The 122507-nt window shown below is 37.1% G+C and overlaps 8 protein-coding genes, 3 long non-coding RNA genes and 1 pseudogene across 16 annotated transcripts; 3 read left to right on the plus strand and 9 right to left on the minus strand.

Annotated features, from left to right (window-relative positions):
- Positions 1 to 18213: 18213 nt before the first annotated feature.
- On the minus strand, positions 18214 to 19137 carry LOC114541855 (peptidyl-prolyl cis-trans isomerase FKBP5-like). The gene is made up of 3 exons (XM_028561657.1): positions 19058 to 19137; positions 18557 to 18814; positions 18214 to 18472 (listed from the first exon to the last, which is right to left on the minus strand). Exons 1-3 carry the CDS (start codon positions 19062 to 19064, stop codon positions 18324 to 18326), a joined length of 414 nt encoding a protein of 137 aa, XP_028417458.1. The 5' UTR covers positions 19065 to 19137; the 3' UTR covers positions 18214 to 18323.
- Positions 19138 to 67235: 48098 nt separating this feature from the next.
- Positions 67236 to 69459, plus strand: LOC114541856. The gene is made up of 4 exons (XM_028561659.1): positions 67236 to 67648; positions 67773 to 67928; positions 68003 to 68133; positions 68279 to 69459. The coding sequence occupies exons 1-4, from the start codon at positions 67236 to 67238 to the stop codon at positions 69457 to 69459; spliced, it is 1881 nt and encodes a 626-aa protein (XP_028417460.1).
- A 160-nt stretch (positions 69460 to 69619) lies between these two features.
- On the minus strand, positions 69620 to 70320 carry LOC114541857 (the record flags this gene model as incomplete). Its single annotated transcript, XM_028561660.1, has 1 exon — positions 69620 to 70320. A coding segment is annotated over one exon (537 nt), but the record flags the coding sequence as incomplete, so codon positions are not given.
- A 4652-nt stretch (positions 70321 to 74972) lies between these two features.
- On the minus strand, positions 74973 to 79122 carry LOC114541849 (40S ribosomal protein S10-like). Its single transcript, XM_028561654.1, has 6 exons — positions 79061 to 79122; positions 77929 to 78073; positions 77291 to 77363; positions 76733 to 76834; positions 75904 to 76016; positions 74973 to 75062 (listed from the first exon to the last, which is right to left on the minus strand). The coding sequence occupies exons 2-6, from the start codon at positions 78070 to 78072 to the stop codon at positions 75015 to 75017; spliced, it is 480 nt and encodes a 159-aa protein (XP_028417455.1). The 5' UTR covers position 78073; positions 79061 to 79122; the 3' UTR covers positions 74973 to 75014.
- A 2553-nt stretch (positions 79123 to 81675) lies between these two features.
- On the minus strand, positions 81676 to 86122 carry LOC114541852. Of its 4 annotated transcripts, XR_003689372.1 has the most exons (8): positions 85918 to 86122; positions 85653 to 85726; positions 85287 to 85317; positions 84715 to 84921; positions 84415 to 84555; positions 84205 to 84290; positions 83791 to 83922; positions 81676 to 82416 (listed from the first exon to the last, which is right to left on the minus strand). It is a non-coding gene; the product is annotated as an uncharacterized LOC114541852 (long non-coding RNA). The 4 variants fall into 4 exon arrangements; XR_003689373.1 differs by lacking the exon at positions 85287 to 85317; XR_003689370.1 differs by having other exon boundaries at positions 85287 to 85726.
- Positions 83581 to 85908, plus strand: LOC114541851. The gene is made up of 3 exons (XM_028561655.1): positions 83581 to 83692; positions 83827 to 84002; positions 84143 to 85908. The coding sequence occupies exons 1-3, from the start codon at positions 83585 to 83587 to the stop codon at positions 85752 to 85754; spliced, it is 1896 nt and encodes a 631-aa protein (XP_028417456.1). The 5' UTR covers positions 83581 to 83584; the 3' UTR covers positions 85755 to 85908.
- Positions 86123 to 86856: 734 nt separating the features above from the next.
- On the minus strand, positions 86857 to 90907 carry LOC114541847. Of its 3 annotated transcripts, XM_028561651.1 has the most exons (13): positions 90823 to 90907; positions 90529 to 90721; positions 90257 to 90413; positions 89957 to 90010; positions 89587 to 89666; positions 89293 to 89484; positions 89157 to 89198; positions 88642 to 88731; positions 88496 to 88564; positions 88114 to 88205; positions 87901 to 88030; positions 87753 to 87797; positions 86857 to 87424 (listed from the first exon to the last, which is right to left on the minus strand). In XM_028561651.1, the coding sequence occupies exons 1-13, from the start codon at positions 90873 to 90875 to the stop codon at positions 87413 to 87415; spliced, it is 1209 nt and encodes a 402-aa protein (XP_028417452.1). In that variant the 5' UTR covers positions 90876 to 90907; the 3' UTR covers positions 86857 to 87412. The 3 variants fall into 3 exon arrangements, with proteins under 3 accessions (XP_028417452.1, XP_028417451.1, XP_028417453.1); XM_028561650.1 differs by lacking the exon at positions 86857 to 87424 and having other exon boundaries at positions 87650 to 87797; XM_028561652.1 differs by lacking the exons at positions 86857 to 87424; positions 89957 to 90010 and having other exon boundaries at positions 87650 to 87797.
- A 1576-nt stretch (positions 90908 to 92483) lies between these two features.
- LOC114541858 lies at positions 92484 to 95377 on the minus strand. The gene is made up of 7 exons (XM_028561661.1): positions 94502 to 95377; positions 94192 to 94331; positions 93908 to 94109; positions 93722 to 93826; positions 93380 to 93585; positions 92923 to 93070; positions 92484 to 92824 (listed from the first exon to the last, which is right to left on the minus strand). Exons 1-7 carry the CDS (start codon positions 95154 to 95156, stop codon positions 92484 to 92486), a joined length of 1797 nt encoding a protein of 598 aa, XP_028417462.1. The 5' UTR covers positions 95157 to 95377.
- Positions 95378 to 95405: 28 nt separating this feature from the next.
- LOC114541848 lies at positions 95406 to 96854 on the minus strand. Its single transcript, XR_003689369.1, has 3 exons — positions 96516 to 96854; positions 96150 to 96384; positions 95406 to 95790 (listed from the first exon to the last, which is right to left on the minus strand). It is a non-coding gene; the product is annotated as an uncharacterized LOC114541848 (long non-coding RNA).
- Positions 96855 to 96908: 54 nt separating this feature from the next.
- Positions 96909 to 104734, minus strand: LOC114541854. Its single transcript, XR_003689374.1, has 4 exons — positions 104669 to 104734; positions 104289 to 104571; positions 101585 to 101806; positions 96909 to 97586 (listed from the first exon to the last, which is right to left on the minus strand). It is a non-coding gene; the product is annotated as an uncharacterized LOC114541854 (long non-coding RNA).
- LOC114541853 lies at positions 102220 to 104983 on the plus strand. The gene is made up of 3 exons (XM_028561656.1): positions 102220 to 102334; positions 102407 to 102481; positions 104349 to 104983. The coding sequence occupies exons 1-3, from the start codon at positions 102302 to 102304 to the stop codon at positions 104607 to 104609; spliced, it is 369 nt and encodes a 122-aa protein (XP_028417457.1). The 5' UTR covers positions 102220 to 102301; the 3' UTR covers positions 104610 to 104983.
- A 2278-nt stretch (positions 104984 to 107261) lies between these two features.
- Positions 107262 to 113820, minus strand: LOC114541850 (annotated as a pseudogene).
- Positions 113821 to 122507: the final 8687 nt, after the last annotated feature.

Consider the following 122507-nt stretch of genomic DNA (forward strand, 5'->3'; position numbering starts at 1 on the left):
AATTCTTTCCAATACCTTATATGTACCCTCATATAAACAGAACATTTTCTCTGTCCAGGCTGCTACAAGTGAAGGTGCTTTTGTTTGTTTTTCATCAAATGATGCAAAGCTCATCTACCCAAATGGGACTGAGTTTAAGATAGAAAAGAGTGGCAAATTGTATTACTTAAACAAGATAGTTTCTTCCAGCATGTCGAAACAAAATAGTAAAACAAAGTCTCTGAAGGAATGGCATGAGATAATGGGTCATTGCAACTTGAAGGATGTTGTGGCTTTGGAAGGTGTGGTAGATGGGATTAAGGTTGTTGATAAGGATGAATTTGATTGTGATGTCTGTGTGAGGGGAAAAATGACTGAAACAAGGAAGAGAGAACCTGATAGGCGAGCAGATAAGGCTTTAGAGTTAGTACACTGTGACCTTGCGGGTCCAATACAACCTGCAACAAAGCAAGGTTTTAAGTACGCTATTTCGTTCACTGATGATTTTTCAGGTGTGATGATGATTTATTTTATTAGACAAAAGAGTGATACTTTTAAAGCCACCGAAAAATTTTTAGCAGACACGGCTCCATATGGTAAAGTAAAGCGCTTAAGAAGTGATAATGGCACTGAATTCACATCAGAATCTTTTCAAAATCTACTTTTGAAGCATGAAATTAAACATGAAAAATCAGCACCGTACTCACCCCACCAAAATGGGACAGCAGATAGGGGGTGGAGATCGATCTTTGAAATGGCTAGGTGCTTACTTATTCGAGCTGCTTTGCCCAAGGGCCTTTGGCCATATGCGTGCATGTGTTCAGTATACATAAGGAATAGGTGCTATAACTATCGACTTAGGAAGACCCCCTATGAAGCATTCACTGGACATAAACCCAACTTAAAACATATGCATGTTTTCGGCACCGTATGTTTTGCCTATGTACAAGAGAAGAAAAAGTTAGATGATAGAGCACAAAAAGAAATCTTTCTAGATTACGATAAAGGGAGCCCTGCCTACCTTATCTATTACCCCAACTTAGGCATAGTTAAGAGGTCTCGCTGTGTACGTTTTACAGACAAGTTTCAGAAAGATCAAATTGAAGTAGAACACATTCCAATTCTATCTCGGGATGTTCCCTGCCAAACTGAACCCCAAACAGTGGGGGGAGAGAAACAAGAGATGACTAGTGGCTCAATTAATGAACCAGATGGGGGAATGCAGGAGGTACCAGTTAGTGTTCCCAACCCTAGCACCATCTTAAAAAAAAATGATGATGTTCAATTCAGATACCCCACTCGAGCAAGAGAAAAACCAAATTATCTAGGTTATGAAGATAAGAATAGTGCCCAAGGAAATGATAATGTAAGCTTCACAACCGACTTTTGTTATAATTTATCAAATGTCCCAAATACATACCAACAAGCAATTTCTTCACCTGAATCATCTAAATGGCAGCAGGCCATGGAGGAAGAAATGCAGGCACTTAAAGATAATGACACTTTTGAACTTACTTCTCTGCCCGAAGGCAGAAAAGCAGTGAGAGGACGATGGGTTTTTGCCCTTAAAAGGGGACCAAATGCCGAGGAGAAATACAAAGCTCGTTTTGTAGCTAAGGGCTATTCCCAGGTACCTCATATAGACTATCATGAAACGTTTTCCCCCACAGCGCAGTTAACATCAATCAGAATCTTAATGCAATTAGCTGCGCAATATAATCTCACAGTCCATCAAATGGATGTAAAATCTGCATATTTGAATGCACCGATAGATTGCGAATTATTCGTAGAGCAACCTGAAGGTTTTAACATAACAGATAAACATGGCAAACATTTAGTATACAAGCTTAAGAAATCATTATATGGCTTAAAACAGAGTGGTCGCAACTGGAACTGTGTACTTCACACGTATCTAGTAAGTGCAGGATTTAAGCAATCGCAGGCAGACTATTGTGTGTATACAAGCATCACAGATAATTCCATGACAGTTATTGTTATTTTGGTTGATGACTTGATTATAGCATCAAGTTGTATGGATACACTGTTGAGTGTAAAGATGAATCTCGCTGCGAGATTCAAAATGAAAGATTTGGGAGTGTTGGCATGGTTTTTGGGTTTAGAATTCAGTTGCCAGGAAGGTGTGATCATGGTTAACCAGTCAGAATTTATTAAGAGGGTATTAAAGAGATTCAACATGGAAAACTGTAAACCTAGGGCTACGCCATGTGAATTGAGTTGCAACAAGGTTAGTGAAGATGAATCAGAGCCAGCTGATTTTAGACTGTATAGAGAGATTGTAGGGAGTTTAGTATACATCATGACATCCACCAGACCAGATTTATGTCATAGTGTCACAAAACTCTCACAACATTTAGCCAAACCAACCATTATGCACCTAAACGCAGCCAAGCATGTATTAAGATACTTAAAAGGAACGATCGATAAGAACTTGGTCTTCAGGAAGTCTAAAGATCCCTTAAGTCTTTCTGGTTTCTGCGATGCAGATCGGGGTGCTTCCGACGAAAGACGCAGTATTACTGGGTACGGCTTCAGACTCTCTAAAGATGGTCCCCTGATTTCATGGAAAAGTAGGAAAAAACCTACTGTGGCCTTATCGACGTGCGAAGCAGAGTATATGTCTCTCGCAACCGCTGTCCAAGAGGCTAAATTTCTTTCTCTGTTGTAGCAAACCATCTTAGAAGCCTCCAGAAATGTGTTTACTTCTGTCACTTTGTATTGTAAGTCGGATTGATATCCCAAACATTTATTATAACATCTTTTTCCTTACAAGCAATGGCGTTGGAACAAGAACAACAACATGTGGGAGATGATCACATGACACTTACGTCATGTTGTATTAGGCAATATGTGTATGACTTAACACTCCCACTTAAACATAGCAAGTGATGTTAACTAAATACAACTATTCTTTTGTTTTCTACTATACGGTTATTACAAAACTGTAATAACTAAGTACAACTATTTTTTTGTTTTCTACTATACTGTTATTACAAAACTATAATAACTAAGTACAACTTTTTTTTTTTTGTTCTTCTTTCTCTACTTTCCAAACACAAGTGGGTCAAATGTTTTCATTCTAGAGCCGTTGACCGGCTTGGTAAATATGTCTGCTACATTGTCATTTGATGTTACATAAAATATATGTAGGAATTTACTCTGCACTTCAGATCTTACAAAGTGGTATTTGATAGTTAACCAAGGAGCAATAGCTCTAGCTAAAAATCCTGTACAGCACCAATACTATCAAATACCACTTTGTAAGATCTGAAGTGCAGAGTAAATTCCTACATATATTTTATGTAACATCAAATGACAATGTAGCAGACATATTTACCAAGCCGGTCAACGGCTCTAGAATGAAAACATTTGACCCACTTGTGTTTGGAAAGTAGAGAAAGAAGAACAAAAAAAAAAAGTTGTACTTAGTTATTATAGTTTTGTAATAACAGTATAGTAGAAAACAAAAAAATAGTTGTACTTAGTTATTACAGTTTTGTAATAACCGTATAGTAGAAAACAAAAGAATAGTTGTATTTAGTTAACATCACTTGCTATGTTTAAGTGGGAGTGTTAAGTCATACACATATTGCGTAATACAACATGACGTAAGTGTCATGTGATCATCTCCCACATGTTGTTGTTCTTGTTCCAACGCCATTGCTTGTAAGGAAAAAGATGTTATAATAAATGTTTGGGATATCAATCCGACTTATATAGTTTATCCATCGTCATGACTAATATGCTAACAGAAATTTACCAATTTCCCCTCTGCTTCCATTATTACTTGCTTTCCGATTTACGGCTAAGTAAAATTTGCAAAATTTTTGGTGAGTTTTTCAGTCTGGGTTTGGTCCCATTTTGTGAAATCTATGCCAGTGTAGGATCCCCAAACTTCTGAATTATATAATAATATAGGAGATATTACACCATCAAGGATCCTACATGCTAATTTTGGAGGCAGTTTGTGGAAGTCAAGTTTTCGGCGTATTTTATATAAAGCATGTGTTGCTTTCTCGCTTAGTTGATGGCAAGCAATTTAAAAATTAGTATTTGGTGTTAATTTTACACCTAAATAGGTATATTTGTGAGCGATGGATATCAGGTCATCACCAATGTTAAATATCATATTTTTAAGTTTGGATTTATGTTTTTGCAGAATCATGATTTTCGTTTTTTTAGAATTGATTTCGAGTAACCATTTCTTACTCCAGGTATGGAGTGCATTTAGACAATTTTGAAGACCGGAATATGATTGCTATAATATTACCAAATCGTCGGCATATACAAGGCTATTGATCTTATTATTTGATAATAAAAAGGATCGGAGCTTGTTGTTTCCTGGAGCAGTTTTGGTAGTTCATTAATAAAGAGATTGAATAAAATGGGACTTAATACACACCTTTGGCGAACTCTTCTAGAGTATGGAAAGAATGAAGTTCTATGATCGTCAATTTTAATTGCACATTGTGTGTTTAAATACAAATTTTTAATTAGATCATAGAATCTACGCCCTATTTTGCTCTCTAATAATTTCAATAAAAGGCCGTCATGCGAGACAGAGTCAAGCATAATTTTTTTTGTTTTGGTGGGGCTTTATATAATTATCATGCAGGGTTTTTAATGTTAATATATGATCAGCTGTTTTATTTCCTGGCATGAATCCTATTTGTGAGGGGTGAATTATATTTTCTTCTTTTGTATAGGTCATTAGTCTGTTGTTTCGAATTGAACAAAAGAATTTTCCTAGACAACTTGATATACAAATTCCCCGGTAATTATTGGGGTCTTGTTTATCACCAGATTTAAAAATGGGAGTAATAAGCCCCTCACACCATGGTTGTGGAAATATACCTACACTTAAGATGGTGTTGAACAGTTTTATATATCCTTTTGCTAGAATGTCTATACTACATTTTATCATATCATTTATTATTTTGTCTGAATAGACTGCTTTTCTCGTTTTCAGATTTTTTGCAATGATCTGTATATCATGTTTAGTAATTTCCTCATCAAGAACATCATATTCGTTTCTAGTAATGCTAATGCTTACCTGTTTTGTCAAAATAGACGAATTTTTTAATGTGCCAAAAACGAACCAAATATGCTCTAAAATGAGAGATATTAGTCTTAGGAAGCCATTTTTAGCATTTTATAAGACACTTTTTGAACAGTTGAAAAAGTCGTTAAATTGACAAAAAATAGTAAGGGATAAAGCTTACATATCTTGAAAAGATTGACGAATTTTTCAATGTGCCAAAAACCAAGCTAATATGCTCTAAAATGAAAGATATTGGTCTTAGAAAGCCATTTTTAGCATTTTAAAACACTTTTTGAACAATTGAAAAAGTCGTCAAAATTGACCAAAATAGTAAGGGTAAGGCTTACCTTTCTTGTCAAAATTGACGACTTTTTCAATGTTTCAAAAACCAAACAAATATGCTTTAAAATGAGAGATATAAGTCTTAGGAAGCAATTTTTAGCATTTTAAGACAGTTTTGAACACTTAAAAAAGTCATCAAAATTGACCAAAAAAGTAAGCGGTAAATCTTACCTTTTTTGTAATGATTGACGAATTTTTCAATGTTCCAAAAACCAGCCAAATATGTTCTAAAATGAGAGATATTAGTCTTAGGAAATCATTTTTAGCATTTTAAGACACTTTTTTAAAAGTTAAAAAAGTCGTCAAAATTGACTAAAATAGTAAGGGATAAGGCTTACATTTTTTGTCAAAATTGACGAATTTTTCAGTCTTCCAAGAACCAACCAAATATGCTCTAAAATGAAAGATATTAGTCTTAGGAAGCCATTTTTAGCATTTTAAGACACTTTTTGAACAATTGAAAAAGTCGTCAAAATTGACTAAATAGTAAGAGGTAGGGCTTACCTTTTTTGTCTAAATTGACGAATTTTTCAGTCTTCCAAGAACCAACCAAATATGCTCTAAAATGAAAGATATTAGTCTTAAGATGCCTTTTTTACAAATTTAAGACACTTTTAGAACAATTGAAAAAGTCATCAAACTTGACCAAAATAATAATGGGTAATGCTTACTTTTTTTTTCTAAATTGACAAGTTTTTCAATGTTCCAAAAACCAATTAAATATGCTCTAAAATGAGAGATATTTGTCTTAGGAAGCCATTTTTAGCATTTTAAGACACTTTTGAATAATTGAAAAAGTCGTCAAAATTGACCAAAATAGTAAGGGGTAAGGCTTACCTTTCTTGTGAAAATTGACCACTTTTTCGATGTTTTAAAAACCAATTAAATATGCTCTAAATTGAGATATATTAGCCTTAGGAAGCCATTTTTAGCATTTTAAGACACTTTTGAATAATTGAAAAAGTCGTCAAAATTGACAAAAATAGTAAGGGGTAAGGCTTACCTTTTTTGTCAAAATTGACGATTTTTTCAATGTTCCAAAAACTAACCAAATATGCTCTAAAATGAGAGATATTAGTCTTAGGACGCCATTTTTAGCATTTTTAGACACTTTTTGAACAATTGAAAAAGTCGTCAAAATTCACCAAAATAGTAAAGGGTAAGCCTTATCTTTTTTTTTCTAAATTGACAACTTTTTCAATGTTCCAAAAACCAATTAAATATGCTCTAAAATGAGAGATATTTGTCTTAGGAAGCCATTTTTAGCATTTTAAGACACTTTTGAATAATTGAAAAAGTCGTCAAAATTGACCAAAATAGTAAGGTTTAAGGCTTACCTTTCTTGTCAAATATGACGAATTTTTCAATCTTCCAAAAACCAGCAAAATATGCTCTAAATGAGATATATTAGCCTTAGGAAGCCATTTTTAGCATTTTAAGACACTTTTTGAACAATTGAAATTGACTAAAATAGTAAGAGGTAAGGCTTACCTTTTTTGTCTAAATTGACGAATTTTTCTGTCTTCCAAGAACCAACCAAATATGCTCTAAAATGAAAGATATTAGTCTTAGGAAGCCTTTTTTACAATTTTAAGACACTTTTAGAATAATTAAAAAAGTCTTCAAAATTGACCAAATATGGGTAATGCTTACCTTTTTTGTCAAAATGGAGGAATTTTTCAACCTGCCAAAAACGAACCAAATATGCTCTAAAATGAGAGATATTAGTCTTAGGAAGCCATTTTTAGCATTTTATTAGACACTTTTTGAACAGTTGAAAAAGTCGTCAAATTGACAAAAAATAGTAAGGGATAAAGCTTACATATCTTGAAAAGATTGACGAATTTTTCAATGTGCCAAAAACCAAGCTATGCTCTAAAATGAAAGATATTGGTCTTAGAAAGCCATTTTTAGCATTTTAAAACACTTTTTGAACAATTGAAAAAGTCGTCAAAATTGACCAAAATAGTAAGGGTAAGGCTTACACTTCTTGTCAAAATTGACGACTTTTTCAATGTTTCAAAAACCAAACAAATATGCTTTAAAATGAGAGATATAAGTCTTAGGAAGCAATTTTTAGCATTTTAAGACAGTTTTGAACACTTAAAAAAGTCATCAAAATTGACCAAAAAAGTAAGCGGTAAATCTTACCTTTTTTGTAATGATTGACGAATTTTTCAATGTTCCAAAAACCAGCTAAATATGTTCTAAAATGAGAGATATTAGTCTTAGGAAATCATTTTTAGCATTTTAAGACACTTTTTTAAAAGTTAAAAAAGTCGTCAAAATTGACTAAAATAGTAAGGGATAAGGCTTACATTTTTTGTCAAAATTGACGAATTTTTCAGTCTTCCAAGAACCAACCAAATATGCTCTAAAATGAAAGATATTAGTCTTAGGAAGCCATTTTTAGCATTTTAAGACACTTTTTGAACAATTGAAAAAGTCGTCAAAATTGACTAAAATAGTAAGAGGTAGGGCTTACCTTTTTTGTCTAAATTGACGAATTTTTCAGTCTTCCAAGAACCAACCAAATATGCTCTAAAATGAAAGATATTAGTCTTAAGATGCCTTTTTTACAAATTTAAGACACTTTTAGAACAATTGAAAAAGTCATCAAACTTGACCAAAATAATAATGGGTAATGCTTACTTTTTTTGTCAAAATGGAGGAATTTTTCAATGTGCCAAAAACGAACCAAATATGCTCTAATATGAGAGATATTAGTCTTAGGAAGCCATTTTTAGCATTTTAAAACACTTTTTGAACAATTGAAAAAGTCATCAAAATTGACCAAAAAAAGTAAGGGGTAAATCTTACCTTTTTTGTAAAGATTGACGAATGTTTCCAAGTTCCAAAAACCAACCAAATATGTTCTAAAATGAGAGATATTAGTCTTAGGAAGCCTTTTTTACAATTATAAGATACTTTTAGAACAATTGAGAAAGTCGTCAAAATCGACCAATATAGTAAAAGTAAGGCTTACCTTTCTTGTCAAAATTGACGAATTTCTCAATATTCCAAAAACCAACCAAATATTCTCTAAAATGAGAGATATTAGTCTTAAGAAGCCATTTTTAGGATTTTAAGACACTTTTTGATCCGTTGAAACAGTCGTCAAAATTGACCAAAATAGTAAGGGGTAAGGCTTACTTTTTTTGTCAAAATTGACGATTTTTTCAATATTCCAAAACTAACCAATATGCCTAAATGAGAGATATTAGTCTTATGACGCCATTTTTAGCATTTTAAGACACTTTTTGAACAATTGAAAAAGTCGTCAAAATTGACCAAAATAGTAAGGGGTAAGGCTTACCTTTTTTGTCACAATTGAGGAATTTTTCAGTCTTCCAAAAACCAACCAAAATTTCTCTAAAATGAGAGATATTAGTCTTAGGAAGCAATTTTTAGAATTTTAAGACACTTTTTAAACAATTGAAAAATTCGTCAAAATTGAGCAAATTAGTAAGGTGTAAGGCCTACCTTTCTTGTCAAAATTGACGACTTTTTAAATGTTTCAAAAACCAACTAAATATGCTCTAAAATGAGAGATATTAGTCTTAAGAAGCCATTTTTAGCATTTTAAGACACTTTTTGAACAATTGAAAAAGTCGTCAAAATTGATTAAAATAGTGGGGAGTAAGGCTTACCTTTCTTGTCAAAATTGACGACTTTTTTAATGTTCCAAAAACCAACCAAATATGCTCTAAAATGAGAGATATTAGTCTTAGGAAGCTATTTTTAGCATTTTAAGAGACTTTTTGAACAGTTGAAAAAGTCGTCAAAATTGACCAAAATAGTAAGGGGCAAGGCTTACCTTTTTTTTCACAATTGACGAATTTTTCAGTCTTCCAAAAACCAACCAAATATGCTCTAAAATGAAAGACATTAGTCTTAGGAAGTAATTTTTAACATTTTAAGACACTTTTTGTACAGTTGAAAAAGTCGTCGAAATTGAGCAAATTATTAAGGTGTAAGGCTTACCTTTCTTGTCAAAATTTACGACTTTTTCAATATTCCAAAAACCAACCAAATATGCTCTAAAATGAGAGATATTAGTGTTAGGAAGCCATTTTTAGCATTTTAACTCTTTATATTGACCGCCCTGTAATATCCGTCCCCGAGGACGGGTGAACTCAAAATTTAAAAACTTGGGCAAAACGAATACTTGGGACATGAAAATTCTACAACTGAATAGTAAATATCATAATCTTACTTTTATGTTGACTTCGTAAATTTTCATCGCGTTTTAGGCGAGTTATCCAATTATTTCAACAAACAAATGTCTCACTCAATCTCAAAGATGCATTTGTGGAAAGTATGAAGCAATGGCTTATCTTTGTAGCGTTGTATCTTCGTTTCCTCTCAATAAAGGCGACGGTTCGCCCACCATTTTGTTTATAAAGTTCTGCTCTTTCTTTGTACTAAATATCATACGCTAGAAGTACATATTTTTTCCTTAAATGTGGAAATTTGTGCAAACACTCGGTCGGGCGGAACTCTCCTTCGGGCGTCTTTCGGACGTCTTTCGGGCTGTATGTTTTGATAGGTGTATCCTAGGAAACCAGATGCCCCGGAAATCGATTTTACCGGTAAATATTATTCAGACGACGTGTTTTAATTGAATTTCAGCCAAACGTGTTACTGTTTTTAGCAATTTTTAACGATGCGGTCGCATGTAATTTTGGGATTATGTTCAATCCGGAGGGGGATAGTTATGAATTGCAAAAACAAATAACCATGAACATAATTCCACTCAAGGACAACCATCAACATCTTCCACTCAAGGACAACCATCAACATACTTCCACTCAACGCCACATCTTTGTGGCATGTTACATGAAGTAGATAATTAGTATTGCATGTTAGACTCACTTCCGGCGCCTTCGCGTGTTTTCCTGGGTTCGTTGTTGTTCATGTTTTGGTGAATGAAAATACGAATTGCATTCGAAGCAGACTGATATTATATTAGAGATTATACTTGTGTCTTGAGTTATTCTTGTGTATTGGCGTGGTGGTAGCGTTCTATGGCTTATCTTATTATTAATAAAAGAAATTTCGACGAAGCGAAACTTCATAATATTAGACCAACAAGAGTACTCCTACTCAAAGTTAGTAAAGACATGCCAGCTTATATATACTGTGAAAAGTTAATTTCTCGTCTGCTAGAATGGCAAGTAATCGGGCACCTAAACAGTTGGCCTTAACCAAACAAGAAACCATTACCTCATTTGAATCGTGGCGTCAGAATCTTCAATATATTTTGTCACTCGACTCGAATTTTGCCAACTTTCTGCTCGAAGAATCAACATGGCAGCGTAAATTCAGAACTAACCCAACTCGAGGATTTACTGACGACGGCGAAGACGTACTACAAGCCAGTCGTCGTACAGCTGCCCAAAAGGTAACACATCTAGTCATCTAGAGCTGATGTTGGGACAAATCGCTAACTTTTGTCCAGTTATTTCCCGTAATACTATCGTTAAAAATTCCACGTCCACGCAGTCTATTTGGCAAGCCATTCGCGCCCACTTTGGTTTCCAATCAGCAGGTGCACGTTTCCTCGATGTCAGCAATATACACCTGGAAGCCCGAGAGCGTCCTGAGGATCTTTACCAACGACTGGTAAGTTTTATTGAAGATAACTTACTTAAAGCAAGTGACACTATCCGTCAGCATAGTGAAGATACCACTACTGATGAGGAAGTCACACTCACCCTGGAAAATTTTATTGTAATTACATGGTTACGTTTAGTCCACCCTGACCTACCTGTGTTAGTCAAACAGCGCTATGGCACAGAGCTTCGATCCTAAACATTAGCCAGTTTGAAACCGGAGATATCGCAAGCCTTCGACTCTTTACATGATGAAATACATACCACCAATGAAGCCAAGGTGTTACGTACTGCATTTCGCCAACCCCCCAAACCTCGTACTGCAAACGCACAGTCCTTAACAGCCTCAAAGCCTAAAGGTATGACCTCAAGAGCTGAGTCATTCCCCCTTTGTAAACAAGCAAATCGAACACAGTCCCAGCATTACCTCAGTCGATGCCCTTTCCTTCTGGCAGAAGATCGCCAGTATTTAACTTGCGCTCGACAAATAATGGCAGACAACCCAAACATAGCCTCCTCTGATTTTGAGCCAGAAGAGCCTCTCTTACCCAAGCTTGCAACCCACAGCCACCGAGTGACGTCTACGGGCCGACGTGTCCGCACCAAACGATCTCCTCAACTAAACGTGTTCTACCAACACCATGCATTACAGCTTATCCTCGTTACCGGAGCTGAGACAAGCATGATCAAAACATGTGTTATGAAGAAAATTGGGGCAACAATATGCAAGACAAGACAGTCTGCCCTACAGGCCGATGGCATTACCTCCCTAACAGTCATTGAAGAGGCCCACCTAACCTTACACCACAACCTTGTAAACCTCCTGCTTGATGCTCTTGTAGTAGACGAACTTGACGTTGACATATTGGCAGGAACACCATTCATGTCAGTCAATGACATTTCTGTTCGACCTGCCAAACAGCAAATACCCATTCAGGGAGCTCGTGTTTCGTATTACGGTAATGATGCACCAGAGGCCTCCCCAAATCACATCAGGAGGACCCAAGCCCACGTTTTTCGTGCCCCACCAACATTAACAGTTGTTTGGCCAGGAGACTATCTAGGGGTAGACTTACCAACTGATATCCAACCTGATGCCACCCTTGCAATCGAACTTCGTCCCGATTGTCAAGGGTGTCGTGACTGGCTCCCTCCACACATTGTCCAAGCTGTAGCTTGTCAGGTGCGTATCCTGAATGCCACCAACAAGCCACAACAAATTGCTCGGACTGAGCATTTCTTCCAGGTATTTCACACCCAAACACCAGAGACATCTACCACACAGTCAGTTCCTCCAATGTTGTCCCTACACCTACTGTAGCTGCCCACTCTTCCACTGTTCAATTGGATCCTGACAATATTTTACCTGTCCACATTCGTACCGAGTTCAAAAAAGCCCTAATGAAGTATGATACCGTATTCGACCCCGCCCTCACTGGATACAATGGAGCTGTTGGCCCCTTTCAAGCTACTGTCAACATGGGTCCAGTCCAACCCCCTCAACGCAAGGGTCGATTACCCCAATACTCTCGAAACAAGCTTCCTGAACTCCAAGATAAATTTGGTGAGCTTAAACGCCAAGGAGTATTCCAACGCCCAGAGGACATTGGCGTCACAATAGAATACCTCAATCCATCGTTCTTGGTCGCTAAACCTTCTGGAGGTCATAGGTTGGTCACAGCCTTTGCTGATGTTGCTAGGTACAGCAAGCCTCAACCATCGCTCATGCCAGATGTCGATACTACCTTACGCACTATTGCTCAATGGAAGTACCTAATCGTCACTGACTTAACTAGTGCATCTTACCAGATCCCATTAGCAAAATAATCGATCAAGTACTGTGGGGTAGCCACACCATTCCGAGGCATCCGAGCATACACCCGCTGTGCCATGGGCATGCCTGGCTCAGAGACTGCATTAGAAGAGCTGATGTGCCGAGTCCATGGTGATTTTCTACAGGACGGGATAGCTACAAAATTGGCTGATGACCTGTATTGCAGAGCAGACACACCCGAGGAACTTCTTCAGAACTGGCAATGTATCCTGGATTCCCTTGTCACTCTGCCTCGGCCATCAGACCAGCTGTGGATTGTCACAGATGGATCCGTCAGTAAATACGGTATTGGCGCCACCTTGTACATCAACCGTGACAACAAGATCCACCTCGCAGGTTTCTTTAGTGCTAAGCTTCGAAAACACCAGGTTACCTGGTTGCCATGTGAAGTAGAGGCACTCAGCATCGCCACTGCCATCAAGCATTTCAGTCCCTATAATTATAATCCAGTCGACCCAGCAAACCTGTTTATTAACGGTCAGCAAACCATGTATACAGGCGATCGAGAAGTTATGCTGTGGAGAGTTTTCCGCAAGCCCCCGTGTAACATCTTTTCTCTCTATTGTCAGTCGATATGCAGTCTTTGTCCAACACCTTGCAGGATCAGCCAACATCCCCATTCGACTCAAGGACAACCACCAATGCAACATAATCCACTTAAAAACAACCATCAACACAATCAACTCAAGACAACCACCACCAACATAATCCACTCAAGGACAACCACCAACATAATCCACTCAAGGACAACCACCAACATAATCCACTCAAGAACAACCCCTAACATAATCCACTCAAGGACAACCACCAACATAATCCACTCAAGGGCAACCATCAACATGATTTCACTCAAGGACAACCATCAACATCATCCACTTAAGGACAACTATCAAAATAATCCGCTCAAGGACAACCATCAACATAATACACTCAAGGACAACCACTAACATTATCCACTCAAGGGCAACCATCAACATAATCCACTCAAGGGCAACCATGAACATAATTCCATTCAAGGACAACCATCAACATAATTCCACTCCAGGACAACCCCCGACATAATTCAAGGACAACCATCAACATAATTCCACTCAAGGACAACCCCCGACATAATTCACTCCAGGACAACCATCAACATAATCCACTCAAAGACAACCACCAACATAATCCACTCAAGGACAACCACCAACATAATGCACTAAAGGACAACCATTAGCATAATCCACTCAAGGACAACCACCAACATAATCAACTCCAGGACAACCACCAACATAATCCACTCAAGGACAACCATCAACATAATCCACTCAAGAACAACCATCAACATAATTCCACTCAAGGACAACCACCAACATAATCCACTCAAGGACAACCACCAACATAATCCACTCAAAGAAAACTGTCAACATAATCCACTCAAGGACAACCACCAACATAATCAACTCCAGGACAACCACCAACATAATCCACTCAAGGACAACCATCAACAAAATCCATTCAAGGACAACCATCAACATAATTCCACTCAAGGACAACCACCAACATAATCCACTCAAGGACAACCACCAACATAATCCACTCAAAGACAACTGACAACATAATCCACTCAAGGACAACCATCAACATAATCCACTCAAGGACAACCATCAACGTAATCCACTCAAGGACAACCACCAACATAATGCACCACAGATATTTGTAAATTAACGATGTTAGGAATACGTTACAGTGCGCACATGCATTGCTTTTTGCATCTAGAAACATCCTTTTTTGGTAGAAAACGGCAAGTATACAGGGTGTATCGAAAAAATGGTAACACAAATGTGACGCGCTATATCTCAACAAATCGTTGATAGATTTCATCGAGTTTTACATCATTGGAAAGCTTAGTTATTTAGCTTTTAAATGCTATGTTTTATGTGGCATTTCGACAAGAAACCAGTGAGCAGTGCTTCGGCAAAAGTTTTAAGTGAAAATTGCATATTTCCACCGATGGGAATTAATGAGACAATTGATATGCATTTTTAATCAATAATAACAACAATTTACAATGTTAAAAACGCACGATTGTTTTACATAATTACGGTCATGCAGTGTTTATGCTCCGACACCTTCCACGTGTCCTCCGTTTCTTTCAATGCACAGTTCACAACGCCGTCGCATGCTCTGCACCGTCCTTCTGACGAGTGCCTGATCGTTGACCAACACAGTGACTTCCCGATGAATGCGAGCTCGCAGGTCATCAATATCGTTGGGAGGGTTGGTAAAAACTTTGCCTTTCAAATAGCCCCACAAGAAGAAGTCACACGGCGTGAGGTCGGGAGAACGAGGTGGCCATTCCACTGCATGATGTAACGCAACAATTCGATTGCCGAACAATTCTCTTAGGCGTTGCGTAACAGCACGGAGACGATGTGCAGGAGCACCATCTTGCACCCACCAAAGATGCCTGAATACGCCTCCCACTTGCATTTCAAAATGCTCCAAAAGCTGCGGAACAACATCATTGTTAAGCATTTGCAAATAATTGAGGCCGGTGACGTTCCTTTCGAAGAAAATCGGACCAATAATCTCACCACTTCCACACAAACCTATCCAAACTGTCACCTTCTGACGGCTGCAATTCACATCGTAGTTGAATTCTGGCGGTTGACCTACTGGAGCATATTCCCGGACATTCTGAGTATTGTCATCACCATTCATACAGAATGTAGCTTCATCACCAATGACAAAATCTCGCAGGAAATTTTCGTTTCTCTCGCATCGTTCGGTCAACCACCTTGCAAAATTCAACCGTCTTTGAAAATCGCGTGGTAGTAGCTGGTGTCGGACGTGCATTCGATACGGGTATTGTCTCAGGTCCAAGCGGGTTATCCTGTTAAAAGTTGCCGATGGTAGGCCAACACCGTTACGTCTTGCACTGGTACCAGTCGGATGTTCTGCGAGCCGATTCCTCACCAATTCAATGTTTTCTGCAGATCTGCCAGTCTTTCTTCTGCCAGAATTCCCCTTGTTTCGGTTATGACTGGTGCCATGCTGTTCAAACTTTCTTATGTTATATCGGATGGTCTTAATTGCTATGTCTTGTCGTTCAGGAACTCTCTCTCTAAACGCATCTCGTGTTCTTGCTAAGCTGCCAAGGTGAAAAAAGGTTTTCCCAATAAATGTACGTTGTTCAATTGTCAATTGACCCATCTTCTTTTATTTTGTCGCGTGCTAAGTCATGCATACTCGCACTACGTAAATCAAATTCTAATAATAATCGGCGATGATAGGGTTTTAAACCTCTTGGGACTAAATTTCAAAAGAAACGTGTGCAATTCCCATCGGTGGAAATATGCAATTTTCACTTAAAACTTTTGCCGAAGCACTGCTCACTGGTTTCTTGTCGAAATGCCACATAAAACATAGCATTTAAAAGCTAAATAACTAAGCTTTCCAATGATGTAAAACTCGATGAAATCTATCAACGATTTGTTGAGATATAGCGCGTCACATTTGTGTTACCATTTTTTCGATACACCCTGTAGAGTAGCAATTCACTATAGCCTACAGTCTATAATAAACTACTACAATATATACATCATACACTGCTAGTCTATTATTTGTAAATTAACGATGTTTAAGAAAACGTTACAGTGCGCACATGCATTGCTTTTTGCATCTAGAAACATCTTTTTTTGGAAGAAAACTGCAAGTAGGGTAACAATTCACTATAGCATGCAGTCTATAACAAACTACTACAATATATACATCATACACTGCTATTCTATGAATAGTACAATAAATATTTGGATTTCAGTGTATCTTATTAGAGAGTGTTAATGTTAAATAACATGTAGGAAAATTTTTGGGGTAATTTACCTTCTGAATAATGAATAAGTAGAGTGTAAAATATTTAGTCCAAGGTTTGCATTCAACTTCATCATTGACATTGTCTACCAGTTTAGCTTGATCTACCGGTGGAACAATATGTCTCAAATGACCTGCTTATTCCATCATGCTGTTATATTTAGGGATAAATTTAATCCGTAGAATTTATTAGGTCGTATACAAGTACCTAAATGAGAATTTTTATCTTTCCTCTCATCAGGATTGCCATGCTCTCCATTTTCTTTATGTTCACCTTTGAATGTCATTCTTGCATCCTCTTCAGCCCTTGCAAATACATCCTTGCTGTTGTGGTCATGTAAACTTTCAGCTCTGGCTGCAATCATTGCATCTTTCTTAGCAAACTTTACAAACATATTTCCTAAAAACAAAAGAATCAACCTTAATTTTTCATCCATGAAGTCAACTTCCTCCTCACTCAAAACTACATATGTACGAAACAATTTCATATTTACTAAAAATTTTCTTCTCCTTTGCCCTATACTCAACGATTTGTTTTTTTGCGATAGCGTAATAAGTTCTAGCATCCTTATATTTTAGGTCCAGTTTAATAGCTTTTTGGAACTGTTCAAGTGCTTCATCTGGATAATGCATTGCTAGTTTTGCCTTACAAAACAGAGAATTATGTCAATAAATTAAACTAAATGCAAAGACATGACATTAGGAAGAAGTGCCATTATATATATTGCTTTCACATTATTTTTGTCTCAATATAAAGCCTAATCAAGAAGAATGAAATATATGCTTAATTTAATTTCATATGGGATTGTGATATGCAAATATAGTTTTGAATTGGAACTATGCTGATATTGTTTTTAATTAGAACTATGCATAATTTCAAAATTTAGTTTTGGCACCTTATCACAAGATTCAATGCACTCCATATATTTTGCTAACTTGAGGTAACATAAAGCAACATTTAGATGTCCAGCTAAAATCAAAGATGATGCTTGCTTCAAATCTTTTTCCTCAACCAAGCTTTTTACCAATGAAACCATCCGTGTGAACTTGCCCAATGCTAATGAAAACTTCTCTTCTTAAAATAGCAGAGAAAATCAGCAACGAATCACTTAAATTTAGCTTAAAACTTTAAAACTATGATTTGCCAGATACAATCACTTTGTATATATACTAATTAAAAACTGCTTTATAGCTTAATTATTTTACCTTAAAATGTATAGTCCCTTTTTCTCTCACCAACTTAGCTCCATCAATTCTTTCCTCAAAACTTAATTCCCAGAATTCCTTCAGCTAGATTTTACAACAAATGTACTATTATTAGTAAAAATGCCACGACTGAGAAGATCTTTAGATTTCTTTACTCTCCTGATAAGTACTTAGCTAATATTCACATACAGTATTCAAATTCTTAAACGGATGAAGCATTTGATGCACCTGTTCAAAGGACTTGAGATGTATTTCATATTCAACTGACATGCCAGGGTTTATCCCCCATTCGTTTTTCCCTTTTCTTTAAAAGCATACGAACTGTAACAATTAACCAATGATATTTCATCTTTTTTCATGGTTTTAACAGCGGCGTCCACCTCTGGTATAACATCAGACTCACCAGCTTTGATATGTGTATTCATAGTTTAAGAAATCAAACGGGGTATTTTAATGTTAGAACTATTCCCATTTCATGTGTACATTGCAATATCAAATAGTGTGAACAATTTTTATCTTCACCAACAATGAACTGCACATCGCGTTCATCAAAGATTCTCTTGTCAATTTTTCCAACCAGATGAACTAAAATTTTAAAAGATCTGAGTATTTCTATGTAATGATCATTGATTAGAAACATTGGAAATATTTTAATATATAATTTCAAACCTTGCACAGTCCCACCATCACAAACACGATCAGTTCCTTTGCCTCTTTTCACAATCTTTTTGGAAACCAATGAATCTAGTGTAACTTTTTCATCCTCCCAACGTAACAGTTCAATTTCATATACAAGGGATGAGTTCTGTGGTATTGTTGGGGGTTTGCCAGGTTTACCATAGGCATATTCCGGCTTGCAGTTTAGTGTACATATCTCACCTTTTTTCATTGTCTCTACACCTAGCTCCCAATCAGATGTTATATGCCCTGAATCAGGTTTAAGAAAAATCTTTATCAGATTCAGACAAGCTTTATCATGTTTTTCTTACTCATTGCATGGAACCAAAGTGCAATGCACATATAGCCAATAAGGAGATAAAATCTTAATAGGAAAGAAAATTTAATGAAACTAGGTCTGTAAAAGCTATTTCTCCCTTCATTGTTTTCTTTAGCACTAGGGCACCCCCAGAAACATGCATGTCTCAGTAGGTTTTGTTCCATCAAACTTACATTTCATAACTTCAGCTTCCTCAAGACTTGAAGTCAGCTCAACGCTGCAGTCTGTGCATACACTTGCACAATGACCACATTGACATCATTATGAAAAAATTTTTCATTGTCCTTTAGTTGCCCTTTTAGTTGTCCTTTTAGATCCTTTTTAGTTGTCTTTTAGTTGTCCTTTTAGTGGTCCTTTAGTTGTCCTTTTTTGGATGTCCTTTTAGTTGTCCTTTTGGTTTATTTTTAGTTGTGCTTTAGTTGTGCTTTTGGTTTTCTATTTGGTTGTCCTTTAGTTATCCTTTTAGTTGTCCTGAAAGGGCGGCGCTCTCCTTTAAAAACCAGCCCGAAACCCTGTGCTTTGGTTGAATTGAGCGCAGATAACTGGTAGAAGGTTGACAATTCCGATACTACAGGTAACACATTACTTTCATCCTCTGCAGTTTCGTTTATGCAAGGGGCATCGGCATCTCGAAATGGACTAATGGTAAGCGGTTCAAATCTGTTAGTAGGTTTGAGATCTATAATTCCATCTGGAAGGTGGTTGTACTTGAGCACATTGTCTCTTTTTCCAGAGGAGTTAGCAATGCCGCCTAATCTCTTTATTTCGTTCCAGGAACATTCCTTAAGGTGTTCAACTCTGCCCTCGTAGTATTTGGAGCGACAAACTTTGCGTTCGCGATTAACGCAATTGCGTAGGACTCTGTAATTAGCACAATCACCTTAGCTTAAGACCCTTTGGCGCTTTTTGATCAAGTTCTTTAAGACAGGGTTAATCCAAGGCGACTCTGTAGGGTGTACTGTTTTGGCCTTTTTAATTACAGAATCAAGTCCAACCTAGACTATAGTTTGAAATAAGACTATCTTTCCTTCGCAGGAGCTTGCAGAATTGATAATCGCTGGGATATCAACCTGGTCGAGATAAGTGCGCATTGCAATACGGTTACTTGCTCTTACATCTCTATAGATGATTGTTTGTTTTAACTGGGATGTTTTTGCTCTCTGTTTCGGCTGCACTACTACCGAACTGTGTTCGGAAAGCCCAAAAGCTGGTCATTGACTATCTGTTTTAAGTTAAAATTAGATTTTAGTCTTGCATCATTTAGTTGGTTTAGGTCTCCAAGAACAGGTATCGTTACTCGAGATCGATTAAGCAACGTGTTAGGTAATCCAGCATTAAAGAATTACCTGCACTTGAAGAGTGGTAAACAAGACCAGTAATAATCCTTGATACGCCTCTTGGGAGTCGTGTTGGATGAAATTTAACCAACAACACTTCAAGAGAGTTACTTTTGTCTTCTAAGTCTTCAAAAACGGAGAAGGGAATTGAATTCTTTATATACATGCATATTCCGACATGTATACAGGGTGTCCAAAAAAAAACGAAAACTATTGAAATCACCCATAACAATGCCATTGTTAGAGTTTGAAAGCCTAATCAACCTGTTGGGCCCACAAGTGTATAAATCAGGCTTGCCATAAGCATTTATGGGAGCATGCATATGATGCAGTCAAATTTGCTTGTTAATATTTACAATTTACAAACATGGATAACATTATTTAAATCCGCATCTCAAGGACCATGTTGTTCGACATATCCCCTTTCTCAAGTAACACAAAGCATTTAGCATTTTATAAGTTGCATTAAATCCCCACGGGCTGAAATTCGTTAACACGGCATTCAAATTTTAACAATGAGTGATTTCAATGTTTTTCGTTTTTTTGGGATACCCTGTAGTTTCTTTCCTGTCCCTTCGTACGAGGTTATATCCATTTAATGCCACAACAATATTTAGGATGTGATTTTGAAACCAAGTTTCTGTTATGCGAACAAGATCAAACTTTGCATTTCTAATAACATGACAAATCTCGTAGATCTTTGCACTGAGAGACATTACGTTTCAAAGAAACAACGATGGGACGATGTGTAAGGTGAAATGTACACGCAGTTTGTATAGTTGTGGTGACGATGAGTGAATTCGAAATGGAGTTTACGGTTAAACGACCTTCTTAATCAAACTTGAAATATCTCGTGCCGTCGGATCCTTTCTCTCGCTTTTACAAGCCTCCCACCTCTTTTTCCTCGAAAGAGTGGCCAAGAATCTTTTCCAACAGCATCATACAATGAGTAGTTACAGGCCATAGTAATTCAGTAAAGTTGTTCATCGTTCATCATCTCACCTTGAGACATTCGTTCATCATCCCACATTGAGACACTCGTTTATCACTCCCTCCTGCGACATTCGTTCATCATCTCATCCTGCGACAATCGTTCATCATCTCATTCTGAGACATTCGTTCATGATCCTTTTCTGATATTCGTTTCGCTCATCCTCTCATCCTGCAACATTCGTTAATCATCTCATCCTGCGACATTCGTTCATCATCCTTCCTCCGACATTCGTTCATTCTGATCCTGCGACATTTGTTCAACATCTCATTCTGATATTCGTTAATCATCTCATCCTACGATATTCGTTCATCATCTCATCCTGCGACATTCGTTCATTATCTCATCCTGCGACATTCGTTCATCATCCCTTTCTGCGACATTCGTTCATCATCTCATCCTGAGACATTCGTTCATCATCTCATCTTGAGACATTCGTTCATCATCTCTTCCTGCGACATTCGTTCATTCGCATGCTGCTACACTCGTTCATCATCTAATCCTGAGACATCAATTCATCTCTTCTTGAGACATTCGTTCATCATACAATCCTGGGACATTTGATCATCATCTCATCTTGAGAAATTCGTTCATCATCTCATCTTCAGACATTCGTTCATCGTCTCATCTTGAGACATTTGCCCATCATCCTATTCTGAGAGATTCGTTCATCATCTCATCTTGAGCAATTCGCTCCCCTCTCATCTTGAGACATTGGTTCATCATCGAATCCTGAGACATTTGTTCATCATCCCATGCAGAGACATTCGTTCATCATTCCATCCTGAGACATTCGTTCATCATCTCATTCAGCGACATTTGTTCATTATCTAATCCTGAGACATTCGTTCATCATCTCATCTTGAGATATTCGTTCATCATCTAATCCTGAGATATTCGTTCATCATCTCATCTTGAGACATTCGTTCATCATCAAATCCTGAGACATTTGTTCATCATCCCATGCAGAGACATTCGTTCATCATTCCATCCTGAGACATTCGTTCATCATCTCATTCAGCGACATTCGTTCATTATCCCATCCTGAGACATTCGTTCATCATCTAATCCTGAGACATTCGTTCATCATCTCATCTTGAGACATTCGTTCATCATCTCATCTTGAGACATCGCCATCATCCATTCTAAGACATTCGTTCATCATCTCATCTTGAGCATTCGTTCATCATCTATCTTGAGACATTCTTCATCATCTATCTGAGACATTCGTTCATCATCTCATCTTGAGACATTCGTTCATCATCCCATCCTGAGACATTGGTTCATCATCTCATTCTGCGACATTAGTTCATCATCTCATCTTGAGACATTTGTTCATCATCTAATCCTGAGACATTCGTTCATCATCTCATCTTGAGACATTCGTTCATCATCCAATCCTGCGACATTGGTTCATCATCTCATCCTGAGACATTCGTTCATTATCCCATCCTGAGACATTCGTTCATCATCTCATGTTGAGACATTCGTTCATCATCTCATCCTGCGACATTCGTTCATTCCCATGCTGCGACATTCGTTCATCATCCTATTCTAAGACATTCGTTCATCATCCTATTCTAAGACATTCGTTCATCATCTCATCTTGAGCCATTCGTTCATCATCTCATCTTGAGACATTCTTTCATCATCTAATCCTGAGACATTCGTTCATCATCTCATCTTGAGACATTTGTTCATCATCCAATCCTGAGACATTCGTTCATCATCTAATCCTGAGACGTTTGTTCATCATTTCATCTTTAGACATTCGTTTTATCATCTCATTTTGAGACATTTGTTCATCATCTAATCCAGAGACATTTGTTCATCATCTCATCTTGAGACATTCGTTCATCATCTCATCTTGAGACATTCGCCCATCATCCTATTTTAAGACATTCGTTCATCATCTCATCTTGAGCCATTCGTTCATCATCTTATCTTAAGACATTCTTTCATCATCTAATCCTGAGACATTCGTTCATCATCTCATCTTGAGACGTTCGTTCATCATCCCATCCTGAGACATTGGTTCATCATCTCATTCTGCGACATTAGTTCATCATCTCATCTTGAGACATTCGTTCATCATCTAAACCTGAGACATTCGTTCATCATCTCATCTTGAGACATTCGTTCATCATCCAATCCTGCGACATTCGTTCATCATCTCATCATGAGACATTCGTTCATAATCCCATCCTGAGACATTCGTTCATCATCTAATCCTTGGACATTCGTTCATCATCTTATCTTGAGACATTCGTTCATCATCTCATCCTGCGACATTCGTTCATTCCGATGCTGCGACATTCGTTCATCATCTAATCCTGACACATTTGTTTATCATTTCATCTTTAAATATTCGTTTATCATCTCATTTTGAAACATTCGTTCATCATCTAATCCTGAGACATTTGTTCATCATCTAATCCTGAGACATTTGTTCATCATCTCATCTTGAGACATTCGTTCATGATCTCATCTTGAGACATTCGTTCATCATCTCATCTTGAGACATTCGCCCATCATCCTATTCCAAGACATTCGTTCATCATCTCATCTTTAGCCATTCGTTCATCATCTCATCTTGAGACATTCTTTCATCATCTAATCCTGAGACATTCGTTCATCAAAAAACGAGCAAACGTCATGGCGGATGGACACAGTGTTCATAGCTCCGAGTCTACAAATAAAAATCTCATTGACGCCTTTGATTTACTCAATATAAATAAGTATATAACATCGGATAGCATTTCTTACGATGGTAAGCGAATTAAATGGCAGGATAGCTACGAATCCTTGCAAGATTTTGTGGCGAATGCCTTCGGTCAACAAGGCAAGTGGCGGCGGTCAGGAGGCGTTTCAAAGTGTTTTGATGCCCATAGCACAGATCTATCTATGACATGGTATCCCGGAAAGTTAAATACCTTAACTTTCAAAGGAACAGTTGGAGAAACAGCAAAAGCCTGTTTGATCGACCTATTGACGCCACCTAAAGATATGCCGGAAAATGTTTTCAAAAGTATTGATCATCATGATAACAACTGTGAGTATTTAGAAAATATAATGTTGGAGATTGAAATTCTGAATAGCAAGGTCGACTCAATGCAGGCCCTAAACGATTCCCGTGGTGATCCCCCATCAATCATAGTATCTAAACTGTCTAAAGAAGTAGCTTGCCTACATATTGATCTTGAGGGAGAAAAGGCAAAGAACAGTGCTTTAGAGCACGAGGTAAACCGTCTCAAAGATGAGATTTTGTTAATTAAATCATATCTAAAGGGAACAGCGAACATAGAGAACAATACAGATTTAAGTCCTGTCGGATTAGCCTCAGTTAATGGCAAAAGTAAACTACCCAATGGTCTGGGTCACGAATCAGTGCTTGAATATCAAAACCATAACCGTATAACGAGAGGCTTAACAGCTGCTAATGATTCAGTCATCATTGTTACTGATGTCGAACAAAATGATCCAACTGCACGTCATCTCCCTAATGGAAATAAAAGCCACCATTGTCTTAGTTCAAATCTTGATCAACTAAATGCAAATCAACTAGATGCAAATGATTCACTAAGACAACAGGTTTATCATTACCGCGCCAAACAACACAAAGCATTCCTCCAAAAACACGATTGTGAAAGCGAATTGCGCAAGATGCCTTTCCCTGCAAGACCTAGGCGTTGTGGCTCTATACCTAGAATTCAAGACTCAAATCACCCCTCTATAACTGATCGACATCTAGTCAGAAAGATCCAACTAAAAGATCCAACTGCCGGTCATCTCCCAGGTGCAAATAAAAGCCACCGGTGTCTTAGTCCAAATCTAGATAATCTAAATGGAAATCAACAAAATGCAAATGACTCTCTAACGCAACAGGTTCACCATTACCGTGCTAAACAACACAAAGCATTCCATCAAAAGCAAGACTGCGAAAGCGAATTGTGCAAGAAGCCTTTCCCTGCAAGACCCAGGCACTGCAGCTCTATACCTGGAATTCAAGACGCAAATCACCCCCCTATAACCCATCGACACCTAGTCAGAAATCGTGATCAAAATTTTTTATTAAAAGCGTCCAGGAGAAACCACCGTCCAAGGAGAAACTACCGTCCAAGGCCGCCTCGGAATCCAACAAGGGTCCATTTCTGGCAGCCGCCAACGCTTATAAAGCCCCTGATAAAGTTCAACTCGAGTCTTCAAATAGACCCCATAGAACAAATGAAGTCGTGGAAGGAATACCTCCACTATGTTCATCGAGTAACACGGAACAATATCAGCCAGCAGAGATGAGAATACCTACTAGGATTACTTACAGAAAAAACAAACGGCGGGAGCGCATCTGGGTTCCCAATTTTAGATTATTAATCCCATTGAAGACTCCTGTTACGATCCCACGCTTTCCCAAGATTTGGTTTAGTAATGTTAGGTCGATGGTCAACAAGTTAGACGAAGTTTCTGCATCAATTTCTATCGAACTGTGTGACGTTGCCGTAATTACTGAAACATGGTTAAATCCACAAATAACTAACGAGTCTATACGTATTCCTGGTTATGTATCTTGCCGACGTGATAGAATGAATGACCAGCGCGGTGGTGGTCTTTGTTCCTATTTTAACTCAAACCTTAACCTTTGTTCAAAATTATTTTTCCCCATTTGTCCTACACCGAAAGCCTTAAAGACCTGAATTTACCTACCTTAGAAGCGAGAAGGGAACGGTTATGCAGAACCTTTTATAAAAATAATAATGACCCTTCGGGTAAAATTTCTAGTCTATTACCCAAACGTTTAACCCATGAGTACGATCTCAGACATCCTCGATCGATCTCTCTTTTTAAATGTCGAACGAAACACTATAATGATAGCTTTTTGCCGTATTGCATACGTAAATGGAACTCATTTTAATATTTTAATATTTTAGAACCTAATGTTACCATATATTTTTGTAGTTATGGTATTAACATGTTAGTAATTGTATTTCTGAGTATTTTATCACTGTAAATATGTAAATAGTCTTATTTCTGATACTTGTAAACTTGTGTTTTTCAGTTCGTTTTTGAACTGCCATTCAAGTATTTTAATAATAATCATCATAATAATCATAATAATCTTGAGACATTCGTTCATCATCCCATCCTGAGACATTCGTTCATCATCTAATCCTGAGACGTTTGTTCATCATTTCATCTTTAGACATTCGTTTGTCATCTCATTTTGAGACATTTGTTCATCATCTAATCCTGAGATATTTGTTCATCATCTCATCTTGAGACATTCGTTCATCATCTAATCCCGAGACATTCGTTCATCATCTCATCTTGAGACATTCGTTCATCATCCAATCCTGCGACATTCGTTCATCATCTCATCCTGAGACATTCGTTCATTATCCCATCCTGAGACATTCGTTCATCATCTAATCCTGAGACATTCGTTCATCATCTCATCTTGAGACATTCGTTCATCATCTCATCCTGCGACATTCGTTCATTCCCATGCTGCGACATTCGTTCTTCATCTAATCCTGAGACATTTGTTCATCATTTCATCTTTAGATATTCGTTTATCATCTCATTTTGAAACATTCGTTCATCATCTAATCCTGAGATATTTGTTCAACATCTCATCTTGAGACATTCGTTCATCATCTCATCTTGAGACATTCGCGTTCATCATCTGATCTTGAGATATTCGCCCATCATCCTATTCTAAGACATTCGTTCATCATCTCATCTTGAGCCATTCGTTCATCATCTCATCTTGAGACATTCTTTCATCATCTAATCCTGAGACATTCGTTCATCATCTCATCTTGAGACATTCGTTCATCATCCGATCCTGAGACATTGGTTCATCATCTCATTCTGCGACATTAGTTCATCATCTCATCTTGAGACATTCGTTCATCATCTAATCCTTAGACATTCGTTCATCATCTCATCTTCAGACATTCGTTCATCATCCAATCCTGCAACATTCGTTTATCATCTCATCCTGCGACATTCGTTCATCATCCCATCCTGCGACATTCGTTCTTCATCCCATCCTGCGACATTCGTTCTTCATCTAATCCTGAGACGTTTGTTCATCATTTCATCTTTAGACATTCGTTTATCATCTCATTTTGAGACATTTGTTCATCATCTAATCCTGAGACATTTGTTCATCATCTCATCTTGAGACATTCGTTCATCATCTAATCCTGAGACATTCGTTCATCATCTCATCTTGAGACATTCGTTCATCATCCAATCCTGCGACATTCGTTTATCATCTCATCCTGCGACATTCGTTCATCATCCCATCCTGCGACATTCGTTCATCATCCCATCCTGCGACATTCGTTCATCATCTCATCCTGAGATACTCGTTCATCATCTCATTCTGTGACATTCGTTCATCACCTCATCTTGAGACTTTCGTTCATCATCTCATCCTGCGACATTCGTTTATCATCTCATCCTGCGACATTCGTTCATTATCCCATCCTGCGACATTCGTTCATCATCTCATCCTGAGACATTCGTTCATCATCTCATCTTGAGACATTCCTTCATCATCTCATCATGCGACATTCATTGATTCCTATGCTGCGACAGTCGTTCATCATCTAATCCTGAGACATTTGTTCATCATTTCATCTTTAGACATTCGTTTTTCATCTCATTTTGAGACATTCGTTCATCATCCAATCCTGAGACATTTGTTCGTCATCCCATGCCGAGACATTCGTTCATCATCCCATCCTGAGACATTCGTTCATCATCTCATTGTGCGACATTTGCTCATCACCTCATCTTGAGACATTCGTTCATCACTCATCTTGCGACATTCGTTTGTCATCTCATCCTGCGACGTTCGTTCATTATCCCATCCTGAGACATTCGTTCATCATCTCATCCTGCGACATTCGTTTATCATCTCATCCTGCGACATTCGTTCATTATCCCATCCTGCGACATTCGTTCATCATCTCATCCTGAGACATTCGTTCATCATCTCATCTTGAGATATTCGTTCATCATCTCATCCCGCGACATTCGTTCATTCCCATGCTGCGACATTCGTTCATCATCTAATCCTGAGACATTTGTACATCATTTCATCTTTAGACATTCGTTTATCATCTCATTTTGAAACATTCGTTCATCATCTAATCCTGAGACATTTGTTCATCATCTCATCTTGAGACATTTGTTCATCATCTCATCTTGAGACATTCGTTCATCATCTATCTGAGACATCGCCATCATCCTATTCTAAGACATTCGTTCATCATCTCATCTTGAGCCATTCGTTCATCATCTCATCTTGAGACATCTTTCATCATCTAATCCTGAGACATTCGTTCATCATCTCATCTTGAGACATTCGTTCATCATCCCATCCTGAGACATTGGTTCATCATCTCATTCTGCGACATTAGTTCATCATCTCATCTTGAGACATTCGTTTATCATCCAATCCTGCGACATTCGTTTATCATCTCATCCTGCGACATTCGTTCATCATCTAATCCTGACACGTTTGTTCATCATTTCATCTTTAGACATTCGTTTATCATCTCATTTTGAGACATTTGTTCATCATCTAATCCTGAGACATTTGCTCATCATCTCATCTTGAGACATTCGTTCATCATCTAATCCTGAGACATTCGTTCATCATCTCATCTTGAGACATTCGTTCATCATCCAATCCTGCGACATTCGTTCATCATCTTATAATAATAATTGATTTTATTTACCGCCTTTGGCAAAGAATTACAGCGGTATTACATTAAAAATATTTTAAGAATTTACATCGATCGGTTCTATAAAATATATAAAAAATTTCCTATATCTAAACTTGGGTATAAATACTCTATTTATATTTATAAAACTGCTTTGTAGAAAAGCATGCAAGTATGACTATTTTAGTTAATTAGTTTTTACTATGTACATTAAAATATTTCAGCCAGGCAGCTCTCGGCATAAAAGATTGTTTATGTCTATCTGTCGATGAAAAAGGCGCCGAAAGAGGGTTACAGCCTGTTCTTAGATTGTGTTCATTTGCATTTGTACTACAGATCAGTCTCTTGCATGGATGATTTTCTGAATTTAGTATATTTTCATACTCTTTACTTGTTAGATAGTTTCTTCTTGATGCAAGTGACTCGATTTTATTCCTTGGTAATCCAATAATATCTAAACAGCGGCTTTGTACTCTTTCGATGTCCTCCTTTAGGTAATCTGGTATGCCTGCCCAGATTGGCGCCCCATATTCCAGAATGGGTCTTATTTTTGTACAATAGGTCATTAGTCCTATATCACTTGGAAGATTTGCTTTTCTACAAGCCCTCACAAAATAGATTTTTTTACTTGCCTTCTTAACGATATCTTGTACATGAGATTTCCATTTAAGGTCGTTTTGCATGGTAACCCCAAGAAGTTTGAATTTTGTGACTCTTTCAATCGTTTTATTTCCTATACTTATACTTGGGGGAACTGAACTTGATCTCGTAAATCCAATCCACATATCTTTTGTCTTACCGGTATTCAGCTGCATTTTATTCTGAGTAGCCCATTCTTCCAAGTAATTCACTACTTCCTGCATTTTACTATTTAATCCAGTAGAAACAAGTTCGTATTGGCTACAATCATCGGCATATTTACATGTGGATATTGAAAGTTCACTTGGGATACAATCTTCCATATCATTAATGTAAATGTTAAATAGCGTAGGTGAGATAACTGCTCCCTGCGGGACACCAGCTGGTACTGCTTCAACTCTGGAGAGAACATTAAGGACTTAACTTGCAGTGGTTCGTTGTCAAAAAACTTTGACACCATAACAGAATGACTTATTAATCCCATATTTCCCAGTTTCGTTAGAAGAATTTCATGATCTACGAGATCGAACGCTTTTCGGAATCTATAAAAATGCATGTCACCATCATATGGGCTACCTTGATCTGTGGCATCATACCAATCTTGAGTCATACTTGTCAGTGCACTCACTGTTGATCTACCCCTCGCAATGCGTGCTGGTTGTTTTAATTTTAAAATCAGCTTGGTTTAATCGTAATTGTATCTTCTCCAGGACTTTGGCCACTTGCGGTAAGACTGAAATCTGCCTGAAGTCGGTACTTAAATCCTCAGGGGTGTTTACTTTCGGAATGGGGTGATCAGAGCATGTTTATAGGAGCTTGGATATTTGCATTGGAGGATACTAGCGCATATAATTTCATGAATACTCGGAGCTAATTCTTCGTGAAACGCTTTAATACCCAAGCAGGAACCCCATCAGCCACCGATGCTTTCCTCGGATTTAAACGTTTTAGTATTGTCTTTACTTGTCCATACTAGGTAAAGGCGGTTCGCGATCTATAATTTCTACGTCCGCAGCCCTAGCTGCTAGTGAGTTTGATTCTCGATTGGCCCAGGGGGCAATAAATGCATCAGTAGTTTTTCGCCATTGACTCTAGTTCCATTTGTGTTGCATGTGTTGGTGTGGAAGAGGATTGTTTTTCGGCTCCACATAATGAGTAATACACTTGAACCATTTCCTTGGATTTGAAGAGCGGGTAGAGCTTGCTTTAATCTCATAATACCTTTGTTTAGCATTTGAAATTAAATCAGCAACCTTGGCACAAAGTTTCCTGTATTCATTTTTATCTCCTTTAGTATATGCTTTTTGCCTTGCTCTAATTTGAGTCTTAATGTAAGGTGTCATCCATTCTTTATCATTTGGGTGCATACGTATACATTTTTCCGGAGTATAAGTATCCAGCATATTTCCAATGATTTCATTAAAACATTGTACCTTATCATCCACATCATCCGCATTGTAGACATCCTCCCAATTTTCTAGATTGAGTGCAAGACCCAGTGCTCTTATGTTTCCAGGATGTAGATTTCTCACAGATCTTGTTGTTGCCTTACTTTGATTTCCTGATTTGATGGTGTGAAAAGGATGCATTGGTGTCAGATCGACCCAGCGGGGGAAGATGTTGCATTTGTTGTAGAGTTTGGACATATTCGTAAGGAGTTGGTCCAGCGTACTTGAGCCACGAGTAGGGGCAAAAACTGCCTTCTGCAAATTGAACCTTTGACAAATTTGACTTGGGTTCAGATGATTAAAGTCTCCTGTAACTACTATGGCCGCTGATGGTCTATCCTTAAGTATGGAGTCGAGACATTTTGTTATATATTCCGTGAATTCTTTGGCTTCATTAGCAGACTTACTCGGGGGGAAATATACTCCAGCAGTGATTATACAGCTATAAGGTCTTCGCATTCTCGTTGGATTATGTATAAGCCAGAGCACTTCCATATCATTTGTCTCAAGATGGTGGAGTCTTTTTGTTGGTATAGAGTTATGTACATAGGCAAGTATGCCGCCCCCAGGGGTAGGTCTATCTTTACGATATATATTAAAGGACTTTCCGATGTTTACCACTGATGAAGGGATACTTTCTGATAACCAGGATTCTGTTACTATGGTGATGTCAGCGTTGTTTAACTCAATGACACTGGCGAGTTCATCAATTTTTTGTTACGTGACATGCGTTGGTTACAAAAAACGAAGGGAGTTTTGCCTTAATTTTGGAGCCACCATTAATATAAATGCAGTTTAAAGGAATATGACCATTAACTTTATCACCACCATTGTTCCTTTTATCATAGACGTTTTTGGATCGAGTAGTAATACGAGTAGGAATTTTATACGAAGTAGCATCAGGTACCGTTAATTTTTTGTTCACGCTATCATTACGGGCTAAACCAGGGTTTTGGCAGGCCGTGCTCTGTAGTGCGGGTAATCGTAGAAGGCATAGGGGGGCAGATTCAGAATTGGGGTTTCCATTAGAGGTTTCGGGTAGGTTGGAATGGACCCAGTAACCGAGGGTGACTTTGGAGGCACTGATTGACACCTATCCCGTGTGTTCTTACTTTCGGGACCGTAGGAAAATCCAGAGAAGTAATGTTGTTGTTAACATGCCTTAATGGCGGTGTATTATGAGAAACGTTGGTATCATGAGAAAAATCGCATCTATTACGCTTAAGACAGTAACCTCGCTTTTGTAAAAAAGGACAGGGGACCAAACGTTTTCCTTTATCACGCGGGTGTTCAAAATCACATCGACTTCCTTTTGCGCACCACCCTCGACGCTTGAGGAATGGGCATGGAGTACTGGCCTTTGCCAAGTTAGAGCGGCGTTGACTTTGATGCTTCTTCCTATATTCTTTTAATTGCGAGTCAAGTGAGAGATTTGTATTTATTAGTCCTGTGTCTTGACAATCAAGTAAAGGACTTGTATTGTTTGGTTGTTTATGTTTACTGTTTGGGGGCTTACTGGTTTTGGTTGGCTGGTTGTGATTTGGGCTGGTTGTAGCTTGCTGATTGTGGCTCGCTGGTTGTGGTTTGTTCGGTGGTTGAGGTTTTTGCTGTAGCTGATATTTGAATATGCTGTGATTTAGAAGCGACATCGGTATGCATAATATGTGTAGGCCTATCAACCATAACAATAGACTCGTCATTATTATCCGGTTCAATAGGCTTGACTACATCCTTCCGGGGATAATGAATAAAGAATTTGATTTTCTCGAGTTCTTTATTCAAATGTTGGACTTTTAGGTCCAAGACAGAGTTTTTAGTTTTTTCCTCCTCAAGATCAGCACGCAAACGAACAACTTCATTTTCCAATTTTTCAATAATTGTTGGAGGTTGATCTCCCCATGCACTGATAAAGGATTGCACTGAATCAACTCTACTTTGTAAAATTTCAGTGTCAAACTTAAGATCATCCATGCATGCTTTAAATTCAGCACAGCAAAATTTCGATTGTTGTACATTTTCGGCCGGTTTTAAAGATAAGCAATCATTTATCAAATAATCCTTAGACTTCTCACCGTCTGTACCACCAAATACAAGAGAATTTAGTTTACCAGGATACCATGTAACTGTTAAATCAGAAATATGGCTCTCGAATCTTTTTGAACTGCCACCGGGAGAGCACCATTTGCCACGTTGCACAAAACCAGTAATAATAAAATCTTGTAGTGTTTCGTAGCTGTCATGCCATACCAATCTCTTTCCATCATAGCTAATGTTTTCCTGGACTATATGATTATAGATTACGTCGAGATTCCAATCAATAACGGAGTTTTTATCACTTAAAATGCTGCTTTTATCAGAACATACGTCCGCCATGACATTCGTTCACTTTATCAGGACATACGTCCGCAAGACATTCGTTCACTATCCCATCCTGAGACATTCGTTCATCATCTAATCCTGAGACATTCGTTCATCATCTCATCTTGAGACATTCGTTCATCATCTCATCCTGCGACATTCGTTCATTCCCATGCTGCGACATTCGTTCATCATCTAATCCTGAGACATTTGTTCATCATTTCATCTTTAGATTTTCGTTTATCATCTCATTTTGAAACATTCGTTCATCATCTAATCCTGAGACATTTGTTCATCATCTCATCTTGAGACATTCGTTCATCATCTAATCTTGAGACATTCGTTCATCATCTCATCTTTAGACATTCGCCCATCATCCTATTCTAAGACATTCGTTCATCATCTCATCTTGAGACATTCGTTCATCGTCTAATCCTGAGACATTCGTTCATCATCTCATCTTGAGACATTCGTTCATCATCCAATCCTGCGACATTCGTTTATCATCTCATCCTGCGACATTCGTTCATCATCCCATCCTGCGACATTCGTTCATTATCCCATCCTGCGACATTCGTTCATCATCTAATCCTGAGACGTTTGTTCATCATTTCATCTTTAGACATTCGTTTATCATCTCATTTTGACACATTTGTTCATCATCTAATCCCGAGACATTTGTTCATCATCTCATCTTGAGACAATCGTTCATCATCTAATCCTGAGACATTCGTTCATCATCTCATCTTGAGACATTCGTTCATCATCCAATCCTGCGACATTCGTTCATCATCTCATCCTGAGACATTCGTTCATTATTCTATCCTGAGACATTCGTTCATCATCTAATCCTGAGACATTCGTTCATCATCTCATCTTGAGACATTCGTTCATCATCCAATCCTGCGACATTCGTTCATCATCTTATCCTGATACATTCGTTCACTATCCCATCCTGAGACATTCGTTCATCATCTAATCCTGAGACATTCGTTCATCATCTCATCTTGAGACATTCGTTCATCATCTCATCCTGCGACATTCGTTCATTCCCATGCTGCGACATTCGTTCATCATCTAATCCTGAGACATTTGTTCATCGTTTCATCTTTAGATTTTCGTTTATCATCTCATTTTAAAACATTCGTTCATCATCTAATCCTGAGACATTTGTTCATCATCTCATCTTGAGACATTCGTTCATCATCTCATCTTGAGACATTCGTTCATCATCTCATCTTGAGACATTCGCCCATCATCCTATTCTAAGACATTCGTTCATCATCTCATCTTGAGACATTCGTTCATCATCTAATCCTGAGACATTCGTTCATCATCTCATCTTGAGACATTCGTTCATCATCCAATCCTGCGACATTCGTTTATCATCTCATCTTGCGACATTCGTTCATCATCCCATCCTGCGACATTCGTTCATTATCCCATCCTGCGACATTCGTTCATCATCTAATCCTGAGACGTTTGTTCATCATTTCATCTTTAGACATTCGTTTATCATCTCATTTTGAGACATTTGTTCATCATCTAATCCTGAGACATTTGTTCATCATCTCATCTTGAGACAATCGTTCATCATCTAATCCTGAGACATTCGTTCATCATCTCATCTTGAGACATTCGTTCATCATCCAATCCTGCGACATTCGTTCATTATCTCATCCTGAGACATTCGTTCATTATCCCATCCTGAGACATTCGTTCATCATCTAATCCTGAGACATTCGTTCATCATCTCATCTTGAGACATTCGTTCATCATCTCATCCTGCGACATTCGTTCATTCCCATGCTGCGACATTCGTTCATCATCTAATCCTGAGACATTTGTTCATCATTTCATCTTTAGATATTCGTTTATCATCTCATTTTGAAACATTCGTTCATCATCTAATCCTGAGACATTCGTTCATCATCTCATCTTGAGCCATTCGTTCATCATCTTATCTGGAGACATTCCTTCATCATCTAATCCTGAGACATTCGTTCATCATCTCATCTTGAGACATTCGTTCATCATCCCATCCTGAGACATTGGTTCATCATTTGATTCTGCGACATTAATTCATCATCTCATCTTGAGACATTCGTTCATGATCTAATCCTGAGACATTCGTTCATCATCTCATCTTGAGACATTCGTTCATCATCCAATCCTGCGACATTCGTTCATCATCTCATCCTGAGACATTCGTTCATTATCCCATCCTGAGACATTCGTTCATCATCTAATCATGAGACATTCGTGCATCATCTCATCTTGAGACATTAGTTCATCATCTCATCCTGCGACATTCGTTCATTCCCATGCTGCGACATTCGTTCATCATCTAATCCTGAGACATTTGTTCATCATTTCATCTTTAGATATTCGTTTATCATCCCATTTTGAAACGTTCGTTCATCATCTAATCCTGAGACATTTGTTCATCATCTCATCTTGAGACATTCGTTCATCATCTCATCTTGAGACATTCGTTCATCATCTCATCTTGAGACATTCGCCCATCATCCTATTCTAAGACATTCGTTCATCATCTCATCTTGAGCCATTCGTTCATCATCTCATCTTGAGACTTTCTTTCATCATCTAATCCTGAGACATTCGTTCATCATCTCATCTTGAGACATTCGTTCATCATCCCATCCTGAGACATTGGTTCATCATCTCATTCTGCGACATTAGTTCATCATCTCATCTTGAGCCATTCGTTCATCATTTCATCTTGAGACATTCTCTCATCATCTAATCCTGAGACATTCGTTCATCATCTCATCTTGAGACATTCGTTCATCATCCCATCCTAAGAAATTGGTTCATCATCTCATTCTCCGAGATTAGTTCATCATCTCATTCTGAGACATTCGTTTATCATCTCATCTTGAGACATTTTTTCATCATCTCATCCTGCGACATTCGTTCATCATCTAATCCTGAGACATTTGTTCATCATTTCATCTTTAGACATTCGTTTTTTATCTCATTTTGAGACATTCGTTCATCATCCAATCCTGAGACATTTGTTCGTCATCCCATGCTGAGACATTCGTTCATCATCCCATCCTGAGACATTCGTTCATCATCTCATTCTGCGACATTTGCTCATCACCTCATCTTGAGAAATTCGCCCATCATCCTATTCTGAGACATTCGTTCATCATCTCATCTTGAGCCATTCGTTCATCATCTCATCTTGAGACATTCGTTCATCATCTCATCCTGAGACATTCGTTCATTATCCCATCCTGAGACATTCGTTCATCATCTAATCCTGAGACATTCGTTCATCATCTCATCTTGAGACATTCGTTCATCATCTCATCCTGCGACATTCGTTCATTCCCATGCTGCGACATTCGTTCATCATCTAATCCTGAGGCATTTGTTCATCATTTCATCTTTAGATATTCGTTTATCATCTCATTTTGAAACATTCGTTCATCATCTAATCCTGAGACATTTGTTCATCATCTCATCTTGAGACATTCGTTCATCATCTCATCTTGAAACATTCGTTCATCATCTCATCTTGAGACATTCGCCCATCATCCTATTCTAAGACATTCGTTCATCATCTCATCTTGAGCCATTCGTTCATCATCTCATCTTGAGACATTCTTTCATCATCTAATCCTGAGACATTCGTTCATCATCTCATCTTGACCCATTCGTTCATCATCTTATCTTGAGACATTCGTTCATCATCTAATCCTGAGACATTCGTTCATCATCTCATCTTGAGACATTCGTTCATCATCCCATCCTGAGACATTGGTTCATCATTTGATTCTGCTACATTAATTCATCATCTCATCTTGAGACATTCGTTCATGATCTAATCCTGAGACATTCGTTCATCATCTCATCTTGAGACATTCGTTCATCCAATCCTGCGACATTCATTCATCATCTCATCCTGAGACATTCGTTCATTATCCCATCATGAGACATTCGTTCATCATCTAATCATGAGACATTCGTTCATCATCTCATCTTGAGACATTCGTTCATCATCTCATCCTTCGACATTCGTTCATTCCCATGCTGCGACATTCGTTCATCATCTAATCCTGAGACATTTGTTCATCATTTCATCTTTAGATATTCGTTTATCATCCCATTTTGAAACGTTCGTTCATCATCTAATCCTGAGACATTTGTTCATCATCTCATCTTGAGACATTCGTTCATCATCTCATCTTGAGACATTCGTTCATCATCTCATCTTGAGACATTCGCCCATCATCCTATTCTAAGACATTCGTTCATCATCTCATCTTGAGCCATTCGTTCATCATCTCATCTTGAGACGTTCTTTCATCATCTAATCCTGAGACATTCGTTCATCATCTCGTCTTGAGACATTCGTTCATCATCCCATCCTGAGACATTGGTTCATCATCTCATTCTGCGACATTAGTTCATCATCTCATCTTGAGCCATTCGTTCATCATTTCATCTTGAGACATTCTCTCATCATCTAATCCTGAGACATTCGTTCATCATCTCATCTTGAGACATTCGTTCATCATCCCATCCTTAGAAATTGGTTCATCATCTCATTCTCCGAGATTAGTTCATCATCTCATTCTGAGACATTCGTTCATCATCTCATCTTGAGACATTTTTTCATCATCTCATCCTGCGACATTCGTTTCATCATAATCCTGAGACATTTGTTCATCATTTCATCTTTAGACATTCGTTTTTTATCTCATTTTGAGACATTCGTTCATCATCCAATCCTGAGACATTTGTTCGTCATCCCATGCTGAGACATTCGTTCATCATCCCATCCTGAGACATTCGTTCATCATCTCATTCTGCGACATTTGCTCATCACCTCATCTTCAGAAATTCGCCCATCATCCTATTCTGAGACATTCGTTCATCATCTCATCTTGAGCCATTCGTTCATCATCTCATCTTGAGACATTCGTTTATCATCTAAACCTGAAACATTTGTTCATCATCTGATATTGAGACATTCGTTCATCATCTCATCTTGAGACATTCGTTCATCATCTCATCCTGCGATATTCGTTCATTCCCATGCTGCGACATTCGTTCATCATCCCATCCTGCGACATTCGTTCATCACCTCATTTTGAGACATTCATTCATCATCTCATCCTGCAACATTCGTTTATCATCTCATCCTGCGACATTCGTTCATTATCCCAACTTGCGACATTCGTTCATCATCTCATCCTGAGATATTCGTTCATCATCTCCACTTGAGCCATTCGTTCATCATCTCATCCTGCGACATTCGTTCATTCCCATGCTGCGACATTCGTTCATCATCTAATCCTATGACATTTCTTCATAATTTCATCTTTAGACGTTCGTTTATCATCTCACTTTGAGACATTAGTTCATCATCTAATCCTGAGACATTTGTTCATCATCTCATCTTGAGACATTCGTTAATCATCTCATCTTGAGACATTTGTTCATCATCTAATGCTGAGACATTCGTTCATCATCTCATCTTGAGACATTCGTTCATCATCTAATCCTGAGACATTTTTTCATCATCTCATCCTGCGATTTTTGTTCATCATCCCATGCTGGGACATTCGTTCATCATCTAATCCTCAGACATTTGTTCATCATTTCATCTTTAGACATTCGTTTATCATCTCATTTTGAGACATTCGTTCATCATCTAATCCTGAGACATTTGTTCTTCATCTCATCTTGAGACATTCGTTCATCATCTCATCTTGAGACATTCGCTCATCATCTCATCTTGAGACATTCGCCCATCATCCTATTCTGAGACAATCGTTCATCATCTCATCTTGAGCCATTCGTTCATCATCTTATCTTGAGACATTCGTTCATCATCTAATCCTGAGACATTCGTTCATCATCTCATCTTGAGACATTCGTTCATCATCCCATCCTGAGACATTCGTTCATCATCTGTTTCTGCGACATTAGTTCATATTCTCATCTTGAGAAATTCGTTCATCATCTCATTCTGCGACATTCGTTTATCATCTCATCCTGCGACATTCGTTCATAATCGCATCCTGCGTCATTCGTTCATCATCTCATCCTGAGACTTTCGTTCATCGTCTCATCTTGAGACATTTTTTCATCATCCCATGCTGAGACATTCGTTCATCATCCCATCCTGAGACATTCGTTCATCATCTCATTCTGCGACATTCGTTCATCACCTCATTTTGAGACATTCATTCATCATCTCATCCTGCGACATTCGTTTATCATGTCATCCTGCGACATTCTTTCATTATCCCATCTGCGACATTCGTTCATCATCTCATCCTGAGACATTCGTTCATCATCTCATCTTGAGACATTCGTTCATCATCCCATCCTGAGACATTCGTTCATCATCTTATTCTGCGACATTAGTTCATCATCTCATCTTGAGACATTCGTTCATCATCTCATCCTGCGACATTCGTTTATCATCTCATCCTGTGACATTTGTTCATAGTTTCATCTTTAGACATTCGTTTATCATCTCATTTTGAGACATTCGTTCATTCTCATGCTGCGACATTCGTTCATCATCTAATCATGTAACATTTGTTCATAGTTTCATCTTTAGACATTCGTTTATCATCTCATTTTGAGACATTCGTTCATCATCCAATCCTGAGACATTTGTTCATCATCTCATCTTGAGACATTCGTTCATCATCTGATCCTGAGACATTCGTTCATCATATCATCTTTTGAACATTCGTTCATCATCTCATCCTGCGACATTCGTTCATTCCCATGCTGCCACATTCGTTCATCACCTAATCCGGTGATATTTGTTCACAATTTCATCTTTAGACATTCGTTTATCATCTCATTTTGAGACATTCGTTGATCATCTAATCCTGAGACATTTGTTCATCATCTCATCTTGAGACTTTTGTTCATCATCTCATCTTGAGACATTTGTTCATCATCTAATCCTGAGACATTCGTTCATCATCTCATCTTGAGACATTCGTTCATCATCTAATCTTGAGACATTCGCCCATCATCCTATTCTGAGACATTCGTTCATCATCTCATATTGAGCCATTCGTTCATCATCTAATCCTGAGATATTCGTTCTTCAGCTCATCTTGAGACATTCGTTCATCATCCCATCCTGAGACATTCGTTCATCATCTTTTTCTGCGACATTAGTTCATCAACTCATCTTGAGACATTCGTTCATCATCTCATCCTGCGACATTCCTTTATCATCTCATCCTGCAACATTCGTTCATTATCCCATCCTGCCACATTCGTTCATCATCTCATCCTGAGACATTCGTTCATCATCTCATCTTGAGAGATTCGTTCATCATCCCATCCTGAGACATTCGTTCATCATCTCATTATGCGACATTCGTTCATCACCTCATCTTGAGACATTCGTTCATCATCTCATCCTGCGACATTCGTTCATTTCAATGCAACTACATTCGTTCATCATCTAATTTTAAGACATTCGTTTATAATCCAATCTTGAGACATTCGTTCATCATCTAATCCTGAGACATTTGTTCATTATCTCATCTTCAGACATTCGTTCATAATCTCATCTTGAGACATTCGTTCATCATCTCATCTTGAGACATTCGCCCATCATCCTATTCTGAGACATTCGTTCATCATCTCATTTTGAGCCATTCGTTTATCATCTCATCTTGAGAAATTCGTTCATCATCTCATCTTGAGACATTCGCCAATCATCCTATTCTGAGACATTCGTTCATCATCTCATCTTGAGCCATTCGTTCATCATCTCATCTTGAGACATTCGTTCATCATCTAAACCTGAGACATTCGTTCATCATCTCATCTTCAGACATTTCGTTCATCATCCCATCCTGAGACATTCGTTCATCTTCTCATTCTGCGACATTAGTTCATCTTCTCATCTTGACACATTCGTTCATCATCTCATTCTGCGACATTCGTTCATCATCTCATCTTGAGACCTTCGTTCATCATCTCATCCTGCGACATTCGTTCATCATCCCATCCTGCGACATTCGTTCATCATCTCATCTTGAGACATTTTTTCTTCATCTCATCCTGCGACATTTGTTCATTATCCCATGCTGACACATTCGTTCATCATCCCATCCTGAGACATTCGTTCATCATCTCATTCTGCCACATTCGTTCATCACCTCATCTTGAGACATTCGTTCATCATCTCATCCTGCGACATTCGTTCATTTCAATACAGCGACATTCGTTCATCATCTAATTCTAAGACATTCGTTCATCATCTCATTTTGAGCCATTCGTTCATCATCTCATCTTGAGAAATTCGTTCATCATCTAATCCTGAGACATTCGTTCATTATCTCATCTACAGACATTCGTTGATCATCTAATCCTGAGACATTTGTTTATCATCCCATGCTGGGACATTCGTTCATCATTCCAACCTGAGACATTCGTTCATCATCTCATTCTGCGACATTCGTTCATCATATAATCCTCAGACATTCGTTCATCATCTCATCTTGAGTCTTTCGTTCATCATCTAATCCTAAAACATTCGTTCATCATCTCATCTTGAGACATTTGTTCATCATCCAATCTTGAGACCTTTGTTCTTCATCTCATGCTGATACTTTCGTTCATCATCCCATCCTGAAACATTCGTTTATCATCTCATTTTGCGACATTCGTTCATCACCTCATTTTGAGACATTCATTCATCATCTCATTCTGCGATATTCGTTTATCATGTCATCCTGCGACATTCTTTCATTATCCCATCCTTCGACATTCGTTCATCATCTCATCCTGAGACATTCCTTCATCATCTCATCTTGAGACATTCGTTCATCATCTAATCCTGCGACATTCGTTCATTCCCATGCTCCGAAATTCGTTCAACATCTAATCCTGTGACATTTGTTCATAGTTTTATCTTTAGACATTCGTTTATCATCTCATTTTGAGACATTCGTTCATCATCTAATCCTGAGACATTTGTTCATCATCTCATCTTGAGACATTCGTTCATCATCTGATCCTGAGACATTCGTTCATCATCTCATCTTTAGACATTCGTTCATCATCTCATCCTGCGACATTCGTTCATTCCCATGCTGCGACATTCGTTCATCATCTAATCCTGTGACATTTGTTCACAATTTCATCTTTAGACATTCGTTTATCATCTCATTTTGAGACATTCGTTCATCATCTAATCCTGAGAAATTTGTTCATCATCTCATCTTGAGAAATTCGTTCATCATCTCATCTTGAGACATTCGCTCATCATCCCATTCTGAGACATTCGTTCATCATCTCATCTTGAGACATTCGTTCATCATCCCATCCTGAGACGTTCGTTCATCATCTCATTCTGCGACTTTAGTTCATCATCTCATCTTGAGAAATTCGTTCATCGTCAAATCCTGACACATATGTTCATCATCCCATGCTGAGACATTTGTTCATCATTGCATCCAGCAACATTCGTTCATCATCCCATCCTGCGGCATTCGTTCATCATAACATCCTGCGACATTCGTTTATCATCTCATCCTGAGACATTCGTTCATCATCTCATCTTGAGACTTTTTTTCATCATCTCATCCAGCGATATTTCTTCATCATCCCATGCTGAGACATTCATTCATCATCTCATCTTTGGACATTCGTTAAAAGAGGTTAATCATCTCATTCTGCGACATTCCTTCATCATCTCATCTTGAGACATTCGTTCATCATCTCATCCTGCGACATTCAGTCATCATCCCATCCTGCGACATTCGTTCATCATCTCATCCTGAGACATTCGTTCATCATTTCATCTTGAGACATTCGTTCATCATCTCATCCTCCGACCATCGTTCATTCCAATGCTGTGACATCCGTTCATCATCTAATCCTAAGACATTCATTCATCATCTCATCTTGGGACATTCGTTCATCATCTCATCTTGAGAAATTCGTTCATCATCTAATCCTGAGACATTCTATCATTATCTCATCTATAGACATTCGTTCATCATCCAATCCTGAGACATTTGTTTATCATCCCATGCTGGGACATTCGTTCATCATTCCATCCTTAGACATTCGTTCATCATCTAATCCTGCGACATTCGTTTATCATCTCATCCTGCGACATTCGTTCATTATCCCATCCTGCGACATTCGTTCATCATCTCATCCTGAGACATTCGTTCATCATCTCATCTTGAGATATTCGTTCATCATCTCATCCTGCGACATTCGTTCATTCCCATGCTACGACATTCGTTCATTATCTAATCCTGAGACGTTACTTGATCATTTCATCTTTAGACATTCGTTTATCATCTCATTTTGAGACATTTGTTCATCATCTAATCCTGAGACATTTGTTCATCATCTCATCTTGAGACATTCGTTCATCATCTCATCTTGAGAAATTTGTTCATCATCTCATCTTGAGACATTCGCCCATCATCCCATTCTGAGACATTCGTTCATTACCTCATCTTGAGCCATTCGTTCATCATCTCATCTTGAGACATTCGTTCATCATCTAATCCTGAGACATTCGTTCATCATCTTATCTTGAGACATTCGTTCATCATCCAATCCTGAGACTTTCGTTCATCATCTCACTCTGCGACATTAGTTCATCATCTCATCTTGAGAAATTCGTTCATCGTCCAATCCTGAGACATTTGTTCATCATCCCATGCTGAGACATTCGTTCATCATTGCATCCTGCGACATTCGTTCATCATCCCATCCTGCGGCATTCGTTCATCATGTCATCCTGCGACATTCAATTATCATCTCATCCTGCGACAATCGTTCATCATCCCATCCTGCGACATTCGTTCATCATCTCATCCTGAGACATTCGTTCATCATCTCATCATGAGACATTCGTTCATCATTCCATTCTGCGACATTCGTTCATCATCCTATTCTGAGACATTCGTTCATCATCTCATCTTGAGCCATTCGTTCATCATCTCATCTTGAGACATTTGTTCATCATCTCATCCTGAGACATTCGTTCATCATCTCATCTTGAGAAATTCGTGCATCATCTCATCCTGCGTCATCTCATCCTGCGTCTTTCGTTCATCATCCCATTCTGCGACATTCGTTCGTCATATCATCCTGCAACATTTTTTTATCATCTCATCCTGCGACATTTGTTTATCATCTCATCCTGCGACATTCGTTCATCATCTCATCCTGCGACATTCCTTTATCATCCCATTCGTAAAAATTGGTTCATCATCCCATCCTGCGGCATTCGTTCATCATCCCATCCTGAGATATTCGTTTATCATCCCATCCTGCGACATTCGTTCATCATCTCATCTTGCGACATTCGTTCATCATCTCATCCTGCGACATTCGTTCATCATCCCATCCTCGACATTCGTTCATCATCTCATCCTGCGACATTCGTTTATCATCACATCCTGCGACTTTCGTTAATCATCCCATTCTGCGACATTCGTTCATTATATCATCCTGCGACATTCGTTTATCATCTCATCCTGCAACATTCGTTCATCATCACATCCTGCGACATTCGTTCATCATCTCATCTTGAGACATTCGTTCATCATCTCATTTTGAGACATTCGTTTATCATCTCATCCTGCGTCATTCGTTCAATTCGTTCATCATCTCATCCTGAGACATTCGTCATCATCTCATCTTGAGACATTCGTGCATCATCTCTTCCTCCGTCATCTCATCCTGCGACTTTCGTTCATCATTCCATTCTGCGACATTCGTTCATCATATCATCCTGCGACATTTGTTCATCATCTCATCCTGTGACATTCGTTTATCATCTCATCCGGCGACATTCGTTTATTATCTCATCCTGCGACATTCGTTCATCATCACATCCTGCGACATTCGTTCATCATCTCATCCTGAGACATTCGTTCATCATCTCATCCTATGACATTCGTTCATCATCCCATCCTGCGACATTCGTGTATCATCTCATCCTGAGACATTCGTTCATCATCTCATCTGGAGACATTCGTTCATCATTCCATTCTGCAACATTCGTTCATCATCCTATTCTGAGACATTCGTTCATCATCTCATCTTGAGCCATTCGTTCATGATCTCATCTTGAGACATTCGTTCATCATTTCATCTTGATACATTCGTTCATCATCTCATCTTGGGATATTCGTGCATCATCTCATCCTGCGTCGTCTCATCCTGTGACTTTCGTTCATCATCCCATTCTGCGACATTCGTTCATCATATCATCCTGCGACATTTGTTCATCATCTCATCCTGCGACATTCGTTCATCATCTCATCTTGCGACATTCGTTAATCATCTCATCCTGCGACATTCGTTCATCATCCCATCCTCCGACATTCGTTCATCATCCTGCGACATTCGTTTATCATCACATCCTGCGACTTTCGTTCATCATCCCATTCTGCGACATTCGTTCATCATCTTGTCCTGCGACATTCATTCATCATATCATCCTGCGACATTCGTTCATCATCTTATCTTGCGACATTCGTTCATCTTATCATCCTGCGACATTCGTTCATCATCTCATCCTGTGACATTCGTTCATCATCCCATCCTCCGACATTCGTTCATCATCTCATCTTGCGACATTCGTTCATTATCACATCCTGCGAGATTCGTTAATCATCTCATCCTGAGACATTCGTTCATCATCTCATTCTATGACATTTGTTCATCATCCCATTCTGCGACATTCGTTCATCATGTCATCCTGCGACATTCAATTATCATCTCATCCTGCGACAATCGTTCATCATCCCATCCTGCGACATTCGTTCATCATCTCATCCTGAGACATTCGTTCATCATCTCATCATGAGACATTCGTTCATCATTCCATTCTGCGACATTCGTTCATCATCCTATACTGAGACATTCGTTCATCATCTCATCTTGAACCATTCGTTCATCATCTCATCTTGAGACATTTGTTCATCATCTCATCCTGAGACATTCGTTCATCATCTCATCTTGAGAAATTCGAGCATCATCTCATCCTGCGTCATCTCATCCTGCGTCTTTCGTTCATCATCCCATTCTGCGACATTCGTTCGTCATATCATCCTGCAACATTTGATTATCATCTCATCCTGCGACATTTGTTTATCATCTCATCCTGCGACATTCGTTCATCATCTCATCCTGCGACATTCCTTTATCATCCCATTCGTAAAAATTGGTTCATCATCCCATCCTGCGGCATTCGTTCATCATCCCATCCTGAGATATTCGTTTATCATCCCATCCTGCGACATTCGTTCATCATCTCATCTTGCGACATTCGTTCATCATCTCATCCTGCGACATTCGTTCATCATCCCATCCTCGACATTCGTTCATCATCTCATCCTGCGACATTCGTTTATCATCACATCCTGCGACTTTCGTTAATCATCCCATTCTGCGACATTCGTTCATTATAACATCCTGCGACATTCGTTTATCATCTCATCCTGCAACATTCGTTCATCATCACATCCTGCGACATTCGTTCATCATCTCATCTTGAGACATTCGTTCATCATCTCATTTTGAGACATTCGTTTATCATCTCATCCTGCGACATTCGTTCAATTCGTTCATCATCTCATCCTGAGACATTCGTCATCATCTCATCTTGAGACATTCGTGCATCATCTCTTCCTCGTCATCTCATCCTCGCGTTTCGTTCATCATTCCATTCTGCGACATTCGTTCATCATATCATCCTGCGACATTTGTTCATCATCTCATCCTTGACATTCGTTTATCATCTCATCCGGCGACATTCGTTTATTCTCATCCTGCGACATTCGTTCATCATCACATCCTGCGACATTCGTTCATCATCTCATCCTGAGACATTCGTTCATCATCTCATCCTATGACATTCGTTCATCATCCCATCCTGCGACATTCGTTTATCATCTCATCCTGAGACATTCGTTCATCATCTCATCTGGAGACATTCGTTCATCATTCCATTCTGCAACATTCGTTCATCATCCTATTCTGAGACATTCGTTCATCATCTCATCTTGAGCCATTCGTTCATGATCTCATCTTGAGACATTCGTTCATCATCTCATCTTGATACATTCGTTCATCATCTCATCTTGGGATATTCGTGCATCATCTCATCCTGCGTCGTCTTATCCTGTGACTTTCGTTCATCATCCCATTCTGCGACATTCGTTCATCATATCATCCTGCGACATTTGTTCATCATCTCATCCTGCGACATTCGTTCATCATCTCATCTTGCGACATTCGTTAATCATCTCATCCTGCGACATTCGTTCATCATCCCATCCTCCGACATTCGTTCATCATCCTGCGACATTCGTTTATCATCACATCCTGCGACTTTCGTTCATCATCCCATTCTGCGACATTCGTTCATCATCTTGTCCTGCGACATTCATTCATCATATCATCCTGCGACATTCGTTCATCATCTTATCTTGCGACATTCGTTCATCTTATCATCCTGCGACATTCGTTCATCATCTCATCCTGTGACATTCGTTCATCATCATCATGTCTAAAAAATCATCATACATATCCTCCATTTCCAACAGAGAATTAAATGCTATCAAGCTATCTATGATAAAATATGTATCAAGTATACCACACCTTCAACCATCTGCAAAGCCACTCTTTCAAAGCATTGCGCACGTGAATACAAAATATTATGCATGTATGCACGTTTTATAGTATAACAATGTAATACTACTTCATTTGTATTGTGATCGTGTGACCTGGGAAGACTAAAACACTCAACTAATATCTCCTGCAAATAAATACAATTTGTCATGCATGCATTTTCATTTTTTGCTGCTCTCTGTTCTTCAACTTTCGTTAATCATCTCATACTGCGACATTCGTTAATTATCTCATCCTGAAAAATTGGTTCATCATCTCATCCTGCGACATTCGTTTATCATCTCATCCGGCCACATTCGTTCATCATCCCATCCTGCGACGTTCGTTAATCATCTCATCCTGCGACACTCGTTCATCATCTCATCCTGCGACTTTCGTTAATCATCTCATCCTGCGACATTCGTTCTTCATCTCATCCTGCGACATTCGTTCATCATCTCATCCTGAGACATTCGTTCATCATCTCATCCTGCGACATTCGTTCATCATCTTATCCTGAGACATTCGTTATCATCTCATCCTACGACGTTCGTTCGTCATCTCACACTGCGACCTTCGTTAATCATCTCATCCTGCGACATTCGTTCATCATACTATTCTGAAAAATTGGTTCATCATCCAATCCTGCGACATTAGTTCATCATCTCATCCGGCGACATTCATTCATCATCCCATCCTGAGTCATTCGTTGATCATCCCACATTGCAACATTCGTTCATTATTCCATCCTGCGACATTCGTTCATCATGTCATCCTGGGACGTTCGTTCATCATCATCATCATGTCTAAAAATATCATAGATAGATAGATAGATAGTTTTTTAAAAAACAATTACATTGCAGCTAATAACTGAATTGCGTAATTGATGTACAGTTGAAGTTATAAAATATTTAAAATTTTGAAATATTACATGAAATATTAAAAGCTTATTCACACGAAATATAAAATATTTTAAATATATACAAATTATCATAGTGAATTGGTTTTATTACACATAGACGGGATAAAGGTCCGCTTGAAGCGTTCAGTCCGTATCATTGGAATTTTAAAGACCCGCTTCTTCCTAATGTTGTAGCTTTCTTCTTGTGAGGGAGGTAATAGGCTGTGCAGTTTATGAGGTTCTGAATTCATGATAGACGAGAACCACCTTTCGCATAACTGAGAACGTCTATCTTTTAGAGAAGATAGGTTAAACGTCTCCAAGTTAGATTCGTATGGTTGGCTTGGTGAGATGATAGCAAGCGCTCTTTTCTGAACATTTTCTAAGTCATCACACCGGTATTTTGGGAGGGAATGATGGAACACTTGTTAGCAGTATTCTGACAAGGGTCTAATACAAGTGGTGAAAAAATTTCGGATTTCCACAGCTGGCACTCCACAACGCTTCAGCAGTATTAAGAAATACATACGTTTTTTAGCTTTTTTTACCGTTTCGTCAATGTGTGTGTTCCACTGGAGGTCAAACAACCATAAGTGGTCAGCCATTACTGTTAAAGGATCAAAAATGTGTTTAGAATGTTTGAAGTTGATAATAAGTTCTTTACATTTCTTAGCATTTAACTGAAGTTTGTTTTCAGCGGACCACTTTTCGACAGACGTGACTGAATTTTGGACCCGGCTATTTGCTGCACTCTGCACAATTTCCGATACGGTTGTATCATCAACGAATTTCCAGCTACTGACATTTTGGATCTTTAAATCGTTGATCATAAGTAGGAACAGCCACGGCCCTAATTTTGTCCCCTGCGGAACACCAGAGGGGACATCTCCCCCATTCAGAAAAACAATCGTGGATCGACCTCGTGATCGTGTGTAGACGTGTACTTTGGGCTCCGCTGAAAATATTGTGAATTCGCCAAGTAATTGCTGCTGTTAAAAAATTTCTAACTACAATTGTCTTAGTACATATTGCGGTTTTAATTTGCCTACACCATGGCGTGTATAAATCAAAGCGAATCTTCGACTCAACCTAGTATCAACAATCAACTCGTAGTCGAGGGATCAAAAATCAAATGGAATGGCTCCTTTGAAGATCTGAAAGCTTTTACCGAGCTACGCTTGGGTTTAGGAGGCAACTGGACATCACCTGGTGGATCAACTAAGCTCTTTAGCAGCGATGAAATAACAATAAAATACTCGAAGAAATGTCAGTATTGTCATTCGAAGGCGAAGCCTCTCTGAAAATCAAAGACCTAGTCAAAGACATATATCTAACTAATAAGGCAGCATCTGAACACATAGTGGACGGTGAACCCTTGACCGAAACGAGAGAGATTGTGGAAAGCGATTGCGAATTACTCGAATCACAAACAGGCGGCGAAGCCATTGCAAAACATCAAAGCTCAAAGATCGGGAATTTGCATCTCATCTCGGAGTCAACAGACAGTAATAATGAGTAATTTGCATACAAACTCACGAGACTGTAACCTGAATACTGATAAGATACAGCTAAATGATCAGAATTACACAAGTAATTTAAATAGTACAAACTTCAACAAAAACCCAAAAGAAGTTTACGAAATTGAATCTAAGCTAGAGAAATATACCCAGAGTGTTACTCAAAAACTAGAGGCTCTTGCTGATGAAATTTCAACAATTAAAGAAACTAAAGAGAACAAAGCATATGCTATCCTGGTCTTAGAGGACGTTGTTAACGAGTTAAGGAAGGAAAAACTGCAACTTAACCGGGAAAATAACGAGCTAAAAGAAAAAATAGGAACTTGTTCCAATCTCTGTCCGAAGCTAGAGCTAAAGTTCTGGACCTCCAGGAAGAGAAATCGAGTCTGATGACCTCACTGAAGCGGAGAGGGAGAGAATTAAAGAACTGGAAACTGAGAAAGATAGTTTAAGAGCAGCTGCAAGATCCCTACAAGAAGACCTCAATGATGGAAGCAAAACACAGAAACGGGATTATACCAAAGTAAAGAGCTGTAGTAAAGATACATCTGAAGGCGTTTTTGAGTCAAAGAATCGGTACGAAGTCCTCAGCATCAGTGATCAAGAAGACGATGCCAATGATTCTGTGAGCAAAGTATCTTTAGACAAAACCTTGGAAACTGGTCATCGGAATGAGAACACTAACACAAGTCATAAAGGCTCAAAATCCAAGCGAAACATCCTACTAATTGGAGATTCAATGATCAAGGATATTAATCCTCACAAGATATCAAAAAGCTCAGTTCGAAAGTTAATATACCCTGGGAAAAGAGCTGAGGAAATAGCAAATGAATTCCAAAAAGCTCAATGACATGTGCATTCCTCTCCCACAGATGTTATCATACACGCTGGAACGAATAACTTAATACAGAACTCGAGTAAAGAATGCTGCGACAATATTAAGCATCTAAGTTCCACAGAACAAAACAAGTTTAAAGATGCCAGAATCGCAATATCTGGCCTAATATCGAGAGGAGATATTGACGTAGCAACAAAGATTCATGAAACCAATAAATTACTATACAATCTATGCAAGAAAAAAGGATATACATTCATCGCAAATAAGGACATAGACGAATCCTGCCTCAATGGCTCTAAGTTACACCTTAATACAAAGGGATCAGCGCTCCTGGCTGTCCATTTTATCAAATTTCTTCGGCGACTTTCACATCCAACTGTTGAGGATTTTCCGAAGGAACTTCATCATCTGGGGGAGCTTCTGAGGATGATCATACCACAGACGCCAAGGAAGGAATTCATCGTTAGACAAATCGTTATATGACGCGGAAAAGAGTAAAACACGTCAATAATAGGTAGTGTGGACGACCAATCTGCTGTGCGGGAGTCTGAATCTGTGCTACCGAGTGTAAATCGTAAGTGTACTAATATTAATTATAAACCATTTGGCAAAGGTCTAGTTATGGCCTCACTAAATATTAATAGCCTTTTTGCGCATATTGATGAATTTCGAATATTTATGAAAGAATCTGATATTGATGTTATCTCAATTAACGAAATAAAGCTTGATTCTTTAATTGGAGATAACGAAGTCCATATACCCGGCTATGAAATAGTAAGGAAAGATAGGAGAACAAATGGGAGACATGGGGGTGGTGTTTGTTTCTATGTAAGATGCAACCTTAATTACAAAATTTGCGATGATTTAAGCTCTGACGATTTAGAATATTTAACAGTTGAAATAACTAAGCCTCGGTCTAAATCTCTTTTAATTAGCACTTGGTATCGACCTCCAGATCTGCCAACGTATTACTTTGATTATTTTGAGAAAATAATACAGAAGGTAGATTTGACGAATCATGACTACTTTCTATTAGGTGACATAAATGTGGACCTTATGCCGGGAGCAACATCAGCCAATGCTAGTAAATTAAATGATATATTTGAAATTTTTGGCCTCACACAACTAATTAAAGAACCCACTATAACTACACCATATTCCTCAACGCTAATTGATCTTTGCGTTACAAATGCCCCAACAAAGATCATAAACTCAGGTATAATTGATCTTTCCATAAGTGATCATGTTTTAGTTTATATGACACATAAGGTTCATTATAAGAAAGCGGAAGCGCGATTAGTTGAAATAAGGAGTATGAAAAATTTTCATAGAGGAAACTTTATAGGAGATTTAAAACAACAGCAATGGTTAGAATTAAATTTGTGCAATGAACCTAATGAAATCTGGGTAAGATGGAAAGGGATGTTACTTAATTGCATTGATAAACATGCTCCACTCAGATTAAAAAGAATTGGGAAAAAGAAATGCCCTTGGATAACTAATGAATTAAAACAAAAAATGCGCCAGAGAGATTTTTTGAAAAAGAAAGCAAAAATGACTGGAGACACATTGATTTGGCAACAATATAAATCATTAAGGAACTCTACGAATAATGAAATTAAAAAGTGAAAAGTCAATATTTTACTGATAACCTTGAGACCAACCAGAACAATCCAAAGTCAACTTGGAAACTTTAATGAATTAAGCTCTCGTAATAATTCTAGTCATAAGACCATATCTAATAATACAATTGGCGAAGAAACAATAGATGCGCCTAAGGACATAGCCGAAATGTTTAATTCTCACTTTGCAAAAGTAGGTGAGAATTTAGCATCTGGTATACCATCATCTGCTGTGGAACCGGAGGTTTATATTGAGCCAACTGAAACAACATTCTCATTGACACTCCCCACAATAAATACAGTTTGTAGTAAATTAAGAACGATTAACGAAAGAAAGCATCAGGTCTGGATAAAATACCCTGCAAACTTCTGAAACTTGCAGCTGAAATCGTTGCCCCATCATTAACTCTAATATTTGATAAGATTATAACTACTGGCATATTCCCAACGGAATGGAAGTTAGCAAGAGTTACGCCGATTTTTAAGAAAGGTAGAAAAGATGATATGGACAACTATCGACCAATATCCGTAATTTCATGTGTTGCTAAGATTTTTGAAAAACTGATTTTTGATCAGCTATATGAGTATTTAAATGCTAATAATTTGATATCCAAAATTCAATCCGGTTTTCGATCATTGCACAGTACATTAACTGCCTTATTAGAAGCAACGGACAAATGGTCAATCAACATAGATAATGGCTTACTCAATGGAGTGGTCTTTATCGACCTCAAAAAAGCATTTGATACCATTGATCACACCATTCTCTTACGGAAGCTAAGAATATATGGTGTTGACCAAAGCGGCATCAAACTCTTTGAATCATATCTAGCAACCGTGGCGAAAGATGTTGCGTAAATGGTGAATTATCTGAGGCTGTTAAAATAAGTTGTGGTGTGCCTCAAGGTAGCAACTTGGGGCCACTATTGTTTTTAATTTACATTAACGATGTGCCTAATTGTCTGGAAAGATTCTCTCCGAGAATGTTTGCTGATGATACTAATATAAGTATTGCGGCAAAATCTGTAACAGAGCTTGAATCAATAATTAACTCTGAATTGAAAAATCTTAATCAATGGCTCATAGCTAACAAACTGAGTCTAAGGCCCGTATTCAAAAAGCTCACTCACACTCACACTCATTGAGTGTGACATATAAATTTTGTTAATGCTGATCAATGAGAAAGTTTTCTCTGAATAGATGGAAAGATATAAGGTAAATCACTGAAAATCAAGCCCCTATTAAGCTGGAAATACCGCCATGGAAAGGTTATGAGAAGATTAAGATCTCCCACTCAATGAGTTTGAGTGTGAGTGAGCTTTTTGAATACGGCCTAAATGTCGCTAAAACGGAATTTATGATAATTGGATCTCGTCAACGGTTAATGATACACAATAATGAACAAATAAACATTGAAATTGACGGGAAGATAATCAAGAGAGTTAAAGATACGAAATCATTAGGATTACAAATTGATGAGCTCCTAGTATGGGCGCGACACGTTGAAGACATTTCCAAAAAGGTTGCGTCGGCAATTGGTGCTCTTAAAAGGATACCCCAGTTCATAGATACAAGCACTGCCCTCAAAATTTACGGAGCTTTGATTCAACCGTATTTTGATTATTGTAGCTCAGTTTGGGATGGTTTAAATATCACGTTAAATGATAAATTGCAAAAACTGCAAAATAGAGCAGCGAGGGTAATTACCAAATCTGGATACGATGCAAGTTCCAGCGTCCTTTTCACTAAACTAGGTTGGGACAATCTTTCGACACGCCGGAAAAAACACAAGGCTGTAATAATGTTCAAAATTCTTAACGATTTAACACCGAATTATCTCCGTAATTTATTTGAATTCCACAGCACAGGATACAATTTGAGAAATTCTGAAAATGCTTTATTTGTACCAAAACCGCGAACAAATTATGCTAAACGAAGTTTTAGTTATAGTGGCGCGGTGTTGTGGAATGAGTTACCTCAAAATGTACGAGCATTATGCTCTCTTAACCAATTTAAAAGGGAGATTGACAACATTTTTCCCCTATAAAACAGACTCTCGCACGGCAATCTTGTAAATCAGTTTATATATCTGTATTTTAAATTGTATTGTATTGTGTTGTATTTAGTAATTTTGTCCCTAAATATCTATCTAATGAATGTATATAACACGTTGTTTACGATTCGTTAAAAAGTCGGCTACCCAATGCGCAATCCTCCGGGGGATGTTTAAACTAAAGATCTTTTGTAGAAGGATTTGGTGATCGATTAAATCGAACGCTTTTTTATAGTCAAACAGAACTACTCTGACTGCAGCTCCTGTAGCGTCCGTTGCTTGAGCCCAGTGGTGTATCATGGAAATAAGGGCATGCGCTGTCGAGGACTTCGGTATGGCTCCGAACTGACAGGGATCGATAATATCCAGAATCGCAGGTGCGATATACAATTCCACGACAAACTCCTCAGCGACTTTGGAAATAGTTTGCGTTAGGGAAATGGGTCTAAGGTGATTGTTCACATCCTCCACCGGGCTTTGTTTTGGTACTGGGATGACGTTAGCTAATTTCCAAGATGAGGGAAGATATTGGTCAGCAAAGGAACAGTTTATAACATGGCAAATAGGGTCGGAAAGTATTACGGCGTATTCCTTTAGAATCCAGTTTGGAATCCCATCAGGTCCAGGTGCTTTATGGGGTAGATTCCGCAGGACAGATGAAACAGCTGCAACCGAGATTTGAGGTAGATCCAAACCTGATTCGAAGGGCGAAGGGGGGTCAACACTTTGGTAAGTTTGCATCGGTTCAAGAAATGCTTTATTTATCATGCTGGCAATTTCCTGAGGCGAGGATGAGTCAATACTTGGGATTTGTATTTGAGAACACAAGGTCTCGAAGCCGCAAGGTGTTGTCATCCCTGCAATACGTTTGATTGCGTTCCACCACTGGCTAATTGGTTTAGTGTTCTTAAGATGCTGGACCTTGGCTGCGAAGTATCTGTTTCGAAGGATTTTCCTTTCCCGATTGACAAGGTTTTGGTAATAATGATACGTTTCGGACTCACCGTTTGAGAAGGCATGCTGACGAGGTTTTACTAGTTTTTTAAAATCAGAAGTAACCCATGGAGGATCGTTTACATGAAGTTTTACTTGCTTTTGGGGCATAATTGTATCGATGCCAATAGTTATTAAATCAACGAGAAATTGTGATTTGGCTTCACAGGTTTCGACCTTCCTCAGGATCGACCAATCGATGGAACTTAAGTACCTGCCGAGTTCGTGCTTCCTACTTTGGCGAGTGTCCCGTTTTATTATGGTTTTCCTGCTGGAGTTGGCGTTTGTGGGTCGAAGAATGACACCGTTATGATCCGAAAGGCCAAAAGGGGGGATGATGTGAACGGAGTTCTGGTCATAGGCTTGGTACATGTTGGTTATTATAAGGTCCAATATATTGTTACCTCTGGTTGGGATATGGACAAGCTGTTTCAATTTAAATTGGGCTAAAAGGCGCCGGATCCCGCTCACATGGTTAAAGTCGCCGGTTAGCAATATGCCACATCCTGGGTAAGTGCTTTCTGCAGAAATAAGTGTGGTTGTTAGGAAATCTAACATCGTTCTGTCGTCGGAGCTTGGTGGATGGTATACAATTCCCAGGATAATACAGAACATACCACGGGGTAGTCTGCGGGGCCTAAGATAAGACCAGAGCACCTCCATCTGGGGGCCTTCGAATTCAAGTAACCGTTTGTATGGAATTGGGGTTCTCACGTATAAGCACACGCCTCCACGTAATTGAGAAACACGGTTTTTAAACATGAAATTATAACCAGGGAATTATAACCATCATACATATCCTCCATTTCCAATAGAGAATTAAATGCTATTAAGCTATCTATGATAAAATATGTAGCATCAAGTATGGACCACACCTTCAACCATCTGCAAAGCCACTCTTTCAAAGCATTGCGCACGTGAATACAAAATATTATGCATGTATGCACGTTTTATAGTATAACAATGTAATACTACAATCTTGGAAAAAAATTAGTAGACTTTTTCAATTTCTTCATGTCTCCCCCTTCCCCCCTACACAATGTTGCTATTTATGCATTGTACGTTGGGAAGTTACTTCATTTTATTCAACATTGTTCAGGGGGAAGAGGGGGTTGAGCATTGAAGGTCATTCAGTAAGTAATTTATGGAAAATGTACGATTATAGCATTTTATAATAGATTTTTAGTGAGATTAACAAAGAGTCTCCAAGTATTTTTTCCAAGATTGTCTCTAACTTCAATTAAATGCGACAATTAGGCAGTTGTATAATTGCGTTGATTTTTAAACATTTGTTATATTACTAGTATTATATAGTGCATATTACGTGTTGTTAAATTTACCTATACGGGGGGCGGGTGTTCTGGATTTTTCGGGGGGGTTGTTGTTTACTGTTAATAGTAATTTCGGCGCGTTAAATCAAGAGTTTAGACGACATTACAACTAAATTTATACGCTGAACTCGAACAAATTTTTAATAAATGGATGAAATTGACAAGTCTAAACCACGGAGAAGTTATCTTGTTACATACAGTCAAGCAGACTTGGTGAAATTCCCAACCAGAGAATCGTTTGGCGAAGCTGTGGCCGCTGCATTCACTTCCAAACGAAGTAAAGTTACCCCGCTACATTGGCATGTTGCCTGGAAAAGCATAAAGACGGCGGTTATCATACCACGTTGCCTTGAAACTCAGTGGTACGAGGAGATGGCTCCAAGCAAAGAGATTTATTCAAGAAGAACACGGTATAACTGTAAACTTCTCTGATCACGATGGCTACTACACTGCATATCGGTACGTAAGCAAATCTGATGATATGGTCTTCCACAGCACAGGTCACCCGAATCTCGATGAAGTTGGTTCTCCAAGAACAGAGCGCTGTCAAGAGACATATCGAAAAAGGCGTTGCGAGAAAAAATCGTCTAATGTGGATAGTAAGGAGGCTGCTACTACGTCCAAGCGAAGGAAAAAACTTTCAAATTCGGAAGTGGCAGAGTTCATTGTCGAACATGAAATTAAATCTGAGACTGAATTGTTAGCTGTTGCGAATGAGCAAAGCGAAGAGGGGAAGAAAGATCTCGCAGATTTTGTTCTTTCACGCAACTCAAAGGGCTTGCGTGAGCTTATAGAGCAAACATGGAAAATGAAGACGGTATCTGCTAACCTAGAACGAAAAAAAGCCTCACGAATAGATTTGATACGCAAGGCTGCTGATAGTGAATGTTCAACATCTTGCGAAGAAAATGGTTTGAGTGCGCTGAAGAAGTGCTTGTGAACAACAAAGTCCATCCTATATTGTTTGCTGCTGCCGTTAGAGAGCTATTGCTGTTAGGACGGGGGAGTACCGGAATGAGATGATAGTTGGGCCGACTAACTCTGGAAAACGTTTCTATTAAGACCGTTGGAGTTAATTTTCAAAATATTTTCGAATCCAGCGGAGGATAAATATGCATGGGTTGGGGCCGAGCATGCAGAAATCATTTTTTTAAATGATTTCCGATGGAGCAAGGAGTTAATCGATTGGAAGAGTTTTCTGCTACTATTAGAAGGAGATAGAGTTAACCTGCCAGCTCCTAAGAATCACTTCAGCACCGACGTTTGCATCAGTGAAGATACGCCAATATTTGCAACCTCAAAGAGTATCATCAAGTATAAAGGCTGTTACAACTCTCACGACCAAGCCGAAGATGACATGATGGCGTCAAGATGGAAAGTGTTCAGCTTTTCCCACAAAATCCCGGAAAACGACAGAAAGATATTGTCCCGTGTGCAAAGTGTTTTGCACAACTTGTATTAATGGGAGAAATATGCTAAACAATGCGGAACATTATTAATTAAGTACTTGTTGTTTATTTACATTTAAAATTCGTAGACTACTATGGCAAAATAAAGCCTAAAGAGAGACCAAAGTTTATGAACGATAAACATTTATGTTTTGTGCAATGGGAAATATTTATACTACATGTTACATCATGTTACACTACATGTTACACTACATGTTACACTTCAACTATTATATTTACTATATATCTTGACATGTTACACCATGTTACACCTACTTTAAAAAAGAATATACTGATTATTTTAAAAAGTAGGTGTAACATGTGTAACATGTCAAGATATACAGTAAAATATACAAGTTGAAGTGTAACATGTGGTGTAACATGTAGTGTAACATGATGTAACATGTGATGGATTTAATCATACGATATATATAATATATATATTAGTTACAAAGTATAGAACAACCGTCCAATTTGGGGCAAATACGTTACTCTACTACGTCTGTATTGATTAAAATAATTTGATATTCGATCTTGTGAGTGATAAATCACTACAATTATACAACAGCACTGCTGGATTTTTGCACTTAAAAATTTCCAGAATATAATGATACAGACATTTACGCTTTTTAATAAACTAATACTTGGTTCTTTGACCCTTTCCTTTAAGAACTGCGGTGATCCTTTTATCCATACTGTCAATGATTTTGTCAATTTCCTCAGAACTAAAGCTCAGAATAGTATCTTTACTCGCGATGATAGCTCTCTAAAAGTTTCCTTGGTAATATTCTTTTGCAGTGCATCGTTCTTCAGTCGCACTGTTAGCGTATGGAAAAAGTTTTCGATCGGATTAAGGTCAGGGCTTCGTGGCGGAATTTTGAATACAAATGCATTTAATTTGTCGATAGCACGCATTGCTACTTTTGAATTCTGCCTTGGGCACCCATCCATGAGAAATCTTCTCGCTTTTGGGTTTGATGATTTTTTGAACGCTTTTGGAAACGATTTGACAATTTCTGCAAATTTTGGGCCTGTTATAGTCCCATCATATTGTTCACAGAGAACTACACCTTTACCGTAGGATATTGCCACCATGAAGTTCACGTTGATTCCACCTTCCTTTTTTCCTTTTGCAGTGCAATTGAACTTCAAGCCTTCTCCCCGTTTTCTCCACTCTCGAGCTCCCGGTGCGCGTGCCTGGTCATAAGGGTTACTTTTGTACTGGAATCCCTTTCCATCCAAATAAAACGATATCCCCGTCCTCCAGAACTCTTCGCCCAAATTTTGCTTTCTAATTTTCTTGCAAAACTTTACCCTTGATTTTAGATCTTTGGCACAAAGAAGTCCTTTCTTTCGCGTTTGCAAATACCAGAATCCGTCCTCATTTAAGCAAATCCTAATAGTGCGACCACTTACATGGCCTACGCCGCTTTCTATACCTGGACACGTTTAGAGGTAAAAGAACCCTCCTTTTTCTCGGAGACTTGCTACGGAGCGCACTATACTTCTCTTGTCTTGAGGTGATAATTTGAAGGTCTGCCTTTATTTTCTTTCCTCTTGTCAAATACAGGTTCACCATTTAGTGGCTTCTGAGCGTGCTTATATATATTGCAGCTTTAGAATACTGAGGAAACATTTTTAAAAGTTTTTTCCTCGAATATTTGACAATTGATATGCAGCTCTAATTTGAGCAGAATGCTCCAAAGCGACGTTTTTGCGAGATTTTTTGGCCATCTATAAAGAAGGTGCTACAATTGAGATTTAGCTATGATAAAAGAGCTCCGTTATAGATCGTCAACTCAAAAATGCACAAAGTAAATTCGCAGATATCCTGCCATTCAGCCAACTGAAAATCCATTCAAAAGACAATGCAACCCCCCCTGATTCAACAACCCCCCCCCCCACCCACCCCCACGCTGGTGACGGAATTGAAATCAGGAATATCATTTTTTACAACTGATTGGTGAGTTTTCTTAAGATTAGAGCTCAAAATCCACAATCACCTGTTATATAAAAGATTACTAATTTAGTCATTTTCAGACAATCTTGGAAAAAAATTAGTAGACTTTTTCAATTTCTTCATGTCTCCCCCTTCCCCCCTACACAATGTTGCTATTTATGCATTGTATGTTCGAAAGTTACTTCATTTTATTCAACATTGTTCAGGGGGGAGAAGGGGGTTGAGCATTGAGGGTCATTCAGTAAGTAATTTATGGAAAATGTACGATTATAGCATTTTATAATAGATTTTTAGTGAAATTAACAAAGAGTCTCCAAGTATTTTTTCCAAGATTGTCTCTAACTTCAATTAAATGCGACAATTAGGCAGTTGTATAATTGCGTTGATTTTTAAACATTTTTTATATTACTAGTATTATATAGTGCATATTACGTGTTGTTAAATTTACCTATACGAGGGGCGGGTGTTCTGGATTTTTCGGGGGGGGTTGTTGTTTACTGTTAATAGTAATTTCGGCGCGTTAAATCAAGAGTTTAGACGACATTACAACTAAATTTATACGCTGAACTCGAACAAATTTTTAATAAATGGATGAAATTGACAAGTCTAAACCACGGAGAAGTTATCTTGTTACATACAGTCAAGCAGACTCGGTGAAATTCCCAACCAGAGAATCGTTTGGCGAAGCTGTGGCCGCTGAATTCACTTCCAAACGAAGTAAAGTTACCCCGCTACATTGGGCATGTTGCCTGGAAAAGCATAAAGACGGCGGTTATCACTACCACGTTGCCTTGAAACTCAGTGGTACGAGGAGATGGCTCCAAGCAAAGAGATTTATTCAAGAAGAACACGGTATAACTGTAAACTTCTCTGATCACGATGGCTACTACACTGCATATCGGTACGTAAGCAAATCTGATGATATGGTCTTCCACAGCACAGGTCACCCGAATCTCGATGAAGTTGGTTCTCCAAGAACAAAGCGCTGTCAAGAGACATATCGAAAAAGGCGTTGCGAGAAAAAATCGTCTAATGTGGATAGTAAGGAGGCTGCTACTACGTCCAAGCGAAGGAAAAAACTTTCAAATTCGGAAGTGGCAGAGTTCATTGTCGAACATGAAATTAAATCTGAGACTGAATTGTTAGCTGTTGCGAATGAGCAAAGCGAAGAGGGGAAGAAAGATCTCGCAGATTTTGTTCTTTCACGCAACTCAAAGGGCTTGCGTGAGCTTATAGAGCAAACATGGAAAATGAAGACGGTATCTGCTAACCTAGAACGAAAAAAAGCCTCACGAATAGATTTGATACGCAAGGCTGCTGATAGTGAATGTTCAACATCTTGCGAAGGAAAATGGTTTGAGTGCGCTGAAGAAGTGCTTGTGAACAACAAAGTCCATCCTATATTGTTTGCTGCTGCCGTTAGAGAGCTATTGCTGTTAGGACGGGGGAAGTACCGGAATGAGATGATAGTTGGGCCGACTAACTCTGGAAAGACGTTTCTATTAAGACCGTTGGAGTTAATTTTCAAAATATTTTCGAATCCAGCGGAGGATAAATATGCATGGGTTGGGGCCGAGCATGCAGAAATCATTTTTTTAAATGATTTCCGATGGAGCAAGGAGTTAATCGATTGGAAGAGTTTTCTGCTACTATTAGAAGGAGATAGAGTTAACCTGCCAGCTCCTAAGAATCACTTCAGCACCGACGTTTGCATCAGTGAAGATACGCCAATATTTGCAACCTCAAAGAGTATCATCAAGTATAAAGGCTGTTACAACTCTCACGACCAAGCCGAAGATGACATGATGGCGTCAAGATGGAAAGTGTTCAGCTTTTCCCACAAAATCCCGAAAAACGGACAGAAAGATATTGTCCCGTGTGCAAAGTGTTTTGCACAACTTGTATTAATGGGAGAAATATGCTAAACAATGCGGAACATTATTAATTAAGTACTTGTTGTTTATTTACATTTAAAATTCGTAGACTACTATGGCAAAATAAAGCCTAAAGAGAGACCAAAGTTTATGAACGATAAACATTTATGTTTTGTGCAATGGGAAATATTTATACTACATGTTACATCATGTTACACTACATGTTACACTACATGTTACACTTCAACTATTATATTTTACTATATATCTTGACATGTTACACCATGTTACACCTACTTTAAAAAAGAATATACTGATTATTTTAAAAAGTAGGTGTAACATGTGTAACATGTCAAGATATACAGTAAAATATACAAGTTGAAGTGTAACATGTGGTGTAACATGTAGTGTAACATGATGTAACATGTGATGGATTTAATCATACGATATATATAATATATATTAGTTACAAAGTATAGAACAACCGTCCAATTTGGGGCAAATACGTTACTCTACTACGTCTGTATTGATTAAAATAATTTGATATTCGATCTTGTGAGTGATAAATCACTACAATTATACAACAGCACTGCTGGATTTTTGCACTTAAAAATTTCCAGAATATAATGATACAGACATTTACGCTTTTTAATAAACTAATACTTGGTTCTTTGACCCTTTCCTTTAAGAACTGCGGTGATCCTTTTATCCATACTGTCAATGATTTTGTCAATTTCCTCAGAACTAAAGCTCAGAATAGTATCTTTTACTCGCGATGATAGCTCTCTAAAAGTTTCCTTGGTAATATTCTTTTGCAGTGCATCGTTCTTCAGTCGCACTGTTAGCGTATGGAAAAAGTTTTCGATCGGATTAAGGTCAGGGCTTCGTGGCGGAATTTTGAATACAAATGCATTTAATTTGTCGATAGCACGCATTGCTACTTTTGAATTCTGCCTTGGGCACCCATCCATGAGAAATCTTCTCGCTTTTGGGTTTGATGATTTTTTGAACGCTTTTGGAAACGATTTGACAATTTCTGCAAATTTTGGGCCTGTTATAGTCCCATCATATTGTTCACAGAGAACTACACCTTTACCGTAGGATATTGCCACCATGAAGTTCACGTTGATTCCACCTTCCTTTTTTCCTTTTGCAGTGCAATTGAACTTCAAGCCTTCTCCCCGTTTTCTCCACTCTCGAGCTCCCGGTGCGCGTGCCTGGTCATAAGGGTTACTTTTGTACTGGAATCCCTTTCCATCCAAATAAAACGATATCCCCGTCCTCCAGAACTCTTCGCCCAAATTTTGCTTTCTAATTTTCTTGCAAAACTTTACCCTTGATTTTAGATCTTTGGCACAAAGAAGTCCTTTCTTTCGCGTTTGCAAATACCAGAATCCGTTCTCATTTAAGCAAATCCTAATAGTGCGACCACTTACATGGCCTACGCCGCTTTCTATACCTGGACACGTTTAGAGGTAAAAGAACCCTCCTTTTTCTCGGAGACTTGCTACGGAGCGCACTATACTTCTCTTGTCTTGAGGTGATAATTTTGAAGGTCTGCCTTTATTTTCTTTCCTCTTGTCAAATACAGGTTCACCATTTAGTGGCTTCTGAGCGTGCTTATATATTGCAGCTTTAGAATACTGAGGAAACATTTTTAAAAGTTTTTTTCCTCGAATATTTGACAATTGATATGCAGCTCTAATTTGAGCAGAATGCTCCAAAGCGACGTTTTTGCGAGATTTTTTGGCCATCTATAAAGAAGGTGCTACAATTGAGATTTAGCTATGATAAAAGAGCTCCGTTATAGATCGTCAACTCAAAAATGCACAAAGTAAATTCGCAGATATCCTGCCATTCAGCCAACTGAAAATCCATTCAAAAGACAATGCAACCCCCCCTGATTCAACAACCCCCCCCCACCCCCCCCCACGCTGGTGACGGAATTGAAATCAGGAATATCATTTTTTACAACTGATTGGTGAGTTTTCTTAAGATTAGAGCTCAAAATCCACAATCACCTGTTATATAAAAGATTACTAATTTAGTCATTTTCAGACAATCTTGGAAAAAAATTAGTAGACTTTTTCAATTTCTTCATGTCTCCCCCTTCCCCCCTACACAATGTTGCTATTTATGCATTGTATGTTCGGAAGTTACTTCATTTTATTCAACATTGTTCAGGGGGAAGAGGGGGTTGAGCATTGAGGGTCATTCAGTAAGTAATTTATGGAAAATGTACGATTATAGCATTTTATAATAGATTTTTAGTGAAATTAACAAAGAGTCTCCAAGTATTTTTTCCAAGATTGTACTTCATTTGTAATGTGATCGTCTGACCTGAGAAGACTAAAACACTCGACTATTATCTCCTGCAAATAAATACAATTTCTCATTCATGCATTTTCATTTTTTAGCCGCTCTCTTTTCTGCAATTTTTTTCGTCATTCAAGATGGAGAAAATCCAAGTGATGGGGCCGCTAGACTCTGCTTGTCACGACCACCTTAATCCATGCATGCAAAAACCGCAAGCCGAAAATTTCGAAATGAAGAAGGTAAACGGAAGAGTGTCCAGTAAATCGCACTGAGCCAAAAAGCCTTTAAAACCGATGCATTTTTTACTCATGCATATAAACGCCGAAACAGACTGTTGTATTTGCGTGCATGCATTGAGGCAAAGCGTCCCAAAGCGACGACGATCCTTTAATTCTGGAAACAGAAATAAATACCGTCGTTATCAATCGCGTTAGCAGTTAGCTTTTTGTAGATACATCTGCCTTATCAAATTCAATTTCCTGATTAAATTATATTAAGCAACGAAAAAACAAACAAAAAATCATTCAAACAAACAACAATAGATAATCACTAAATCATGTAATTTCCCCAACCAAGTTTGCCCGGAATAAATTATAGCCATAATATAAAACTGAACATGGCCTTTTCGTTTTATATATGTGGTAAAACCAGTGGGTAAAACCATGCAGTCATTACATAATCTTAGTATACCTTTCCACGACGCCGTCATTTATAAACGCCCGCGGAGTTTTGAGATCATTGAGTCATAACCGTGTTTTAATTTATGGTGGTCAATTACAACCCACAGATCGTGGCCGGGTGCATAGTAATAGTTGAGGAAAATAATCGGTTTCAAGCAGTATATAGAGTAAATATATACAAACAACCCAACAACAAACTTACATTCCTCTTCATAACTGCGTGATCAAACTAAAATTAAAAGAATATTGCCGTCATTTCAACAATCTAAAAAGACAAAACCGATTTCAGCAAGACAACTTTCCTGAGTTTCCTTGACGTAGTGATAACTGAGCACCTCAAAATTCTTTCCAAAGCCAAAGGTTAAATTCATACCCTTGTTAATCCTAATAGTTTTGCATTAAATTACTTTAGATAAAAACTAGTGTTGGATACTACGCATTAGAAATGCCTTGGTAAACGAAACATTAGATCGATCACATGCAGTAGCCCAACAATCAGGTTTTTGATGAAATAAGACCATCATAAGACTGATTAACAGAAACTCCCGCCAGTCTCCATATATTTAGACCACGCTTACAGAAATCGCTACATAAGATAACTTCTCCCATACTATTTGAACAGTTGTTTAACTAACCATGAGGCATGATCATGCCGGATAACAGCGACTTCCTGATACATTCGAAGCCAAATCAGCACCAGAAGTACCCGATTACGAACATCCAATGTGAAAGGGCAATTTTAACTCACGGAAACAACACATTTTCAATACGGCCCTTGGAAGTATGCACATGTTGCAGCCAGAGTAATTTGTTTAAAACATGCTTCAAAAATACCGTCTCTCTCTCTCTCTGTATATTGTTTCTCCTTGCTGTTTGAGCATTGCCAAGTTAGTGTACAACGGTTTGCCGTTTTGCCCTTTGGGAATTATTACGTTCATTTTCATGCAAATTCGTGACAATATAAGGTACACGTGCAAGGGATTGTCAATTCCCAATTTGCATTTAAAATGATCTAAAATTTTTTAATATAGCTGCCAGTTCGACGTTTAATATTCTGCGGGCGTTTGACATCTCCGGCGAATTTTAGTTATTAGAGAGGTTAAGATACCCCGGTTCCGGTGTACGGGTACGGGTGAATTACACGTACCCGTTACCGGTAAGACGGGTACGGTTTGCAACTTAAGAATTTTCTTAAATTCCGGGTAAGAACAACACCGGGTAAGAACTGACTATAAAAGTAAATATGTATTATACATCTCCATTGTAAGTCCTACTTAACTTTAACTATAGTATTTCGTGTGTTTGTTTTGAAAATCAAAAATATCAAGATGGCGTTCATGAATTATGTTTGCAAACCATTTTTGAGAAGCCTGTACTGTAGCTTGTATATAGACTGTATAATTTTACAACAATATGAACACTATAGTAATACGTAAAATGTATTTTAAACGTGTTAAAGACAGTCACCCGCTTCTCCATTTGTCCTTTATTAAAAAAACTTTGACCACTTTGTCTTTGTAGTTACTCGTTCGTTGTTTACGTGTAGACCGTCGTTTACCACGGGACAACGGGTAGATATTCTCCACTTTCACAAATACCATAATGCTTTGCGCTTTGGGGGGACTGCGATGTAAACAAAATGGGGGACAGACAGGAAGTATCAATTGTAAACTCGTTAAAGACGTTCAAGGACGTTGCACAACTGTCCAAAACAAAATTAAAACATATCGCTAAAAGTTTAAACATTGACGTTGAAAAGTCGTTTGGAAAGAAAGCCATACTTAATCTTGTCTGTAATGGTTTAAACATATCAACTTCGTCTACGAGTTCGTCTGTGCCGTTGCCCCAACCTGCTGAAGACCAAAGCTTACCGTCGATAAGGCAGCTACAGAAACTAAAAAACTGGAGCAAGAGTCTCACTGGTTTACCGCAAGTTGTGGACGAGTCCATGGTAAAGACCTTTTTAGTTGGAGTGGGTTATACCAAAGCGGACGTCAAGAAATACAAAACCCTTCGTGCTTGGGAGCACAAACAAGGAGTTCACTCTTTAAAGTAAGTATTTACAACAACATATCTAGTGCACAATTCTTTGTCTGTAGCAGAAACATTTTTCCTAAAAATTTATACCTATATAAATATTAATATATTTCCGTTTGGCTGTTTTGCTGTAAATTAGGGTTCATTCATTACCAGAGTATGAAAATATGTGGGTTTTAAGAGGTTGTTGCAACCCATCATTCTCCACCGATCCAGAAGAAATGAAGACGATGTATGTTGTCATGCACATGGAGACCAGCAAGCCATTATTTGCATATTGTACCTGCACAGTTGGGTAAGCTATTTTTGCAAATTTGGTGTGATGGTAGTAAGTGTGATGGTAGTAAATGTGTTTTTTCCATCATAAAGTTTGCGAGGTAATTGCAGCCATGTTGGTGCTTTGTTGTTTGTCTTGGCTGACATTATTGCAGAAGGAAAAGTGCAAATCCCTTCAGACCCTACTTGTACGGACTTACCTTGCTCATGGACAGAACCTAAAGGTAAAATAATCCTACATAATCTAACATGTCAGCACTGAAATAGAATACAATATTTCTGCACATTTTTCTTTGTAGAATCATCTTAAGAATTTTTGCTATCAGCTGCCTGTGAATTATTATGGAATAATCTTTGCTCTTTTTCCAGGTGCCAAAGTAAAACCAGCAATGGTTGAAAATATAAATATTTACAAAGCTAAAGTGGGAGAGCAACCACCTGAAAAGAAATTCCGACCATCTCCTGCAATAACAGAGGATTTGTACAAAAACAGTGATGAAAATCCCCTAACAAAGGAAGAACGAAAATCAAACTTGAGGCAGGCAATTCTAGAAGCAAATATGGGTAAACCAATGCCTCCCATAATTTACCTGTTATCCAAGGTGGAAAATGATTCTGCCCAACCTGCATCTGAGTGTAATCTACCAGACGTTTATATTTGTGAGAATTATGCAAGTTTAGCTATTTGTTGTGATATTGAGGTACAGACTAGCTCATATGCAAATGCTGACAATAATGAAATTGAAGAAATCTTAGAGCATAATCTTGGTAATACAATTTGCTTGCAAGAAATTCGAGAAAAAGCAGAAAATGTTTTGAGTGAAATATGTGTAAGCCAAGAGGAAGTTGAGTCAATAGAACGGGAAACCAGAGGCCAGCACAACAATCCACTGTGGTTTACACACCGCATGCCAAGGATAACTGCATCAAAGTGTAAGCGGGCAATTCAAAAAGTGACTACAAGTCCCACTAAAGCATTGCGTGACATATTGGGCTACAACAAGCGCATCCAAACATCATACATGCAAGATGGAAAGGATTCAGAACTCAAAATTATAGAAATGTATGAACAAAGAAACAATGTCAATGTCCAACCATGTGGATTTTTCATATCTGTCACCCATCCGTTTCTTGGTGCAACACCAGATGGTTTGGTTGGGGATGAGGGTATAATTGAAGTAAAAAAGATCCACCCACACACTGCAGAATCCTTACTGGATGCCCTCAAAAGGCAATGTATATTAAAGGAAACAGGTGATCAAGTCTCATTTAATAACAATCACCCCTACTATTACCAAATTCAACAACAGCTGTTTTGTTCAAGAAGGTTATGGGCTGATTTTGTTGCTTCAGATGGAAAGGCTATATTTGTTCTGAACACTGCTTACTGCCAGAAATTTTGGGAACAGCAACTACCCAGGCTTAGGAAATTTTATTATGACATTATTTTATTGGAGCTTGCATATCCTCAGGTTAAGTTTGGACACAGTAGAATTGGTAAACTTGGAATTACATATGAATCTCTCAGCACTGTTGTAAGAGAGGAATAATTATAACAAATATCATTGAATTATTAGGGCTGCCCCAAGGGTTTCTAAATGTAATGGAGTAATGTGATAGTACCACATATAATGTGCAGCACAATTTACAATAAGTTATTTACCCACTGGTAATATTAATGAAATGCATTAATAATTCATTTATCCATTGTTGAAAACTTTAAATAGTTGAATTGTACATATAGTTTACTTATACTGTAATTTATTGTACAGACAAATAATATGTTAGGGAAATATATATCAAAGTATGATTCTGAAATATTTGATATTGAAAAGTTTTGTTTCCAATGCTCTATTCAATATTTAACTGTCAACCTATTGTAGTATTGGGGACTGGAAATTAACTAAATAGGCACAAACAGTAAATATTTGCTCAGCTAAGTGTGTCATAGTCAAAGGTATTTCAGTTCGAAGAATACGATAAATCTTGATTCTCTGTATTGCCCTCTCCACATGTATTCGTGCCACTGCTATATTTTCTGACCTTCTACTTTCAACTGCCCTCATTTGTGAGCGGTCTTTCCCCTTAAAATCTGGGATGATAACTTTAACACCTGGAACACTTAAGACATCATCTATGTCAAATCCTCTATCAGCCATTATCTCATCCCCCTCTTTCATTGCATCTAGTAAGTCATTACAGTTTGATGTAATATGTTTGTCCGAAGTGCGCCCACCCCAAGCTCGAGAAACATAAACAACTGCTGCATGTGTGTCAATTCCAACTAAAAACTTGAATGTTGTGTGCCCTTTATAATTGGAATATATTTCTTTGCATGCTTGCAATGATGATGGTTTCTCTGTAAAAATTTCTGTACAATCAATGATAATCTTCACATTTGGAAAATTGGAAAAGGATAAAGGATTTTAACAATTGCTGCACAGTGCGCAAACGTTGAATGTTACAGAACAGGTTATGAATTATTAAAATTCACAACTGGTTTTTAAAAAGCGTATCTGATTCGTCTATGAATAAAAAGATGCCAATCAAACCTTTGAGGAAAAGATAAATCAGAAGGAAGTTTAGACAGGCTTACCGGCATTCTTCGTTGCCTCTTCAGCTTCGGTTCTGTAATAACTTCCAATGCTGTATCTTTGGTGACACTGTTGTTCGTGGTCCTTGGAGTTGTTTGTGCCAAGTGTGAGTATTCAAAAATCGAAGGAATAAAATTTCGACTGGTTCTTTCATCTGACTTGACGCCGTCAGCGAAATGAGAACACAGTCGTGTGTTTTCAGAAGGGACAAAATCACGCCTAATTCTAGCCAGCCAGCTCTTTCTCCTAGTTTTCTCTTTCGGAATTCTGTAGAATTGTAGTTCAGGGTTTTTCGTTCGGTTATTTGAACATCCAGGAGCACATCAATAGTCTTTTTTACCCATTATTAACAATGTAAAATTGTAAACAAATGGTACAAAGGAAATATTTTTTAAATAACCCCCCAAAGCGCAAAGCATTATGGTATTTGTGAAAGAGGAGAATTACGGGTAAATATGCTGACATCAGCGAAAAATGGAAAACAAAATGGCGCTACCCGTACCCGTACACCGGAACCGGGGTATCTTAACCTCTCTATTAATATAGCGGCTTAGCGGGCGTGCTACTCTTACAGGGAATTAGGTCCAGAATAGTAAAATATACCAGGGAGATGCAAAGCATCATCATGGGGTGCCTGGGGTGCCCATGGTGAGCCTTAGCAAGAACAATAAGAGCGAGGAAAAACACGCGATTTCATTTCGTGTTCCTACTTCCTTGTTGAGACTTATTTCGCAGTTTTAAATTCACGGAGGTAATTTGTGTGTTCGTTCTTTTTGGTTTGTTTAATAGAGCTACTGAATAATTATATTCATTAATAGTCAGAAAACGGTTTGTTGGCCTCAAAAATGATTTAAAATATGATTTAATGTAGAGCAAATTCATGATAACAATTAAGCGTGAGTTCAAAATACCAAAAAGTCGAGAAAGAAGTAAACAAGCCTCGTTTGATCGGGAATGTAGTGTAAACGGGGCGCATCCTCGTCCCCAGGGCCTAGCTCCGATGTGTGGAGAGCAACGGAGCTAGGCCCTGGGGGCGAGGATTCGCGGTCGTGCGATTTTGTAATCACGCGTTTGATTTCACACCAAATTGCACTCCACTCAGTGCAATTACCATTATGAATAAACGTATTGCGTATGCATGCAGATCATAAACGCGCAGACTCACTATCAAAATAGACGATACTCTCAAGTCGTGATACTCTTAAGTCTTTCTCCATTATTCGACTCTTGCGATATGAAACCTTTCCACCTTTTCTCACTGGGAAAGATTACTTCAATTTGGTATCTTCCCTGGCAGTTTGACCTCAAAAATCCTGACACAATTATCAGTTGAAGAGCTTGCAAGAAATAGCGTGTCCGTATAGCCAGGTCGCCAACGAATTCTTGCGACGGTCCCTGTGTGAAGTATTCTGAGTAAAAGGTTAAGATAATATAATATCAATATCCTCTAGTCGGATTACATAGGAGTTAGTGAAATGACCAAAAAGATATTGCATGATACCATCATGCAAAGATACGAACTCTAAAGGTAAAATTAATACGACGTATAACAATTTAGAACTGCTATATTGACATGCAGGATACTTTTGTCCTTTTTGACCCAATTTTTCCAGCCACTCTCTATTTTTCCAGCCATTCTTACAAACGTATATCACCGGACGCTTTACCAAACTGAAATTCTCCTTTAAATAAATGCTATATCAAAGTTGTTGTTGTATATTATTAATTGTACCGATTTAGTGAGTATAAGGCGTTAAGAACTTTTAAGGACAATTCTATATAGAGCCTGATGCGAGGTAGGGCTCGCTGAGTCCTGAAATGCACCCGTTCTAGGCAAGACGTAAAAAAACACGTTTTCCTGTTGTAAACAGAACGAGGACGACTTCTAAAACCAACCATGTGTCTTTAATTATTCATTTCTTTTCAATGACCCATTGTATTGATAGCCGTCGTCGTCGCGTTCACGTCCTACATGCTTAAGGTCGCTATTATTTACATTGATGACGCATTCTTGGTCGGCTATTCATATAAACATTGTGTAACTGCTATCTTGAGACTTTGATTCGACAAGAGAAACTGGGATTTGTTATACACCTTCGAAATCGATCTTTACCCCTTGTCAAGAAATAACATTTCTTGTTTTTTTGATAAATTCTCATGAAATGACTATTCGCCTGACTAAAGAAAAGACAGACAAACTAATGGCTCTTATCACAAACACTCTACCCTCTGCGAATAGAGAAGGTCTTTCGGTGCTCGTTAAGGTGTTTCGGTGCTCCTTAGGTTGTTTCCGTGCTCGTTAAGGTGTTTCCGTGCTCTTTAGGTTGTTTCCGTGCTGGTTAAGGTCTTTCTGTGCTCGTCAGGGTGATTACGGTGTCTCGGGCTCGTCGAAATTTATGGTAAATTTAGGAATCTTCCCGTCGATTTTAATGACAAATATAAAGAAAAGTTTCTGAACATAAACACTTTAGTTCATATATTCATTTAGAAGCGTTGCGAACTAAATGTTGTTCGACATTCAGTCAGCACACACTGCCTTCTCTGCAGGCGCTTTTATTATTACAAAATTGGAAGTTTAATCCCTGAGCCGGTGCGAAGCACCGGGCGAGGGTACTAATTCCGCACGGAGTATATACGCCCGGGAATGCAAATGCGAAATCAAAGTTGTCCGCCATTATGTCATGGACGTTGGGCGTTTTTGTAAGTTATGCGCATGCGTGAATTTAAGACGAGTTAAAACTGATAACTAGCAAACGTTTACAAACGTGCGATTGGCTAAATTAAAATTTGGGTTCACGTCAGCATAATTGATATTTTGAATTATAAAACTTTTTTTAAATAATATTTTTCATTTGGATAGTCTTAAAAATATACGAAAAATTGACTCATAAAATTAATTAAAATATAATATTAAAGATGCCTTCGGATAGAAAAACTTTTATTCAAAATCTACGGTAAAAAATCTACGATTTTGAAGCATTTTCCAAGTGGTTTTGAACAGGTAAATGAGTGGATTTTGTATTTCAAAGCATGCAAGTATTTAGTATTAAGTTTAATATGTGGATATATCAACAAATGTATGACACCTCTTTGACGTTATAGTCGAATTTGATAGCTCGAGAGTAGACTTTATAATCGTACCAAGATTTAGGATTTTACTTTACGACTTCGATCATTCAGCAGAAACGAGTGTTATAAAATTTCAGTGATGGAAATATATGTTTATTGCTTCAGGCGAAGGGACTTTGCATGCAATTTATTTCTAGTAATGTAATGACTTTCACTTTATTGTGTTACACTTTGGAATTCGTGCTTATATTAAAAACTTTCGTTCATGTGATAACCTTATACCTGATTACGAGCGTATAATAAATGTGTTATGTTTTCACGAATGCAAATGGTTGATGCTGTGTTAAGCTGATTCTCCATTACAGAATCGCCTCTAATCGTGTGCGAACATCGTATGCGACCACATCCACGGTGAAAGCAGCGATATTCTATTCATTTTATTAAAATAGAACCATTAAATACCATTAAAATTTAGAACCATCTTAAATAAGATGGTTTTACTTTCACAAGCATATGTGCAAAGATGCAGAACATCCTTTTATAACCCACGCATTGAAAAATAATTTTTCATTTTAAATAATATAATATAAAATAACTTATTTCCACATTTATTGGTCAAAACAAAAAAAGTTTTATGCATGTGTTGAAGAAGGATGTTTTGCATCTTTGCACATGGCTCGTGAGAGTAAAATTTCAAATCCATTTCATGTGGTGGTTCTAAATTTAAAACGTTGTATGTTTACTATGTTAAATGTTGTGACGTAATTATCGAGAAGGTCTATTATTTGAGTAGCGCATCGGAAAATTGGCCCAAGATTCGATAAGCGCACCACAACTATTGCGAGAGAAAATTAACGTAGAGCTACGGTGACGACTTACGATATACGGTCAAGCCCTGGGTACAAATTAGCCGACAGCTTTCCTCGGTACCTAAACACACTTACGACAAAAAATAAAAAATACCAACAAAAAAACAAAACCTTGGCCATTTTTCCACTCCGTCGCTTACGCCAGAGTAATAGGGAAAATGGCGAAGAGCCACAGCTGCAAACGAACTAAACCTGCTGCGGCCAGTATGAAAGCCAGATAGAGTTTGTTTTCAATCGATTCAAAATCGCCCGTTTTTTCGCATAATTTTGATTAAATCCTATAATATAATCCTCTTTAATAATTTTTGGCGGGTTTACACTTGCATTTCATGCGGCATTTTATTGCATGTGCAATTTTCTTCTTTTGGTAGATGTGAACGAGTGACTAGATACGAATGTTATGAAGAGCTCTTGCGTGAACATCAGTAACTAATTCACTCTTTCACATCTACCACAAGAAGAAAATCGCACAAATCGCAGGAAAAACGGGCATAGCTGATTAATAACAAAAAACAACAACAAACCAATTAATGTTGATGAGGAATGTTTTTTTATTCAACTACAAAATATCCTTTAAGATGGCGGTGCACCAAACCCACGACCTCGACCGAAACCTCCACGCTGAAAGAATATATAAAATATTTAGAAGTGACATTAACCGATTTATTTCTAGAATGACATTGCTGTAGTTATATTAGGGTTCGTACATTCGAAATGAAACTGACTATATGCATAATTTGCACTCGGTAGAATGAAATCGTCTTTCGTTCTAGAAAATGGCAATACGTCCCGTAGAATGTAACACGAACTTTGCGTTTTGAATTGCTGCCTCGAGTTAGCAATATTTTAATTCAGAGCACAACGAAAGTTAAAAATGCAGATAAACAGTTTAACTGACACCGTTGTTTAATTTCTTACTGTTTCGATTTAAAGTTCGGATAACACGTCGCGTACCTAATTTTAGCGGGCAGTGATAACCAATTTGTGCAGTGATAAAAGTAGAATGTGCAGCGATAAAAGCAGAATGTGCAGTGATGAAATGAGAAATGTGCAGTGATAAAATGAGAAATGTGCAGTGATAAAATGAGAAATGTGCAGTGATAAAATGAGAAATGTGCAGTGATAAAATGAGAAATGTGCAGTGATAAAATGAGAAATGTGCAGTGATAAAATGAGAAATGTGCAGTGATAAAATGAGAAATGTGCAGTGATAAATAAGTGATTCGTCAGTAATTGTCACCCAAAATGCAGGAAATCAACTAATCAAGTCATAGGGACTCAAAAATACAGAAAATTTTCTCTAGGAGGTCCTACAGACCCCCTACAACAACCCATCATTAAATTACCAATTTCCTGTTAGGACAATTTTATCATATCCCAGCCCAACCCCCCCACTACTTTTCTGCTGTGATGATATATGCAGTGATAAAAAACACAAAAAATAATCGAGGACTATACTTACGAATTCAGGATTGAAATTTGCTCCCGCCCCTCCTTTGGGTTCATCGCTCGGTCCACGTCTGTAGGCTTCACGGTCAGCGGTGTCTGGTGCTGGACCAGATGGACGAGGGCCTTCTGTAAATAAAATTATGATTAACACAAAAACTGGTTCTCAGACACGAAAAAATAGTAACGACAATTAGGTATAGTAAAACAAGGAGAATAAAGGTTCTAACATTATTTGGAAAATGCTTTACAGTAAATTTCCAATTAAACGTATCCTTATTTACTAAACTAAAAAAACATAATTTTTCTTTAAACGTGATTGACAGAGCACGCTACCACACAACTAATAAAATTTTAGTGCCATATCTTAACATATTTCTAGACAAGCTATCTTTAAAACAAAGAACGGGGAATGGCTGATAAAATGCAGAATTTACCTACTACAGCATAGACAAATATATGGGGTTACGAATGAGGGGTTTTCTGAATCAATTGGTAGAATACCAAGGATCAATAAATACACGATTCTGTCAAAGACAATATCTACTATATTATTAAACGCTGGTTACAGGCTATGTAATTTATGGTCTGGATTATTTAAGACCTTTTTTCTTCTTTTTACAGCTGATTATCAGGCACTTTTGACTTTTTTCCAACTTTCAATTTCACATATAAATTGTGTGTCAAAAAAATTGCTAGAAACGTTTTTACGATAAATAGTTTAATGTTGATACCTTAAGTTCCTCTTCCGCAATTATCGCAAAAACAATTGCATTTAAAACATCGCCACAAAATGCAATATATTTACATACATGAGATAAAATTATGAATAATTGAGGACAAACCCTTTGGTCTGGCACGGGATCCTTCCGTCCTTGTTTGTCGTCTTAATGTGGATGGAACAATCTCGGGAGGCAGGTTTAGATAATCACGCAGATATGTGATGCCTGAAAACAATAATTTGCTCTGAATTTCACATTTGATCAGTAAAACAATTTTCATTAAATTTTGATGGTAATATCCAGTTAAAAACCAATATCTTGAAGAAAATGTTAAATAAGTACAGTGTTTTTAATAACAATTATAATTTCAAAATGTTTTTAATAATAAATAATAAGTGTGATTCAAAATGTTTTTTCGACAAAGAAATACTAATTTATTAGGTGGAAAAAAGTAGGTCTGCTGCATTTTATGAAAGCCAACATAGTTACATACATTATAATTCAAGTTTATGACAGAGTTGCAAAATGAACTAGGTTATTTGAAATGTATCTGACCATTTTGTGGTAAATAAAAAATGTATCATTGAAAGGAAAATGTTTTTCCAAGGTAAAAATTAATTTGTTAATGCATGTAAACTTCCATTTCATTTCTAAGACTATATGTATAATAGCTAACAATACCTTCATTTGTTAGGTACCAGTAATAATGCTTCCAAGCAAACTGTTCTGTGACATACCCTCGAGATTTTAGAGACTAAATAATGCAAGCTAATGTTAACTAATATGAATTGTCTATAAATTGCTAATATAAATACAGTAGAGTAAAGCGAGTAAAGCCAGTTCAAGTGAAGTGGAGTAAATTACTATAAAAAACACTGTCAAATTCAAGGGGGATTGGATTTAGTTCTAGTTAACGAGGAGTTTGAGTTAGCGGGGGACTGCTGTAATATAAATGGTCAATATTTCATGAGGCAAATAAATAAGTTTTTTATTATACCATTGGTCAAAGAAAAAGTGAAGAACCAAACAACAAGGTAAAAAACAAACTATTCATAAATCATAAAAGACAATTTCAAATGGATAAACAGTCCCAAAGGTTGCATGTCCAAGTGTACTGCAGGTGATTGAAGTTGTTTAGAGTTATCTCCCTCTGTGGGGGTAGCACAGACAACATCAAAATTTTGTCACTCTTGCGTGATTTGCTCTCAACTAATGAAACGCTATGAAGACCAAACTTTGACAAGTGATAGATAATAATGTAAAATCATGCTAGCTAGTTTGGTGCACATCAATAATTATGCAATGAGCAGGTGACTTACCTGCATAGCTTTGATGACTTGTAGATTTGGAACAGTCTCCAGCTCAGGATGTCTTGGTGCATTGAAATCTTTCTTTGCAACCATTACACCCTCTTTGAAGAGGTATTCATAAATATTTGTTCTATTCTTCTTGGGAATCAACATCCTGAACAAAATGAAGCAATATTTATTATTGTACAGATGAGAACACATATCTTTTGACTGTAATGATGAATATTAACATCTTTTACAATTGATGAATGTGAATATAGTACAGATAAATATGAATAACTAACGATAATTGGTTTGGGACACACAACAATGTGACAGTAAACAAGGTACTGTATATAAAGTATGTGTATAAAATCTAATTTAATATCTAGGATTTATAATGATATGAAATTTTATTAGTCACTCTTTGAAGCTTACTATTTAGACCGTGGGGAATCAGAAATTTTGGTTGGAAAAGGCATTGCATTAAAAAGATTGGCAATTTCCAAGAGAAACTCCTTGTACTATTTTCTTTTTCAACCAGAATTTCTAATCATCCAAGGAGAATGGAAGCACACATTTTTTCCAATGCAACTAATGTCTTATCTGAGGAAAGGAAAGTCTGAAGGAAATGGAATGCTCACACATATCATTGAGAGTGTGTGAAGTAGTTTAAATGTCTGACCAAGACATAATGTCATAAAACTACTAGGCATGAACTTAACCAAAAGATGGCAAAAAGTCTAGCCACTATAAAATTACATAAAATGTACCCTTGACAAACTGTGAACCTAGGTAAATCTCTAAATCAATTTCATCCTCGAAAATTATTCTCAAGTGTTCAAAAACAATAAAAATTTCTGATTTTAAAACTGGTTAAACAGTAAACGTGCCACTAAACAAGTCAAACCAGCTTCATGTGTTATCAGAAAAGCGTTAAAGTCCTGTTATATTAAAATGTCGGCAAGGTATCGAGGCGACATTACAGATTGCTTGCATTTTGTCGCCATATCATCAGCGTTAACCGTGAATATTTTCGTCGGAATAAAAAAAATTTCAACTTTCATTTCGACAACATCCCAAGAAAGCTCTGAGTTCAACATAAAGTTCATATCTTAACGGATGGATAAAATATTAAAGGATTTCTGAACCAAAATATTACCTTAAAATCGCTCTTAGCTTTTGGAGACAGGAGAAAAGAAAGAGACGTCTAGGGGGACTGGTTTTGATTGGTTTTGATTATTAAAAAATACTAAATTCAATCGTTCAAATGGACATGTTTTCATGTACGGTGTCGACTAGTTAACTACCAGCCGGCCGAGGTAATTTCTTATTTAGAAAATAGGTACGCAATGCGTACATGTGGGTAGCCTGTGAAACATTAGTAAAACACTATAGTGGCAAGTAAATTTCAACTGATGCAATAAAATATTATTTTCTAGTCTTATGTTCTAATGCCATAGACAACGGAATAAATGCCCTATAGTTAGCTGGTTGAATACAGTTATAACAGAGTCGATTATTAATAATTATTGTATTAAATACATTTTAGGACAGATCAAAACATATATAAAAACATTTTTACAAGAGATAGGAAATGAAATTTTTAAAGCAGAATAGGTGAACAGAACAAAAAGGAGAGTAAGATTCCGGGATGGTGGCACACATCGTCTGATAACATAAAGCTTAGTTTAGAAGGAGAAAGATCTTAACAAAGATTCATCGAGGATAAACTACTTGATTTGCCAGATCATTTTACAGTCACATAACAAAGAGTCCAAAATTGTTTCAACGTTTCGCATTAACATTTTTTAAGGACTTATCTATGTACATGAACAATATTTAAAGATTTTTGATCAGTTGAAATTCACTTTTGTTAACAGTTTTGTTTTTTGAACTACAAAGCATTTGGTTTAATAGCTGCATGTCCACAAGCAAGAAATTGACAAGTGAAATATTGCATTATAATTAAAAACAGGGCGACTTGTCAACCATTTGCCGAATTAATTTATAAAACAGAGCACTTGTTACTACCATTGCATTAAGGTAATATATTTGGTTTAATAGCTGTATGTCCACAAGCAAGAAATGACAGGTGAAATATGAATTATAATTATAAAGCAAGGCAACTTGTTACTACCATTTGCCAAATTATAATTTATAAAAAGGGCAACTTGTTACTACCATTTGCAATATTAAAGGTATGGTTTAATAGCTGCATGTACACAAGCAAGAAATTGACAGGTGAAATATTGATAAATAATATAAAGCAAGGCAACTGTTACTACCATTTGCCAAATTATAATAAAATAGGGCAACTTGTTACTACCATTGCAATATTAAAGGTATTGGTTTAATAGCTGCATGTCCACAAGCAAGAAATTGACAGGTGAAATATTGCATTATAAGTCATAAGTTATAAAACAGGGCAACTTGTTACTACCATTTGCCGAATAAGTTAATGTTTTATTTATTTCCTATTAGTGTAACTTTGTAGTTGTAGATTCAACGCTCACCGATCACCGCTTTTCGTCTTAAAGTACTCAATTTCGCTTTAAAATTTGACAAACGTGTAACTTCGGTTGCTTCCGTCCTTCGAAAACAACGAAATTTTCCGGAAGTAGAACGTACCGTTCGTCATCTTTCGTATATCCGACGATTGCCGAAGATGTGGCACCCACAAACACACGGTCATGGCTTTTTAGGATACCCAAAAGGTCGAAATGTAGAGAGAGGACTGGGACTGAGTTTGCTCTTTAATTTATGTATTTTGATAATTTATTGGTCATGGCTTTTTAGGATACCCAAAAGGTCGAAATGTAGAGAGAGGACTGGGACTGAGTTTGCTCTTTAATTTATGTATTTTGATAATTTATTCCAACTCTGCTGTAACCACATTAATTTAACCGCGCATAGCGCGGGAAATTCAATTACTCAAATAAGTCTTATTGATATTTAATACCAAATTAGTAAATATTTCGTAAATAAACTAAAAAAATAATCGTTGGGGCTGATTTATTCATACGAGATATAATAAAAAATAGAAATAAATGGCTTACGCCAAATCTGACGAGGGAGACATACTTGGAGCTTGGCAGAACGATTATGAGGGTTTTGTGTCGAAGGAAGAGGACGTCGAATTGGTCATTGCAAATTACGAAAGGGGGACATTAGGGAGCGGTCATAAAGTAACTGCTAGGGTGGGCCGGAGGGAAAAATCTGTTTTCCTAAAAAAATTCGGTGGCCCATCCTGAAAATCTAGAAAAGATCTAAAAGCCCATCATAAGTCATTGGAAAAGTTTCATGACCCATCCTGCTATATATGTTAATGTACAGCGTGTCTATCACTTTGATCAAACCAACCATGCAGCGTCGCTTATAGTATGTATTGAGTGCAAACAGGCTGTATTTTGTTTCATGGCCCATCCATTTTCACAAAAAGTAATTGATGGCCCACCCAAACTAATGAAAATAATTTCATGGCCCATCTTTATTTCCTCCGGCCCACCCTAGCAGTTACTTTATGACCGCTCCCTTAACTCGTTTTGTTTTTGACAAAAAGGATGGAAAATATGGTAAATTAGGTACGTACATCGCATAAAATTTGACTCAGACCTGTCGATACGTTCAGTTATTTTCAATTTAAAAGCATATTAAATATTATATTTTAGCTTTAGAGGAAGATGCTAAAGTAAAGAGATTTTTTTGGAAAAGCAGAATTAATACTAACAATACTGTGGACATTAATTTTGATGGTAGTCCTTACAACTATGTGGGAGAAAAGGTGTTAGTCTGTCACCAAGGAAGAGATAAAAATAAAAGGGCAAAAGAAAAGTACAAGGCAAGAAAAGAGAAAGAAAAGGTAGAAAATCTAAAATCTTACATCTACATATTTTGTTTCCAGTGATATTAAAGCTGATATCAGGGCACTGATAACAGGCACTTTTAATCAGGCAATTCTTAATAGGGCCAATTTTAGGGCAGGGGCCCACCCCCTTTGCCTATACATCCCTAGGCTAATTGGGGCTCTGCCCACTCAGTGCTGCAAATTGTCCTAATAGAACAACTTTTAACAATCACTGGTTTGCACTTAAAAAGGATTAACAAATTTCTTTCATGTTAATTTGTTTATGAAGCATCTCTGATACATATATATTTTGTATATTTCATGTAGATGCAAGATCACTGTTTCCGACAAAACAAATTTTTAGTCCAGGAAAGCAAAAAATTAGACTGTCCGGCAACCATCCATGTGCAGCATATAGTTAAATATCCTGATGTGAAAGTAAGGCTTACTTAGTTGTTTTGCTTAGATCTTTTTCATAAATGTGTACAAATAATTCAATAACATCCACATACAGTACATGGGTTAATAACTTTTTTGCTTGTTGAGAAAGCATGTTTGATAACACAGGTTTTTCAACATTCATCTGTGTTGCATGGTTTTCTTTGTGAAATATCATCATAACATTGATTTGAGATTGTTTCTTGACCACAGGTAATGTTTAACTCTACTGCCTATGAAAGGAAAAAGAAGACAAAAGAACTACGAAATATTATCAAGGAAAAAAAAGTGAAAGGAGAGCATCGCTTCTACATTAAACTGCCTTCACCATTGGAACACAAGAATCACCTAAGCGGGGAAGTATGTTATATATACATAAAAAACAATACACAACATTCTAACTGCCTCATGAGTTTGAAAAATATAATTTTATTAGGCTTCTGGATTTCGAGAACCAGTTGATCCAAGACTAATGAGCAAGATCAAATGCCTTGTTGAGGAAGGAGTATCAAGTGTAACAGAAATGAAACGCCACTTAGATCATTTTGTTAGACATGAACTGTTTCGAAATGGGGTGGTTCCATCGAAAACACGACGAAGCTTCTACCCAACAAGGAAGGATATAGCTAACTGCATGACTAGAGCAAAGGCAACAAAACAGTATTCTTTAATTGATCAAGAAAACGTTGAAATCTTAATCCAAGAATGGCAGCAAAAAAATCCAAATGACAAGTACTTTTTCAGGCCATATGTTCGCAGTGGTGTGAAAGAGAGTAGTAGTCAGGAAAGTGAAGAAATATCAGAGGATGATGATGAAGTAAAGGTCAACCAAAGTGATGATATTCAACAGCCTTTACTCTTCTGTCATCAAACAAAGGAGCAGTCTAGGCTTCTCTCAAGATATGGAAATGACATGTGTCTTCTAGATGCAACATATCGGACGACAAAGTATGCCCTTGCCCTTTGGTTCTTGTGTGTGCGAACCAATGTTTGTTACCAGATAGTGGGTTCTTTTGTAACACAATATGAAAGCACAGACGACTTGGTTGAAGCTTTGAGAGTGTTCAACAATTGGAATCCAGAATGGCACCCAAAACATTTTATGGTAGATTTCTCAGAAGTAGAAATCAATGGTTTGAAGAGAGTTTTTCCAGGCATGTAAATTATGTAATATTGTAATTGACCTACATATTGCATCTTATTTCTGCTATATTGTAATACACCCACACAACTCAATTTAAGCCTAAAAACTTGAAATTTCTTTTAGGTTCAAGAACCTTTATCTGTGATTTCCACAGGGAAAAGGCATGGATGGAGTGGACATCAAAAATTGATAATGGTGTGACTGGTAGACGGGAAGAATGTTTGGGAATGCTACGTAAAATAGCACATGCTCAAACCATGCATGCCTATAAGGAAGCTTTAGATGCTTTTCAAAGTAGCCAATTGTTTAACAAGAATGAAAAACTATCAAGATGGTTTTCAAATACTTGGTTACCAGAAGCAGAGGTATATATATATATATATATATATATATATATATATATATATATATATATATATATATATATATTTATATATATATATTACAAGAAATTAGATCCTACCTTTTTTATCAAAGAGTTATGTTTTCCATTATCTAGAAATGGGCTCAAGCTTTCCGTGGAGATGATTTAATAACTGCTGTTCATACAAACAATGGAATTGAACGCCAAAATGAAGCCTTTAAGTATGACTACCTGAAGCGTGAGAAGAACAACACATTAAGTGCAATGTTAACAATATTAACACAACAATTTCTTCCAGAGTCATACACCAAGTAAGTAATACGGCAATGCTAATTCTATACAAATAATATAATTTTTAGGCAAAATCTATCGTTGACAGCAAAAATAAAGTAAATGTACTGAGCTATTGGTAAGCAATAAAAGAATTTGTTCTATGTCTTCCTTTTTTCAGGTATGTACAGCTGAATGTAAGATATAGCGATGGATATAGCAAGTATAACAGTGCTCTCCCACCTTTTTTGAACAACCGGCCAAGAGATATGGTAAACCACATTATCAAGCGTTGGGAAGGAGCCATAGGACCACACAACATAACACAGCTGGAAAATAATGGTGAATTCAAAGTTAAAAGCAGTTTATCAACAAAAGCATATCTTGTTATATTTGGTAACAAATCCACATATCCCAGCTGCCAATGTTTGGACTGGCAAAAACATCACTTACCATGTAAACATTTCTGTGCAGTATTCCAACATACACAATGGAAATGGGACTCCCTTTCATCACTGTATAAGAACAACCCTTTATTTTGCCTTGATGATTTGTGCTTTCCTAAGACTGGGTCACCGAACAACTATGAACTGGCTGAAGAGCAAATACATGATAATAACAAAAATGAGCATGGCCTGGTAATTGATGGAGAAAGTCAGGTACAGCCAACAGATAAAAAATATCTTGATGATGCTGCAGACAACAACCAAATGCAATTAGACAAAAATAGCAAGGCCAGGTTAACAAATTTACCTCAACGTCGTGTTTTCAAGATGACACAGCATAAAAAAAAATGCAGAGAGATCCTCAAGCAGTTGACAAGTGCAACATACTTGTTAAAAGACACTTTGTCAATCCAGAATTTAGAGGAATCATTATGTAAAGTCTGGGATGATGTTAAGCAATCACTGCCATCTGATTGCAATGGTCTTGCACTTGAAACAAATGACAAACCAAATCCTAAAAGGAAAGCAACTGGTTCTATGAAAGAGGATAGGCCAGCTAGAAAAAAAAGAAAAATACAGCAACTACCCAAGGGGAAATACGGCAAGCCAAAACATCGTTACACAGGGCGAGTTGGTCAGTCTGCAGAAGTGTTACGAAAGAGCTACAAAGTGAACGTTCCTGTTAAAAGTTTCAATAAGAGCACTGGTAACAAATTACCAAAGATTGATAACAGCAGCACCAATGATCAACCCAAAACATGGATTGCTAAGTTGCATCTCACAGTCTTTGACGAGAATGTTCTATTGACACCAAATGGCTGGCTCTCAGATAACCACATATATGCTTGTCAATTTATTATGAAATCCCAGTTCCCTCACCTTGAAGGATTCATAGACACTTTGCTTGTTTCTTGTGGTAAAGTCAGAAATCAAATTAAAAGGGATGGAATACAAATACACAACTTGAATATCAAGCACTGGGTGATGTCTGCATTCATGAATGGTACATTGACAGTCTATGATTCCCTTTATCTCAACTTTTCAACAACTCTTGTACAACAGTTAAAGACTGTATATCCACATCTTTCACAAAGTTCACCCCCTCCTATTGTGAAACTTGTTCGTGCTCAATTGCAAAGAAATTTCAATGATTGTGGTCTTTTTGCTATTGCAAACTGTGTAGCAGTTGCCAGTGGAATAGATCCAGTATCAGTAAGATTTCACCAAAACAAGATGAGAGCCCACCTTCATAATTGCTTTAGAAGCAATGCAATAACAATGTTCCCACATGATAAACACCCAAATGATCATAAGCCGGCCTACAAAATTGTTAAATTTATTAGTTGAACTAAATCTTTTAATAAAAACAAACTGATCGACAAAATGTAAACAAGGTTATATTGTATACACTAATATTCTATACAAAATATGATGGCAGCGAATGGTACAAGGAGACGACGGAGTAAACGAATTCATGTTCGTACTACAGTTAATCAGCATTCACACTTACCATGAAATATCGCCACAAATCGTGAATACAACCGTTAAAATACTCGCAAATAGGTCTTCGGGACAGATATAATGGTCTTCGGAATTGATACATTTTATACTAATTTTCCGACTCCAGTGTATTGTCAACAACATCATAAAGACCACATAAATTAAAGAGCAAACTCAGTCCCAGTCCTCTCTCTACATTTCGACCTTTTGGGTATCCTAAAAAGCCATGACCACAAACACACACAGATCGAGCAGGGTTTGGCAGTGTCAATTACCGGAGAAGACCCGCACGAGAAGACCCAATTACACGAGAGAGCCCCGGCCATATATGGAGTGATACATAGAGGAGTGATATGCAATGCCGCCATTATTGAGTAAAAATCTGTTTTCTAATTCAACATGTCGGACCATTTTAAAGATATTTAAAAAGTGAGATCTATATGACAAGTTGGCTTAAGGAAGGATTGGGAGTTTAAGCATTGCCAATAGAAAATGTCTGAGACTACTAAGGGAAAATACAGCGCAGATCGTGTAAGTAAAAAATATATATTAAAACTATATAATTGTGAATATTTTATATGTGATTTATATAGATGTGAATATTATAAATGGACAACAATGTTCAACTAAATACTAGCATATATTTACAAACAAATTTTAAGTTGATATTTTCAAAGACAATGAAAATTTCCTTGGGCTTTAGCAAAGCCCAATTGAAATGTTTCATAAGGACATAGGTGAAAGAAGATTGTGATAAATTTGTGGAGTTGTCAGTATATTATGTACACAATGACCATCAAAGGCTGTCTAAAGCCGGTTTTCCACTAGCGATATTATTCGTGCGAATCGACATTTTACATTTGTTCCAGAGCTCTTAACTGCAACCATCTGAAACAAATTGCTCAAATACAAAGGAATAAAGTGCTTCGCAAAAATATTGCTTGTGGAAAACCGGCTTAACAGTGGCAGCTATCTGTGAAAATATCAGCCTGGTATTATGTTCAACAGATATTATGAAACATGATGTTTTCTTAAAGGTTTATGCCATATATAGTCCTGATGTAATTACTTCCAACTTTATTAATTAGCTTTCTTTAATGCACTCTTTACTGCAGAATCCTGGATATTCAAGAGTTGAGTAAAATTTTCTGAACTCGCCAAATTTACCATTTCCAATAAAGCCATACATTTCTTTAAATGACATGCCACATTGAAAACAAGTTTTTATTTCATACATTTTGTAATTCTCCTCTTTGAATTCTTTTGATGATGAATTCCATTCCCACACACTGTTTAACCAGGCGAAGTGAGTGGTGCGTCTAAAAGAGTCTCTTCCCACTATCTGTCTAAATCGCTTACAAACCAAGCTAATTGTTAAGAATCCTTTATCACCTTCCTTTAATACTTCTTTAAAGACAGACTCTAAGCCATCATCTGATAGAGACAGAATATTTCTAACCTTTGCTTTAAGTGTGTATGTGGCATGGTCATCCTCATTGCAATGTTCAGTTTGTTTCCTAAAAGCAATTGGTACTTGTAAATGAATTGTCTTTTACTAGCTACCCAAAATTTAGAGTATGTGTTAGTGAGAATAGTTCTCAACAAATTCCATTATGTCAACAATAGATTTTAAGTGACATCCATTTAACTGACCTTATTGGTATTTGGACGTTTTTTTCAGGATTTGCTAGGCGAACTGCCATGTATTTCCTTAAACAGTATGTCTTCCTTTAGGTAAAAAATGCAATATGATTTATCATAAATTTAAACATATTAAAATACAGCAGGGGTTTTTCTGTGGTTTAAATAATGTAGTTACCAGAAATTGTACTTCGATATAATTACCTGTGTAAAGTTCACATCCAAACCATTGACCATATAATCAGCTACCTAACAACAAAATATGCCGCTAGACATTACAGTAATTGAAGCAATGGGAAAAACATAACTATAATATATTAGATAATTTATATCAAATGTATTTTTCACTTACCATGCATACAAAAACCCCACATGAACTTCCATCAAGTTGTCTGGGCTCAAATTTTGTGGAGTTATCAAAATATTTAACATCTGGTGGACTCATTTCTGGGCATATTGCTTGAAGGTGTGCTATCAGTAATCTATAAGTTGAGTGAATGTTAAGTAATACATCCATGTCAAAACATTTTTTAACACCTAATTTATCTGTCCATTGAAGGCCTACCTAATTTTTTTGTGGAAGCTTCTCTCTTCTCTTAACATCGCCATAGCCATAGGGTCATAAAGAAATATGGTACATGAAGTAAAGTCCACTACCTATAAGGATTAATTTAGAACAACAGTCCAGAAGTGAAAAGTATTGCCTAAAACGTAAATTTATTGAGTTGAATTTATTTTTTTAGGAACCTGACTAAATAAATATTTGTTTCTAAATTTTTGAAACAGAGGCATATACTGTATGTATATTGTATTCTATCGCAGGTTCTACCGCAGTTCAAAAGGCACTTGTTTTTAAATGAAGTCTTTATGTTTACTACTTTCCATTACAAAATTATAAAAAACCCTGTTTTTTTTGCTATTATACTCGCATTTAAAAAATTACTTACCCCAAGACTCCAGTGATTATTGTCCAAATTTATTGGTATGAAGCACAGGTCTGCTTTAAAGAATGGGTTCTGAAAGATCCCACACAGAAATCAGCGTTGAGCAATATACAGTATAAAGCATTATTTTGAAAGAAACGAATTCATACCTTTTGAATCCATTTCGTTATGGAATGGACGCCATATTTACATAGTTTTGTGTACATGAAGCTGCTCATGACTGCTACACGATTGGTACCCTAGTAAAGATAAATATTTAGCTGATTAATATATATCACAAAATAAGGAATACCAAGTGGTCTTATTTAAATATAGAGGATATAGCACGGATTTTATGTTCGAGTAGCAAAAACAATCTCACGAGTGAGCGCACCGAACGAGTGAGAAATTGTTTTTGACACGAGTGCCATATCTTCAAGCGAACCGTATAATGTTCTGTTTATTATATTGATTTAAGCGAAAAATATTTTGAATGTTATTCCTCAATCCTCAGCGTGACATACGAAAAATACGCGCACCTGGTCCCTGATGTAGTGGCGTATGAGCGTTCCACTAGTGTTTTAGTTCCCAGTAAACTACTCTTGTTCATATAATAAACTGTTAAGAACACTATCTGCAGTTATTATTCTAGTTTCAGTACAGACAGTAGTTTACTTTCCCCTACCTGAGATTTTCTTTGTACGTCGATTAGAAAATTGTTTATTATCTAAATTTCAATAGAAAAACATGTTTATTCATGATGTGAGTTACTGTAACTATGTGGGTTCTCGGAATACTATATCAATTACACCAGTGATAACCTTATCATTTAGCCATCCTTCGTTATACGTTTCTCCATGTTTGGTTGCGTATTGTTCAAGCAATGTTTTTTCATAGTCGGAAGGCGCTTGGTCAAGCAGCTTGATGTCGTAATACATTAACGGCGTTCCGTTGATGTGTGATACAATGTGATGTAGCTGATGTCCCTTGCGCAAGTCCCAATACCTGTCAACCTACGTCAAGGAATGAATGGATTTTATACACTGTTTATACTAAAACGTTTAGAGCGTTGGTAAATCGAACAACGATCATGCAGGATATGGTTTCAACAAAACCTTTTCTGTGAGTGTACTGTCCTGTACACATTCAGGTGGACTCGGAGGTGTCGTTACTTCCATTTTATCCTTTATCTGGTCTAAAACATATTTTGAGTAATAAGATAAATTATCTATTGTTTTATCCATTGATTAAGAATTTATTACCGTTTTTCGGTCTTAACAATGCGTTATATATCAAGAAGTAACGTTTCTTTACCGATTAAAGTAATCGTACTGTATAGTATCGTTAGTTATATAATAGGTTCGAGATCAGATGTCCATTTAGAATTTTATTTATAAGATATATAATATATATAACGGCTCAAGCCAAGACGCGCCTACGGGGATCAAATCGCCAACAAAAAGTTTAAAATATAAAAATATGCACCTTGCTCTGATATCGATGTACTTTCATCAGTCATAATTTGAACCTCAAAATGTTCTAAATAAAAAACACATTCCTATCTTTTTAAATTTGGATTAAAATGAAGACTGCTAACATTCAGGAGCGTAACCAGTAAAGGTTGATTATAGGCTTACACCACGCTTAAAGGATAATAATTAATAAAAATCCAATATGGCTGTGACAGTTAGGTAAACGTTTGTCGGAATGGTCTGTCGTATGTTTATATATAGTTGATCTTACACTTATACTTTTAGGTTTTTTCAAAACGTATTTATAGCAAACCTTCTGTGCTGTAAAACAGCATATATACGTCTCCGTTGAAGATGGTTTCGCACAACTGTTGTGGCTTGACCAGTTTGTCGTCGATTAGAAACCACCTTTTATTTCGTAAAACCGTACAGTTGAAATGACCCTCTTTTGCATCAATTCCATAGTGTGTCTATATGAGACATTTTTAAATGTTAGACAATTAAAATTGAGCACGTCAACGCGAAGCCCGTACAAAAGAAATCAAGCCCGCTTTTCAAATCGTTTGAATATACATTTATACTTACTATAAAAGCTGAAAGTTTGTATGTATGTCTTCGTCCCAACAAGTCGTGAACGCCAATTAATTCCTGTAACTTAAGGCGAACATGCTGTTTTTCCCCATTCTTTGTTACTGGGAGGATGTTGCAAATTAGACTCGATGGTAGTTTCATTGGCTGTCGCAATTCTACGATATCTTTCTCTTTTTCTTCACAGACACTATAATTAATCAACATGTCTCAATAGTCTATCGTATATACTAAAGCATAATCACAATGTATATTATACTAACGACGAAATGCTATACTATATATCCGTACCAAAATGAAGATTTAAGATCCTTATCTTCCAGCTCGAAGTTGTTTAGCAGCATATTTTCCACCGTTTGAAGACATTTTTCTCTACTTGGCAGGTTTAAAACTGTGAAGGCAACATCCTGGTGCTCGTTATGTTTTCCACAGCTTCGGCATACTAACTGCACCCTTTCAACTCCACGACAGGCACTGATTTTTTAATGGAATGGATGTTTTATATTGATGCCATGCGATATCAATAGATCGGAACATTTATAATTGAGTCAAGCAACAGATAGGTATTATACTAAATTAATTGTATATAATATTGTTGCTATATCACTTTTGTCTTTTTTGAATAATTTATAGGGTGAGTATAAAAAACTGATGCTCATAATAATTTTCCTAATTGAAGAATTTCCAACAGGCGCAGTTGATAACAGTTTTATCATCTCGAACAATTAGAATACATTTTAACTTCCAGCGCCAACAAGATTTCTCTTTTAGATTCACGATTAATGATTCGCCAAATATGCGGCAAATTTGTATTTGAACAGTGATCAGTTTTTTATTCACCCTGTATGTATACAGATAGAAGTCTGTTCAACGACATGTTAATTACTTTATACATTACCTCTGCAGTGCTTCATCGCCTACAGACGAAGTGTAGCGTAAAAGACTATAAAGAAAATCGCCTGGATCATCGGGATCGTTCGAATTCACGAGTTTAGACGCAAGGCTCTCCAATTTCTGGGATACATCTTCTTGTCTAACTTCGATGTATGTTCGGGCTAAGTAAAACAACAACCACGAAAGGTCGCTTCCGCTGGGGGATTTCACTGGAATACACGATGCCAGACATTGCAATAAGCTGTTTACAAAGCAACGATTTTTCTTCGGTGGATTTTCTAGTCCCTTCAAAAGAAAGAGTGCAACAGTGGGTATAGTACTGACCTCTTTTATAGTTATAGCTACATGATTAGAGAAAATGACAATTTTCGGATTACATACAATTATATGAATTTAATAAATTTTACTAACGGTACTTAATGAAGAAATTAAGCAACTTATATATAGTGATAAATATGCATGCACAATTATAAATAAAAGATCCTTACTCGAGGTATAAACCGAACGTCAGGTTCTTCCGTCAATTCTTCCCTTTCCCAAGGGTCGTCAACTCTCGCTTCATTGACATTGCCAGTAGGACTGCTAACCGTATTCTCGTCACTTGAATGTGTCCCAAAAGCAGCATCTGCAGGGAAATAAGGCAGTGTATCACACCCCTCTTTTGTAATATAAATGTGAATAGGTATATATGCGTAGGCCTAATACAATAATGCTCTACCTATATTTCCAGCGATAATGATCCTTCCTAATGAATCAACAGTCGTATGTGCTACTAATCCATGCTTTTGTAGGGCCTGCTCTTGACGACCGATCTCCTCGTTGTTTTTTTTCTTGTTTCGCAGATGAACAAGAAGTCGTTTCATGAATACGTGTGTAGCCGGTTGCATCATGTTGAGGAAATAGTTGTCTTTGTTCATTACACTGTGAAGTTGTTCGTGCGACTCGCTGTTTACATTTGCGTGGAGCTGCGGGCATATCACTAATCGTCGAAGCACATCGTCTGGGTTGTTGGAATTTTTCTCGTGGAATCTGTCATACATGCTGTAACGCTCTTTCGTTCATGTCATTGGATGTGTGTCATCAGTCGTTAAACCAGCGTTGGCATTGGTAAGTGCTGAACATGTCCACCATGGAAAGTGTTTTTTCAGTTTGCCATCTGTCGCCAGTCGGATATTTTCGTCCGATGAAGGAAAGGGTTTTCCTTCGTTAGGATTGAAAAAACCTGGCTCAAGTCGATTCATCAGGTGGGCAAGTCTTTGTGGGATGTCAGATACGTTGAATGTAGGTGGATACTTAAAAGATCGAAGAAGGTCTGAATAATCCCGCGGTCCCTCGCTTCTGAGGACGAACTTGATCGCATAAATTCTGTTGTGCGGACAAGAGCCTGACGCCCATCCACCTAAAAAGATAACAAGCAGGAAAATCATACAAATCAGTCAAATCGTCGCTTTACAATTCTGCATGTAAACGTATAAAACTAGTCATTAAAACACTTACCCGACGCTCCCCATATCTTTGTAAATATCTTTTTGTAGTGTGTTGGTACATTCAACTTCTTTCTCAGGAATGATATAACGTCGTTTTTGGGTAGATGTGAACTGCCTTTCGCTCCCAGCTGACCACACAACCTCTGCAACACATGGACCTATTATATAGAAAAAAACATTGACGTTGATATAGCAACATTAATTTCATGCACGGGTTCAACATTCATGCATGTCAAAAAGCTTTTGCAAAATTAGAAAAATGCAAATATTATCGTGTGAAGTGTTTGTTATGTGAGACATTTGTTGAGAATCGTATTTTTAATTCAAATAATCATTGTGGGGACAGTTATGACAGGTTTAGCCAATTTTAAGATTGCATCCGCGATAACTGAACCTGAGACTTCGTTAATGCATGCAAGCATGCTTGGTTTAGAGATTTGTATGAACTCATGTTTTTTAATCTATACCTGCGCAAAATTCATCATGTCCAGTAGATCCTCTTCAGAATATGTTGTTAAATTCATATCCTCAAGCACCTGGTCACTTTCTGGGATTCTATGACACTTTCTGTACTCCGTGTTATATGCACTGTCCCCTTTTCTTGTGTGCGGACCAATCCATGGAGCCCAGAACTGGTAGTTGGCCTTCACTTGAAATGAGGAACTCTTGTTCGCTATATTTTGGGTGTGAATTAAAGTTTTAAATTAGTATAAAAGTTTTATTAGGTTTTAGCCAGGCGAAGTTGACAAATTTAGTATATTTTTGTATTACGTGCGGATATAGATGTAACTAGGTCCATATATACTTACCGTTTACACCTCTTGCTAAATGCATCACTTCAACACTTTTCCAGAACTCTCTAATGCTTACACGGTCTGAGTCGTCACATTCAGGTGGAATATCTAGATCGCTAACTATTTTTTGATAAAAAATATATAACGTATTTAGGCCTTAATATATGTATGTATATATAGAGAACAAGACGGTGCACTTACGTGCGATTGAGAAACACCCTTTCTTGCAGAGATCCCAGTTTAGATGTGGAGGGTGATTTCCGCAGAGCACACATGTAAAATCGTATATGTGTTCAGTAAGAGCTTCGAAGTGATAGTAAGCATTTCGCACAACGGTTTGATTAAGTTTCACTCCGGCAGTGCTACCAACTGCTGATGCGACTCTTCCTAATGCTGTATGCTCCTGCAATAATTTAAATATAACTTTATCAGTCGAGTCCTGCAGGTGCAGGAGTCACTAATTTTTGGCTTCTCTACCAGCTTACCTCGACAAATGCTCGTAACAGCAACAGGAAGCTTAGACTAAAGCAATGGTAATCGTCAAAGTTATGAAGCCCATCCGTATACTCCTGATATCGGTATATCAGTCCACATTGTGGACATGATTTGTAACATAGTTCAACATCTGAAAAATATAACATGTTTTGTTTATTTTTGCATTTTGAAAGAAATTCCGTAACCATGAAATAATACCCTTTTCAATTTGAACGCCATGTTAACGTAGCTGACTGCATAATTATAAATATTGAGCGTGATGTGTTATCGAAAGCTCTGGGTGCATTAGCACAAACTTACCTTCAATAACTTTGGTTAAAGTAAATATCTTTCCTTTCCGTGTAATCAATTTCTCTTTGCTAAGGGCAATACCTTCGCAATTGCAGCACGTTTCTTCTATTGGTACCAGAACACGTGGAAAGGACAGAACATCAGCATCATGTGTCAATGATCGTGGTAGAGATGGCGGAATTTTCTTCGCTGAATATATGTATTCTACCATTCTGGTTAGCTGTAAATCGTTTGGGGGGTACTCTCCAACGTTTACAAAAAGAGTCTCTTCTTCGGCTGGATTATCTACCGATTCACTTTCACTGACATCGTTTCCGTAGTCGTTTATTGCCGCGGTTTCTGATTCTTGTGGTGTACTGTCATTGGACAAATCATCTGGTCTCACCTGATATAGATACCACTTTCCGATAGCTTTATGGACGCAGGTGACCTTCAAACGGCAGCAACCGCAAGACCATTTATTTAAAGTAATATCGAACGACACTACCACTCTTTTAAATCGGGAATAATGGTGTACTTCTCCTACATATACTGAGAAGTGGCGAAATCTGTTTGAAGTTTCGTTTTTGTTGCAAAACTCGACAATCAGCGGCGCGCTTGCACTTTCTGCTACCATTTGTGCTTGAAGGCATTCTTGTTCTCTGCTTTGTTTAAGCCACTTCATTTTAACAATTAGTTCTTCGAGTGCTCTTCGTGTAATTTTAGGTGGCCCTTTGAATGGTTCCGAAACGTACGGCACGCTTTTCAAATGACAGCAAGTAAAATTTGGATTCCCGCTTCTTCTCGCTGTTTTAGAAACCTCCCTACATTCGTCTAATTCGCACGAGAATCCACCTTCGCTTCCAAAGCTGTGAAGAACATGAATAGGATGACTAGTGCCACTAAATGAGCGTCTTACCAAAATAGTCCCTTGCGCGAATCAACGCAAACTCCGTAAAGATGTCTGTTAGCATTTATGTAATCGGGTGTGACATGAATGTATTTTATGTGGTTCCGAAGTGATTTTTTGGATGAAAAACATTTCAAACACGACTCGCACTCTAAAGTACCTTGCTGGTTATTAATGTCGCTTGAACTCGTGCGCGATTCACGATCCTGTAAGTCAGATGTTTGCGACTGTCCCGTAAGTGATTCGTCGCGAGCAAGAGTTTGCCTCTTGTGGGAATACAAATGATTAGTAAACGAGTCAGTTCGCTCGAAAATTCTATCACAGGAGCAACAGTGAAAATGCGAAACATTGTTAACCATGCTTCCGTCTGAGGAAATGCATTCAAGCCGACATCTTAAAATGACAAATTCTAAAATAGGTAAAAGAAAACATGATCTTGAAACAGTCCATTCTAAAATTAACCAGAACTTAAAAGTATGAGCTACATATTTATAGCCAAGTGCATTATGAAGTGACGTCCTCAATGACTTAAAATTTGTTATGATTAGGCGAAGTAAAAAATTCATTAACTTCCATGCAAAAACATTTCGGCCTTCGTTGTATCAAGTAATTGCACGAACAACTCTTGCATGCATGCATGGAATGAACTATATGTATGTAGTCTATACTGATAATTATCCTGAGACGATGGTCATTCCACATCCTTTTGCTGCCCGTGTAAACTGTAATCTATATGACTTGGTAAAAATGACTATACATACAGCTTACCGTCAAAAGAGATTCTTGTTTTCCAGTGAATAGCATGAAAATGCATGTTTAAGCAACTTGCATCGTTTCAATCCTTTGATTTTCGTTGGAGTACATAGTGGGCAATGAAACAGTTTACCTCCGCACTCACAGCTTTCTGAAGTACATCGCTGAAATATATCTCCTGGAACTTCCGTTATGCTGCTTCTCCATACGGATGATATAGAATTCATTGCCATTGACAAGTAAAACCTCGCTAAAACACAATTGGTGAAAAAGTAAAATAATTTGACACATGTGTTGCAGGTAATTTATGTCTTGTATATTATCACTTCGTTCAGTGCTTATTCATATATAGCTAATAAAGTAACCAAATAAAATACTTACATTTGTGAGACAAGTTGCTGTTTTTTCTACCTTGTTCTTCTATAATGGTTTCCGTTTAGCAACTGCATGTTCATGCATACAATGTTGCTTTAAACCAGCATCGAATTATTGTGCTTAGCTTAGCAGTTCTTAAATTCTCCTCTTATATAACCAGGTCGGGGAGTGGTTTTTTATCCCACGAAGTAAACTTCCTGTTGATACTGATAACTTAATTCCTGTTGTGCTCGACCTGCTAGACTTAGACATCACTTGAAAATTTAAAAATGTAAATATAGACTAACTATATATAATCTATACGTATCTACTTAAAATAAATCATAGGGGCTTGAGCACGCCACATAAAATGCCAAGATATTTTTTTTTTTTAAATTTATACAGTCAGACACCGGCGCGAAGTGAGGCACGGCTCTTTGTCTATTATACATATAAGTTTAAAATTTTAATGATTTTAGTCTAATTTTTCTCAAAAAACAACCGTGCAGACATGGTATATTCTCTATTCTGACCCCTGTAACTGATCCCAGCCTGGCATAACATGCAGTGTCGTGAAAATGTGTCAAATGTCATGCATGTTCGTCTGTAGAGTTATGGTGTATTATATATATTCATATATATTCATTTATGTGGAAATATAGTAAATTTGTAAACAGGGGAAAATATGCGCGCAAGCACATACCCATGCACGTTCAATCACGAAGAGGAAACATCCCATCCCCCTCCCTGCTATAAATTACTAAAGTGAATACGGTAGTTATTAGTGTTATAAAATTAGTTACTAGACCAAAACAATCAAGCAATAGAGGGAAGTGGTTACACCCTTGCACATAGGTATATGAGGCTGGCAAATTTCCCACCTGTTATAAGAAACATGGTGAAACCACAGCGCGTCAATGAACTGTAATAAATAACTGGAACGCTGCCTTATGATTGTTTTCGTTAAGCCAGAATTTGCGGGACTTTACCTCCAGACACGCGTGCATATATCACTTAAACCCACCGTATCCACACACTTTTATCATGAAATTGATCAAAATCACACGACAGTGACTCGTTCGCCACATACTCTTCTGCCTGAGAAGAGAGAGAATTGATGAAAAGCTTGGGCCGGTTGATTTAAAGAATATAATTGGATGAAAGACGCAATTCCTGCAGGGGCTATTTTAAAGTGAACAATGTGCAAAACAGTAGAGGTGTATTGAAGAAGGATCATCTCCGAGTTCGCAATGTTTACCTCTTTTACAATTTTCAGCCTGCTGGAAGAGAGCCCCTTGTAGTTAAAATTGCTGCTTTCATATGCACTACCTATTGAATATTGACATAACGATAGGTACTTTCATTTTGTGAAATTCCACATTTTCCAATTTTTGCCACACCTATACTTACAATATCGGATACATGACTGCGAAAATTCTATGAAAATTTCCTTTCTCAGTGCAAGTTAAAAACACACAGTTTACTTAGACGGGTACAAGCCATTTCGCAATATTCCTCGTTTTAAGGAAAATCATCACAGGCTATAATATTAAATTATTACAAGGGTTTTGAAGGGTCTTAATTTCGAATGGAATTATACACACTTTAAATTAGATTAACATTAAATTAATACTATCAATATTATTAATGATAGCTGTATATTATTATCGAACGAGTGCATTCCAAATGATTCCACCAGTTAGTGACATTTATTTCTAATCACAAGTGGTTTTTAGTCTACTTAATATACCGGCATGCGTCCAAATCCAATTTAGTAGCTATAATATGCAGAAAATCCTGTCAATGCATGAAATATTGTAGCATGGCAGTAACAACAGTTGTCCCACAAACTGAGCAAAATTTTCTTGTTTCATCAAAATATAATGATCTGACAGTTTGTTTCTAGTTGGAAATTTGTCTTTTCTTAATCTCCGAGGGTACAACCACATTTTTCAATATTGGTTACTTTCTCGTTATGTGCGTATTGTACTTCCACCCAACCAACCACAATAGTATTTTTATTTTGCTTAAAATTCGTACGGTAGAACAACCAGTAAGTCATACTATACTTTTATCATGTCTCTGCGAACGGGTATTCTAATAACTGTATTACGTAATAAGAAAGATCATACCTAATTGCTCCTTTCCAACAATCAGCGAAACTAATTAACTGGATGAAAACACAAGAAGAGCTTGCGAATTGATCGTTAACAATGAATGAAAAATTCCCTTCGTATTTTCTAAAATACGGTGGGAAATATGAAAATATAGCTAGTTTAAAGATATTAAGTCTGATATCTAACAGTTCTCTTGCTTCAGTTGCTTTTAATCTGCTTTTAATGAAAATTCTGGAGATTTTCAGTAGACCCAGCTTGATAGGTAGTCACTACCTATTTCAATTAATATATGAAAATAATATAACTTAGCATCAAATGTGGTATAACAACTGCCTAAAATAGACAAAACACTTCTTGACGTTTCGACCTGAGGGCCTTCGTCAGGACTCAGGAGAGTTAGTAGGAATGAAAGCCCCTTATGAATGAAAAAAATAAAAAAATAAAAAGATAAATTTTTATGTATATCTATCACACATAAAAATAAAAAGCATGTAGCAATCCAAGTTAATTGCACATTTTTTATTAGTAGTCTGTAAGGAAGTTTTTACGAGGAAAATTTGTTGAATATTGGTAATTTAGGTAATTAGTTCATTGACGACATTAAATTAAGTAGAGAGACATTCCTTCCCAAAGACAATCATTTAGTTACAGGTAAATCTAGAGCCTTAGAAGTTGTGTAGCGAGAGTTGATAGGGATACAGAGTGTGAAATTACTATATAATCAAAAGAAAACAAAAATTGTGAAGTGAATTGTGAATAGCGTTGCGATCACTCTACATTTCCAACATATTAACAAAAATATATAAAATTACAATGCTTATTTTATATTATATTTTGATATAGGTAATTGGAACCATATTTTAGTTCTCATTGTTTAATTTGTGATAAATTGTATAAAAGGTTAGGTTTTTGTGGAGAAAAAAAGGGGAAAGTCATGAGTAACTTATGTAAAAAATTTTTTGTAAATTAGGGGCGTAACCAATAAACAGAGGGGGTAGTTAGTAGGTTGTTGGACAACCACTAACCATGCGGTTCGTATGAAAATGAAAGGGTTTTATTCGTGTGTGATGAAACTCTTTAACCCTATTTATACCGGGGGTTTGCACGGGGGTGCGTGCAAACAAGTGATTCCATTCGCTTGCCCTTTTATGACTTTTAATATTTTTCCTCTACCATATCACAAGTGTGAAAATTTTGTTTGAAAAGTTCAAAGTTATCGGGGCGTTTGACGACATTTGTCAAACAAGGTGTCGAGCCGAAAATGGGGAAAATGGGGGTTGGTGATTTATGAAAAAGAAAAATGGTAGTATTTATGGACATCAGAGGTATGCCATAACATTAAACTATGTCGTTTGAATTTAAAAAAACAAAAAATAACACATCCAAAATGTTTAATTTTGTATCTTCATAGAAAAGAACCAAAATCATAGAATATTTAGAGATTTTTGCCATTTTTCGATAGGTGGTCGTATCGAATGGGGCCAAAACGCAGCATTTTGGATGTGAATTCAACTTTTTTGTTATTTTAGGTTAAAGAGAGATAAAACTTCCTAAAAATATAACTAAAAGGATAATTTCAGGTAATCGACAGAATATCTGAGGGGTGTGCCCTATCAGCAAACCCCCGGTCATATCAACATCAAAAAACCCCGGTACAAATAGGGTTAAGAAACTATGTAGGTACGTGTGTAGTAATAGGTTGTGTATTATTGTTGGCGATGTTTGAAATCAAAGGTATGCAAGGAGGTAGTTACAAAAGGATAACAGAAGACAAGATAGTCGAGCGTGCGAATCAGTGATCCTTCAACCCGTGTGTTGAGCCTTTAGGCTGGAAATTTAGGACGAGAAACTTATCTGTGACCGAATTCACATCAGACGAGTTTCCAGGCTCTAATATGAATTATGAATAGGCCCCGAACTAGGGCATGAGTAGTTGAATCAGGCCTTTATATAGGCGCTGTTTATATTATCTCGGATATCCAGGTAAATTTGTGTTCATAATCAGTTGTAGCAGCTGAAACGCAAGTGTTTATATTAGGAAGTTTTAAACTCGTCTCGGCTGGTTGGGTCAACGTGGGTGTGACACGCTGTTTACGAAAAAGAGTAACCCTAGTGGTAGGGAGAACCATGTAGCCTTATCGGCCACCGTATTACACTGTCTCGGCCTCCAGGGTTAACTTTTCCTGCCGGTGCGTGCGCAATAGCGAATAGAGCATTGATTAAGAAGACACTATCGCTTGCTATTTGTTTGCAATTTTATCATATAAAGGGTTGGCTTGGTATAGTTGTCTTGGGAGTATGATGTCCCCGATACACGCGATCAGATAAACAGCGCCCTAGTCTTTGACTTGTAAAGCAGTATTTCAGATAGGTAGACCGTAGACACTGAGAGCCATGCGAAGGTTTGCAGGTATTGTTCAGTTTAGGCCACTAAATAAATACTTCTATGATGAGAGAACATGCATTGGAAGTATATGCGACTATCCTGATACGGTTCCAATAAAATAGTAATAGCAATAATAAAATGCCAACATCAACTAAGTCTAAGATGTCTACAAGACGACGACACAAGACAATAATAAAACGCATTCTGTTGGATTACTAACGCGGTAATATTCACATTGACGTTTATATTAGCTAAAATTAAACAGAGCATCTTAGTCCTATTTCAACTTTCTAACTCCAGTTATTAAACGTGCCAAACATCTTTGGTCTATAATTGTAAACGAACTAACACGGCTGTTTGTCGCGTCCGATAACCGCATTACCGCAGGAGAAACGCAAGTGACAAATAAGGCTATATACACCATATATGGCAGGGGCTCTCTCGTGTAATTGGGGTCTTTTTATGAGGGGTCAGCACTGCCAAGTATAGTAGCACAGATCCGGACACTTTTTCGACTACATAGTGGTTAGCCGCGCATGCGCAGGCTACCCACAAAAAATAGAAATAACCACAGCTAGAAAGATCATACTAACCTGAATGAACTTTTGTAAAATGCTCAAAATATGGCGATTTCTCGGCCCAAAGGTGGTAACTTCCGTGCGATAACAATTGCGAACTTTGCAAGGCTATGTTTTCCGCGTTTGACAACATTTGGCCACTTTGCAGCTTTTTAATTTTTACTATTCTCTTTTACTTTGGAACAGGGAGTATGGTTTACTTTTTTCCAACCCAAGCCCAAGGAGTTATAGTATATCCTATAAAATACACGAATTTAATACTAGGGCTAGAGATTAAGATTTAGGAGGAATAATCACGTGTATTAATTAAGAATTTATCACGGATTTGGGATTTACTGAACAGGGGATTATTTTTAGGAATCCACGGATATAATCCTTAATCTAGTCCTTTAGGGCTCGTAGTTGTCGCTGAACGCTTGATTTTCTTTTTAATTGTGACCGGTCAATTCAAGGAAATAAAGAACGAAGTAAAAATGAAAATCTTCGTTTTTCATTACACTGCAAGCTAGAGTGCGCGTCTTTCATAAAGCTACAAGCTAGAGTACTAATCACAAACCACGTGCACAAACGTAAACTGGTTATTTGTAACTTGTCATTGAGGTAATAATATAAACAGGTTATTTCAAAATATTGGAATATGATTGGTCGAGACAACACTGAGGCCTTTGTTATTGTGAATAACTTATGTTGCTTAGCGCATTTGAGAACTTTATGTGAAATATTTGATGAAATATGGTCGAATCGATGCAAGAAGATACAAATTTGGTTAGTAAAATCCAATAAATTTGTTATTTTTCTTTCCTGAGAATGTATTTTAAATTGTGTTTGATATTTTAGTCACGGCGAGCACAAAGTTTAACCAAGGACGAAAAAGCTGACGCAAACCAAGCAGACATGACTGCAAATGAAAAGGTATTCATATTTTTTTATATTGATTTTTATAAGATTTTGGTTCTTCGTGTTGTATAAATGCAATTATTCAAGTCTGGTATCGCGTATATAACTTATTTAAATCACTGTTGGGATTATAAAATGTTAAACGCAACAATATTCTTGCTTTCTATTAAGAATGATCAAAGGCTATTTGTAGTCGCATATTAATAAAGGAGGACACAGTAATATGTTGACGCAACTGTATTTATTCCCTTACTTCTCATGTTTTTTCGTGTGAAAAGACGTTATTTATTCATATTGTATGTGTAGGACAGGAAAAATAATGCACAGGCATAATTCTAGATTATTTGTATTTTTATATTCTAGACCAGAAATGACAGTGTTTCACAATTACAGTAGTCCTATGGATTATTGAAACACATATTTCTCCCGTTGGAGGCAATAATTTTTTTTAAATTCCTACTAAGTAAAGTGGCCCTGGCTTTTAAAACTGCATGTTATAGTTGTTTACAATGTGGACATTTGCTCTGAAATCTGAAGTGAACACCAGACTGCCCTTCATACTATACCAAATCATTTCTCTCTATTGAACTACAACTAGATGTGCAATTTATCCAGGCAGATTATGCGAGTTTGAAAAATTTTTTATCCATATTCCATGATATCCTTGAATTTGGTTCATTTAACAGGCAACAAGAGTGACTTGTGTATGACTCTTTCAGATATACTCCTTAATTGATTACCATCTCTTTCTTTATGCCTAATTTAAAAAGCTTTATTAAAGATGGGTGGCCTCTATGTTCAAAAGACTTTTTATTATTGTTATTGACTGCAGTTTTGAGTTAACTGCAATGATTAAACTGTACAATATGTAGCTTTGTAATACCAGTCTCGGGTTCTTAGGACCAAACAAAATATCCCATGTGTGTTTTCAGTAGTTTGTTAGTATAGCATGTTGTACCAGACAGTTTGGTATGATTGCTGAAATCATTTTTACCACACCTTCGAACAAAAGCTTGTGCATTCTTCTATTGGAAATTGTATAATTTTGTATACCTTCCAATTGTATATATATATGTATATATACATATGATATTGTATGTTCTGTTACTTCTGTTTGGTTGAAAGTCATGATCTATTACCAAACAAATACATGTGCAATAAGTTTGCACCGGTCAGTATGTAAAAATTCTTAGGATTACCATAAATAAATCAATCGATTTGTTTTTATTTTGTTTAATATTTAAATCAAATAGATATATCTAATATTGTCTGTTCAGTAATAGAACCACAGAAATCATGAGAACATAGTAAGAGTGAAAATTGACTGCTCATCTGCTGCTCATGCCAAATGTTTTTTGTTCTAAATGCAATCTAAAGTCAGCTAGGTTTGTATCTATTACTAAACAGCCGGTGGCTTTATGATGTGTGTAATCTGTCATTTTATACTTGTCATTGCTATACACATATGAAAACATGCAACTTGTAAGAACTTGACAAAAAACAGCTAATTTTTTCAAGATGATCTTCTCATCTAGCTTATAAAATGCTGAACAATGTATTCAGACATTGCAAGGTTAATACAATAGCCTTTGTAGACAAAGATATTACCAGTTTACAGTCTCTTGTGGTTTTCTCCAATGCTTAGTTCTTTTTTTTATTTTTCAATTCACAAAATGATTTCATAATGACCTTTCATATATTGAGTGTGTAGTGAATATATGCCATTTACAACCAAACCCAACCAAGAGTATGCTCTTTTGCAACAACAAATTATACTTGACTGAAAGAAGTGATATTAGAAACTTGTTGTAGGCCTACTTACCGTTAGCAACATTGCGCAGTGCATGAACCCAGATAATATAGCTGTGTTAATATTTTTCAGAAATCAGATGAAGATGTTTTTGCTAAACCAGACAATGAGAACGAAGTAAATGATGTGCAACAAGGTTTGCTCGGTCGCTTATCTGGAACTGTTTACAACACAACAAAATATGCCGCCGGTACAGCGTATGGTGGAGTAACCTGGGTTGCTGGAGGTGTCTTGTCCACGACTGGCACCGCTATTGGTGCAACTTATAACACTGTTTCATCCTTCTCGCCTGTAACTATATTCAGGAAAGGAAGCAAGAGTAAATCAGATTAACTCATCAAATGGATGAATAAATTACTGGGAAATCAGCAACATTTTCGCGTAAATAATACCATTTGCGATAACCATTTTGAAGAAACTGTTACTGGTCTTCGTATATTTAATAATTTGGAGGGAAGATATTAGGATAATATATTTACACTGTAGTATCACATGGTCTTTTAAATCTATGCCTGTTTTATTGCATGCATAATTTCCTGCTACATATTGCGTCATACAGTATGTATCTCATACATAGTCTTTATCAGTGGTCTTTATACTGTACACTGTACCGTTCCAGAGAGACACCCGTACCTTGCCAGATTTTTTGAAGCATATTGTAAAACCATAATTTTTTTTCTGGGCCGAGAGATTTTACCTGCAATTTTGTTTATGAGTGAATTCAGTGAAAAGCGGTGAAATATTTCTTGGTATTTGGCCTGATTGACGGAAATATATCTATAAATATATAACACACAGGTGTCAGGGCTCATGCGGCCTTTGCATTATTTTATGTAAATCTCTGTGATTGGCTAATTAGCATATACCCCGCACGAAAGACGGGATATTGAAATTTCAAATATTTCGTACTACGCGCCTAAAAACGCTCAGGTTGATGCACGTTGATACAAACAGGATGGAGCAATGTTGTGCTGCCCACATTGTTCAGAGTTGTTATCAACATTGAACAATATTGTTGAAACTGAATCGGGTGTAACAATATTGTTCAATATTGATAACAACTCTGAACAATGTGGGCAGCACAACATTGCTCCATCCTGTTTATATCAACTTGCATCAACCTTAGCGTTTTTACGCGTGTATCACTTGTCAATGTAGCGATAAATAGTTGCGAAATGGTCCGCGGTTACCAGCAATAATCAACCAGATTGTTAGAAAGTATTAAAAATTTGGTTTACGAATTAGGCACATGAAAATGAACAGAAGCTCCTGAACCTGCATGGCATAAACGAATATTCGAATTATTTATGTCGACTAGCATAGAATTTAGAGGGAACGGCTTCCGAAAACGATTACTTATAACATGGATATGATTGGGCACCTTTCCCCTCCAAATATCTTTCTAGCAAATGTCGACTAGTCCCTGCATTCAAGCAAGGTTTTAATCTATTGTAACAAGGGTCTTGTTGCTGTTGTTGCCTGATAATCATTAAACACCTCATTCGCATCACCTCTTATGTCAGTTTTACTAATTTCGAAATTTAATTCATTAATAAAAAGATAGAAGAGCAGCGATATTGGGTTATACCATAAGAGTGATAATACCCACTGCAGCAAGAACAAAATTAAAATTAATTCTATTCTCGCCTCGATATGCGACGCTGAAGTCATTTCTACATGTTCCGACAATCCCTTCCGGCTATATAAGCATAAAAATCAGCGGCTGTAAGTATAAACATCTAATTTTTACGTTGCCTATATCGTTGCCAAATTATCATCAAGGATAATTAAAATTACTTTTTTAATCAGATACCCACCTGCGCTTGTTTCTTTCACATTCTGACCTCATCTTACTGAAGAAAGAACGGCTAAATGTAATTTTATATAAGTTTATTCTTTGGAATTTCCATGTATTACTATAAAGGTGTGACTCCAATTCCAAACATAAACTACTTTCATGCTACTCGTAGGACCTGAACACTATAATTGTGCATAATGATTCCCCACGAATCTACAACTGGTAACTGGCATAATGCGAAACAGGGAACTAGTATAAAAATTATAAATAGATTTGTATTCGAAATTTATGCTTCGAACGCACTTTTTGAAACTTTGTGTCTGAAAATTGTTTCATGCACATTATCCTCTCACAAAATGGTTTGTAAATGACTTTTTATTGCAAAAATTTTCAATTATATACACAGAAGGAATAAAAATGATAAAAATGTATGTTACACGACGGCGTTATTCTTGCTGTTTCAGTCAATTAGTTACAAGTTAAAAATTTACACGTATAAACGGTTAAGTTGTATATGCAGTGTTTTCATAAATGACAAATGCAACCACATGCAATTAATTATGTAAACATTAAAACAGGAAAAAGACATTTGTCTATAGGCAGCCTGATCAATGAATTGAGAACTAGGATGAATGAGAAGGATCTTAATTGAATCTCAACAGTGCATGGTAATCCAGCAAAGCTTTTTTAAGGAAATAAAGAAAATCTAATACTTTTGCGCAACCCGCAGTCGTCATAAATGTTATTAGAATAAGATAATTGATAGCTACAATCAGGAAATGTTAAACCAGGTTCAATCTGTTTTCGGGGGTGCGCTCCCCTATGAATTAACCACTGTTGTATAAGCGTGCATTAGGTATATCTAATCAAAAAATATCCTGTCAAAATTTGCCCACAGGGGCAAAAAATATGGCGTTAAAATATGAATAACTTCTATAACCTCTCTCCACATGCACGACAATGCTTGTGGAAGAAAATTTTCCTCCAAAGTAGAAGGCTGGTCGCGAGTGTGTTTTTATATGAAAAAGGGCCTTAATTCCTTATAATTATTTTTTTATGATTCAAAGCAGTGATAGCGTGGTGGGTCTAAATCATCAGGTTGTGTACGCTTATGTTATTATCTAGCACCTCCACCCCACCCCACCCCCATTCCCCAACAAAATGCCGGAAAATACTTTAATCTATCTATTAGACCAGTCAATACCGAAATACATGAAGTGATAAAGTCATGAAAATGAATATCAATGATCAAAATATCGAACTTTCCTAGGGAAGAATATAGTTGCGTGCCTAAATAAATTTTACATGAAGTATGGTATAATAACTGATGCGTTTAACTTTTGTATTCATACACAGATTTGCAAAATTTATAAGTAAGTCGCTCCCCATCAACCTTCTGCAGGATATTTTTACTGTAGTAATACCTGAGAGCTCTGCTCAACTTGTCATAAGTCATATTTTTCTCTTCTTTTGTATCCCCAGAGTCTAGCAACCGAATGATGATCATTCAACTTGAAGATTCCTTCAGGGTGATTCTTCCATTCAATGTATCTGCTGTTGAATTTCTTACAGCCGAGTAAACTTTGTAAAAATTCCCACAAATACTGGCAATGGAATTTTGAAACTACGCATACCAATAAAGGAAAAATATGTATTAGTCAATTAGATCTATCAATGATACGAGTCATAACCGTAGCAGCAAACTGTAAACTTCACCCGACGTAAGTAGCCATGACGTACAACGGCATTGATCAGGCTGCCGATGATGGTTTGAAATTTGAATAGTTGAATTTAGAACTAAAAAAGCTCAATGTCAAACTGAGTCGTATTAAGTGCAGGTTACCTGTGGCTTCTTCCGACTCTTCAGCATTGTCTGTTATGTTGTCGACCTGCAGACCTAAATTAGAAATATGAATCTCAGAATTAAGGCATAATCGATGACAAACTATCAATTTTAGATTATTATCAGTATCATATCACAGGAAAGAGTGTGACAAGTGCTTTTTCAAACAAACGAAAAGTAAATATACTCACGGTTCACTCGTTTCTGTTTGGTTTTGGAACGCTTTCTTGGGGTTCGAGCTGAACAAATTGGCAAAATTATTGTTGTGGAAACTATTCAATGTTTAGACCTTTCAATGACTTTTCAATAAATTCAAAATGAACAAACCTTTATTTTCTTCTATCTCAGCTTCAATTCCAGAGTCATAATTCAACAAATCCATCTCAAGTGACGATGGATCAGAGTTGGGAATTACTCCAAAATCTAAAAAGGTAACTAAAATGTTCACATGCATGCCTTCGCGATATACAACTACAGTTACTGCAGTTAGAAACAAACAAATTGTTCCTAGTGCCCAGAGTTCTATCTACCCTTCCAGACGTGAAAAACATCCTGGGTACTAGGCTTGTACGAACGCAGCAATCGGCGAGATTTGCACTTCATTGCAAATTTTGCAACGGTCAAAAAGGTCATGATGCAAAAAAGTCGACGCTTAATGGACAATGGCTCTTAATGTCTTGAATTCTAATACTATATTCTTATATACTATTAATTCTAACACTATATTATTGTATTATTCACCAATACGCTATGAATTACCTGGGAGATGCATAAAATTTATCTCATCTTCTTCACTTATTAAGCGGTCTGTTTAAATGGAAAAACACAAAGTCATTCTATGAATAAAACGAGGAGTTCGGCCAATTTAGAGAGTATTCAAAAACTGAATATTAAGACGTTTTCAGGACCGTAACTAAAAGCTTAATTGGGAAGGGGGGGGGGTATATTCATATATTAAAGCTATTTTTAAAGCTGGCAGTCCCTTTATAGTGTGTAAACATAAATATAAATATAGATGCAACCCCTCCCCCAATCTAGCAGTCCAGCTTCCCTGGACATCATCTTCAAGTCACATGCATCAAAACTTCGAAAGGAGACAGTAAGGGGCTGTTTACATGTGCCCGGTTACCCGAGATTCAACGAAGCGTGAGAGGACTTTGAGGTATGAAATAAGTCTTTATGACACCAAACAAGCACATACTATTGTTGCGGTGATTATACGACTGCCAGGATCATGTTATCTGCTCATTTCAATACCTCAAAATCATCTCACGCTTTGCTGAACCTCGGGTAACCGGACTCATGTAAAGAGCCCCTAAGAAAAAATGACCCAATCTACCATCATAGCTAATATGCCAGAACATGGGTACTTTTCGCATGTTTCTGCTGGGCATGCTGAATTGCGCGCGGAGACAATCAATTTTCATTGCCTTTTTTAAATCAGTTTGGCAGTTTTAACTATAACCAGAACAGTTTGTAAATGGAATGAGTTAAATATTTTACCTCCATTAGTTTGAACATCTACAACTTGATCAAACCGAGTATCTACAACAGAATATCAGTGTGATATGGCTTAGATGTCGAAGAACTAAACTGTCGCCTATTTGTTTTAAACTCAATATAGCCTTGTTTTCTATGTCTTACAGATATTCTGATTTTCTTAAGTTATTTTGTCTCGACAACAACTCGCAATTTTGCACTTAAAACTATACCCTTCATACCCTTTCGAAAAAAGCTACTCAAACATCAAATCATCATTAATCAGAAATTGGAATATTCGAATAATAATTTTCGTCTCAACAAAACGACTTAGTAACAAGTTTTCTCTTTAATTTCTATACTCTTCTTTCTAATATTAATGAGAAATATATTAGGGCAAAAATAGAAATATAATCCTCATGAAGTGAGGCCAATGCGTGCCGGAATAGTCAAACAAAGGGTACCTTCAAATGGACCATATTGTGATTCTTGTTCAGTGGCTAAAGAAAGTAAAACGAAATAAGATTTTAAAGAATTTCATCATATGCTCTCTCTCTGGAGCTACTTGGCACCCTTGATTTTAACGAACGGTCGTGACCATCCATTTTAAACCTGACACGCTAAAACAGATTGTTTCAGAATGCGGCAACTTTTGTCAAACGTTTATTTGAAAATTATTCAACGCCACGTTAATTGTACGTTTCTCAAATCCAGGTTTAATTGAAGTAAACTTAATTGTCATAGATAGAATATTCTGCTCTTACCTTCAATGTCGCCATATCCTTGGGTATGAAGAACATCTTGAATAGTCTCTAGTGTTACAGTGCTGGCGACAATTGGAGCTGCACTTGGTGTTAACTCATTGTCTGTTGACATTTCTTTTTTCACTGCTTTCAGTATCTTTGCATCAAAATCATCTTCCTATATCAAGGGTAGAATACGGCATTCATTATATTTATTATGTAGTGTTGAGTTTGACGTGGCGTGAATATTGCTATGTGCGTGCCAACATGCATATCAAGTAATGTTCTTTATTACTTGCCAGACACTGTAGTTCTAAAACGCTAGCCTTGTAGTTCTAGAACGTCGTGCACGTTACACTATGGTGAAACTGATGAAAGTCCATACAACAGAAACTAACAGGTTTTCACACCATTTTCTTTGAAATATCGCACAGATATGCATATATTAAAATAACTACAAAGAACCAAAATGACTGATAAAGTTACGAATCTCTAATTCCTTATGACTTGCTATATTCTAAAGACATATATATCCCCCTATTTAGCCAACGTTTTATGAACGTCTCCAAAAAGACTTGCTGCATGATAAAATTAGCCATTCAAATCAGTGTCGTTTTCAGCAAATAAAGACATTCTTTGTTTTGTTAGGTGGGGTATTACTCAATATTCATTCTTATATTCCGGAAACCCGATACTTAAAACTGATTATTGTTTCAGCGGCGGCACTTCCTCAATACGAGGAACTGAAGACGGCAGAACAAGGCGGGGTACCTCACAAATGCAAAAACAACTCCTTTCAAACCAGCAGCGGAAAAAAATACAGGAAGATAGTCTATACTGATTCCTGTTAATACGTCGACGCGTATTTAGATTTAAGACCCTGAAATTGAATCTAGGGTTTTGTTTTGCAGTTAGTTTCGTGAGGTAGATTTTCACTGTCACACACTGAAAATCATTTTTGCCTTTAATTGTCACCATGGTAATTGCATCCTTTTTCAAAAATAAATCACCGTACACTTGGAGGTGGTCGACAGCTGAAACCAAACAAATATCAAATATGCCCACGCTATTGATCATTGAGCTTTGTTTGCGACGAGTATGAAAATAATCATTTCACCTTACCTAACTTCGGACTGATATTACATAATATTACATAATATTATTTAGTAAATATATATTAAGATAATTGCAACTCGGCTTACCCGAGCTTTTCTGCTAAAACATTCAACTTGACCTTGAGGGAATTCTTGGAATTCATAACGACATATTGATTCAATTACGCACACTTGTCAGTTTATAATGCGAAAATTTCAGACTCTGGACGTTCTAAACATGCAGTATCGTCTGTATCGCAGTTGTTAAATGTTATCTTCTGATATTTGCGATCAAGTGGCTTCATACCCAAGTAAAGGCAATCACGGCCCACGAGCTGCATCCATCTCAGGTCACCACAGGAAAAATGTATTTTACATTTTTACAATGCGATTTTTTACATTCACTCAAAATATTTACAATCATGCCGCGAGCGAAATTATTATAAGTGTTATCTATATTATAGATATTTATACAAAGCAAAGTTGAGCTTGTCTGCTACAAATTAATTGCGCGCCAGTTAGATAAGGGAATTAAGGATATTGGTTTTTCATTTGCTGGCAGTTCAGAGCTCATCACGAAGACGACTCAAGTAAACACACAGGAACTGATATTTTCTAAATTCAGATATATCCGATTTCATATCATGCCATGAACTCAGCGTTGATGTGATATTGAGCATCGAATGACGATAAGGAATATCAGCCACGCGCTGGTACTCGTTTAAAGGTGTTAGGACATGTCCTGACGTGCTGTATAGAGCCTAATAAATACCATCAATACTGCCATGTAATTACGACTGGTATATATATGATTATGAAACTAATGTTGAAGGTAGCTATACTTAGTCCACAATTTGTAAACGATCACATGCAATCGAGATTTTAGACCAAACAATCGTCGCTGAAACAACTGCCGGGAATACGATGTTTTAAAGCAATTGATATCAGGCGCCAGTGGGGTTAAATTAGGGCATTAAGGGTTTGTGAGTACTTCTCTGCGTTTTCTTGTTACAGTTACTAGCTTCACAAAATAACAAGATGAAACACTAAACGAAGCTAATTCTATCTTACTAACTTCGCGTTTTGCTATTCGTCGTCTCTGTCAATGGTTGATTTACACTTATACAGCGCATACTGATATATTATATACACCCACGCACTGCCACTAGACACATCACGTTCGATACAACGTTGGCAATACTGTTTGTACTTTGTATCCTGCCATTGTGACCATGTATTTCAAAGTGAAAGAAACAGTGCTTTGATATATATATATAGTTATATTCATAAAAAAAATATATTGTATCAATTGCATTAGATTTCGCATTAGATGGAACGTTTACTGTACATTCATTTAGCAATATCAACATAAACAAAGCTATTGGCTGATACGCCTGACTTACCTAATCCGAAAATCAATAAAACTACGCATTTTAATATGTATCATGGATTCATCGTCAACAGGTTATAACAATTACCCGAAAAATATTCCTAGCAAAATTTAATTCTGATTTTATTTTTTAAATATTATGCATACAAGGCTAAGAATTAGGATATTTCGATCATAATGATGATCGGATGATTGATCGGATCATTATTATTTTATATCATCTTTCATAATCGCTCGATAGAAAACGCCTGTTGGAAGAAATTTTGTGCAGAAAGATAGCCTCGGTTTTGTTAGTCGGCGTGACTTGATTCAGCTGAAGGTCACGCGATAAATACCATCAGTATCGCCTGCCGAAGCTATACCGAAGCCCAGACAAAGAGGTTTGTAATGCTAGCGTCCAATGCGGAACGAGTGATAACGTACCGCTACTATAATGTGAATATCTAAATTGATTATACAAAGCAAAACAAAAAATTTCAATTATATAAATTTTGAAGCCATCTACATGCCGTAGATTTGTTAAACCACTTAATCACAGGGATAATTTAATCTCAACTTCGCCCCCTGCTGTCTCTAATGTAATAGAAATATTTTGTTGACATTTAAAACCCAGTCTGAAAGCTTTGCTGATTTTGTTGAATTTTAACAGAAACTAACCATGTGCCTGTATGTAATGCGTTATAATGAACACTGTTCTATATAAATTCAGTCAAAACTGGATCATCGTGTAAATAGATGCGTCTATATGCGGTGTCGACATTTATAAACAAAAAGGGCAATTCCCAAACGTCATATTACAACATAATAGCCAACACTGCAACACCAGAACCCCGCAGTTGAAGGTAAATTGAAAAGATCGAACTTGGACTCAGACAAAAATACTCGAAGATGGTGGAGCAACTTTCGATAGGTCATAATATAATTTGGCTTACCTGATAATTCATTTGACTAACATAAGTGAAATAAGATGGCATCAGACCGGCCTGTCCAGACATATCCATTCAAACAAACTTTCAACATTCACCTCACTGAGCTCAGTGCTTTAAAAATGCACAAATTCGATGTTGCAGGCTTTGGAACAGTCGAAGGAACACAGCAAATCAACGCTGAGTGAGGATGAGTAATTTTCGCTTGATCTTTCGTACTAAATCAAAATACTCATACTAACACAATGTCAGTCATTTCGCAGTATGGGTGCAGCAGTTGATTTGTATAAATGGGTTTTCCTAGAAGAACTCCCTTTAAAAACTACAATATGATTGGCTGAATCCGTAATTGTACCCATATATGGCAAGACTCACAGCATTGTTAGCCTCGTGATCGAGGTCATCCAATCAGTGTGTGTGACACGAAACCACGCTTGCTTGCGTGGGAGTTGAGGGAAAACACCTTATTGACAGTACAAATCGAAAGTGGGTGGTATGGCGAGATCATGAACAAAACGTGCTATCAATATTGTAATTGTAGAAATTTTAATAATTCATCTTGCAACTTTCTACTATTTTGGTTGTGAAATAAAATCCAAAAATAAAGTAAAACTGTTTAGAACACAATGCCACATTCTTCTGGTGGGGCTGACCGCTGGTGATGCATGAAAACATGCATCTTCGATTCCGAAACTTTTATTCCGGTCCATATTCACAATTTATCAGACACTATTTCACCTAACTCTCCTTCAACGTTATTAAATTGCATCACCTGCGCCGCTAGAACGATATTTGGGGGAGAAAGGGGGATGTTTATTGTTTTTGCGTGATTTACAACAGAATTCCGCCGGGCAGAACTAAATATATCAATAAAAATCCCCCAAATTATTGTTTATTTACGCCCCTGAATTCGCCCGCAACAAGTCTTTGGCCTCGAGGTACTTACTTCGACCGTACTTGCCCGTAGGTTCGCCAGAAACCGTACTAAACAGTAGAGCTGTTGCCAGAAATTTAACCTGGTAATCATTGTGTCATACACGTGTATGAGAATTCGAGGCGTCTGTCCCATCTTTGGTATTAGCTGACACTCCTCCTCAGTCTTCCATCCATCCACAGCCTTCATTCTTCTAGCATAAATGCAAGATTATTATTTAAGTCACTTCACTCTTCGAAAATAAATTGCCATTTTCAACCATTTTCTTGATTAAATAAAACCAATTGGAAAGATCTGTTTCCTATTGGTTTTTATCACGTGTTCTGCCACACGCAAAACATGTGCCCACTAGCTGTGACGAAATCTGGTTTATTGACACAGCGACCCAAGTTAATTTTATGCTCGGGATAAAAAACTTTAATAAATGCAACACTGGTTCTTCCCGTGTTCTCTTTCATACTAACTCTCCTAAGGAAAATCCGGCTTAGGTCGAAACCTCGAGAAGTGTTTGATAATTAGGTACTTTTTTCTTAGCAAGGCTTCAGGCACTATATTCGAAGCTCGTCACGGACGTATATAAGCAGACTTCTCAGGCAGCTTTAGCCCGTCAACACGATGCCGGAAGAACTTGAAAACGCAAAAGTATTTCTCGGTTAAAATATTTATCCGCGTCCAACGAAACGTTTTGAAAATGGTTTGATCCCGCAGTACACATTTAGTTTTCCACACGCATGTCACCGGCACTTGAGATGTCGAATTGAAAACAAAAATCTACCAAACTCAAAGCAAAAAACAAGAATGAGAACTTTGTTTGGACAGACGACAAGCTAATAGCATACAGGTACTATATAGCAAAGCCGAAGTAAAGGTAAACCGCCTAAACACAGGCCATATATTGTTCAGAAGAGTAACCAATTCTGTCTGATCTAATCCAGGGTTTCAATCTCTCCTCACAGCTTCCTTGGTGTTCCATAAAAAAGATCTAACTGATTTTGATCGTGATAAAGCCAATTTTCAAAATAAAATAGACACATAAAGCTTCCAATTCCAGATATTTCTCCATTCTTTTAATACATGCATGCATGTTTATATTCGTGATGCCAAAACGAATGTCCCAATTTGAGTAGAATAAATAAACGGGGAATTTAGGCTTGAAAGTCTGGCAAATCTTGCTGAAGAAACTAGCATACGAAATGTATTGCTGTCTATTTAGTAATTTTTTTGTTTTAAGTGAAGTGTTAAGTTATGGGCATCCGTATAAGCACATCATCATTCAGGCAGTTCAGAAGATCATTGATATAAGCCATGCAAGAACAATTATTATAAAATAACATGTATATAACGCGTGTTCTGATTGGTTGAAGCCCGTGTTTGGATCAGGCCATCCAAACACGGAAATTTCGCGGGAATTTAAAAACTAATTTATTATGGTTTGTTATTTTATAAAACAATTACTTAATGGTTTCCGTTTTTGGATGATCTGATCCAAACACTTGGGAATGTTGCTCGAGTTAAGAAAAGCTCGCAAAACACTCGCCTTCGGCTCGTGTTTCGCGCGCTTTTCTTAACTCTCGCAACATTCCCGCGTGTTTGGATCAGACCATCCAAACACGGAAACCATTAAGTAATTGTATAGTATATATTGATACGAAAGGCGTACAAAAGCACGCGGTATATAAGATGTAAACACTCGGGCCAAGTTACTATTATAAGAATGAAGATAAGAATGAATATAGTCTCAAATTCGCCAACTAGTAATAAAACTTTGCATTTCGTGATACACAACGTGTAATATGATCATGAGTAGCCACGATAAACCAGGCGTTTTTTCTACAAAATTCCAGTGTCACAGGAAATTTTGCCACCCGAAAAATTGCCCCACCCCCGAAAATTTGGCCTCCCCGGGACATATTTCCTAGGCAATTTTGCCTCCTACTAAAAAACGTAGTTTACTTTGCCATTTCAGAGCCAGAAGACCGTTAAGTGTATAAAATGAATTTTAATCAACAACATTTAGCAGAATCTTTTGTCAACATTTACAGCACGTAATATTTCAAATCACAGCTAGAAGATGTTGCTATTCATTAGCATTCCGACGTTCCAATAAACTTTTTTAAGATGATCCGATAAGAATAAAGAATCCAAGTATTTTGCAGTAGAAAGTAGAATATATTGCAGTTGCTGTTGGATCAAAACAGAATACTGACACAGAAGCTAACTTACTTAATACAGAGGCGATCCGATTTACTGCATGACTGTATCAAATATAGACATGAAGTCGATCGAGTGTGAAAATCACATGGAAGAACATGTCCGCAGTGCTGTTTCACATGTGAGTGTCAATATCATATATATTGCGGTTTTATCAAACCAAAGTTCACATTGATTGTGAATCCTAATTTTTAGTCGGCGAGATTGCTTGCAAGAAGCGAAATGTTTTAAGATTCATGATCATTGATCGCGCGGTTCGCCCCCGCGTTTTAATCCAACAGCAACGCCAGTTTGGCTCTACTCATTGCATCTTTGTAAATACTTATATACTGGTTTCTTAATTGTTATTATTAGCGTGTCTTTTATCGAAACTTTGGATGATAATCAATTGCAAGCAAATTATTTGCTCACTGAAGGAGTTTAAAACCTCAAGCGCGTGGACGATCAATTTCAATGCGTATCATTTCAATTCAAAGTTTTTCCAGTTGTTGAAGCCAGTGAAGGTGAGTCATTACCTTTCCTTGTTAAATATGAATTTCGGGTGTGTAAGACCTTAGATTTTACTTAGGAGAAGATGAATTTAGTTTCGCTACAGCCATGCAGTGTCTTGATATAATGGGGAAAATATTGCAGAAAGGCTTATTGCAATTGAATACTTCGATTGTTTACAATATAACCAAGGAGCTGTGTTCTTCCAATAATTTTTTATCCCTATGGAATATAATAAGTAACAAAGAAACCTAAACCAATATACCGCCTTCATTCAGGAGAGCATAGCTAGCATATTGGCTATCATAATTACGTATATCATGATAGAGGCGTGTTTGCTCTTAAGGGGCAATTTGTTATATCACATTCGATGAGCCCTCGGAAGCTATTTACAATACTCGCCTCTAGAAACTGCAAAGTGTCAGAGTGCAAATGCATAATATGATTTCAGTAGTCTCAGGTTTCTTACATGCATTTTGCGTGTATTATATACTATATAGCTACGTTCAAAACCATCCAAAGGTAGGCTAGGTATATTATTATGTAATTTAGGTATATTACACCCCTAAAAATCACCTAAAAAATGTACAATGTTGCGTTGCACCCTGTGTGAATAGTATTGTTAACAATATGTTAAACCACAATACTGTTCTTGGGGTGCAGCACAACATTGGTCATTCGTGAAGCATGCGACAACCTGATAAATTTTTGGTTGGCTGAGTATACAAGATAAACTTTAGTGGTACACTTAGCAGATGAATAATTGCCTTGTGGGGTGTTGAATTGCTTTTTTATCTTCTTGATATTATTATAAATATCACAATTTGTTTATTCTAAAATGAACGGTCAAACCAAGAATATCTGGAGATGTGTGTCTTTAGGTGACAACTTTAAGCTGCATGGTTATCGATGACCACAACACGTCTGTATTGAATAGCTAAACGTCGTCAGATCTTGTAAAGCAAACCGGCGTAGCTCTTTCCAATTGTGGTGTTATGGTGCTTTGAAAAATTTTAAATGGTGCTTATCAGAAGTTGAACAGCTTGAAGATACGTTGAAATGTGCAAAAAATCTGAAATACACGTACTTCTTTAGAAACGAAAATACGAATAGACAATTGCATAACCTTTCTTGCGAAAATAATAGTGATGGAAAACAAATGTTTTGGATAAAAATTCCAGAACTATTTCAAAATAGATGTATCTGAGGCACGCCTATTGTTTAGTAACTTCGCGGGGTTTTCACTTCTGGGATATGAGTGATAATTAATTGACTTTTTACAGTCCATAGGGTGATCCTTGTGCTTTAGTGCCAGAATATTTATGCTACAAAACTGAGCGGTGAGAATGTCTTCATTTTGGGATTTCTCGATATGATAGTCCCGATTGTCTATAGACTATCATACACTGCATGGGGTTTGATTTCAATTTTCAAATTTCTAATCTTCAGCAGCAAGTTTCGCTCATATTTTTATCTTTATGTTAACGTAATTGCGATATAGGTTAAACAATTGTATAACAAATATTATATAATATAGATTCAGGTGACTGCGCAAACATTAATCTGAAGCCCCGTTTACACTACATGCGCGATTTGGTCGGACACGGAGAAAGGTTCCGGCCGTGCTACTTTTACACGACGTGCTTTTTAAGGCAATTTTCCATTGCAATCGCTTTGAAGCGCGCTTTGTTTTTTAAACCCGTCACGTTCGCATGGACAGAATTTCAAAGGCCGCTTCGCCCGCGCGCGTGAAACCAACGGCAATGGAGAATCGCCTTTACAAGTCTGTGGTACCTCATGATTAATGAACTGAAAAAGAGCAAAGCTTTGCTATATAATGTTATTGACAAATATCCTACATGCATGCATTTGACTTCATGACTCGAAAGGACACGACGCGAACAATATTTTCCTGTAAAAAGAGCTGAGCGCAGGCTCACTTTTGTGTGAGTTTGCCACAGGAAGCAAAAATAAGAAACAGTGATTGAATCTGGAATGAAACTACAGAATAAACGCGCGAATACCTGTTCCTTTACAACATCAGATTGGCTGTGTATAGTCTCCTCCATTAACAAAGGAGGCAAGAAATACTAATGACAGTTACTTACGCTATAATATCCTTTCCACTTTGTGATTATTTGAACTATTCTGTTTCATTGTTGTTCTTCATTATTGTTCTATCGCTGTTTTCAGTTTTACAATCAGTTTTCACTCATACTGTTTCGTAGTGCTCTTTTTCTTGTGGAGATATTTTCAATTAAAGCTGCATGGTAAAATGAAACTGGTCTAATGGCGATAATCTTAATGAGAGTTAAAAAAAAACTTTAAAAAAAGTTTAAAAAGCGGTTTGAATAAATCAGTTAATTTAATAAAGTCTTAAAGTTTCTAAAAGATGGGAACTGCGGACATTCTGATTCATAACACGAGCCGATCTGTATTTTCATGCAGCTCTCGATATTCATGGACAGCATGCATTTGGGAATCAATTGTGGTTCGGATAAGTAAATATTTATTTTAAAATTTAAAATATTAATATCACCGCAGGGCACAATTTGAACATGTTTAATTATATATATATTAAAACGCCCTGATTTTGAGATCTGCGGTTAGTTTAGGCCCGGTGGGCCTCTCAAGTTTGCAGTAAACTAAAATTTGAAATGCAACATTCAAAACCAACGAAACTCGCAGTAATTTAATTTTTCACTACCCGAGCTTCACACTTCCCTCTGTAGCCGCTGCTAAATGGTCACATTTTCCACCTGGTGACGGCATCTATTACATTTGTTTTATAATTTTGTATAGATCGTAATCAAAGATGCCCTAGCTATGCATCATTAGCGGTTAGCTCCACATCTCTTTTTGTTTCGAGTCATGCAAACACGATAATTCTTGCAAAGTTTATAAATTACCTCCAGATAAAAAATTATGGCGCACAAAAATTTTTTTGTTCGTGTATGCATGATGATGATTTTTTTTTAAAGATGCGCCAGCCACAAGGATCAGCTATTTCAACAATCATAACTTCCTTAAAAATGCAGTCGATTGCCCGAGGTGGTGTTTGGACTTTCCTTTTGGAGTTATATATTAACATGGCAGACATAAACATGTCATGTTTTAAAACGCAACGCTCTGTAATAGGTCAGGCTAATTTAAGCGGTTATCAAAATGTTTTGATACATCGCGGCGAAAAATATTTAGCGTAAGGAACCAAGTTTTACTGCATGTAAGTTGAAAAAACACAGAATGGGGCATGGAAAAATGTCAGGAAACTGGATGACCCTGTTTTAAAATCCTTTCTTGGCCTGCAAGGAATGATACATAATTGTTAGTCGCTGCATATTGTGTGTGGTTGTAAAAGTATGAGCAGCAACTGGTCATATCGCAATAGACTGGACTGAATCGTTTAACGAGCGCAAAATTTTACAGGTATTTCAGTAAAACATTATTTCATGACGAGAACTGAGATGATCAGAAATATTTTTACTCAGAGATGCAGGAACCGCGGGCTCACGATGTGATAGATTGCCTGCAATTCCAAGATCTTTAGTAACCGAGGTTCATAAGAGAAAATTTATGTCATGTTTTTAGGAAGCTGCCATCCGCGTATGATTCCAGTTTCCGTATGATTCCAGCTTTCATGAACCCATGTATATCAGAAAAAACGTTTGTATATTTTAATATAGGTTGAAGTAACTATATAATATTATATCAGTTCGCCATTGGAAACAAGAGAATATGGAACACCATTCGAATTCTGACCGCTTAATGTACGATTAATGTCCTCTCTCGTTAATATATTATTCTTTTTATATTAATAGTTCCTTGCGTTTGTATATGACCAGGGTTCATCACTATATTAAGTACTCCCCCTTGCAGTAAGATTAAGATAAAGATGAATGACAAAATATTACAAAAGGTCGTTGCGAATTTAATTTACAATCCTAATCTCAAGATCTTTTCTAATCGGAATAAAGCCAGTGCTGACAACCATTCAGTTTTCAAAATATGGAATGTTTATCTTAAAATCGCTGATCAGAAATTAATGGGTTAACGTCCTTCCTAATAATTCGACTTGAATTTAATAAAAGATCTTCCGCCGAAAATCGAAATATATTACATCCATATTAAAGTATTGTGCTTTCAATTATGATGGACGGCGTACATATATTTTTAAAATAAATATACATGAACATTTAACTTTTACAATAGCTGCAACGCGATGGTAAATAGTCGCTTTTCTTCAAACAGCTATAGCGGCTATGGCATGATGGCTGGCTTTTGGGATTATTTTGCAAATTTCTTTCTAAAGTTGTAACTCCTTAAATATTTTGTTATTTTCCATTAAAAGGGTATTAATAAAATGTCAAAAATTTAATGATTTTCAATTAATTGCAAAGAATGCCCAGCCATGCAGCTACAATGAGAAGACCGTTTGTTATGGAAATGATGATAATAGATGCACTGAGCGGTTTTGATGATATTTTGTTTGTTGAAACTCAATTTAAGAAGTGCTGCAGAGTAATGGATGTTTACGTCATATTTTCAAAAGTTTGGTCAACCAGGGTCTATTCTAGATCAGTTTCAACATTGTTTGAATAATTATGGCTTGAGTCTGCATCACGCTCACTCTACGGGACATTGAGTTATAATTGGCAGATGTTCATAGCCGCTGCATTAATTTAGATCTACTTTGGAAACTCTCACAAACCGCTATTTTTTACCAAGCTTACACCAAGGCAGCATCTGAATCATTGGTTTCAATTTTCCGGATATATTTGGCTTGCTAAGGTATGTTTTCTAAACGGTTATTGGAAATCGTGTCGTTTTTTTCGGGTTAATTTGATGGGTATTCGGTAAAAAAACAAATTGATCATCCGATGTTTAAAAGCCTTGTGGCTTACTTTCATTTAGATTTGTTTTGATTTACAAAAATATTTCTTCAAAAGATCGAGTACCAACGCTGTTATATTAATTGAGCACAAAGATTGTATTAGTGGGTTCTAGAAGTTAGAAAATAAAGGCCATAAATTGACGGACTGTTTCATAATAATAGTAAAAACCTACCTGATACGATGCTTGATAATAAATCCGATTTCTTTATACAACGTACTTTCTAATCTAAACAGCGATCAATCGAATATAAAGTTGAGTGCTAATTTTTTCGAAATATCAATTAGGCACAAAAATTGCGACACCCGAACTTGGATGAACTTTGTAAACTCGCATTTCATACATACACTTGCCGTCATAATCCTGTAATAATGCATTGATCATTAATGGGTTTTTTAAAAATTTCTAAGCACATTTACGTAAATTTTCATTAT

This window comes from Dendronephthya gigantea, unplaced genomic scaffold (assembly GCF_004324835.1).
Source record: "Dendronephthya gigantea isolate DGI-Jeju-01 unplaced genomic scaffold, DenGig_1.0 000312F, whole genome shotgun sequence".
NCBI lineage: Eukaryota > Metazoa > Cnidaria > Anthozoa > Malacalcyonacea > Nephtheidae > Dendronephthya > Dendronephthya gigantea.

Excerpts from the sequence above, each read along its gene's own strand:
- LOC114541855 (XM_028561657.1), bottom strand. Across the intron at positions 18,473-18,556 it reads TGATGGTGGGACTGTGCAAG|TTCATCTGGTTGGAAAAATT; the intron begins GTTTGAAATTAT and ends TTAAAATTTTAG.
- LOC114541856 (XM_028561659.1), top strand. The coding sequence starts at position 67,236 with ATGGGGGACAGACAGGAAGTATCAATTGTAAACTCGTTAAAGACGTTC. Across the intron at positions 67,929-68,002 it reads TATTGTACCTGCACAGTTGG|TTTGCGAGGTAATTGCAGCC; the intron begins GTAAGCTATTTT and ends TCCATCATAAAG. Across the intron at positions 68,134-68,278 it reads CTCATGGACAGAACCTAAAG|GTGCCAAAGTAAAACCAGCA; the intron begins GTAAAATAATCC and ends CTCTTTTTCCAG.
- LOC114541849 (XM_028561654.1), bottom strand. The coding sequence starts at position 78,072 with ATGTTGATTCCCAAGAAGAATAGAACAAATATTTATGAATACCTCTTC. Across the intron at positions 77,364-77,928 it reads AAGTCATCAAAGCTATGCAG|TCTCTAAAATCTCGAGGGTA; the intron begins GTAAGTCACCTG and ends TGCATTATTTAG. Across the intron at positions 75,063-75,903 it reads CAAATTTCAATCCTGAATTC|CGTGGAGGTTTCGGTCGAGG; the intron begins GTAAGTATAGTC and ends ATATTCTTTCAG.
- LOC114541851 (XM_028561655.1), top strand. The coding sequence starts at position 83,585 with ATGCATGCCTATAAGGAAGCTTTAGATGCTTTTCAAAGTAGCCAATTG. Across the intron at positions 83,693-83,826 it reads CTTGGTTACCAGAAGCAGAG|AAATGGGCTCAAGCTTTCCG; the intron begins GTATATATATAT and ends TCCATTATCTAG. Across the intron at positions 84,003-84,142 it reads CTTCCAGAGTCATACACCAA|GTATGTACAGCTGAATGTAA; the intron begins GTAAGTAATACG and ends TCCTTTTTTCAG.
- LOC114541847 (XM_028561650.1), bottom strand. The coding sequence starts at position 90,875 with ATGCTGCTAAACAACTTCGAGCTGGAAGATAAGGATCTTAAATCTTCA. Across the intron at positions 90,414-90,528 it reads ACAAACTTTCAGCTTTTATA|ACACACTATGGAATTGATGC; the intron begins GTAAGTATAAAT and ends TGTCTCATATAG. Across the intron at positions 87,798-87,900 it reads GTGGGGTTTTTGTATGCATG|GTAGCTGATTATATGGTCAA; the intron begins GTAAGTGAAAAA and ends TTTTGTTGTTAG.
- LOC114541858 (XM_028561661.1), bottom strand. The coding sequence starts at position 95,156 with ATGAAGTGGCTTAAACAAAGCAGAGAACAAGAATGCCTTCAAGCACAA. Across the intron at positions 94,110-94,191 it reads TGTTACGAGCATTTGTCGAG|GAGCATACAGCATTAGGAAG; the intron begins GTAAGCTGGTAG and ends AAATTATTGCAG. Across the intron at positions 93,071-93,379 it reads ACATGATGAATTTTGCGCAG|GTCCATGTGTTGCAGAGGTT; the intron begins GTATAGATTAAA and ends TCTATATAATAG.
- LOC114541853 (XM_028561656.1), top strand. The coding sequence starts at position 102,302 with ATGGTCGAATCGATGCAAGAAGATACAAATTTG. Across the intron at positions 102,335-102,406 it reads TGCAAGAAGATACAAATTTG|TCACGGCGAGCACAAAGTTT; the intron begins GTTAGTAAAATC and ends TTGATATTTTAG. Across the intron at positions 102,482-104,348 it reads ACATGACTGCAAATGAAAAG|AAATCAGATGAAGATGTTTT; the intron begins GTATTCATATTT and ends AATATTTTTCAG.